Source organism: Panthera leo, chromosome A1 (genome assembly GCF_018350215.1).
Source record: "Panthera leo isolate Ple1 chromosome A1, P.leo_Ple1_pat1.1, whole genome shotgun sequence".
Lineage (NCBI taxonomy): Eukaryota > Metazoa > Chordata > Mammalia > Carnivora > Felidae > Panthera > Panthera leo.
In genome coordinates, this window is record NC_056679.1 from 134,788,136 (window position 1) to 134,932,314 (window position 144,179).

Consider the following 144,179-nt stretch of genomic DNA (forward strand, 5'->3'; position numbering starts at 1 on the left):
TAAACTAAAGAGAGGGTTGACTAGCTCAGAACCCTGCCATCCAAATGAAGAAGGTACTTTGTGGCCAACAAATTCTTACCTTTGTTAAGTTAAAAGGGTTAGCATGCCAATAACACCACTCTAATATGGAGATAACAGAGAAACCTGGATGTTTTAAAGGTCAGGGAGTCTGAGAAATCGTGTGGTCCCACCCTCCCCCACACCTTCCCAGCCCTCCTCACCCCACTCCACTTTTACAGCTGAGGCACTGAGAAGTTAAGTGACTTAAACTAAACAATAGAGGTAGAGTCTCTATTTGTAAAATTCTAGCCATTGCATCTTTTCCATTATAAAACATTTTTTGCCTTTCACTGTTCAGTTATGACTGTATCAAAAATTGCAGGGTCAGTGAGGTTCAGGTCTTTTTATATATGAGGCTGAGGTCAGTGAGACACTGTGTCCTTCTTGTCCTTTCCACCCACTCCATTGGGCAGACACGGAAAATCTCAGAAAGATGGCGCCAGCCATAAGACTCCCAAGTGGCTCTCTTCAGATACAGGTCAGAAAAACTAATTTTCTGAACCTTTTCTCATGTCTTCCACCAAAACCTTGTAGTTTTACATCAGGGGCATTGCTGAGTCTGGAAGGCTTCCTGTGGTTTACAAAAGGCCTATGAGGAAGTGGAGATGTCCCTGAGCCTGCCTAAATCTGGGACAGGGTCCTATTGTATATTCAGGGGGTGACCACATGTGGTACTGTGATGTGCTAAAACAGTCATCCTAGCTGTTGTGGGTCTTGAAGGCTGAATATCAAGCCACCTCTTCTGCATCACAAAGATGCAGTTTGTCAGAATGGCATTTTTAACACTACCATTCAGTTACTTAACAAGGAAAGAAATCACACCTTCTCCTTTGAAGTTTCTATAGTTTCCTTAAGCAAGAGAAGGCTGTTGCCTTAGCCTGTGTCTGGGCTGTGTAAGAGGCTTTTCCAAGTTAGTAAATTCCATATTTATTGGGAAAGACAAATCATAGAACTAATGTCTGGGACCTTTTCTTAAGCTAATTTCTTAGGTCAGTAGATACTGCTTTAATTCATCGAAGTGCTGTTTGTGGAAGCAACTAGCTTATAAGGAGTACTTCATACATGTTAATTCCCCTTTTGTTTCCCACCGCACTGAATAGTGAGTGACTCATGTTCACAATGCTGAGTATTTGTGTTAAATCCTCTGAATATTAGTTAGCAAGAAAAGAAGTCATGCATTTGGCCTCCCAAATTTACTAAGGCAGAAAAGGCTTTCTCTTAAGTTCTTTCTCTTTGGTCAGGGATCTCCAGAGAACAAATAGAATAAACACACACACACACACATACACATATGGAAAAACATTTATTATAAGGAATTCGCTCATGTGATATTGGAAGCTGACAAATCCCAAGATTTGCTGTTGACAAGTTGGAGACCCCAGGAGAGCTGATGGTTTAGTTCCAATCTGAGTCCAAAAGCCTGAGAACAGGAGAACCAATAGTCTTGTTCCAGTCCAAAAGCCAGCAGGCTTGAGACTCAGGAAGGGCCAGCGTTTTTAGTTTGAGTCCAAAGCAGGAAAAAGATAGCATCTCAGCTCAGGGTGGTCAGGCAGGAGGAAATTCCCTTTTACTGGTGGGAGAGTCAGCCTTTTTGTTCTGGTCAGGTCCTCACTGATTGGATGGGACCCCATGGCCCAGTCCAGCTGACACGTAAAATGAACCATCATTCCTCCCAATTCAATGTGACTAGCGTGATTATGGCGTATTGAAAATTCAGAAATCATACGTGTGCCGCCCTTAGATTTTATTCAGAAACCGGTAGCTTTTTCTCACTTGTTAGTACAAAGTTGGGCTTGCAGGGTGGAGGCTGTGTGCCACAGCGGCTAAGGACATGGAACTACCAGGCCGTCTACTGCACATCTGCCAACAGAAGCAAAAATAGGGAACCTCAGAGAGTTCTTAGAGTAGGAATAAAATTATGAAAACAATGGCTGAAGAAGGGTTGCGAGCTGGAATTTGTGGTTGTATTAGCTAGAATCCATTACATTTGTAACTACCAGGCTAAAGAGATTATAAAATCTTCTATACCTGCTGTGAGGTACGTTCTGTTAGGGTCTCTGTGCTACAGTCTGGACACAGAAGCATAGAGAACATAAGTAACTTGTTCTAAGGTTACACAGCAGAGCTCCCTACAGGAATTTGAAACTGGGGAGTCTGCTTCAAGTCTAACCACCAAACTAGATGTCCAGTTGGGTGATTTCTCTGTCTGCCATCCAAACAAACCTGCAGTCCACTCCAGTGACCCTACAGGACTGCTGGGCATATTTTCTCTTCTGTTTTCAGGCCATGCTGCTTGAGCCCTGGCAGAAGTTTAGAGAAATAAACTGGAAGACCAGACATGGAAGGGTCAGAGGCTTCTCCTCCAGACCTTTCACCTGTCTTGAGACTTTTTCACACCCCACCCTCCCCATCCTCCAACCCGTCATCAACCACATGCCCCTTGGCATATAGTCCTGTCCTTTCCACTCAAGACTTGGGTTTCCCTTTGAAGTTGCTGCTACCTTTGTCACAAAAAAAATCTGTGTGTAGAATTTTCATTTCCACAGCCTGCTCTCAGGACCTGTCACCCTTCTCTTCCTTGGTCCTTATGCCCATATAAAGAAGGCCTTCTCTTCCTGGTATAGGCTGGGGACTGCAGACGCAATGGTGAACAAAGCTAACGTGGCCCCTGCCCGCACGGAGTTGATAGTCTACTGGGGGAAACGAACATTATTCACAGAATGACACATCCTATAAAGCTACACTGTGACTGGTGCTGTAAAAGAAGTGTTTGATGAGTCCAGAGCGGGGAGTTGACCTAATCAGGGAGGCCCAGGCAGCCTTCCCTAGGGAGGTGTGGTACAAAGTGCAGGTCTGGAGAAAAAGGAGACTGTGTCCCAAGAACCTGCTCAGAGTCCCTACCCCCCGGGCAGGAAGGAGCGTGGTGATTTTGAGGAACTGAAAGAGGCCAGCGTGTCTGGAGGACACAGGACGGGGATGTGGTATAGGAAGAGGGAAGAAGAGTAAGCAGGGACGAGACTGCACCGCCCACATTAAGGATGTCAGCTTGTATACCTACACATTTTTTGCAACGCTGGCTGCTCATCAGAAAAACCTGGGGAGCATTTTAGAAACACTGGTAAGAGAATCCCACTCCAGAAAATTAAATCCTAACTGGAACGGAGACCCAGGCATCAGGTTTTTTTTGTTTTGTGTTTCATTTTTTGTTTTCAAAGCTTCCAGATGATTTGATGGGAAATCATGACCCTCCGGCCCTGGGAAGCCACAAGATGTTTAAAAGAGAAGATGTGTACTCTGTGTGTTTAGGGGGAAGTGAAGGCCATCATCAGATTTACATTGCAGAAAGCATCCTGTGGCCAGAACTCTGGAGTTTGCAAAGCTAGGTCTCCCCTCAGAAGGGAGACTAGTTCAGTGACTGCTGAATGGTGCAAGTTTGGGGCGGGGGTGGGGGGGTGGAGGGGTGGGGGGGGGATAGCAACCATGGAGATGAAAAGAGATGGGTAAATATGAGAGATTTCTGTTTGTTTAAACCTCTGGGGTTGGGGAGTGCTGAAATCATGGACTCAGTGTAGGGGAAAAGAGAGAGGCGGGTTAACAGGGTTCTGCCTATACAGCAAGCTGCATAACCGTGCTATTTGTTGGGATAGCAGCAAGGACCAGAACCAGACGTGGTTAGAGTGATGGCCGGGCTTCAGTTTTGGCAGGTGGAGTCGGCCTTCATTTCATCTTGTGCTTTACTTCTCCTTTCTCTAGGCCTTCAAGGTGTCACCCACAAATCCTTGCTATTTATTATGTATTGAAACCAACAATAACAACAACAACAGAAAACTACTAAACACTAAATTCAAGTCATTGGCTTGATTGATCTGCCTTGGATGGTAACTTGAAGAAGCTTACTGATGCGTAAATAAGCCTTCCTAGTAAATACACACATTTTCCTAGCAAAGTTGTCTCCTTTCCATCTTCTCATTAGCATTTTTCATGTTGCAGATCCCTTGAGATGTTTGGTGCTGAATGACAGAAACCTCACTCCAAGAAGCTTAAATTAAAAGAACATTTTATTGTAGGGCTATAAAAGTATCACTTGGAATACAAAGATAAATTTGCAGCCAGGTTCCAAGAAAAATTAAAATCATGAACTCATGACTTTATGGTATCTCTCCTCAGTTCTGGCTCTCTGCCTATCTGCTTTGTCCTTCCTTCTTCTGTCTCCTCACAAACCAGCTTCCATCACTTCTGCTGTCAACATACAAGAACTGGCAGCTGATAGCTTCTGATAGGTTTACAGAGCTTCTGAGCTCAGACTTTAAGGGAGGCTATCCTGACTGTCATTACAAACTCCGGAATCCTGAGGAAGGAACTCATTGGCCAAATGCGCCAGGTATCCTGCTTTGGACCAATTACCTGTGGCCAGGAAGTAGGATCTGAAGGAAAGGTTATGATCAGCCCACATTGATTCATTTACCCCACTTAACTCCGGCTGCACTGGAGGCTCTCAGTGATAGTCCTCCGTAAATGTGGTAGGACTAGGGTTGCAAGTCCTGGAAAAGCCAGGTTTGCCATGACATCCCAGTTGAGTATATTAAAATGTGCAAACCACAAGCTCTAACTGAAAACAATTCTAAGCAGGTTGATAATTTTATAAAGTGTCCCGTCTTTCTAGACTGCTGTTACTATGGAATCTGAAGTCTCCAAAATTTCTAAAGCCTTATATTGGATAGGGAGGAATGCTAGGAGACTTGTATATTATTTGGACTAGGAAGTTTTCCAGCTGATTCACCAAAGCCATGCGCTACTAGCTCTGATTTTACACTGATTTTAAATATCATTTGCATTTCTTCAGGTGGAAAAATTACATAACAAATCCTAGCTCCTTTGATTCTCATTAGTATCTGATTAACATTGAGACTCCCCAAAGCCCAAATAGAAGTAGCATGATTCAGATTTCAGTTGCGTTTGGGAAAATATGTACTTTGTTTCCTAAGAGATGGAGGAGAACTTGCTAGAAGAGAAGTCATGAAGAAGCTGGTTTTGACAGTGTATTCTTTTGAAGCTCCAAGATAAGATGAGGGCTGTGCACATTACTGGTGATGAAAGTGATCATAAATAAAGATCTTCCAGGAGCTATCTCATGGATGGGTATTGAAAACCCACTAGGAAATAATCCGGCTGGTATTTCCATTCTGACTTCGCAGGGTGTGGCCTTCTTTGCAGACTCTATACTTTGTGAGGTCATGACCTTTGGAATTTCCCTCAAGACATAAATGTATAATCTAGTTAGGGCTAAAGAAATAACATGGTTAATAATGTTTATAAACGAATCTAGTGTCCAGTAGACAATCTTTTGCTTTGGGTGCCCTTGTTCTCATCAGCAAGGACTGTGTTTTCCCCCTTTTGGACCCTCTATATTTACCTTTAACTTCCTTCTCTATCTGCTGGACGGTACCTATAATTCTTGTTCTCCACTCATTTTCACCTGATTTCTGGTAAGGGGTTAACTGGTAGTTGAGGTGTTACCTCAAACGCAGCAGAACTGTGTGGTGGGGATTCAGATTGTAGACCTTTTTCTGCTGTTATCGCTCCGTGTAACCTAGGGCTAATTTCGTCATGTCCCAGACTTCCATTTTCTCATCTTTAAAACACATAGGAAAGAATTCGATGCTACACTGTCTTCCAGATATTAAATCGTTAGCCTCTATAACAACAGCCTTCAGATGTATTTGTATCTTTAAAAGGTGTGAGATGGACAGTCTTTTCTTCTTCCCCAGGTATAATTCAGAGCAAAGGTCAGCCCACTTTTTTTTTTTTTTATCAAGAGCCAGAGAGTAAATATTTCAGGCCTTGTGGGCCGTATAGTCCCTGTCACAACCACTGACGCTGCCATGGTAGTGTGAAAACAGCCATCGACAAGAGAACTTATTTACAAAAATAGCTGATGGCTGGAATTGGCCTGCAGGTGTAGTTTTCACACCCCTGCTTTAGCAATGCAGTCTGGAACCAAGTTGCTTGAGTTCAAAGCTCAGCTCTGCCACCTACCCAACCTTTTCAGGCCACAGTTACCTCCTCTGTAAAATGAGAGAAATGATACTACAGGTACCTCATAGGGTGGCGGTGGTGACTAAATGCATTCACATGTGTAAACCACTTGAACCAGTGCTCACTTTATACTAAGTGCCGTTAACTATATTATTCTCCCCCTCGTCAGCTTCATTTTGGGTTTCGGCACAGTATTTTCCTGTCAATGAGCTTGGCCCAGCGGCCTCTTCTGCAGGGAGGTGGTAATGGGGCAAGAGCCACTCAGTGCCAGGTGAGTAAAGACATATCCTTGTAAGTAAACTTTCCTGTTCATGGAGTTTCCACTGGTGGACAGTCATAGATCTATTCACAGCTTCTTACCAGAGCAAAAGCACATCAATTTAGCCTGCCTCACGCTTGCGGCTCTAGCCCTCACTTGCGTGATAGGCTTTGAATGTAAACAGAAATCGTCCTGTAGCCTTCCGCATGGTAGCCTGTTGGTAAGCCCGGAGGCTTCTGAACCCCCTTCCAGGAAAGAATGAATAAGAAAAAAGCGTGGCATAACCACCTCTGTCAAAGGGCTGAGCCTCGTGTTAGAGAAGAGAGTGAGTTTTTCAGATTTAGTACCACTAGCTTGTTAGTTTCATGCAGGGACTGGTGAGGGAACATTCTCCCAAATGAGAACATTAGGATACAGTTTTAATGGGGTCCAAGGTGGATTGTAGCAAGGAGGTATTGGTGGGCACGGGGGTCGTTGTGTGTGCTGACATTCGTTGTGAGGGAAATGGCTTGGGAACAGACGTGTATTCTTTTCTCCCTTTGCATTCCATGATTAAAAACAAACAAACAAAAATAGCCGGAATCGCCAGCTCCTTCGCCACAGAACTGCACGGTCAATTATTTTTTAGCAATTTCAGGTTGTTTTGCCTCAGATTGCATCATCAGCCTGCATAGTTTCCCCTGTTTTTCAAGTGGCAGGGTGCCTCAATTATGCACGAGTTTAGTAATCTTTTACAAGGGCATTGTTGACAGACCCACAAGCATGCATAAAAGTTGTAAATCTTTTCTTTAGTAACTCCACAGTACCTGTTAACGTTTGGCCAGTATTTACCAGGCCCCAGCTAAACCAGGATGGTGCCACTGAGACCACAAGCTACAACAGTGTGGCCGACTGGAGGAGGCTTAGGTACTTGTCATGATGCTGTCACTCAGCAGCTGGTGACTTGGAGCGTCAACTAAATTGGTAACGCAGAGACAGTTATCTAACCTCTCTAGGACTCAGTGTCCTTATCTGAAAATGGGAGAGGTAAGCTAGAGGCATAAGGCACTAGGCAGCTTTCTAATTCAGGATTCCCCAAAGAGAGAGACCAGGGAGGTCCCAAAGGTCTGAAATTCTCTATTGATGAGCCCAAATCATCAGAGTTTCTCTGTGATTGGTGGTCACCAATAGATTAGTTGATAATCACAATGGTTAGGCTGAAAGTTGCCTTGAAGTAGCACGTCACAAATTCAGGATAAGGGGCACCGTGACAGGAAAGCAGGAAGGTATCAGCGAACAGTGAGGCAGCAGGGGCTGCCTCGAGGCAAAAGGGCCCCAGTGGAGATTTGGTTCTAGTGCTCATCACGGATGGGACCGGGTCAAATCACAAAGCCTTTCTCAGTCTGTCTGTCCATCTGTAAGATGGCAGTCACGACACGTGCTGTACCCACAACCCAGAGCCAGTGCATTTCACAGAACAGTTCATGTGCAAGCCCTCTTTTTTTTTTTTTTTTTTTTTTTTGGTGCAAGCCCTCTTGAAACATTGAAATCCAATACAAAAGCCATCGTAAACACAGCTCCCTTAAAGCAGAAAATAGAAGACATGAGTGCTTAAAGAAACTGATACACTGCAAAACATCCTAAATTATGAGTAGTCGTTCCTTCAGGATGCATTTTATTCATAACTGGAGAAAGGAAGTGCTTGTTAGCATTATGATACATCCACCCACCAAGGATTTTGAGTGTTAAAATACGACTCTAACCAATTTTAGAAAAATGGGTACTGTCAGAAGACAGCCTTACCTGATCTAAAGTGTTTCCTTTGCCTACACAGCTTGGCAAGACCCAGAGAAAAGGCTGTGTGATTGGAGCTAGATTGGGGAGGCTGAGGGTAATGTGTTTCCTTTATTCTCCGAGGCTGTCTGAATACTCGGGCTAGGTTCCGTCAGAAGCTCTGACAGTTCTGGATCTCCTCCAGTGGAGGGAACAAAGGCTAGGGTTTCTTTTGAAAAATTCTTTCTGAGCAGCGAGATTGTCCAACACAGTTTCCTTGATAAAGGGCTCATTATCTGTCGGTGTGACTTTGCCCTTAATTTTTATGCTGGCAGGGCCAACACGAGCATATTTAAGCAAATCCTTTTACCCAGACAGCTGTAACAGCACCCTAACAATTTGTGTCAGGGCTCCAAACTTGGGTGTGGAATATAATCAATATGGGTTAAATTTCCAGTTATTTCAATCACCAAGAAATATAGTTTATTTGCTTGCTTCTTATTGTATTTACACTTGGCACTTTTCAAATGCAAGCTCATTTTCAAATAAAAAAATCAATGGTAGAATGTTTCAGAATTGTTTTCTTAGCTCAACTGACACGTGCTTATGGATCTAAGTGGGTTGTTTGTATTGGAGTAAGGTGGCTCCAGAAGGTTGGGAAAAGGTGATCCTCTGAGAAAGAAATCAGACTTAACAATTAACACATGATGTAGCAGTGTGTGTGTGTGTGTGTGTGAGAGAGAGAGAGAGAGAGAGAGAGAGAGAGAGAGTCTGTAAATGGTGATGCAGAAAATCTTGTATCACCCAAGTCTAAACAAGGTGATTAAGTTTTAGTTTCTAAGAGGCAAACCTGGAATGTGATGTTAGCTCAGAAAGCTGAAGGCTAAGTGTCCTGTAAGCTTGGTAAAAGATTTTTTTTTTAATGTTCTTTTTTGAGAGAGAGGAAGAGAGAGCATGAGCCAGGGAGGGACAGAGAGGGAGGGAGACACAGAATCTGAAGCACGTTCCAGGCTCCAAGTTGTTATGACAGTACAGAGCCTGATGCTGAGCTCGAACCCACAGACCGTGAGATCATGACCTGAGCCAAAGTCAGTTGCTTAAATGACTGAGCCACCCAGGTGCCCCTGGATTTACCATTTTTGTACCTCCATTCATTAATTGCTGAACACTTGGCTGTTTCCAGCTTTTGGCTATTGTGAACAATTCTGTTGTGAACATTGGCATGCAAGTTTTTATTTGGGTCCCTTCTCACTGTGGTTTTAATTTGTATTTCTCTAATAATTAAAGATGTTTAGCTTCTACACATGAGTTTATTTGCCATGCACATATCTTCTTTGGTAAAGAGTTTAAATCTTTTGTCCATTAAAAAAATTTTTTTTAATGTTTTTCTTTATTTTTGAGAGTGGCAGAGCTGAGTGGGGGAGGGGCAGTGAGAGAGGGAGACACAGAATCTGAAGCAGCTCCAGGCTCTGAGCTGTCAGCACAGAGCCCATTGTGGGGCTCAAACCCACGAACTGTGAGATCATGACCTGAGCTGAAGTCAGATGCTTAACCAACTGAGCCACCCAGGTGCCCCTCTTTTGTCCATTTTTCAAAAATCTTTATTTTATTTATTTTTGAGCGAGAAAGAGAGCATGAGCAGGGGAGGGGCAGACAGAAGGAGGGATGATCCCAAGCAGGCTCTGCACTGTCAGCACAGAGCCTGTTACGGGGATTGAACTCATGAACCCTGAGATCATGACCTGAGCCGAAACTAAGAGTCGGATGCTTAACTGACTGACCCACCCAGGCACCCTGCTTTTGTTCATTTTTAAAAGCTGTTGTTTGTTTGCTTTTTTGTTACCGTCTTGTGAGAGTTCCTAACATATTCCTTAAATGTTTATTTATTTTACTTTTGAGAGAGAGAGAGAGATTGATTGTGAGTGGGGGAGGGGCAGAGTGAGAGGGAGACAGAGAATCCCAAGCAGGCTCCATGCTGTCAGTGCAGAGCCCAACGTGGGGCTTGAACTCACAAACCGTGAGATCATGACCTGAGCCGAAATCAAGAGTTGGACGCTTAACCAACTGAGCCACCGAGGTGCCCTTCCTAATGTATTCTAATACAAGTCCTTTGTTGGATATATGTTTAACAGCAGATGTTTTTCCCAAGATGTGGCTTCTTATTTTCACAACAGTGTCATTTGAAGAGCAAAACTTTGCAGTTTTGATGAAGTTCAGTTTGATTTTGATTTTTTTTTTCTTTCGTAGCTGTGTCCTAATTTTTAAGAAATCTTTTCTTCTAAACCTATATTTTCTTTTAGGAGTTTTGTAGTGTCTGCTCTTAGATGTTTAGGTCTATGATTCATTTCCAGGCAATTTTTTATATGGTGGGATATCAGCACCCAAGTTCATTTTTCCGTGGACGTGGCTTTCCAGTTGCCCCATGCCTGCTAATGTTTTAGCACCAGTTGTAGACTGGCTTCCTGGTGGCCCTGTTGCTCTGTCCCCGAATCTGGCTTTGACTTCTTCTGACTCTCAGAGGCTCTTTCTGGAGAGTGCTTGCACACTATTGCTCTAAAGGTCACAAATCTAAGAATTTATATTGAGTTTCCTTTCAACTTCCAGGCTTTTCTCCCTTACTGAGTACCCTCTCTGTACCAGTAAGTCCATGAGCTGCTGGAGTTACCCCAAAATAAAACGTGGCCCTTGCATTCAAGAAAATAGCTACACAAACATTTGCTTCTATGTTTCACATTTTATCACCTCAACTGAGGTTTACTGTGTTGTAACTTTTTGAAGTACAGCTTCTTATTTCAAGGGACTTTGAGGGCAGCCATTGGGTAGAATGTGGCTGAAAACTACTGCACAGGTGGCTTATTCACTTGTATCTCATACTGGTTGATTTGTCGAGTCTTATCCTCAACAGTTGATGAGGATTCAGACACTAAAAGATTAGACAGGGATGTCCAGAGAATGGATTGTGAGCAGAGAACTCAGGGTATGTATGAGCGATTATGATCTGACACGTTCTCTGGGGGTACACTCGGAATGTTGTCACTCTTTGTAGGACTTCAACATGGTTAACAGCTTGTTCAGGCTCAGAAACACCAGACTGAGAAGTACAGTATTGGTGGCCTTAAGAATTTTCACTCTGCTAGGAAGCATTCCAGCCATTTTTTTCATGTTTCCCTTAACCTGTGGTTAACCTAGTCATTCACAAAAGTGAAAAATCTTAAGCTAAGTAATACAGGGACTGATTGCCACCACCCCCCCCAGAATTTCCATTATCAGGGCAGGAAAGAGGAAAAATAAAATTATTAGGCAAAACTCCTTAGTGTTTGGTGGTGCTCGTTTCTCACCTGTTACCATCTCTCAGCTATTGAATGCCTGCAGTGTTTGGTGCCATGGAGAACAGAAGATTGGAAATACAAAGGCCTTTAGACCAGCAATTTGAGATTCCAACAAGCTAGTTGTCCTCTTGGGTGTCCTTTTTTTTGTTGTTGAGGTCCACTTAATTTTATGATGTAAGGCATCATAAAACCATCAACCAGTGGTCATCACACTTATGTGGCCTAACCCAGGTTTCAAAAAATGTTGAATTAATTGCCAGCATTTAGTCATTGAGAAATGGCCCATAAAAGTCTGGGTTTCCAGCTCCTCTCTGAAATTTGGAAGGTTTGGTAAATTTGGGCTCACATTCCCATGTGGTGACGATCAGCTAAATGCTAGTACCAGCTGCTTCCTGTAAGACCAGCCATTTGTGCTCCAGTCTCTCCCAGCTGGCCTTCCTGATGGTACCTTTCCTACCTGGATCCCCCAGAGCAGTGGTTCTTAACCCTGGCTTCACAGTGGAGACACGTGAGTAACTATAGAGGCCACGGATGCCTCTGTTCTACCCACAGAAGTTTTGATATAATCTCTCTGGGCTGCTGACCAGGCACTGGGATTTTTATAAGCTCCCCAGCCAATGACAAGTGCCATAGCCAAAACTGAGGACCCCTGCTAAGACGGTACATTGCAAACTTTAAATTGCACATCAGTCACCTGGGGATTTCGTTAAAACGCAGACTGTGATTCAAGAGGCCTGGGATGGGGCCCGGGACACTGCATATCTAACCAGCTCCTAGATGGTGCCAATGCTGCTGGTCTGTGCACCTCTCTTGGCGAAGTAAGGCTCTAAGGCATTTGTACTTGTGTTGTTGTTTGAGCTCTAAACCACATCATTGGGTTTTGAGTCTAAAGGAATTGTGTTCTAGCATTCACATCACTGCAGTAGTTGGAGTGATGGGGGCCAATGAGGATATCTGACCAGTCTTCTTTGGGGAGGACACTTCTTCCCCAAAGTGGCTTGCTGTGGCCACTGAAAGCCTTTCAGGGTCCTGCGGGTCCTTGTCTCTGTTAGGTCTGACTTCCAAACCCCCTTGACCATCACCAGTTGTGCACATCATACCCATCTTCCTTTGGGAAATTGTACATCCTCTGACATTTTGAGCTCCTCAGTGGTGGCACCACCTGGCAGCCAACAGTTTGGCTGCTACTGATTGAACAGTGGTGTTTCTGTGCCCATTTGAGCATTTCAGTGCAGTGGTTTTCCGTCTGTGTTCCCAGCTGCCCTAGGCCTAGGGCAAAGGCTCTCAACCCCTAGTGTGCACGGAAGACTTGGAAGGCTTATTTAAACAGATTGGTAGGCTCCACCCCCCCAGCATTTGTGATGCAGTAAGGACAGAGAATTTGCATTTCCAACCCATCCCCAGGAGATAATAACCTGCCTTGTCCAAAGGCCTAGAGGTTCCCTTGACCTCACCACAAGGCTTCTTGTAACAGTTACATTTCTGGAGTCCAGGTAAGATTTTATTTAGGAAAAAGGTTTATTTTTAAGTTTGATTACTACTGTTTTGTTGCCTTTTGTTATTTCATAGACAGCAATGGAAAATGAAAATATAAAAGCTAATGTTAGTGCTGTGGGGGCAGATATCATTACAGAGGAAACAAAGACTGAAATTATTCAGCTTATCGAAGAAAAGCATAATTTTCCTCCCATGGGACTTAATGCTGTGTGTTCCATAGGATGGAAAAAATGAAAGAATATACAACATAAATTGCTAAAGACCACCTAAAAACGAGGAAGCTCAATTTAAGGATTTCATGCTTTTTTAGGTTTGAGGGAATAGAACCCCATCGTAACAGTATGTAAGTCCCTTTCCAGGAACTCATCGTGTACAAAAGGAGAGGGTAGCTGGTAAGGTTTCTTCAGACCCAAGCCTAAAGGAAATAGTGCAAATATCACAGCACTTAGAGCTCAGTTTATTGGACTGGGTCAAGGTAATTCTACTCCAGGCTGAGACACCTCATTTCATTTACCAAGCTCAGGCAAACAATAGATGAAGCCCATCATTTCATAGAGTAGGTGGAAAGGATATTGCTTGGTAAAGTTTCCGTAAAGTGGATTCTTAAACATGTAGGTAGTTCTCTACTTCTCTATCTCCACTTTAAGAGACATGTTGGAATAATAGGTCAGTACCTGAAACCTAAAATAGAAGAAACTCTTTCCATTAGAGTGTGAGTCACCTTTCAAAATGATTTTATTTTCTGAGGATACTCAATTTCAGGATGTCCTCTACTTCCAACACCCAAGGAATAAACCACCAAATTCAAAGTTTGACACAAGTCTTAAGTGATGGTTAAAAAAAAAAAAAATAAAATAAAAAAGAAAAAAAAGAAAAAAAAAAAAAAAGGAAAATCCTTGCAAGGGAATTGGCAAAGAGCTGTAAAAGGGCTTTAGGGCAAGCAGGCTGGGCGCGTGCAGATCTCAAAACTGCTGAAAAGAGGGATCTGCGAATAGATGTTTAAAAAGCGGACTCCTCCACGGTTTAATAAGTAAAGAGCAGAACACAAGTTGCTGGCATTCCATCTCACCCGTCCTGGGAAGGTCTGAACCAACATCAGATTTTTCTTCAGCAACTAAGTAATGATTCTTAGTGGAAGAATCTGCATTTGAAAACTAACATTTAAGAGACAGTATAATTTCATGTGAGCCTCCACTCCCTACCCGAGGGGCCGTGGTCCGCCAGAGCGACCTACATTTGCTCCGTCATGGCAAGGCTGGAAGGGATCAGTTAGCGTGCGCCCTCTTCATAAAACTCTCTTCCCCAGTCGCGGGCCCGCCTGGCTCCCAGCGGCGGCGGTGCCAGGCTGCTGGAGCTCGTGGCAGCTTGCGGGCGCTAGCCTCTCCGGCTCACCCCTTCACCCTTCCTTCACCCCGGGACGCCACGCGGATAGCGTGGTTTTTCCGCCCACTCCCGAGGCTGTGCTGGCGAGGCCGGGAATTGCAGGGCCTCCCCGCCTTGGCGAGCCCAGGAATCCGAATCCTCCCCGCCCTTGGCACTCCGCTGGGGCACTGGGGGCTCGAAGGAGGATAGGGGTCGGCTCCAGACCCTCCGATTAGAGACGCAGCCTGTTACGTCTGAAATCATCCCCCACCTCTCCCGGCCCCACCGCCTCTGGTCCCGGAGACGCCGGCAGCTGGCTGTGCCGCGGCCTGGCGCAGATCCAGAGCGCTCCGCCGCGGAGCTAGCGCGGGGCCCGGCCGCCCGGGGCATCCCCTCGGCCGGGGGCGGAAGGCCGGCCCGGCGGCAGGAAGGGTCCGCAGAGCCGGAGCTCCGCCCCTCCGGCCGCCCAGCTCCAGGGCCGGCACGGTGAGTGGCGGCGGCCGAGGGCGCGGCGCCAGCGGAGAGGGGCGGAGACGTGCGCGCTGGTTGGCGCGGGCTCGGGGGCGGGGCGCGCTGGGCCGGGCCGGAGGCGGGGCCGGCGCCGGGCGCTGGAGCTGCTGGCTGACGGAGAGGAGTCGCGAGCAGCTGGAGCGGAGTTGGAGGAAGCGGCGTCCGCGACGAGGGCTGCGGGCTAGCGGGTTGGAGGCGCCGCGCTCGAATCGGGAACGGCGGGCGGCTCGAGGCCGGGTCGGAGGCGCGTCGGAGGCCGCCGCTGCAGCCTGGGCCCCGCAGAGGAAGGAAGCCGGCCGGCAGGGGAGGTAGGCGGCGGCAGCGGGTCCGGGTGTGTGTGCCCGGGAGGGGGAGGCAGTGCGTGCGCGCGCGGCTGCCGCCGTTCTCTTCCTGTCACCAGCAGCCGCTTCTCCTGCAGAGCAGAGCCGGGGGAGAGCGGGCTGGCCGCCGGCATCTCCGGCTCATGGCCAGCGTTTTGCGTGCTCCCGGCCGCCTCAGAGCTCCCGTTTCCCCGGTCCTCTTCCGAGCTGGCTCTAGCTGCACGCCGCCGGGCGCATTCGTCCCCTGAGTTGCAGGCGATCTCGGGCTGGTCTCCACCTCTCCGTTACCGCACACTTCTGAGGGTCCTTGCTGTCGCCTTGCAGTTTTCCGGGGTCCTTCACAGAGCGCCCAAACCGTTGCCTTTGAGTTAGCGGGAAGGAGCGAAGCCTTCCCCCGCGTCCTTCGGCTGCAGCCAGGGTAGCTGCTCGGGCCCTTCCCCCGAGCGGGTGGGGCGGCGGTGGTCCCCGGAGCTCGCCCCGAGCCCCCGCCCTCCGAAGTTTGTCTTCCTCCTCTTCCGGGGTGGGGGAAGTGCGCCTCGGGGCGGCTGGTCGCTGGGGCCCTAACGGCGTTTAGTGCCGGCCGGGCCTGGACAGGTTGTTGGAGGCATATTTAACCGGGTCCTCCAACAGCCCGGAAATCCAGCTTTTTGTAGCGCGGAGCGAGAGTGGAGGGACCTGCCCAGCAATATGGAGCCGGCTAGGGAGAGCAAGAGAGTGTGGCAAGCCCGAGCTAAAATATCGTGGGGGAATTATCTGGCAACCGCTGCTCTAACACTCACTTCCCAAGAGCAGAAACTGCCCCGCAGATCGCAAGACAAAGAGAACTGGAAAGCTCAGGCCAGGCACTCCAGTACTGATACATACTTTGGTAACCTGAATTGGAGCATGAACTAGAAGGGTGTGAGTGGAATGGCTGTTACATGTTGAATGCAGAATGTGTGTGAACTGGATTTGGGGAAATTCTTAGGCTTCCCTGAGTGCTGTTAACATGGAAAAGGTCTCCCTTCCACCGTTAATCCCTGGTGGAGCTGCAGCACTGTTGGTGTCTGAGTATGAGTTTACTCTTTATTTGGGGGGGGGGGGGGGGGCGGGGTTGACTTTGGAAGCGGTACGGGGTTGGTTTTTTTCTTTTTTTTCTTTTCCTGTTCTGTTCTTTTTCTCTTTGTCATTCAGTGCGAAGTACGACTGGATAAAACAGTTCCGGGTTTTGAGTGCAGCCTAAGATTGTCATTTCAGCGTAAGGAGGTTCAAGTTTTAGTTGTTAGGCGGGACTTTCACCAAGCTTATTGACCTAGGCATTTATCTGGAATTGCATTTTAATGTTTCATTAGCTTGGGTTGCGTTTTCCACTTTAAAGATGGGTAGGTAAGCTAGAAAAGATCGGAGTAGACATGTTTATTTCTGAGGTATGCTCTCAGAATAAAGGATCTTCAGGGTGCAAATAATTGGGAATTTGGGGAATTCTGCACAGAAGGCCGCAAATATTAATCTTAAAAAAGAAAAATACCCCCCCCCCCCACAGTTCCTTAATACATTTCACCTTTCTTGAAATTAACAGTTAAAACTCAGAGGATAGCTTCTTAGAAACAAAAGTTGTTTAAACTTTGGGAAGCAAGTGTTTTTTGGTTGTTACAAAGAAAATACCTTAAGAGTAATTCTTTTTTTTTGGGGGGGGGGTCCCTGTAAAGTTCTAGAAGGTGTGTTTGGTTCAGAATCAAGGTTTAAACTGGAAAGGTCAGTGGAGGAGACCTACCTGCCTTACAGAATTGTTGGGTTATGTCACTGCTGGCCTCTTCAGCTTTTGTATGCTAGTTGTAGGCAGGTAGTAGATAGTCATACTTTTCCATAACAATGTATGGGTTTTTATGATTGGAAGGAAGTTCTGTGTATCTCAAACTGGCTTTCAAAGTGCTATGTGCATTTGCTTTCTAACTTCCATCTTGTTTTGGGACCTGTTCTTGTCAGTTGCATAACAGAACTCTGGTGCACACTGTCTATCTGCTGTTTTATCTGCTTTTGTAAAATGATGTTATCACTGTGTCTTTTCTCACGTATGATGCTGATAGTGTGAAAAAGCACTTCCCTTCCCATTGGTTAATTATATTGTCTTTTCTTAGCTATTTTTTGTTTAATTTATTAAGATCAGGAAATCCGCACAGCATAAAGTTGGTTTGGAGGAATGAAGTGGTACAATAAGTTACAGTTACCACATATTTTGGTTGTTGGTAGTGATTCTGGTAGTATGCGTTTATCTTCTGGAAATGCCAATTGTATCTCAGCTGATTTCTGAAGGGTTTTGTATCTTCAATGCAAAGATACACCACCTACCTACCCAAATCTTGTGTTGTTAAACGTGTGACCATACCTTTAATTAAATTCTTCCGTGAATGCCGTGTGATTTTTAAATTAGTGTGTTGGTCAAAATCTCCTTTTTTTCTTAGATAGTTCAGGGATCAGGTTCTAAAAAGGCATCCACTCTGAAAGATTGTCCATATGCTCATTAAAACAGGAACAATTTCAGTTCACCTTTTATTGTGTTTGCATTTTGTGATTTTCAAAATGCATTTTATTGCATAAAGCGATGGTGAAGGAGCAGATTCAAAGAAAGTGATTTAATGGTTAGGTTAGATCATAGAAAGCTGAGATAATGGTTGCATTTAGAGTTTTGCTTTTAATTCTCTCACCTGTGGGGCATACACCATGCAGCAGAAAATGAGAAGTGTTTTTTTCTGTACGTTATACATTTTAAATAGGCTCCCCACAGATCTCCCTGTTTTGGAGGACACAGGGATTTGCCAGAGAAGGCAAGAGAATGGAGCCTCTTAGTAAAGCTCTTAGAAAATGAGGTTGCTTATCAGTGGAGGGAATGGCTTATCAATTTAGCTTTTTGCCTTAGAAGGCACAATATAAATTGTGTAACAACTATTAATAAAAGACTTAGGTTGTAAGTAATTTTTAAAATATCGGTATTATTTATTGCTTTTTTTCTCTGTCTCTTCCACCTATATCCTAATGTGATTTCTTGTTATGCTTCTGCCAACGCTCTTATTGGAATTACTTGCCTAAAAGAATGGCAATTAAAGGCCATTTCATGTACATTATGCCAAATGAGCTGAAAAATAGACTACATAATTACTCATAAACTTGTCTGTTTGGCTTATGTTTTTTTTTTTTTTTTTTTTGAAAGGGTACAATGAGCTTAGCATAGCTTTTGCTGAAGAAAAAAATCCTGCTATAAAAACATCTTTGGAGATTTTATCTTCCCAGCATTGTCCTCCTTAAAGTAAATAAAATACATACCCATAGGCATCTGTAGTGAAAATAGTTTTCAGGTTAAGGATCACCCCAGAAAGTATTGAAATCACAGGAGTTTGGGCAAAGTGTGAGAAGACCCCAGCACTGTGCAGAGTGAGTTAATAAAGCGAGGTCCCTGGGCAGGCATGCCTTGCCCCTCCCCTCCCTAGCTGGACACCGGTGGTCCAGACCCTGGGAGGAGTGAGGGCTGCAACCTAAGGACGAAGCTCCCTTTAGTCCCTGGAGGACTGTGTTAGTGCCTGTCATCTTTTCTCTTTGAGGGCAGCTAGATCACCATATCCTGTTGGAGAAGTCTTGGCCCCTCCCTGGTCTCTCCAGAGCCACCCTCTCCCTCAGGCGGGGAGAGAACTAGGTGGGCAAAGTCCACCTGCTGCCTTTATGTGTCTGTCTGAAAAGAAGTTAAGGAGACAGCAGACTTTTATTTTGGCTAACTTCAGGATGCATTTACAAGGGTTTGCAAGCATTTAGAGGCAACACACACACACACACACACAAATTCCTAGCAAATTTTCCTGTTTCAGGTAGGAAGTGTATAATTGGAAGTAAGGGATGTTGAATACTAGTAGCCATAATAATAATGATATCAATGATAACATAGCCGCAGTTCACTAGCTATGTAACGTCAGGCAAATTATCTAAGTTTTCTGTGCTTGTTTTCTCATCAGTAAAATGGGGATACAAATTGTATCTAGGAAGTTGTAAGGGTTAAATGAGTTGATATATACGAAACTCTTAAGAGCTGTGCCTGATCCATAGTAAACACTACGTTGGTGTTAATTGTATTAAGCTCTAATTATCCAGCACAGAGCTTAGTACTTTATAGATGTAATTTCATTTAATCGTCCTAGTAACCCTGTAAGGTGCAGGTTTGCTTATTGTATCTGCCTCATAGATGATAAAATTGTGCCATGGAGAGATCTGAGTAACTTGCCCAAGGTTAAAAATCCAGACAGTGATGGGGACAGCTGCCCGCGTCTGAAGCTCAGTGCTTATACTAATCTTCTTGCTAAGACTTTTGCAAAATAGCGCTGCATTTTCACAAGAGGAGCCAGTTCAGATCATCTTCCTTAGTCCTCTTCGTTCCATGGCCTTTTCCTCAGTACCTGTTCACCGTGATGAGGCAGAGAACCAGAATAGTCACCCCCCTGGCCTTTCCCGGGTGATGGCATATGTTTCTGAGGCCCCTCAGAAGCTGCTGGAGGAGCATCGGCATCTTTCTGCCAGCCTCCTGGTGATGACTCCAGCTGGACCTGGGTCTCTGTTCTCTGCCCCTCCTCAGGTGCTCCGGCTCTGTGTCCTCACTTTGTTTTCTGCAGAGGCCTGCCTCCTGGTTATTTCACCTAGTACCCCTGTACTGACTGTCCCGTACCCCTCCTAGCCTCACTGCTCTTGGGGTGCCAAACGGGCTTGCAGGCAGGAGTCTTCATCTAAACACCCTGCTTGCCCACAGTAGGGACTAAGCCCCGAGGGTTGCAACCATCAGCACGTTCTGGTTGGTTTGAAAATGAATGGGGGTGTTTGATGACTATTGATTTAGGTTCAATTTAACTTTGCTCTGACTTTGATTTTTATGATTTCCAGAACACTATACTTGAAAGGTGGAAAGCTTTTTAAATAATTTCTTAATTTAGGTTGGGAGCTTGCCCTAGACTCAGACCTAGCACCGGGAGGACAGAGAAATGGAATGTAGGGAAGTGGGGGTCGGGGTCCATGAACCCTCCATGGCCTTTGCATCTGAGTCGAAGATCCAATGCGTGCTGGGACCCAGTGCCAAACTGCTAATTCAACCACAGGATAGAATTGTATGATTAGAGTATATTCTTGATTTATTTCAAGTGATTTTAAAATATCTTATATTCCTTCCTCCCATTAAGTTTGGTAAATCCTTGTCCTTTGTAAAAGGGGAGTAAGTCAACACAAAGTCAGAGCACTTTGCAAAGAATTTTGTTTGGTTCTCTGCCAGAATGCCCGCAGGTTAGAGTGTTAAATTGAAAATTTACATTGAGGCATTTGAACATTAAGAAGTCATGGATTGCTGATTGTCAGACATCAGACACAACTTTATTTTGAGGCACAGAATAAGAATAGATCAGTATCTTAGCAAAGAGAGAAAATATACTTCTGATAAATGGTGTGACAGGCAATCTTTGAAAAGATTGAAATACTGGAGCACGATAATTACTGTTAAAGAAATTTTGAACTATTACATGTGATGTTATGTGAGTAAGTTTGTTATTTGTTGATGGGATTTCTTTATACCTTTTACAGTAATTTACATGTACAGTAGCTTAGAGCCTAGATTAGAAAACTGCATTACTTATTTGAAAACATTAATTTATGGATGGTAGATATTTTTCACATATAAAACCTTTACTATGTTAACAATTATGTTGGAGCTAGGTGGAAATAGTTCATTGGACAGGTGAACATAGCCAAGGAGATTAGAGCCATAATCTTGTGAATCTCGGCAACATGTATCCGGTCAATCTGGGTAGTTTGAGCTCCAAATTGATCTTAGGAGGGTTATGTTACACAGGCAATGCCGATGCCTCAGGCTGCTGAGTTTTCTGCAGTCCTGGGGAGAATTTGAGGGTAAGGGAAAAACGAAAAACAAAAAACTTGCCAGTTGTCAAGATATGATAGCTCTCGTGACTATGGTTTAATGTTTCCCATATCCCCCCTCAGGAGGAGCTGAGTTGTTAGAAATTGTGTAGTCAGGGGCCTGGGACAGCGGTAGGGGGCATAGATGCCAAGAGGGGTACAGGTGGCAGTAGTTGAAGCTCTTAGAGCAGAAGTGGGCAGGATTCCAGAAGTGGGCAGCCTTCCAGAAGTGATGTGCCCAGTATTCTTTTATTCATAGTTTATAGACTTCTTTGGCAAGGATGCATTTTACTGAAGTCTCTTTGGAAGAAAATTTGCATTGTCTAAGATACTGGGTCCTGAACTTGATGGGACTGCTGCCAGGTTGTAGTGGCTTTTTTTGGCAGGTGTGTTTGTGAAAGAGCCACAGACACTATCAGTAGGGCCACTGTCACAGAGAGTAAATAGAAAGCAGACATTCAAGGTTAATCTGGGGGGCCAGAGTATGCAGGCAAGGAATCTGCATCATTGACCCCATGGACCCACCAGGGCTGTCTTTTGTCATCAAAGCAAGTTGAATTTGGGCAGTAGGTTTTCGTGGTGTTAAAAGTGTCAGACCTGGAGCTAAAGTACTTGAAGGTGACTTGTGATTCCTCCCATCAGTTGATCAGTGTTACCATGGCCAAGGTACTAAATTCTTTGTTATCTCAGTTTCCTCCTCTGCAAAATGAGAATATTGATAGTGCTGCCTCAGAGTTATGCTGAGTATTGACCCAACATGCTGGGCCGTGTATAGATCCCATTAAGCGTTAGATGATTCTGATTGAATGAGTTAATACACACAGAGCTCCCAGTAAGTATTAGATAAGGAGGAAGAGGAAAAAGATTGGATAGATTAGTATACATACAGCTTCCAGTAGTGTTAGATGATGCCCATGATGATCAATATGACAGTGACCGTCATTGAAATGGGATGGCCATCGGGAGAAATTGTGTATTGTGCAGCAGGGTAGAAGAGCCTGCCTCTTCTCCCTGGCCAAGACAGGATAGGGACAGGACACTATCCAGTCCCCACCCACATGACTAGTCAGCTCTCCCTCTTCTCTTACAAGGTTGCTCTCCAACCACTTTGTTGGCACTGAATCTTGGCCAACCTTGAATTGTTTTGATTGATCTTCGTGGCCTTGGCATTGTTGAGTCCCAGAAGACAGGAATGGTGTGTTCTTATAATCTTAGCATCATAGAAGATGTGGCTTTTTGTTGTTTTTGTTTTTTTGTTTTTTTGCTTTTTTTTAAAATCCAATGAGAGCCCAGAATTCTGCACAGGATTCTTCTAACAGGGAAAGTCAGGTTCTCCTTACAAACATTGAGGGACGGGAATTTGTAGAGATATATGGGTCTCTGGCACCTGGGTGGGAATTGCTAACTCTCAGGTCTGGCCTTCTTGAGATCATCAAGCTCCTCAGGGTTTTTTTCCTCTTTGCACAGATTTAGCCTCAGGCCAACATTAGTATAATTTTCAGGTTTGTAAAACCTTGACCACACGTGGAGCCTCTTAGTGTGGCCTCCTCTGTTGAGGAACATGCATATCTACAGAGGTGTGCTGTGATGGGGGGGCCTGGTGGCTGCTGAGGGCTGTGTGGGGGAGAGAGTGATTAAGAGAGACAGGGCGGGAGGGAGAGAGAAAGGGAGGAAGAGAGGGAGCATAAAATACTCGCCATTCTGTGAAGAATCTCACCAAACTGGCCCACTGGGTTGTTGAAATAGAGGAAGCCATAGGCAGCAGCTGGTGGGAAGATCTCTCCAACCTACTAGTTGAAGATGTTTTTTTTTTTTTTTTTTTTTTTTTCCATAAAGACCTACATTGCCAGGAAAAGCTAACAAAAATTTCAAGGCAGATTTGGAGGAATTAAATTATTCTTAGGCATGTTGCCTGGTTTCCAGGCATTTAGGGATATGTAAATTTTCATGTTCTTTAGAGTTCTGTGTCTCATTTGTACAGAGTACATTAGTACTAAAAACGAAATTTGCTAGTTCTACATTTTTGTGTGAATTTCTGCAGTGAATATTTAATTTGATCCTGGATCTATCAAAAGGAGAGGTTGTCTTCAAACATAATATAGTTTATTTTTCTCCTACACCCTGCTGGTTGCTTTAATTTTTTTTTAATCCGATGACTGAAACACAAAGTAGAATATCTATCTCAAATTAATATTCTTACTCTGCAAAGGTTTCCAGTGTTTGTTTTTTAGTTCTTTTAATTTTAACTCTCCTAAGAGTGTTATTGTACTATGGCTAAGAGGCTCTATAACCGTGTAAAGTTGAATGCTTTATGCTTCTGAATGCCAACATTACTGTCTGCGATTAGATCTTACTTAAGATGCATACGCCGATGAGTTCCTTTAATACTAAACATCTATAGTGGCCCCACTCGTTAAAACGTATCAAGCTGTCTTTGATATAGAACACTGATATTCTGTGGCTGTCGCTGATGGCTTTGTGACTTGGCCAGCTTAACTGAAACCTTTAGGTTGCTTTTACTCTTTGTAATAAAGATAGCATTGAGAAACAACTAGGGTGCAAAGCATGTACATGGACATCCTGTTCTATTGGCAGGCAGGCCCCTTGCTGACTTTCCCTCTCGAGAGTCTGGAATCCCTCTGCCTCCACTATGTTAAAAAAAAGCGAAAAGCTTGCAACTGCTCGTTTTCCCCGACACTGGGGCTGTCTTTCCAGGGTGATCTCCCACAACCATCTCTGCTTTCTCTTCAGTTCCTTAACTCCTCAAATTCTAGTTAGTATCCTCAATACCTCTAGACTGGGGTCTGCTTTCCCAAAAGCCAGTGATGATGCGGTGATGGGCAGAGCCCAGGTTACCTGGCCTTGCCTCACTTTCCTCCCTGCTGGAGGCCCCTGTGGGATTTGGTCTCAGGGATTCGCTTTTCCCACCAAAACCCTCTAATTTATTATTTCCCGCACATAGGGTTTGTGTCCAAAGCGTGACTTTGCTTTTTCAGGTGTGTTCAGCGAACCCCAGTGTTTGATCCTTGGATCATTTTTTAACCTTTAATATTTTTCCTTGTGAGTTCCTCCATTCCGCTGAGTTCAGGCTTGCCTTATTTGCAGCTGATCACCAGATCTGTAGTGTGTTCCCTGTCTTAGAGTCCCAGACCAGGTTTTACCCTGCCTCCCACCGTCCTTGCATCTGTAAGCCTGTCAGTCCTCTTGGCTTCCCTTTGCCTGATACCCGTGGCTAAATTCTTTTAACGAACTCAGGTTCAGGCCTTTTGCTGCTGTCCTGACCCACATTGGAGCATCGCCGCATCCACTCAGGCTTCTTCGGCAGCGTCTGTTATTTCATTCTTCTCCTTTCCATACCTTCTGCTGCCACCTTGGTTCATGCCCTCAGGACCCTTTTGCCCAGACCACTGCAGAACACGGTTGACACCTTTCCTCACCTCTTCTATCCCTATGCCAATCTGTCCTAGTCGCTGTTACTAGATTGAGATTCTTTAAGTGCATCTCTGACCTTGCTGCTCCCCTCTCTCCACGGATTTTCGGTGGCGCCCTAAATCGGACCACATGACTCACAAACTCAGTGCAGGCATGCATCATGTCATATAACCCCTACCTATCTTCCTAATCCAGATCCAGTGTTCCCTCTTTGGCTTCAGATGGATTGGACTGCCTGTTCTAGCTCTTCCCAGAATATGACATTTGCTTAGTCACATCTGTACCTAAGATCATGCTCCACATTCCATTCTGTCTTCAGATCCCTGCAGTTAGATGTGGTCCCTCCCTCATCGAACCCAATAGCACTTAGTCTCTGCCTGTCTTAGGGTACTGACCTAGTGTTATGGTTCCTTGTTTACCCTTCTTATCTCTGAGACGCTGCCACATGCCAGCACACCTCCCACCCCTGCCTGGTGTTCTTACTAATGTTTGTTGTATGCATCATGTTGAGCAATAGCACACCGGCCTGTGCATGTATGCCAAATTGATTAAATACTTGTTGAATGGAAGTAGAAATTCAAATTCACACAGATGGCAAAGTGTGATGTTCATTCATAAGCCTTGTTTTTCCTTTGCTAGGTGAAGCTCGCGTGTGGAGTGCAACAGTAAAATCAGACGCCAGATGGACAGTGTGACAAGAATGTCAGAAAGGATTGGGCCTCGCTGTGAGAGTCAGCCTGGAGGCCAAGTGTTGACGAGTTGCTGAAAAGGAAGCCAGTGGGAGGACTGCGGGCCGCAGAGGAAGTGGCACTCTGTCTTCAGTCACACCATTGATGGAGGACAGATGGACAGCCGGACATCCAGTCACCTCTCCTCTTAAACCTTTGGAGAGTTGTCCTTTGTCCTCTGCTGGACACATATTAGGAATCTTAACATACTCTCTGAATTCGCTTTCCATAGAAACGTAAAATCAGACTGCAGTGTGTAACGAGACGTCTGTTGCATGGTGACAGGTTTGCAACCATGAGTGCCGAGGGCTACCAGTACCGGGCGCTGTATGATTACAAAAAGGAACGAGAAGAAGATATTGACTTGCACTTGGGCGATGTATTGACTGTGAATAAAGGGTCTTTAGTAGCTCTTGGATTCAGTGATGGACAGGAAGCCAGGCCTGAAGAAATTGGCTGGTTAAATGGTTATAATGAAACCACGGGGGAAAGAGGGGACTTTCCAGGAACTTACGTTGAATATATTGGAAGGAAAAAAATCTCGCCTCCCACACCAAAGCCCCGACCACCTCGACCCCTTCCTGTTGCACCAGGTTCTTCAAAAGCTGAAGCAGACAGTGAGCAACAACAAGGTCAGTGTTAATGAGCGATTGCTTCGTGGTGCACCCCCGCTCCCCCTCCCCCCCCTTTTTTTTTTAAGGAAAAGCCTACGATTTGCGTCGGACCGTAGTGTGCTCTGAGCAGAAACTTACTTTGACAGCCTTACCTCAATTTATATATGGTACATAAAAACTGGGTCAACCATTACAAGACTGGAAATTTGTGTTTGTGGGGTAGGGAGTTGTCAAAAGACGGAGATGGTGTATGAGAACTTGGTCAGTGTCTTGAAACCCTGTTTTTATAGTTGCCATTGAATTAAACATCTCTTGCATCCTTATTCTTTAATTGCTCGTAATACATATAAATAATCCTTTAAGGAAAGAAGAGGGTAAGTCTAACGTCAGTAGATGTAACGTTAATTTGATTGGTATGGAGAAGTGTAGAAAGTAATAAAGTGACCCCAGAACTCAGCAGAGAAGAAACCATTGTTTTTATAACCTGGTATCTACCTCTGGGTTTCCTCTCCAGAAACACTGTGGCTGCAGCTGAAACCTAATCCTGTACTCAGTCTAGATGTAGAGGGAGTTCCCTTCTTTCATTGGCAATGTCATTTGTAGCATTAATGCCTCTACGGTGCTTGGCCCTCATGAGAAGAAAAAACTTACTGAATACTTTTCTTAAACGGAAACCACCTTGATTCAAAAACCACTCCTTGATACTGGAGATGGTCCACATTCTAGCTTTGTGCACAGCTGGTCGTTTAAGATTTTTCTTCGGTTCGTTTTCACACAAAGACCAGCCCTTTGCTCCGTTTTGCTGTTGTCACCTTTGTTAAATACTCATTTCTTCATCGGTAAATTTCAAGCTTTTTGTTCTTTTTTTTTTTCCCCCTACATAATTTTTTTTTTTTTCTCAGACTGAGAAAGGTTTGGCAAGGTATGTTTAAAACAGGTGGGCCCATTTGCCGTGGTTGCATGTTGAGTAAAACTGCCTGTGGCATTACAGTGTCTTTCTGGAAGGGATTCTGATACAATCATGCCTTCTTGAACGTTGGCTTATTCTAGAACATATGAATGAGGTAACAAGAATAAAGGAGCAGAATGCAAGGATAAATAGCTGCTTTTTAGCATTGGGTAGCAATAGGATAGGGAATATTTTTAAAAGTCAAGGGTAACTGCCTAGAGATACCTGAAGGGATGTGCTCTTTCCTCCCCTGCCCGACCCAACAGGGATACTTGTTTGATGAACGTTATACCGTACTTTATAAATCATGTCCAGATAATGTCTTCTACTATACAGTTCCAAAGCAAAAGTTAATTTTTTGTGCAACAAAAACATAAAACATTGACTCTGCATATGTATATATGGTTTTGTCAACCATTGTGTTTCATTTAGCAGATAGAAAGTATACATGCAATTGGGTTCCCCCCCCCCACCAAACTACATATTTTTAATTTGTTTATTTTTTGAGTTAAAAAAAATTCAAAAGGAAAAATTACTTAATTTGTTCCAGAATACAAAAGATTACAGAATCCTACAAGTATCTGTGTTGGATTACCAGAGAAGATAATTTAAAAAGTGGAAAAAGGGATACCGTGTTGAGATTAGTGACACAAGATTTTGTAAAAATAATTTCTAAGCAAAATTGCATTTGAAAACTGCCATTAGGTATAACTTTTCATTATAAGCAAAGTGATTTTCTAAGTCCGAACCTATTTTATAATGCTTGCTTTCTCATCTGATGCGGTGACAATAGAGATTTTTAACAGCTTTTTCCTTTTTTCTTTTTACTACATGGAAAGTGGACTAAATGAAATTTTTAGCAGAATTTAAGAAAGAAACCATGACATCGTGCATTCAGATATTAGAAAGAGCTGGCCTAAATAGAAATGAGTCATTAGGAGTAACTGAAAGATTGAATAGGCAGTTGAAATGGGAGATTGTGAGGGGGCTTTGGTACTAAACTGTAGATTTTCCAGAAATGTAACCTTCTAGTCTCATTTACATATGACTGCTATGAAGTGAGAATTCAGTAGCTCCTAGTAATTGCATGTCACATTGACAAGGAAAGTAGTTGTGAGGACAACTATGGGATTCCACTTTCTTTTTGCCCACGTGCATGTTTACTTGGAAGGCTCTGCAGTGACAGATTGTGGGACAGAGAGGATAGTTCTTTTCTTGCTGTCATTGAATTCTTTAGCCCTTTTTTCCTTTTATTCCCCTCTCCTAACTTGATTTAACCTGTTTTTCGTGTTGGACTGTCTTTATTTTATTTTGAAGGTCACCCCTGAGGTCTAAGGATCAAATGCAGGCCTCCTGTTGAGATAGTGTGCCGTGGGGAGTTGGCACACCCCATAATGGGAATGGGATAGATAGAAGGTGCTCACGCCTGCCTGCCTATTAATTGTGTGGTTCTTGTCTCCTGCTCTTGCAACGTACTCTCTTTTTATTTTTTTAATGTTTATTTTTATTTTTATTTCTTTTTCTTTTTTGGGGGTGAGAGAGAGAGAGAGTGCAAGCAGGGGAGGAGCAGAGAGAGAGGGAGTCACAGAACCTGAAGCAGACTCCAAGCTCTGAGCTGTCAGCATAGAACCCAATGTGGGGCTCGAACCCACAAACCCTGAGATGATGACCTTAGCTGAAGTTGGATGCTTACTGACTGAGCCACCCTGGCACCCTTTAAAAATTTTTTTTAAAGTTTATTTTGAGAGGGAGAGTGTGAGCGAGCTTGTGCATGCAAGTGAAGAAGGGACAGAGAGAGAGAGAATCCCAAGAGAGCTCTGTGCTGTCCAGTCAGTGCTCGATCCCATGACCTGAGTCGAGATCAAGAGTCGGATGCCTAACTGACTGAGCCACTCAGGTGCCCTGTCTCTTCTTAAAAGAAAGTTGTCATTGAGCTTCGGCCAAAAGTAGACTTTGTGTGAGGGATTCCTTCTTACATAATAGAACCCACTTTTCCACTTTCCATGAATGTTCCTGGAAATAAAGGTGTGAAGGTTAGCTTTTGAAATTCCTTTGAAAATCTGATAAACCTTTCACCAGTACATTTTGCGTACAGTGTCTGAGGAAGCCCAACCCGTGGATTGAATTAAATGTGTGAATTGGACATTGTTGTGTTGATTGGCCTTCGAGTCATTCATTCACCATGAATTGCATCCCTGTTTTGTGCCAGAAAGTAGTGATGAAAATCGGCATCTAGATTTGAGAGGGAGAGCATGCCTTCTGATACCCTGGCCTTCCTCCTCCTACCTCAGGACTCTGCTTCCTTCCCTCCGCTTGGGCAGCTCTTGGGTGACCTACTGTCAGCTCTTGGCTCAAATCGCACGGAGGCTGGCTCTGCTCTCCTTACTTCACGTGGCGACATGCCCCTCTGCTTTCACAAAGCATTTACTTACCATGTTGATATTTTATCATCTGTTCCCTCTGGTAGACTGTAGGCTCCATGAGGGCGAGGGTCTTAGTTGTCCCTCCATTATCCCAAGCATCTAGAACAGTGCAGTAGGTTCTCAGTAAGTGGATAAAGGCTTGCTTCCGAGGTTCATCATCTAGCTGTTTCACATCCCAGGTGACTTGAAAGGAGCCATGTGCTTTGTGTGTTCTACACAGGCACACAAGGCGGTGACAGCCCATCCTGTTTTTAGAAATCACAGTTTCTTTGTTCTTTCACACCATTCACGTCTGAGGAACCTTGCAGCCTTGGCCGTGACCGTTGCATGCCATGTCTCCAAAGCTGTTATTTAATACTCCAGGGCTTGGGATAGGTAGTTCTGCTAGTGGGGAAGTGTGTTAAGCTGATAGTGGGTACTGTCAGCCACTTAAGCAAAGTGATGAGAACATGTGTCAAAAGCAGCAAGTGTCTTCAGGCACAGATTTTGTTCCCTCTCCCCTGCTTTCATCTGCTTCCCTTTGCGTGGGGGCTAAAATTGCCAACGAGAGTGTCACATTACACTTGCCCACAACGCAGTCAAGCCCTGTTTGACCTTCAGAGACAACTCCCTTGCGAACAGGTGAAGGGTGTGCAAAATGGGTGTCACGTGGTCCTTGGGGGCGCCATGCTGTTGAAAGACTACACTGGCTCCTTCTGCGTTAGGCTCTTCAGACACTGGCATTCCATTCCTGAACACACAGCCCCATCCAGCCATGGTCCCCACTTCTTGGTACACCAAGAAATGGTGGAGGTGGAGATGTAGGGATAGAGGAATGAAAATGTATTCCTTTCTTACATAAGTAAACCGTGCCGCGGGGCTATTTCTTGAAACCGCATTTTGCGATTCTTTAATTATAAAGTCACGGTCACGTAGAATATTTAGACTAGTGAGATCCCAGGGACAAACTAGAATCTAGTTTACTCTACAAACTAGTGACCGTGTTAGTTTGAATAGAACAAACATTGGAATCTGTTCACTTTCGAGGTCACTTAGGGGTCCGAGTTTGTACCCATCTCTATCCCCCATCTACATACCCCTTACCACCCCCATTGCGGACCCTGACGGTGAGTCCCAGGTGCCAGCTGGTTCCACATATAAAACATAAAGCATACATTTGGTAAGACCGATTTTAAATTTTGATCAAAACTCTTTCTAAACAGAAGAAGCAAAAAGCTTCTAACTTGTCTTTGCTTTCAAGGTTCCCCCAGCCATGTTATTTTTACATTTATCACACTCAGCATTTGAGTGCCCCTCCCTGGTTGTCATTCCCCGTCTAGAAGGCAAGGCTGTAATAAATCACATAAATTGACTATACTGTACGGAGGTCACAGAAGATAGCGACCTGATCCCAAGTTGCACACCTTTGCTGAGACTCGTGGTCATAACTTACTGCTGTTACTCCCCCAGATAGTACCCGTGAAAGCAATCGGCTTTGCTTCACAAAGCCCTGCCTTTATGAATTCTGTTTCAGTTGCGATTAGACCTTGTCGTAACTTTCTGCACCTTTTTTCCTACTTAAGTGAGACTTGGCTGTGAGGTCAGAGCATCGTCCTGCTGATGTCCCCTGAATGGTGGGGTAACACATCCGACTTTTGGTGCTGACTGCCCACCCGGCTTTGTCCATGCTGCTTGTGTGAGAAAGCAAGGCTGGTTAGAGGGTATTTGAAGGTGAAGGCTGTAGAGCTCTGCCTCTGACTTCTGACCAACTGGAAAGTTTAGTCAGCATGCTAGAGATTTTTAGCCAGGTGTAAAAATTTAAGTGTTTGACCTCTGTGTTTTAGTATGAAATGAAATACATTTCCAAAGGATATCATCAATAGAATTGATTGGAGACTAGGTCCGGAGAAAACAAATGTGCTAATTATTTCTGATAAGATCAGATGTGCCTGACCACTTCTCTTACGATCCCAGAATATATTACTCCTGTGTTAAGTTACATATTATAGTTCTCCCCTCTTGAGTGTCAGCACTGCTGTTCTTTTTTGCTAGATTCTTGACTTTTAAGACATTTTTCCTGCGAATTTGAAATTTAGTTATTTGTCTCCCCAGAAATATGAAGAGAAAGGAGAGTAATCCCAATAAACAATTTCCATATCCTTGAGAAGAAAATTGACAGAGAAAAGCTTCTCACCTTGGCTGCTTTTTACCAGAAAAGTTCTGCGGGGAGCTGGCTGGCCATGTTCGGAACTCTAGGCAAACCCTGATGGCAGATGAGTAGGGAGCATCCCTTGGTACCCCCAGGCAGAGAGGAAGACATTCCTCCCTCCTTCCTCCAGTCTCTTATTTGACCAGAAGGGCTCTGTTTTCTCTTTTCCAGGACAGTTAAGTTCAAGGTTACAGATAAGACATTATTTGAGGAAAAGATTCCTGCCGTGTTACCATGACCTGTGTCATGTAGAATCACAGAGCTTTGGTACGGAAGTGATACTTTCTTAAGTGAGATATATGTTCAGATGATTTCCTCAAGGGTTCTGGCTATCGACATTTCATTATGTGCTCTTTTTTCCAACATGGGTAAAACGTCCAGTGTCCCTATCTGTACAACCTAAACAAAGCCTCCACACCTCTGCCTCAAACAGGATCTTTGTCAAGTGGAGTGAGCCTCTCTGTGTCCTAGCCACCCAGCTAATGGTGATGCTCTAATGAAATTTTCTTTATCATAAAAATAGAACTCTGTCTTGTGAAAATGTTTCCTTTTGCATTTAGTCAGTAGATTCTTTGATAACTTTGAGGTCAATCTTTCTGGTTTCTAGGTGAATGCATCTTTGTCGAAGACAGGAGAAATGCTGATTAATAAGTACTTCTTCCCAAAGTCAGGGTTTGAGAAAATAATTGAAATTACTAAGTTTAACAACAAATGGTGCCTTGCATCTGCTAAGTAGCATCCAGAAAGGGGAGAATTTTGTATCTGGCAAGAAAGAATAGCAAATATGTGATGCCATACACATATCCATGTTTTTCTTTGTAAAACAGATGTTAGCAGTACAGCTGACTGTTGTTTGTATGTGTATCTTCGTTGCAAACACATTTCCATGAGGAATGACACAAAATTGGTTTGAAGGCTGAGGTAGGGGGAAAAATAACTTGGTGTGATAGCTGGAAACGAGAAGCATAATAATTGCATGATGGATTATATCTAATGTTTCGAGGTCTTGGTCAGTTTTATAGCATTGAGTACCAAAACAGTTCTTAGGCTTTCACTGAAACTAATCTAAATAGAGAAGGTCAAGGTGCACTAGAAGTTGGCTTTATTTTCATTTCTTGGGTATAATCCCTAAAATGTCAAGTTTAACAAGATAACTGTCAGAATACTTTATAAATGTGTTATTCTTACTAATTTCTATAAACGACCACAGTATTTTGTTTTTACTATGATAATTCCATGCACTCTACATTGTTAAAATGTTCTGATAAAATAGAACTTTGCACTTGAAAACAAAAACAAGCAGCAGATCTTCCTGTTTAATTATGTATGCACAACTTTGTCCCAGTGGCTTTCTGCCATCGAAAGCATGGCTGTCACTTTCAGGAATACCTTTTCTGGATACTTCTTGCTTGGAGGTATTTGCATTCATCTGTTCATCTATTTTCAGTTGATAGCTTGTATTATGCGGTGCCTATGGATTCATCTATCCCGTCACAGTTTGAGGCATACTGAAGTTCTGACTGTGAATTTATTACAGTGTATTGTAGGAGACTGTTGGTAATTTGATGATCAAATGTGATATCCAAGATAGTAAAGATGTTGGTATAAGTGAAATATAAATCTCTATGATACATTATTAGAGTCAGAAATTCCACTCTACTTTGCTTCCTCTAAATTCCTTAATCCTTCTTCCTCCTCCTCCCCTTCTTCTCCTCCTCCCCTTCTTCCTCCTCCCCCTCCCTCCTCCTCCTCTCCCTCCTCCTCCTCCCCCCCTCTCTCTCCCTCCCTCCCTCCCTCCCTTCTTCTTCTTCGTCCTCCTTCCTCCTCCTCCCTCATCTTCCTCCTCCCTCCTCCTCTTCCCCCCTCCTCCCCCCCTCCTCCTCCCCCTCCCTCTCTCTCCCTCCCTCCCTTCTTCTTCTTCTTCCTCCTCCTTTCTCCTCCTCCCTCCTCCTCCTCTCCCTCCTCCTCCTCTCCCTCCTCCTCCTCTCCCTCCTCCTCCTCTCCCTCCTCCTCCTCCCCCTCCCTCTCTCTCCCTCCCTCCCTCCCTTCTTCTTCTTCTTCATCCTCCTTCCTCCTCCTCCCTCCTCCTCCTCCTCCCTCCTCCTCCCCCCTCCTCCCCCCCTTCTCCTCCCCCTCCCTCTCTCTCCCTCCCTCCCTTCTTCTTCTTCTTCCTCCTCCTTCCTCCTCCCCCTCCTCCTCCTCCCCCTCTCTCCCTTCCTCCCTCCCTTCTTCTTCTTCCTCCTCCTCCTCCTCCCTCTCCTCTCCCTCCTACTCCTCCCCCTCCCTCCCTCTCTCCCTCCCTCCCTCTCTCTTTCCCTCCCTCCCTCCCTTCTTCTTCTTCCTCCTCCCTCCTCCTCTCCGTCCTCCCCCTCCTCCTCCTCCCCCCTCTCCCTCCCTCACTTTCTTTTTCTTCCTCCTCCCTCCTCCTCTCCGTCCTCCCCCTCCTCCTCCTCCCCCCTCTCCCTCCCTCACTTTCTTTTTCTTCCTCCTTCCTCCTCCTTCCTCCTCCTCCTCCTCCTTCCTCCTCCTCCTCCTCCTCCTCCTCCTCCTCCTCCTCCTCCTCCTGAGCCCCTCCCCATCCTAGTGTTGTCTAGTTGTAAAAATAAGAAGTAGATACTGTCTCTGGGTACCTGGGTGGCTCAGTCAGTTGAGCTTCCAACTTGGCTCAAGTCATGATCTCCCGATCTATGAGTCTGAGCCTCCTGTGGGGCTCTGTGCTGACAGCTCAGAACCTGGACCCTGCTTCGGATTCGGTGTCCATCTCTCTCTCTCTCTCTCTCTCTCTGCTCCTCCCCCACTCAAACTCTGTCTCTCTCTCTCTCTCTCTCTCAAAAACAAATAAATGTTAAAAAAAAAAAGTAGATACTGTCTCTTCTGAGTTTTGGCTGTATTTTTTGCTTTAACCTCATACTGACACTTGGTCAGTAAAACTTTGTCCATTCCTACTCATAAGAATTGCTGGAGAAACAAAACCCAGAAAACTTAAGTTGTCACTAGTAGTCGTTCATTAGTACTTCAGCCCAGAATCCAGAAGAAGGGTAAATGGCGAAGGGACTTGGATGGAAACCCAAGCTGGGATGATTGGGCACATGTGCTCGCTGCAAGATCTGATATGGAGGTTGGGCCAGGAAATCAGATGGGATTATTGCTAATGAAAGTGCCACACTGATACCAAGGGTTTTTTTGGGTTTTTTTGTTTGTTTGTTTTTTTGTTTTTTTTGCAAAACTGTGCACTGTATGATCTTAAGATATATTTCACCAGTGTGAGAACTTATGCTCTCCCTCTGTTGGTGGTCGCTGAGGAATGGCTGACATCTAAATTAGTTTGTGACTCCCATTGTGACATATTGTAGTTCATGAGTGAATTAAGAGACACTCATGGAATGCCTCCCTTGCGCTGTGTGTGTGTGGTGTAATTCAATGTGTTGACATGATAGGCGCTCAGAGTTCTTAAGTATTTGTCTAGTGGGTTTTTTGTTAAGTTTTCCAAGGCAGGTAGAGAGGGTGATGGTGTTAACATTTGTCTATTCCAATTGGAAAGATTTGTTTCTTCAGAGCTCTTCAAATTTATGTGATGGAATTATTAGACTATGTGCCCAAGAGGCAACACGTGAGCATAGGTGTTGGGCAAGGCTGCATTGTAAAGTCAGCGAGATTGTTGGGGTCGTCCTCATCCTACAAGCTTTATCCTGAGGAAGGAAGCTGCCATATGGCGCCACAACTCAGACTCGGCACACGGTACCATTGCCAAAGCGAGGAGCCCTCACACTGGTTCCCACTTGCTGTTGGTTCTTGGAAAATTCGTTTTTCAAAATTACTTAAAGTTGTAAGATCATCTATTGTGAATCCACATTCAACACCCCTGGGTTTATTTTTATCCTATTTTTTAAAATAATTTTTAATGTTTAAGAATGTTGCGTCTTTATCAGTGAACAGTTCATTTGAAATAGATCTTTCCATCCCCGTGTCCTAATGGTAGAAACATAGTTGAATATTTGTATCATTACTTTATAATTTGAAAGTATTTCACAACGTTGCTGACTTGCTTTTTTAGGTAGCCAAAAAATAAATTTCCTATTTTTTGAAGGAGAAAGATTCAGAAAGGTTAGAGCAAAAAGACTTTATTGCTAAATAATATTGAGTATCTACTGAGTACCAAGGAGTGAGATTTAGTGCATTTGGTTAGGACATATCAAAAGTATATATTATTGTCATTGTACCACACTTTCCCCATGGTTGTATTTAAATGTGGAAAATGCCTTTTTCAAAATGTACCTTAAATTAACAAATATCATCAAGACTTTGTTATAAAAAAAATTACCTGAAAAGTTTGCAGACTTACTGTTTGCCAGGCGTTTTGCTAGACATGTCAGAGATATTTTTCATTTGATTCTTATATCCACCCTGCACAGATTGCATTATGACCATTATTTTCCCGATTAAGAAGGTAAAGCTCAAGGGACTGTGCAAATATTTAGGAAGGAGGGGGCTCCATAGAAGGAGCATTCAGAGGGTTCAGAAACACTCCAGCAAGCCCTTGTGTGGTTCTGGGTAAGCAGTCCTTTGTGAAGTTATCAGTAACTGAAGAAACCAGATAGTTGCAGCTTTTTGGGTGGTCTTCAATTATGTTTGTTTTATCAGTTAAGTTTCATTGGCTGTTACATTCATACGGCCACACAACAAATTACCTTTGTTTTACATACAACTCACAGCATTTTCTTATGTCTGTTAAATACATTCAAGGGTTGCATCACAAGGAGACTGATGAGGCCAGGGAACCAAGACAAAGTTTTGGGTCTGTGTGTGTGTATGCAGTTTTCATGGGGGAAGAAATAAACCTTGATCAGATAGTCCAAAGTTATGTGCCATGGTTAAATGGTTTTACTTACATATCTGTTATTTTGGAAGAAGTTTATGTCTGTTTCAGGTGTTTACCTGAATTTGAAATTTTCTTCTTTCTCACTTAGAATTATATCATTTTAATTGAAATGGAGCACTGGCTGGTTATTACCTGTTTAAAAGCCCAAAAGCTGAGTGTGTCCAGCATAAGAATTAGGTGTTTTGGCATATGGATGCTGGCTGCTTGAAATCCAGAAGTACAGGAAATTCCAAGTGGACTCAAATGAATCTGAAGTCTTAAACCTAAGTTGTGTCACAGTTAGCAGTAAACGCCATTTTAAAGTCTGGCTAATGACTGAATTCCTTTGAATGTCGAGCTTTATTTCTCAGGAAAGTCAGTCAGTCCCTGGCAAGTTTCTCACATAAACATTGTGTTTCTGTTTCTAGAATCCCAAGGACAGGAAGGTAAGTGAGAGCACGTGAAAGGCACAGGTGAATTTTATTTCTGGGTGTTTATTTTTTTTTTATTTTTATTTTTTAACGTTTATTTATTTTTGAGACAGAGAGAGACAGAGCATGAACAGGGGAGGGTCAGAAAGAGGGAGACACAGAATCTGAAAGAGGCTCCAGGCTCTGAGCGGTCAGCACAGAGCCCGACGCGGGGCTCAAACTCACGGACCGCGAGATCATGACCTGAGCCGAAGTCGGACGCTTAACCGACCGAGCCACCCAGGCGCCCCTATTTCTGGGTGTTTAAAAGGACCATGTGATCTTGCATAGAGATAGTCTCTCCGAGGCAATGAGTGCCAGCAAAACTTCTTGGATACTTTTATTTGGACTCATGTCTTTGTACTTGAAAACATTTGCAAGTTTCCTGATTTACAAAGGTGTGTCTGCCGGGTGGTCCGGACACAGCCTCTTGAGACTTCTCTTTAGAGTTCCTAAGAAAAGCACTTGGAGTTTTATAAAAATGAGAAAGAGCTACTGTAAACTAAACAGAACTGGGTTTCAAAGCAGAGAGTAAGTCCTGGCCCCCTGTAAATAGCTGGGTGGGGCTATGTGCTCCCCCCCACCCCCCACCTGTAATTCACAAGGAGCTCATGCATCTGTCCCTAGAGTGCCCTTCCCTTCCTCTTTCTCATGTCACCCGAAGGTGCTTTCTTATGTAGTGGAAGAGGTCCTAGCTCCGCAAAGAATGGGGCGAAGCTGGGATCTTGGGACAGGGGTATTACTGTTACATCCTGCCATTGTCCCTCCACAAAAGTAAAGTGTCCAAGGTGGGGAAGAGTTAGAAAGACCTGCGTTGACTGAGGGTTTGAGCACTCTGATCGAGTTCTCCATCATTCAGCACCTCAGGAAGCCAGGCAGTGAAGGCAGAAAAAGGTTTTCTTTCAGGCCAGGGAAATGACATTGGAACGAAAACCACACTGGGAATTGGCCTGGGAACTGTTCATCTCAACCGGACAGGCGACTCCAGTTCTGAAGCCAGTGCCCAATAGATCAGGAGTAGCTCAGAGTAAACACCAGGCCTGGGTAGATTTCTCCTTGCTTTGTGATCACAAAACAGGAGAAACATAGCTTAGCCTGATCAACAGGGTTGCTCCATAAAGGAAAGGGGAGATGAAATAGAAGACTGGAAGAAAGAACAGACCTCCACCAATGATTTATTGCTTCAGAATGACACGGCCCTGATGAAAGAGGGGCAGAAAGCAGTTAGATGTTCATGAGTTGGAAAAAAAAAAACAAAAAACAAAAAACGATGGGATGGATGAAATGGAAGTGAAACCATAAAAAGTGATCGTAAAGAAATTAAAAATGTGATAGTACATTAAAATCCATATGGGAGGCCATTAGGAGTAGAATTAACGCAGTGAAAAGAAATTTAGTGTCGTAAAGAAGAAATGCAGATACAGCTCTTCTGGCATCCAAAGAAAAAGAAAAATGAGGGAGAAAGATGATGGATGCATAGAAAGGAGATATGACATGAGAATTGCAGGTGCTGATAAACAGGAAATCCTATCAAGCGAAAAAGAGCAACATAATAAAAATAACCTTGCATGCATGTGTGCACATTTGAAAGTGTTCTCCACATTGTTGGTATGAAATCAGTGGAAGGCCTCTTCTGGATACATTTTGGCCAAAAAAAAAAAAAAAGTTTTAAGTGTAAAAATATTAAAGCCTCTAGTCAAAATATCTAGTTAAGTACCAGGCTTCCTTCTCCTTTGTAGCTGTACGTGCCAAAAGATTGTAGTTTGCTGTCACTAGAGTTTTGAGGACAAAGACGGTAGCTTGAGAATTTAGGGTGTTGCTTCCTTGTATTTCACATGCAAAGGCAATTGACAGACACTCTTTATGCTGTCAGCAAGAGACCAGAAACATACACGAAACTTCTCGTCTCACTTGGGAGGACCTAAACATTGCTCTTCATTTAAACTTTGTAATGAGAAAGGCAGAGGTTGATTACCTGGAAGAACAGTTACCCAAAGGATAAAACTGTCAGGGGTGTATTTTCCAAATACCTAGAAATAAAGTACATGTTCTCAAACGCAGCCTACAGAGACAGTGTGAAAATATTATTGCCGTGGGGAAGATACTTACCTTGTGTGAAAATTTAAGGAAATACATATATAAGCATACATAGGTACCTGTGTATACACACACAAATCTAGAAGTGTGGATTTATACGTACCTATATTTGTGTGTTCAGCAAATGCTAGTTCTGCGTCAGGTGCTGTGCGAATAACATTTTACTATGTTAAATTGTTACTTTTCATAGGAATTCTGGGACATTGGCCTTATTATTATACCTGTTGTAAAGGAAAAGAAATTAAAGTTGAATTAAATGATAGCCCAAGCTCACACAGCTAGTGGAGGAGTTGGGATTTGACCCCAGACCGTCCGCCTGGTGCCCCACTGTGCTTAAGCAGCTCTACCATACCGCTGAAAGCCCCTCGGGTGGGATGTCTGTGCTCTGCGACGAGGCTACATTCCTGGACACAGCCCATCGGCCAGGAGGGCACCCCTGAGCCAAAGATGATCCCCTGGCTTGCCAGGGACCTGTGACATGATGACGTGACCTGGTATCAGGCGATGAGTTGAACAACCAGGTTTTTCCACTTGCAGGAAACAGACCCAAGAAAAACTAAAGACGATGAAGCAATTGTGTGAGTTACTCTCCCTTTCGGCAGAAGAACCTCATCAGAACAGGAGGCTGGGAGGAGGCCATTAAAGTCATGTTGGAATCTGTGGGATGTAAATGGTTAAAATATTAACTTTTAAGTTAGCACTCACTTGACTAGCGCCTCTCAAAATGTTTTTCACATATATATGACATTATATATTTATAAAATGGGGTAACATATCAAACAGTGTATATAATGCTATATATAAACATGCCTGATGGCACAGTGTATAAGGCAAAACAGACAAGGCGCTGTTGATTCAATCATGCAAATATTCCTTTGTGATTGAGTTTGCTAATTTCACTAAAATCGGCTTGAAAGGATTGAAAGTTAGTTGTAGCCTGCTACTCCCCTAGCCATCAGATGCTTGTAGTTACATGTACGGTTATATTGTAACTGTCATTTGTGGTCTAATCTTCCCCAGAAGGGAAACTTGAGAAACCCGGTCAGCTTTAACATTGAGAGGAAGTTTAAACATTGGAGCATAAAATTCATGGTTGTTTAGGTTGAAACTCCGTTTCCTGTCAGACCACATGGATCCAACTCTTCTGCAAATGGAATCGTCTAACTGTGGCCCGCATTCAGGACAAGTTTCATAAGATGCACCGAATGTTTACTTGTGTTGGCTTCCGGAGCCTGTGTAGCAGACCCCAAGACCTCTGCCTATCCAATGGCAGCGTGGTCGAATAAGGGAATTTGTCTAATCACATAACTATTTTATCCCCTTAGCTGCTTTTGGCGAATTCCAACTTCGCTGTTCCATCCTTTAGTTAGTATTTTGAGTATTTTTAGCTCTAAGGGTGAAAAAACATTTTGGAGGTGCGGGGGTAGTGTTAGTTATGGTCTGGCTGTAGGACTAGTTGCCTTTCATATACTCTGAAAAAGAAAGATGGGGACAGCTTTACAATCATCTTTTTGTCCCAAAATACAAAACACTGTCCCTCCCACCTCGTAGGTATCCCCCATGCAATCCATTTTCTAGAACACGTTTGAAATATAACTAAAGCTTTTGCTTAAGAATCTCTTGATTCAAGTAATCTCTAGGGGACCATCTTTAGCCAGCCTCAGATGTTATGTTTAGTTCACATTTTGAAACGTTTCAAATTTTATATCCCAGCAAATGTAGTTTGTAATCTCCAAATTATGTTGTCTCACATTTAATGTATAATTTGCTAAGAGAAGGAAATGAAGAACGCTGGGAGTTAATAGTTACAGCAACCAAAGCTTCTTAAAATGAAGGCAAAAATCCTTTGCTTATAGAAGTTGAAGAGATCATTACTGATTGGTTTAGCCTTTTCCCAGAAATCTATCTCACTGAGTTGATATTTAATGTTTTAGGCATATGCATTGTAGGCTCTGATTAATTTCGTTGCCTTATTCAGGACCTTTCATTTACAGGCATGTCACTGAATAATGACATGAATTTTTGATTTGCTAAAAAGGTTGCCTTTGCAATTTTTTCATATTACCCTTTTTAGTTCGTTGCATCTGGTTTCTGCCTTTTTCTTAAACACATGTAAGATGACATGTTTTACCCCTGGGATGAAAAGTGAAATTTCTTCACCATGATTCTTAAAGTTTGCTGGCATGCGTTGAGCCCTTGCTTTGAGCCAGGCACCCATGCTGTGTGCACTGCCCACATTATCTCACTTATTCCACTTTTCAGGTTGAGGCTTAGAGAAAGAATCATGCCCAGAAGCAAACACTAGTAAATAGTAGAGAGCTGGGATTTGCATGCCGACTCTGACTTCCGGGTGCTTTCCAACATCACACTGTTTTCCACCCTCAAAGTGGAACGGATAAAGAAAGGAACCTCCAGCAGCATTAACTTACCCAGAGGCTATGTCATATCAAACCTAGCACTGATTCTGGAAGCGAATATTAAGTGAATATTAGGAAGAAGTGGCCTATGTGTTGGACTCTTTAAATAGGGTCTCACATCTCTATAATCCTTGGTCATTTTCAGTTACCCTCGAACTAATTTAAAAATCTTCAAGATATAGGTATTAAAAATGCTTGATTAGTGGCGCCTGGGTGGCTCAGTCGCTTGGGTGTCCAGCTTCGGCTCAGGTCATGGTCTCGCTGTTCGTGAGTTCAAGCCCCACGTCGGGCTCTGTGCTGACAGCTCGGAGCCTGGGGCCTGCTTCGGATGCTGTGTCTCCCTCTCTCTTTGCCCCTCCCCCATTCACGCTGTGTCTGTCTCTCTCTCTCTCAAAAATAAACGTTAAAAAAAAAGTCTTTTAAAAAAATGCTTGATTAGCCAGTATCTTGTTTCCATCAAGATCATGTACGTGAACCGTATATCAAACCGGAGACTTAGTTGAGACTCTTGGTACAAAATCATCAATTTCTTTAAAAGTTTTCTTACAATAAAGAGGGAAGACTCTGAAATACTGCAAGTTAAAGCAATGACCTCATTCCATCCAGGTGAAAGTATTGTGCTATTAGAACGTTATCAGTGTTTGAACCTAGACCTGGACTCGTTTATAGCAATACAGTCTAGAAGAATGTTGGTGCTTTAATTACTTGACTTAGTAAAAGTTTAATCTTCAAGAAGAGAGCAGCGCTGACGAAGAGCAGGTGAGGCTGGACAGGGGATCAGGCGTCCGCACTTCTCCACGTGACCCCATGTTGAGTCTTGCTCAGAGAGCACAGCAGTCACATTTGGGTTCCTGTCCCACTCGTGATGTGTGAAGGCAGAAGAAAAGTTTTCGATGCTGGGTGATCCCATTAAACCGTCAAGATGGATTTGAGGCAGGGGCATGCCCAGAAAGAGAAGTCTTCTGTGGGTAGACAGACACGCAGATGCTTTCCCAGGACCGGTCCAGGAGAGAGAGGTTAAGTGGGAGGTGACACAAAGACAAATAATTCCACCCCTCATAGGAGTCAGGGTCTCCTCTCTATACCTGTTTGGGAAAATTCACTGCTGTGAAATGGGAGGGATCTGGGGCTGAGAGGTAGTGTAGGGATAGCCCAAGGCTGAGCTGTGGCCAAGGATTTCTCAATCCTTAAGGCCTTGAGGCCTCCTCCTCAAGCCTGCCATTTTTCAGACTTAACCCTCAGTTTTCTAGGTACGTTGGAGTATGTCTATAGGGAAAGCCCCTGGCTTGGGATTAGTCAAGCTAGCTAGAGAAAAAATGGATCTAAGCAGGAATATAATTTGCTGACCCCCGTCTGAGAGGTTAACATTTTCATTTATGTTTTACATGACTCATTTTAAATTACAGTGCTCTACAGATATAGAAAGAAGCCTTCCTCTTCCCACCCTCCCCCAGACACCACATAATGGAAAAAGCAAGAATTTTCAGCATAAGCATGTTTTTTTTGTTTTTTTTTTTTTTTTTTTTTTTCCTTAAAACAAAAAGCCAGTCTCTGATGGGACTTTTTTCCTGCCAGAATTCCCACTGGTGCACTGTCGCAATTTTTACAAAAGGCCACGATGAAAGAGGAAGGCCCATTTTGAGGCCTTTGCCTCTGTGTTATTTGAAACACACTTGTGTTTCTGTTCTTGGTATCAGAAGAATTGTTATTTTTGAACCTTTCATAGGCATGTAAAACCTGGGCTCTCGGTTAAATTTTGATGAAGAAAAGATTTGTTTGCTGCTATGATTAGACACATAAAACTTAGAAAGGTTTTGATGTTGTGTTTCCTGTTTTAAAAAACGTGTCCTCTCTTACAGTCTCCGACTAGCTGAGAGGATTTCCCTCAGAGAAAATTCACCTCTGGGAAGAATCATCTATGTGGAGGTCATAACCTAGAACATTTTTCAAAGGAAGTTTCAGTGAATTGAAAGAGGGCGGAGTTAGGAAGCTCCAAGTTCTGTTCTCTCACAGCTGTAGCTGAAGAAACCATTTCAGCCTGGATTCCGGAGGCCCCCTAGTTTGTTGCAAACTTGTCTACACACGTCACTGATGTCCCTTCACAGTGGAGGAGAGAGGTAGCCTGGGGGCCCCACTGGGAATTTGTACCAATGGTCCTACCTTTCTTTCCTCCTCAAAATGTTCACTGAAGAGAATATGGGTGAACAGCTGTGGCAGGCACAGGTGTCCAGTCGCAGCCTTTCTTTGTCTTTTGAGGCAGTGTAGTTGGGGACTAGGTCCCGGCCCAGGACTGTAAACATAAAGCATGTGCTTAGTTAACTTCGGTGGCTCAGGGGCAGAGACAAGTTAGCTTTGGGATTCAGATTCCGAGACATCTGCCATTCACCAGTCACGTGGACCAGAGTGACAAGGGACTATTTAATTGAAACTGCATAAAATGGTTCCTTAAGCTTCATGGACAATTGAGTAACTTCAGTTTCCTTTTACTCTTGTTTACTTCCTGCTCCTCTAGAATCGAGCATTAGTTATTCTGGTCTCTTACAATGAGAAGATTAAACAGCTGTAGTTTAAATTAAAGCATTAATTTGGAGTGTTGTGTGGCTGCATTAATTATATCTTTACTAAGATGACATTCCTGCGGATTTGACAGATGCATATATGCAAACCAAAGCTTTATCAGGAGCAAACCGAAATTCTGTTAATCACTGATCCTTGGTGATCTTTTATTTATACATAGAAACCTTTTAAAATTGAAAGAATTTGACTTGATTTTTTTCTTCCAGTTAGGTACAAGAAAAACAAGAATTTGAGCCTGAAACACAGTCGCAAGGAGTGCATTTGCATTGGATGCAGGACTAAGGGGAGGAGGAAATTCTGTTCTTTCATTCAGTGGGACTTAGCCGAAAGCACGCGTTGAAAGTTTCTTACCTAAATGGGTCTTAATTAAAGACTTGAGGATGTATTTCTTTTCATTGGATTATTAAGCTCACTCAGTGGCCCTTGTGAAAACTTGTCTTTTGACTGCATATTTCATATCGAGCACCAAGTTAAATTTCTGCGGTGGGGTGAAGAGTATTTGCTGTAACCATAATTGTAGGTCAGGCAGAATGTATTAATGCTGCCGTTCACCGAATAGTTGACTGGTCAGATCCATCTTAATTCCAAGTTTTCTCCCTTTGTCTTCTAATACTAGTCGTAAGACAACCTAGGCATTAGAAAAACGTACCTCTTTGAACTCAGATCTCGTGTGGCAGTCAGTGGGACTAGAGGTAAGAAATAACAGCTTTAACTGAACCTCATTTCCAGTTGTGTAATGTTTTGTTGACTAGCACACCCCATGGGTTGTATAGACAATTTCTAAAGAAACCCAAAGCAGTGTATAGTTTAATCAACTTCCCTGCATCCGTTTGGCATGAGGAATTATTTTTGTTATTGAAGGGACAAACCAGGGGTGAAGTGACTCACAGTTAATTGCCGGATTAAATCAGGCATCCAAATCACTCACTTCGGGTTGGTTCTCTGAGTCTCAGCTGCTGTCTTCAAAAGGAAGAAATACATTTCAGCATCCTAAAAGAACATAGCACACAATACGCAATGGGTCTTTCCAACTCTCTTTGTGTCCTATTCAAAAGAGGCTGCCTCCTGTTTTGAGGAAGATTGTGAACTACTTTTGTACATGAGCAAATTCCTATTTCATAATTATTGTACTGTAAGTGGATCTGTTTAACAGTGGTTGCACCTGTGGGAAAGTTTAGGCCTTCTGATAAACATGCTTTCTTTCTTCATTGATTTCAAGCTGGTTGAGTTTGGAATGTCCTGTAAGTTTGGGTGTTTGTGGGCATTTGGAAGATGTATAGGAGAAGGAGTTTGTTACTTATGTTGTAGGCTCACCGAAGCAACCATTGCACTTTTTTGTTCAACGTCATTTTTCATTGTTCTTGCTTATGTTAGAACACTTATGAACAGGCTGGGCTTTGAACAATGCCCTTGGCCAACCGTTAGTCCTAATTACTGAGACTAATTTGCCGTGTGTCGTCAAGATGGTAACATACTTCACTTTGGTTTTCTCATCTGTAAAATAGAATTTAATGACGCTCCGCCAAGCAGAGGATTTTGGTGAGGCATCGTGGTCACAACCAAGCCCCGAAAAATTAGAGTATTAAAAACCTAGTATTTGGCAAAAATCAGCAACTCGTTGATACCATTCAAAAATTTTAAAAACGCGTTTGGCACGCACACAAAAGAAGTTCTTGAAATTAAGTGATGTGTTTAGATCTGAAGGGAATGAGAAGAATTGGAATTGTTTAGCCACAGGAAATAAGGACCTAGAGCCGATTTAAACATCTGGAAATTTATGAAACGATTCTTTTGTATCTTCTTTGTGGCTATCCCAAGAAGAAATGAGGTTAAATGAGAGCAGAAATGACAGAAGCTACACAGCCCTGGCTGTGGCACTGACCAGTTTTCTGAGACTCATTCTTGAACCTTGTCTTTGCTTCCAAGGAAAGGGGCAGCGCTTTCGCCAAACACCTGTGTGCTGGCATAGTGCTCTCTTCCTTACAACAGTGTCTTCATGTGTGCTTACCAAGTCTGATCCCCTAGAAGATGTACTCTGGTCAGCTCATGTATTCTTTTTACATTATGCGTCTTCATGACCTATATACCATTTGGGTGTATTCTGTACTTATTACCTGCCTTCCTTTGGTGTAATAACACTGTCAAAAACATACCCAGGAAAAAAGTGTCATTTTGCTCCCTCTGTTCGGTATGTTTCTTAATTGAAAAAATCGTCAGGTCGTCGTCTTTTTTTTTTTTTTCTTACCAAGCCAAAATTACAGTAATGTAATAAATCACAACTATTTCGCCTTTATGATTAATAATCATTTATTAGATAGCTCATTGGTAAAAGACGTTCTGAGTCTTGACAGGAGGGAGGAAAAACAATCTTTCTACACTGAAGGATTTGCTTAAATAGTCTTGGCAATAAAGATTGCCACCTATTGGTTAAAAAAAGAAGTAAAGCTAAAAGATGTTTGCCCATCTAACAGATAGTGGGTGTGATCAGAACGGAATTACTTGGATGGTGCTTTCAGCTGAGATATTTGAAAACGTGTGATTTGATGAGGAATTCTTACTCTGTGCTTTCTTTTTTTCATACCCTGTCTCATTAAATCATAGTAGATATTGATGGAGAGGAGGTGTGCTGCTCTCATGATCCCTTTCTAAAAGCATAGTTTAGAGATGGTCAGAATTCCACTTTAATGGACTATTAATGGGTACATGCATGTTTAATTAGACAAATGTTGGAGGTTTGATTTTGAAAACATTTTTCTAACTTTATTGTTAATTTGGTCTTTGCTTCACTCCAACCTTTGAAATCCATCATTTCCTGTCCAACCAAAATGGGATGGGCTTGGAGACATTGGCGTTCTGTGCCTTGGTGCCAGGATCTGTTTTTCTAGATCATGAACACTAGACAGAGAGCACTGCCCTGAGTGATGCCATCTCCCCATAGTCTTTGAACATCTTAAAGGTGCATTGATAATAATAATAATAGTAATAATAATAATAATAATAAAATAATAAAAGGTGATTTTTTTTGAAAAGTCTCAAATGTCTACAAACTTGGAACTTTTTTTTTTTTAATGTTTATTCATTTTTGAGAGAGAAAGAGAGAGAAATAGACCATGAGCAGGGGAGGAGCAGAGAGAGAGGGAGGCACAGAACTTGAAGCAGGCTCCAAACTCTGAGCTATCAGCAAAGAGCCCAACGTGGGGCTCAAACTCACAAACCGTGGGACCATGACCTGAGCCGAAGTTGGACGCTTAACCCGTTGAGCTGCCCAGGTGTCTCTGGAAAATGTTTTTAATAAATCATTCCCTACTATTAAGATTGATACATAAATTCAGTTATTAAGAATCCTTGGATACAAATATAAAACGGTAGTGCAGTAGAGTTTTTTTTATTGTTAATGCTGTATTATCTTAAATCCACCTTTCCTCCGTATCCCAAATATCTAAACACGCTTCATTCAAATCTTGAGAAAATTAACACCTACATAAATTAGTGTTTTATTTGTGACTGTGTGTGTGTATGTATGTGTTAGTATATATCCTACCAAACTTAGGAATAAAGCCACCGCTCTCCCTGTATTGTGTCCTTATTTTTTGCTCACATGTCTACTCATATTTGGAATTTTAAGCCTTTTGATGTTAGCTATTTCCCAAATAATTATTTAATACCCTTTGGGGGCATTACATATTCCCCAAATGAATTGTTTCGGCAACCCTCCCCCGATTTTGCCCTGGGAACTTAGTACTCTATCAGCTAAAGGAAGAGGTAATATAAGGAAAATGGGGAGAACCATATGTTATTTGCTTTAATTTTTATATAGTACACCTATATATGTGTGAAAAGAAAATATATAAACTGTTATAAAGCAACATATTGGTGAATTTAAATGAGTAGGCACGATAAAAGCAAAAACCAAACACAAGAGTGATCGGAGTGAGTCCATAATAAATCAAGAAATGCTTTCTGAGGTAAGTAAAATATATTTCTATTTTCCAGCAGATTTCTGTGGCTGTCTGCAGGAGGCTCGTACCTGGTGCCCGCGGTGTAATTTGAAGAGTTGAGATAGAGGAGGAAAGGTAGCTTTGTGAACGTTGTCAGAAGTTTTAAATCATGAACATTTTATGTAGGAAAGTTGAAGTGCATTGTTATAATCAGTCTGTGTCATTTCCTTCTGCAAAGACCTGCCCATTTACCAGTAATGATACCTTCTTTCTCTTCTATTTTTGTCCCTTCCTTAGGAAAAGGAATATATGCTTACTCACTATTTAAAATTCAGAGTCATTTTCCTGTTCTGGTTGGTTTTATTCATAACATTAAAGAAGAGTAGAATTAGGTGCATGTGAAACTTGGCTCTCTCTTCAATTTCTGCTTTTTTCAACTACCCAGCTCTTCTCCCCTTTTAAATTCTACTCTCATCCATCAACTGTGTATTGTGGTATCTCTCCTTGGTCTTTTTGTAGTGTGTTTCCATAAAAGCAGACACATTGGGCCTTTTAAATGCTGCCCAGACAGATTATGTACCCTATCACTTCAGAATATTGTACTGGGCAGTTGGATTTCATAACTAAACCTTCCCCCCCCCCCCCCCCCCCCCAAATGACATTGGTTAGTTCAACAGACCATTCTGGGAATACTGCTGCCCTGTGTAGCTCCTGTTGCTGGGCTAGCACAAGAATGATTTAACCTCCCATAAAGCTACGTTTTAATAGGTGTTTATGGGTGTCACTTACCAAGCATTTCAAGTACTCTGAATGGGAATTCCTAGCAAGAAAAGTTAACACAGATCCTTCCTCAGTTGGGCCATTATTTGAACATTCCACATGGAAGGCAGTCGATAGAGTACTTGTGAGTCAATACATGGGTGAATAGGCCAGTGTCTTGACGTTGTTGCCCTGGAGATTTGGAAGCAGTTCCTTGGGCACCCCTACTCACAGTCATTTGTTACATTCTTACTGTATGCCACTTACTGGGCTGGATGTGGGGGTCAACATAGTGAATAGGGTATCTCCTCTGCTATCTGTGAAGCTCAAACCCTGATGGAGGGAAGCAGAGTGTGTGAGCTGAGCTCCGGCTGCAGCCGGGTGAGCAATGGTGTGCCTTGGAAACAGGACAAGGCACCTTCCTTCACCCTTACCGCGCCCTCCTTTTGCATCACTGCCCTTTCTCAGGGTGCTGGGGCTGTGTTGCCCCCTCCTCAGATTGTCTGGAGCAGGAGGAGGGAAGTGGGTACCTCCCACAGGGTCTGGGATCTCAGTGACAGGCCCCAGCAGAGGATAGGAAGGCGAGGGGAACCCCCCACCCCGCCCCTTGTTGCTCTCCTTGCATTGCCATACCTCCTGTGTTCCCTTCCTCCTAGCCCTTGTATTTCCCACTGCTCTGCCTGCCCCCTTGGCTCTGACATCATTTGCAAAGGGAGGTGGATTGGGTTACTCCCATGGGTCTTGACATACTTAGATACAGAAATTATCTTAAGTGCCTTAGGTTTCCATATTTACATACTAAAATTTTTATTGCCCATAATGTCACTGAAATAAACCCATTTGTAGTCATCACCAGTGTAGTTATTCAAAATAACTTCTGTGAAATAGACTTGGGCGGTCTGATCTGGGGACCTGACCACCCTTTATGATATTCCTGCGTTCTGAGTTTTGCACAATCAACTCAGAAATGAGCTTTTGGAAACCTAATCCCTATATAAGTTGGAGACTTCCTGTGTTGATATTTAGCCATGCTAGGAAAGTTTTGTTAGATCTTCCATATCCCCAGACTTCTGTGCTGCTCTGGGAGTTTGAATTGACTCTCTTGGAATTTTGGAAGTTAGTCACTCATTTTCAAAATGTGCTTACCAGAGCCACTGAGCTAAAGGAAACCTAATTCATATCCTAAAAGGCCCTTTTAAATCAAAAGTGTATATGTGATTACCTTATATGCATATTACCAAAATTAACCTGGTGCTCCAACAGCTTGTTGTCTTGGGACTCCCCAAGGGAGGAGGGAAGTGAGGGAAATGATTAATTTCCTGACACAATAATCAACTCTTAGCTATTAAAGATTTATCTTCGGAACCTAGTCACATGCCATGGGTTACCACTGTTGCTTTCAGATAAGGATTCCATTTAAACTACCATTGGATTTACTTTTTATTTTATCTATTTTTTGCCAAAGAGCTTCTTTTAAGTAGGTAATACAGTGGTCCTGTTGTCTAACGTTGCCTTTGTCCTTATGGAAGTTAAAATTCCTGCATTCTAGATTTGATTTTAAAATAGCTATTTAATGTAGAGGGGAAATGTATTCTTCATAGAACCTTTGCAACACATCTCTCACTGCCGTGCTGTGCATAAGATGACTCAGAGATTCTTGGTTTAGAAGATGAAAGATGTCAACGGTTCCTGAGTCAGTTTTTCAATGTACTGTTATGTTAAAAAAAAAAAAAAAGTAATAATTTGAATAATGAGCATGTCTTTATGAGGCCCAATGGCCCTCTAGGTTTTTACTTGTTGAGTAGAAGTAAGGGGGCCCGACATTTGTGAGCCACTGATGGACTCCCAAAGGAAGTGCATAAAAAGGGGCTTAAGTCAGTCTCCGGGTTGGGGTTGGGGGATGCAGAAAGGCGGGGGGGGGGGGGGGGTTGCCTGTAGGCCTGGATTAATCAGCCACTGATTCCTGATGGGGGACCCAGCTGCAGAAAATAGGAAGGTTTTCTTGTGAACTAGAACTCCAGGTCCTTTCTTTCAAATCTTCCAGCCTTTTTGTTAGTCCATTCTTCAGACTTTGTACGTTTTATAATAGAATCTGTCAGTATCGATAGAGGAAAGTGCCCAGTGGACACTGTGGAGAGAGGGAGAAAGGAGTGAACTGGGTGTCCTCTGTGGAAGGACTTAGATTAGATCTGCAGGCCCCGCCCTGGTTGGGAGCTGGTGGAGCCTTGGCTGTGTGCGGAAGGAATGGCCGACCTTGGAGATGTTCTGCTTGGATCATAAGTTTGGGCTTGAAAACACTGCCTCCAGTTCAACTAGCAGGAATGAGGCAGAATTCACGATTTGATGTCTTGAGACCTCACCATTTGCCAAGTGTTGAGCAATCCTTCACATCTCCCCCATTGAACCCAAGGGCTGGGACTTGCCTCACGGTGAGTCCCGCACAGATGAGAAAGGTCGGCTGCTTGCATCTTTCACTCGCGGCTGAGACTCAGATCCAGACTATCTTAGACCACTCTCTACAGCTGTCCTGAGCCCAACGATCAACAGAATTACAGGCCCAATTTCAGGCCGACTTGAGGAGTTGGTGTCTAATGATGGGCAAGTACCTACATGTGTCTTTCATTATCCCGTTGCCGTAGGAGATGCTGTTTAAGTTGGCACATGTACTTAGTGAAAGCAAAGCTTGTCACTGGTGAGATTACTGATTTCACCAAAAAAAAAAAAAAAAAAAAAAAAAAAAAGGATCAAATGCCAAGGGAGAGGGAGGAGAGTGTGTAGCATTTAAAAGTGTGGTGAAGCCATCAAGCTAACAAGAAAAAGTAGAATAAAATGTGGTTTCAATTTGGTGTCCTGGGCTTGGGATGATGATGTTTCAATAGTAAACCGGAGGGAGTGTATGTGTGGAGTGTGTGTTCGTTCTCTGAATTTCAGAATCCTAGATGTTATTTAGAATTAGAATTTAATTTATTTCAGTCCTCCCTGCCATACTCTGACAGTAAATTGGTGTTTTTCAAGGCACTTGGTGATGATCAGAATGAGGGTTTGCAGACCCCGAAGCCAGAAGTCCCCAACCTTGTTTGTGGAGAGGAGCTTCTTTTTATTTCCCTAGGCTTTGAGTTACGGGCGCAGAACCTGGAGTGTTGAGTGACCCATCCCAGCACTTAGCAACCTACCTGTGTGACACCCCACTGCCATCCAGTGGCAGCTGCCTGCACAGCACAGTAGCTGTGAAAGCTGCCTCCTCCTGCCTTCTCTTCCTTTTTGTTGCTCCCAGTTTTGTGTTTTACCCCAGATACTGCCTGACACAGTATTTAATGAGAGCAATGAGCTATATGTCCGGCTTAAGTAAGTCAGCGTAAATGTAAATTTATTTACCTTGTCCCTCCTTCCAAGCAATACTAATGATTAATCTGCATTACTGTTCACCCATTAGTAATAATTTGCATACTTTTTCCTTGAATGTGTTTTATTTTTTGGCTAAAGAATTAACGATTAGTGGTATTTCTGCTTGCTAGAGTTTTAATTTAAAGTGGGTCTTCACTGCTGTCTTTGTGTTTGTGCTTTGAACGGTGGTTTCCCAGTTTCCAAGTATGTTTCTTGACACTTACCCTACATTTCAGTTGAGGATTTACGTGTCCCATAGGATTGGAACTGGACTCGGAGAAAGAGCCAGCTAGCAAATGGAATGATTCTGTCTTGTGAAAGGTTCCAGTCCTTTTACACTAGACTCGGAGAAATAGAAAACAAATATTCTTGGGAAGAAACTGGGTTTGTTAGAACTTGGCTAGAAATTTTAGGAAAGGAAAGAACATTTCCTCTGGCCTCAGGAGCACATTCAATGTGAAGTATTACTCTTTTTTTAAAAGAGCTAAACTTAAATTTATCTTTGGGTCATACGTTTGACTTGAAAATAAATTGATCTGATCCTTATTTTAAAAAGGTTCAAAATCCTTTTTCATGAAACGATGGTCTGGAAAGTTCGGCAAGATGCTCTCCACATCAGCTATTAACTAAAAGCAGCTGGGACTTAGAGAGGTGTTTGCAAATATCTACAGGGAGATGGGAGATTGGTGAAATGTGATACAGGTTAATTCCAGCTGCACACATTTGCCTTATTAGAGTCGTTTATGGTCAATGAAATGCATGCTTCTTACATACATCACTGTAGTCCTATTCTCTCAGCACTTGACTAAGCAGGTGGAAAGTTTATTTAGTCAGAGGAATTACTGAAAACAATGAACTATAAACCCATCTATATCCATTCCAGGAGCTATTAAATATCTACATTTTATCTTCCCATGAATCCCTTTATTTTTTTCTTTCTTCTTTTTTTTTTTTTTTTTTTTTTGGTATTTTTATAACCTTTCCAGAGTCTTGAGTCATTTTTAAATGTTTGCCATTTGGTCATAATGTGAGCCTGCACGCTTGAATATTCTACAGATCAGTTGCACAGTCCATGTTTGAGCAAACGTCAGCTGGTAGCTCTGTGAACTCTATTCTTCTGGCACTGTTACCAAATGGAAAGTTAGACCAGGAGAAATTTGTTGGGGACTAAAGAATGATTCTGCATCCCAAATCTAAATGTGAACTGTGTAGATGTTTATTCGTTTTGTACAGTCAAGTCCCTTCTCTTGGAGCTGGCCTGAATGGACTAATGAGTTTTCCTTAGTCACCATTGGCAACTTACTTTTGACAATTTCAATGTGGTTGAAGAGAAGCCTTCCTTGGAAGTGCTTAGCTATTGTTCGTACCCATAATCTTGTTTCTTTTTAGGTCTTAAAACTTTATATAATACAGGGAAGTAGATTGCCTGAGCACAGTCTTTTTTTTTTTTTTTTCTCCCATTGAGGCAAATTAAGTAGTATTGTAAGTTAAATCAAGGTTTTCTGAGGTTCTGGAATCTTATTCCTAAATTTTCCACTGAGTAGCCTTGAAATCCTTATCTTGCCTTTGTCCCCAGTTGACATGGATCAGGCCACGATTTGTACCATGAATGGACCTGATGCTGCTCCGAAGCTGTAATTGCTGGGGAGAGAAATCTTTCGGGGGACGTAACTCTGGATTGGCCTGCAGTGTTAGTCACTGGGTTGCTCCAGAAGCTTCACAGAGCTTAACTTCTGAGATGTTTAAATGAGTGATAAAATTTAACAGCATCTAATTTTCTAAAGTTACCTAAGGAGAATTGTTTCATCCCCTAATTTGCAAAGTACTCACTTTTTGGTCCTTGCGAAATTTTTGTCAGGTAAAGATTTTTCCATGCCACACAGGTGGAAGAAATAACCCTCTCTTGCTGATAAAGGGAAGTTAGTATTGTACGGGAACAAATGGTGAATTCAGGGCTTCTCTGGGGTCTTTGGCAGGATTCATTCTTGACGAAGCTGTACGTGAATAGCATCTTTATCTCGGTCAGCCTCTCATTCAGCCACACACCATCTACTTCAGCAAGGGGCTGGTAACCAAATGTCACTTGTTAGCTACTTCTTCATGGGCCTGCCTTAGGGACCAAGCGTTGACTGGAAGCCATGCTCTGTAAAATGGTCCTTAGGGAAAATGGGCTAGTAATTTTATGAAGACAGTGGTGTTGGGAAAAACAGTGAACCTTACCTTTATTTTGATTGGTGGCTTCACTTCTTTTGTAGTATTCTTTTAAGATCCTAGTTGACTGCTCTTCTTGGGAGGGGATCAGAGGGCAGAAGTGAAACCCACTGGCTGTCAGTGTGAAACACTGAAACAATTCGTCTCTGGAACTGGTATCTCTTCCCATTAAAGCTTGTAATAGAGAGATTGTAATATGCACATGCATAAGTGTTGTTATGTCATTTGGAATTTTATTTATGCTTCGCACAATTCCTGAGAAGCGGTGATTGCTTGGGACTTCATTCTGCAAGGCATTTCACATTAAAATGCTGATAACATCTTTAAAAACCACAGAGACATGGGCTTTGCAGGCGTGGTAACCGAGTGCCTTTCTGGTGTGGTTTTTATTCTTTTTTTTTCTGAAGCACCTGGTTGCAAGTGGGGAATAGGGGGGCGGACACAGAATTCATAAGGGCGTATTCACAGAAATCTTTAAAATCAAGTATCTTGTTTATTCAAAATAAGACATGGTTCAAAGCAACTTTGATGACCCCAACTGGATGTTTTCCTGTTCTTTAATGAAGACAGCCTGAACTTATTTGTTAACCTGTGTCTTTTTCTACCTTGGTCACCACCTCTGCTTTTCTCTTTGACTAGTTGTTGTTTTTTGTGTGTGTTTTTTTTGGGTTTTTTTTCCCCCCTCTATTTTGAGGGTCAGGAAAAAAAAAAAGGTATGAAAGCATTTTGTAATCTTTTAAGTGCTACAGACATTTAAGGTATTATTGTAATATTTCTTAATTTTATCGTGGCAGTATGAAGTTGATTGTTGTTGAAGCACAGACAGTGAGCACGGTTGGTGTCCTAAATGATCATCTGGTCTCAGGTTTGCAAAATCTACCACTGAGCAGAGCATTTTAATGAACTTAGTGAGACCTATTCTAATGACTCATTTACAGCACAATACTAAGGAACCATATATGTGGGTGTGTGTCTTCAGAGAAGATTACGCCTGGAATTCTACGATTAGAAGAATGTGGCTAGGGACCCTATTAAAATCAACCATATACCTCTGGAATGGTAACACATGAAACGTTGCTGGTTATTCCCATTTCACTGTGATCATTGATCAGACCCTTCTGTAAGAGGCTGGTTTTTGAGCCTGGGGGAGACCAGAGAGGCCATGAGGCGCTGAGCAATCTCATGGATAGGGGAGGAGGATTAGTAAGGGTGTGAGATGATAGAGAAAGAATATTGCCCCATTGGGAAAAAGGTTTGGGAAAGGAAAATGGAGATGCTCAAGAGAAGTCTCTTGTTCTTCACTTGATCCTAGGTCTGGCTCTCTTGAAGGAGGTCCGTGCATTTGCGCGGCCAGTTGTAGCGTGGTGACCCACCAAGCCAGGGTCAGGGTACCCCCTGTGCGGGTCTGTGGTAGAGGGCCTCCTCTTGAGGGCGTGGTCACAAGAGGGAGCGACAGTGTGCTTTATGGGGGCCTCTTTGCCCACTGCTGTGAGGTGTTCCATAAGGGACGTAGGATGCTGCTCGGGCCACAGTCTGAGGTGGGAGAACCAGAAGTGAGAGCTCCATTGCCCAGTCGCTTACCTTTACTTCGGGTTGTTTTCCCGCTTCAGCATTTTGAATAATAGGAACAAGTATAAAGGAGTTCATAACTCAATGAAATATGGCAGCTGGATGAAAGAAGCTGCCTCTTCCCACAAATTTCACCCCCCTTTGTCCAGTCTACCGAACAGCCTGCTGAAAGGCAGATATAACCATGAAGGAGTGACCCTTATTAACACGGGGCTAACCTTTAGTGATTCTCCAGTGGTCCCTTTATGCCTTTGGCTTACTATCTGTCGGAAAGTCTCCACAAGGAGTAATACAGTCATGTGGTTGGGGAAAAGGTACGTACTACACTTGAAATTATTCTGTTCTGCTAATAATTTTTCATCTGTCCTATAAAACGGTGTTCTTTTTACTTTGTTAAACAATTCCTGAACAGATTAATTAACGTGTTCAGACATTCAGTGTACATGGTCTGTTATTTGGGGTTTTCGTTTTGGTTTTTGATTTTTCCAACCCCCTGATACTTTTTTGTTTGTCAGTAATCCCTGAATTATTCATACACCATATTCAAGTACTGGGTAAGGAAAGGGCTGCCACTTCTGGGTGTTAAAATCTCGATGATACATTTTGTCAGGGCTTATATTCAGTATTGCTGGCAGAAATATATAACGCGGATGCTCAATTATTTTCAGACAGCAATTTCAATTCACAGTATTCATAGAGTACTGGAAAGGATCTTAGAAATGATAACTCAGTCCATATAGCTTATATCCAAGAAAACTAAGGTCCAGAAAGATTCCACTTAGAGGAGTCCCAACCAACATTCATGAAAAAACTTCCCTGTGTCAGGCACGCCACCAAGCACAGGGTGCAGTAATGAACATCCCTGCCCTACATGTGTGCTCTGGAGACACTGAACCACCGAGGGGCAAAGAAACAGCATCTGAATGTAGCATCACTACTTCCAAAGTGATTATTCTTTCATTAAACTTTTTTTTTTTTACATTTATTTATTTATTTTGAGAGAGAGAGAGAGAATCCCCAGGCAAGCTCTGCGCTGCCAGGATGGAGCCCCATGGAGGGATGGAGCCCATAGAGGGCTCGAACCCACAAACCATGAGATCATGACCTGAGCCAAAGTCAGACGCTTAACCGACTGAGCCACCCAGGTGCCCCTGTGCTTTCATGTATATTAACTAAACTCAGTAAGAGCTCTTAATTAAGAATCTCACATGGGTCATAGTCTGTCGTAAGTTTCATCTTCAAATTGTTCTCTTAGACCAAGAATTCTTGAACATTTTGGGAGTAATGGACTCCTTTATCCGTGCATTCAGACAACCTGTATTCACCGATCACATCCTCTGCGTGCTGGTGCAGTGGGTATGCGATGAATTCCATGAGTGAGTTTCCAGAGTTTTCATTCTCATGGCGATCTTGAGCCCCCTTCTTCAAACATTGGTTTGCATCTAAAATTAATCTTTTTTAAGCTGTTCAATGCAGGCAGCGTGGACACACTATACAGACCGCATACTTCCTCCCGAGACCCAATTTCCTGGGTATCATCATCAAGTAGCACATTATACCAAGGTTTGACCTGCATAGTCAAGTGCTAAAACCATTAAAATTGACACCTCAAGAGCCATGTTCACTTGATAAACTCTGTCAAAATGTCAAGTGTCTGATAAGGGCAGACTCTTGTAAACATCGCCTTTGAAATTCAGGCGTGGTAACCCCCACTGCCTTCAGACCGAGGCCTCCTCCTGGAAGAAGCCCCGAGGTCTGAGGAGCACAGTGTCAGTCTCCATTCTTGTTGCCTTTCCTGAATAATGATATTTGATTCAGTGCCTTTATACTTTTTATAATGTTATCATCTAATCTGAGCTGGGAACCGCTTCCCACTTCCAGCTTCTGCCACCTCTAAAACATTTTACATTTGGGGAGAACAATAGCAGCTTTGACTTTTTAAAGGAATGAGTTTCTCTTCTGGGGTCCAAAAGGGAAGCAGATATGTGAGCTGTGAAACTCCTTCCTCCCCGCCCCCCATAGAAGTGTCAGTTATTAGCTGGGTTTAAGCTTCACATTCCATTACTTGGAAAGAGTCAAGTTTTAAGACTGGGAGCAAACAGCACAAGCACCTGTCGCAGGAGAGACGGTATTTGACAGAACGGGATGTCACTTAAGCTGCTCCAACCTTGTCCACAGCCCCATGCCATGCTGCCTTTGTAGCAAGAGTTTGAATCCCAGAACGTGCTTTGTATGGTTAACACAGTCGAGCGATAGTTTCCAAGTTTTTGTAAGAACAGATTGGTTAAATTGCGTGTTTCGGAAAGATGGCTGTATTCAAGGCCTTGAATTTGAAGATGCTGCGCTTTAAAAATAGGCAGGGCACCCTCAGGCACCTCCTTCTGCCTCTGCCTCCAATCCTCAGTAGACATGGCTGCCCTTCCACCCCTTTAATGTTCATTTGTCTGGTAGCTAATATTGGACATGTTAATGATCACTAATCTTATAAATGAAATGATTGAGGATCATACTGTCAAGATGTGAACCTAAGCAGACCTTAGATTGTCTCACTTAATAGCTGGACTCTGGCAGCCTTTCCTTGATAATGGAACCTTTTGTCGGCTGTGGTCAGCAGACGGCAGCACGCTGAGGGAAAATGAAAGGCTGTGTCTTCTAGGGCAGTGCTGTCCAGGAGACATTGACTAGTCACATGCCACAGTCACACTGAGCCATTGAAATGTGGCCAGTCTGAATCGAGATGTGCGAAGAGTGTAAAAGAAGAGGTAAAGAATGTAAAATACCTCGTTAATAACCTTTATATTGATTGTATGTTGAAATGATAATAGTTTGGATAAACAGAGTTAAATAAAAGATTACATTTTCTCTCGTTTATTTTTACCGGTAATGTGGCCCCTAGAAGATATTAAATTACATATATGGCTTATATTTGGACCCCATCATTACAGCGTCCTAAAAATCATTCTTTCTCTGCATTTCAAATTGTACTTGGTGACTGTTCCCATAAATTTCGTTGGATTTCCTTTCATGTATATTTTTGCCTTTTCTTTCAAAATGAACGATCGTCTGATAGAACACAGGACCATGGAAATGGTTGGTATCACTCTGGTTTTCACGGGTTTGAGAAGGTCGGTTGTCCCTCTGCCTGGCAAGTTCTGCCCTCATTTAGTAGGTGTAGATCTGATATGCTCAACATCTTGTAGAATGTTCTAGAATTGGAAGAATATAGTAAATACAGAAATGGGTCAGTCAAGGAGCCTGATTGGCCCTTCTTGAGCTCTCTGCTTTCCACCCGTGTTCTTTACCTAGAGAAGTCTTCTTTTTCTAACTTTGTTGTCTGGCTCTTAGCAGTCCCAGTTGCCAGGGTAGTGCCCTGGGCTGGACCAAAAAAAGATGTAGTCTTTAAGGAAACTATATGCCCTAAAGGAACTCAGTGAGAGGACACTCCACTACTAAATAAAGATCCCTTGGAAGGGAGCAACCTTTATGTCTAAACTAGATAACCCCTGTCAGTTAAGTCCGGCTCTGACTGGTATAGCCATGTGAGCCTGGACAAATCACTTACCATCTCTGAGCCTCAGTTCACCTCTGCAAAATGGAAGTGATGAGACAGCCTGCCCCCAAATGCGATAATTTCATTAAAGCAACTTAGCACAGGACCTGGCACATGTTAAGTGCATCGTAAGTGTTAGCCATTATTATTAGCATGTTGGTAATGAGAGCCTCAAATGTGAAAGGCAGGCCTTGGTGTATTATTTCCGGTCTTGTTTGATTTGAGATTATTTCTTACTACTGCATTTTCGAGAGCATGTCATTTTCCAAGTGACTGAATGCCAGATCCCCTCAGAAGGAAATGGATAAACTTACAGAGATCTAGGTTTTAGGAAATGGAGCACTTTCCCATGAGTATCATTATTTATGATTAACCCCTTTATGTGTTTTATCATGGATATTTGTACTCACTGACTGTGTAGATCATGAGCCACTTTTGCATGGACCCTCCTTGCTATCTCTTAGAGCCCAGCACGCGTTGGTCAGAAATGCCAAAATGTTAAAAGGGGCTGCATTTACAAGCAACTTAATTCAGAAACTCAGGAGAAGGAACACAGGAGAAATACCTCCCTGTAGAACAAAGGTTGAAGTGGAAAGAGCACTGCCCTTAGGTGCAGACAGACGGGGGTTGTTGGTATCTGATCTGCCAAACCCTGACCAAGTGATTTTGTTGCAGTCGCCTAACCTCTCAGTCTTTGCCACATGTGAAACAAGACTGATGTCCTTCACAAGGTTGTTAGCGTGACTGATGGAAATAAGCTAAGTGACTAGAGCGGTATCTAGGCCAGTGACTGTTCACCCTCCGCTCTCCCTCCTTCCTTCTCTTGGCCTGACTTTTATGTTGCTCTGAATTTCTGAGTCTCTACCCCCGTCCCTCCCAATCCTGCTACATAGACACCTAGGTGAAACTGCATGCTCGGATTTGTAGCGGGTCTGGACTTTGGGATGCATTTAAGAGCATGTAGTCTGTTGTCCTTCTGTTAGATCCACATACAAAGAAATGGGAGATATGACCAAGTGAAAGGTTGTATCTCATTCGAAAAGACTGCTTCAAAAAAATTTCCCCCATCGTGTGTCAGAAATTACAGGTTAAGGTAGCCGAATGAAATCTAACTCAATTTTGACATTTTTCCATTCTTTTAATTTAACTCATTTAATTTATTTCCCCTCCCTCCCCTTACTTGAAGTAACTTTTTGCATGAAGTCCAGCCTTCCTCTGGAAGTTTTGCCAGCCATGCAATAACATAACGGCTGAAGAGAATAGAGCTATTATTATTGTTTGGATATTTATTTATTTTTTGAGAGAGCACAAGTGGAGGATGGGCAGAGAGAGGGGGACAGAGGATCCAAAGAGGGCTCTGCTCTGACAAGCTGGCAGTAACGAGCCCAGTGTGGGGCTTGAACTCACAAACTGTGAGATCATGTGACCTGAGCTGACCTTGGACGCTTAACTGACCGAGCCACCCAGATGCCCCAAGAATAGAGTTATTGTTAAAGCAATTCATGTTGAAATGTAATTGAGTGATTTTATGTTGGCCCAATGATTACCTCAACTTTTGTCTTCCAACTACAGAATTTAAGAACCAAAAGTTGTTTTAGAATTCTTTAGCTAAACTTTATCACTTCACTGATATGCAGTTGAAGGCCCAGAGCTATTAAATGTTTTCCTCCGAGTTCCCAACCTATTATTGATAGAGCCATCTAGAACTCATGTCTGCACCCGCTGTCTGCTGCTGCACAGTAGCTTTTCAATTGTTTTGATGTCATCGATTAATAATCCAGCATAGGACCTAATAGTATTTTCTGAGATAGAAGAAGCCACAGAAAGTATGCAGTATGTTTTAAAACCCTTTCTGATTTCTTCAATAGGTTACATGAAATGGCCCCAAAAACTACTTTATGGGCTACACTGAATCTGGGACTTCAAAAGGATAATGCAAAGAGTGACCAACAGGGGGAAACCTAGTATATCCTTTTGGCTTAATTCGCTTAACTTCTAGCCCCTTTTAAAAAAATTACCCAAGCTCCTGTTGAAGCCAGCAAAAAACATCTGTTGTGTTATTTATAGCACCGATTTCTAAGAAGCATATTCTATAGCAGATGAAAAAAAGTTGACAGCTCATAATTCATAAAGTTACTGAGGCCTGATCTGATAGAACAAAATGTACAAAACTTCGTCCCATGGTTCAGGCCCTATCACTTCCCTTCCAACGGAAGATACAAGTGGCTTCCCAGAGAAGCAGAGCACAGGTCGTCACGGTGGTTAGGACAGAGGTGGCTCTGAGACCAGAATGCAGAAAGGAACACCCCTTTGTGGTCAGGGATTGCTAGTCCCTCCAGGGCGTCCATCTTCCAGGGGTACTTTTTCATTAACAACATCACAGTGACTTCCGTTATAGGCAGCCCACATTTTCTTTACCATGCGGACTGTGCCTGAGAAGTTTCAGCAGTGTGAAATCTACAGACTGTTACAGTGTATTTTCTATCAAGAACCTCAGGGGTTCATTAGAATTACTGATGGAATAGTTTCGTATCTGGGGCCAGCCTAATTTTTGATGTCGCTTCTTTTGTTTGTTTTGCCCTTCGTGTATTTGACGTGGTCCCCTTAATCCCCCTGTTTTAAGCAATTATAAAATAGGCCCACTCTTCATACATTACCCATCTATATGTTTTGTTTAGTTTCTGAGAATCTTTGTAGGAACATGGTCCGATTTCTTTCTGTAATTGATAACACATTTTATATTTTGCTTCTGTCTGTAGGGTCTCCTGTATATCACAGTCTTTAAAACAAGGTAGTTGGGTCTGGCAAAAATAAGTCTCTGTAGCATATAAGACTATGTATTGTCCTGTCTTTTTTGAGAATGTAATGGTATGGTCCAACTGCTGCCCAAATTGAACTATCTAAAATTGTTACCCTTAAAAGGAAAGTCACAGCCAACGTAAGTCCATGAATTTCTGTAGTTGAGAGGTGAATAATAATTTTACAGTGATCATAGTATATTGTGAGATAGGGGAACATATTAGCCCCCCAGAATTAATCACATTTGAGGTAGTGAAAGGATATTGCTTTATTTTATTTTTTTAATTCCAGTTGCTCATGATTATTAAGGGTTGTGTTTACTGTTAAAATTTGTTACCAATTGCTTTATTATAAATGGATAACTTAGTTTTATGTATCAGTGATTTTTAAAAATATGTTTAATTGAACTAGTCTGTCCAAATAGACATGTTCTTATGTAATTTTTCTGCAGTAGCTGATAAGGAATTTTCCGTCCAGTACTTTCTGGCCCCTTTTCTTTTTTGCTTTATTTTCTTTTTCTTCGCAATCCCATGGACGGCTCATCCGTTTCTTTTTGTATCCCCCTGAGACAATGTATGTGTATTTGTAAATTATTTGCTGGGCTCTTTATGGTCCATCTGTACCTTTGCCGAAAGTGATATGTTAGCCAACTATATTTAGCTCAATAAAACCCATTACATCCTTGGGGAAGAATGTGCTTAGTTTAGCCTTATGAGAAAATATTTAATAAATGCTGTCCTCAAAATATTTAGCCTGGCTGAGTGAACTGGCAAGGGTTCAATCCTGATAGAGCAGAGGTGATGGCGAGATGCTGGCCTGCCAGCCCAAGCTCAAGTTGAACCCATGCCACCTCTTGTCACAGGGGTTGTCACTGTGCGTGTCTTCTCTTGACGAGTGCTTTTCCATCTTTGTTCTCTGCTCAGGGCTTTGTAACCCCCAGAATGGAGTCCTGCAGTGCGTCTGCCTGAGGAGGCACCTGAGATGCCTGGAGTGGTTACTGCTGGCTTTGAAGTCGATTTGGTCTATAAAATCATTCCTTTACCACTTACTCCTGGCACAAAAAAACGTGCTTAATTTTTCTTAGCCTCGCTTTCCTCCTCTGTAAAGTGGGGACGGTTATAATCCTTTACAGGGTTGTGCAGATTAAATGAGATAAACCCCACAAAGCCCTGAGCACAATTTCCAAAACTAAGTGTTAAGTACACAAGTACTATCAGTAGTAGAAGTAGTAGCAGTAGTAGGGCTTATAGTAGTGTTTGTAGGAATACTTCCTATTCCTCTCCTCCAACCAAAATCTGAACACCTGAGTCCTCTTGAACGTGACCAGTTAGGAAAAGCTTTCTTGGGGACGTCAGGGGAGGTGGGTACTTCTTAGCTCTTGGCCTGAATTTACTGCGGGACTTTGTCGAGTCGTGACCCACGTGACCCCTCTCCCCACACGAAGCAGTGCCCAGGCGCACAGAGCAGCCGAGCCTCTACTGCTAATCTCTCTTTGGATGTGTAATTAGGTATGATATCAGCTCTAATTAGATTTGACAGGTAGAAGCTCTGAGTTAGTCCTGTCATCTGTCCGACACATGTTTCGATGCTGGGCTCCTGGGATCTGGTATAAAACCAGCCCTTGAAGCCCAGGGCGCGTTGGTAATAAGTATCAAGTGTGGAACGTTAGCTGTTGGGATTCGCTGTCCCACCGTGATCTGGAGTTTCTCTCTGGGACTGGTGGGCTCATCCTTGCTGCTCAAAGTGTGTTCCGAGGGCCAGCAGCATGGGCCTTACCTGGGAGCTTGTCGGATATGCAGAATCCTGAAGCCCACGCAGATCTGTCTGAATTGGGCTTTTAGTATGCTCAGTAAAATTTAGGAAGCATGTGCCCTTGTGAATATTCTGACACTCAGAAGATATTTACTAACTCTCCGGAATTAGCCTTTGCCACTGATTTTTTTTTTTTTTTTTTTCTAGACCTAAGGTTTCCTTGCTTCCTTTGGGTGTAGTGTATTGATGTTTTGGTCAGCTTGGGCCGCTATGACAAAATACCATAGACTGAATGGCTTGAACAAGAGGCCTTTATTTGTTCATCTCCGTCCAGGTGGCTAAAAGTCTGAGTTCTGGGGGCCACCATGGTTGGGTTCTAGTGAGGGCTGTTTCCTGACTTGTAGGCAGTTGGCCTTTCTTCCTACTCTCTCCTAGGGCAGGGAGAGAAAGAGGAAGCTTTTTGGAGTCTTAGAAGGACACTAATCCCATCATGATGGCCCCACCCTCATGACCTCATCTAAACTTAATTCTCAAAAATCCCATCTCCAAATACTGTCTTGATGGTAGTTAAGGCTTTATCACACGGATGAGGGGAGAGGGTGCCCCATGCAGTTCAGTCCACAGCAACTGATTTCTGCCACCTACTTTGAAATGCTTCCCAGAAAGAAAGGTGGATTGATGAATCAATAGGTAATACGACAGATTAGTTAAATGTTGCTTGTAGAATCTAGGAGGAGACTACGTGGGCACTCACCGTACAATTCTTTCAACTTTTTGGTATGTTTTCAAATGTCAGAGAAAAAGCCCACCTCTTTCTGTCGTCATTAGAATGGAGTCTGGTGGTTCTTTCCTCTGGTTTCCATCCAGGCTTTGTGAGGAAGCTGGTGCCACCCGGCTGGACGACTTTGCCTCTGTGGCAGCTCCTCCCTCCTTTGGCACTTACGCCTCGGACCTCCAGCAGCCTGCTTCTGCGCAGTTAGTGAGGGGCCAGCCTGGATCAAGAAGCTTCTTTCAGCTCTCTCCTTTCCCCAGGAAAGTAAATCTTTACAGTTTCTCTTTCACTTCTGTGCTCTCCTGATCAGAGGATCTTTAATTCTGGAGAGATGGGGGCTTCTCGGACTACATTGGAAGACCCTGCTTTTTTAACATGGTATTTTTATATGTTTGATTGTGAAATCTATTACCAGACACAAATGAGAGAGAAGTGAGTGCCTCTGCAGGTTCCCTGGAGCCCCTGCCTCTCTCCTCACTAAAGGGACTCTCTTTGCTTTCTCTTTCTGGTGTTAATTACCTGCATTTCAAAATATTATCTAGTGAGGGAGAAGGTGCCCCCTAGCTTATTTGGAGGAAGTGCTGAAACAGGTGTTGCTAGGATAAGTTTACTTGAGCACACCAGCAAGTATTGGGGCTCCTCGCCTGCAGGATCGAACATTACATATCTGTGCATTATGCAACACCATTCACAATCGCAGTCTCCTTTTAAATTCAGGAGACTTGCTGGAAATTCTGGAAAACTTCTCACAGGGTTCTGTCCTCAACTGGGACTTGTAGGCTCTGGGGGGAGAAAAACAGGTACAAACTGAACTTCAAGACACTGCTTACGAGCTTGGCGACCTTGACCAAATGACTCAGTTTCTTTAAGGCTCAAGTTCCTTGTCTTTTGAGTGGGGATAATAAGGACCGTTGCGTCTTTGGATGGCTATGAATAAAAAAATGAATGCCATGTCTTGGTGGGAATATGGCTCCTAATTGATGTTCCCTAGTATTCAGCGAATGGTCAGTACCCCTTGTGGTGTGTTATGTGGTTTTGTTTTCTCTCCTTCCCTTTTGGGGCTTTTCAGTCACACTTCACGTGAAATCTTTCTAAGCCAACAGACCAAAAGACCAACTTCTTTTATAAGTCATTAGTCCCAGAACTCCCAGGGACTCACCTATAAATTATTTTCAGGAGTATAAAAATGAGTTCCTTTCTTCCTCATTTACCTCCTGACCAGTATTTTAATTTTTTCTATATACTATAAATTGTAATCTTTAAATCAGACTCTAGGGGATGACAATCACAATTAATTAGGCTAGCCTGTCAAAGATTAAGTATAATCTTGCATTTCAGTGATCTCTTACCTCTGAATTTTTAGCTAAGGTCATCCAAAGCAAAACTGTAATGTCTTCTTAGGTTTAATAAGATCTTTGAGTGCTGTTTGTTTCCTATATGAGGCTGTGGTCTAGAAATAAAACTAAATGGGCAGAGAACTCCAATCCCTTTCATTTGTTTTTAAGCTGTGGAGCAGAAGGGATAAGTGGGAAAAGATAAAGATATTAAAGACTAATTAGAGTATCTGAAAAGATTTGCAAACTTACTGTTTAAATGTGTTGACAAGTCTTTTAATTCCCCCTGACTAGTTATCTCTGAAAATAATGTAGCTATGGCTGGAGATTTATTTCCACATCGACTTGCTCTTCCTTTTTTCTTTGTCCATCCTTTTTTTTCCTCCCTCCTCAAAAAAAAGTCCCTATTTCCCCCAAATTCAGTACCATTCCAACTTCATTTTTCCTTTTTGTTTAGAAAACTGAAGTATAACTCAAATAGGGGAGACTTTCTGGGGGGAAAGTGCAACATATTGAAAATAATGTGATATTTTAGATACGACTCCTGAAAAGATACCGTTCATATGCTTCAGTGAAAGAAAGGCAAAATGCAAATATCTACTCTGTCAAAATGTTTCTAGTTTGCCGCCTTAAAAAAAGTATTGAAAATTCTGTCTCCGTTATACTAGTGTCTGGTCTTAAAATTTGCCATTACAATAGAAAATCTATTAGTAGTGAAAAAGATTACATAAATAATTCTAAATTAATAACACCTAACCATTAGTTTGTGCTTTCTACATATTAGGCACTGTGCCTGCCATGTTTATTTATATTGTTCATTTAATCCTTATTACCTTCTTAGTTATGCCCATTTACACATGAAAAAACTGAGGTTCAAGTTAATTAACATGCCCAAGAATACATTCAGTAAGTGGCATACCCGAAATTAAACCCCAAGTCTCTTTGGCTTTAAACGTGTGCTTTTCATAATTGTATTACTTCTGATTCAACAGGTGCGTTCCAAAGTTGAGGAACCCATGTTGGTTTTTTGCTTTTAGTTTTTTAGCTATACTATCTTAGCCCGTCTTTGTTGTGGTTTCTCCAGTAGGGCTTAAGAAGTTTAAATGTCGGGATATTAACCGTTATGGACATAAAATGTGAATGTGCTTTGCAAAGTTTCAGATTTTGCCCACCAGAATGTACATTTTTCGTTTGAAACAATAAGAGAAGTTCTTTCAGGCCGAAATAAAGTTTTGACTCAACAACAGTTAATCGGCACACATCTTGATTTAATATTGATCCACGCCTAGCACATATACTTTCTTTTCTGCGTATTTGTATGACATTTTAAAAGGTAAGTGGCAGTTTTTCATGTACTTCCAAGCTACTTCCATCAAGTAATGAAATACTTGGCTTGGGCGGTCTCTGGAGTCCCAGAATTTCAGCTTAAACTTTCCATTCGTCCCTGCCAGGCACTGACTCTGAAATATCTTTTTTTATGGAGACCGCCTCCAAAAGGTGCAGCTGTGTGCCGGTTTCATCTTGCACTTTGTAGCCGTGTTGGCACCATTTAATGTGAGGAATGCCACTGTCTCCCACACACCGCTGGTGCCCAAGGACTGTTCAGGCCTGTCCGGGTTAGTGGTTTGGGAAGGGTCTGAGTTTGGAAAGAAGGCTCCCTTCTGTTCCATGTGATTGGCTGTCACCAGGGTTAAGGTAGAAAAATAGAACTAATGGAAAATGCAGCATCTGAGGTGTCATCAAAAAATTCTTTCTACAACCGGGGACACCTAATTCATTGGTATTTGTATCGGTGTTGAAGACTTGATTCCTCTTCTGAAACAATATACGTCTTGCTTCACCACTTCTGGACCCTTCTACTGTTCTTTCTTGTCTCCTTTCTCCTTAAGTAATGCTGATTTCTTTTGATGGAAAATGATTCCACTCAGTCAAAAACTGGTGTTGGACTATTGCAAGGGAATCTGTGAATTCACCCAGATTCTTAAGAGTGGGCTTGGCTCAGACTTAACACACTGGCTACAGCAGGCTTCAGAGCCAAAAAGCATTCCTAATTCAGTTAAAAAAAATTTGTCTGAATGATAAAACCTAATAAAAATGTATATATCACCTTCATGAGGATCATGCTGTGTGATTTTGTGTTTTGTAGATGATCTGTGTATTCTGTATTTTTTTCTTTTTTAGTCCCACTATGTTTTAGTCTGTTGTTGTATATAACGTGTGCTTTATTATGCACCTTTCAGAAAACAACTTGCCAAATTTGGCAATGCCTCGCAATTATAGTTTCCTGTTAGAATTTCTTAAAATGGAATGTAATGGAAAAGGAAATACCGACCTTGTGTACTTAATAAAATTAGAGGAATCATTGATTTTAGGATTGTTGAAATAATTAATAGTTTGCCTTAGAATACTTTTTTAGATTTTTGATGTTGATTGATCCTCTTACCCGTAGGAGAAAATGTGAACTTGAAAAGCTTCTTGGGTAGGACTTCACATTCCCTATGTTTAAATATTTTTAAGGGGAAACGGATTGAATCACAGATATTGTACTAGAGAATAGGAAATCCTTGAATTGTTATTTAAAAAATAGGGTCTCTCCATATGAAATTTATCTTTTAAAACTCCCATTGCAAAGGCTTAATCAGCAATGGATCAGTGATTCAGACATTTGAGTAATACAGCTTTTAGCAATATTAAAAACCCAGTGGGAAATTCACTAGCTCTATTATAAGAAGACTGCCCATACTCCTTATATATGCATCTAGTTTTGTTCTTCATATTGTGGTGTGCTCCTTGAGAAAAGTTCCAGAATTGTTATAGGTACCCAATGGCTATCACGATGCTTTTCAAAACCTTGAAGTAACAGTTTATGAGCAAAACACATGATATTTTGTAGCTCGGGATACTGATGGCAAACTACCATTTCTTTTTTTTTTTTTTTTTTTTTTTTGCCAAAGAAACCTTGAAAGGACTAAAGAAAGAAGGTTTTTCCTTTTTTTCCTTTTTTCTTCTTCAAGCCAAAGTGAACAAATAGATGGAAACCCTTTTATATGTCGTATTTGCCAACCCAGGAATCTAACAACTGCCGGGTGCATATTTGAATCGCAATTAGGTGAAATCTTTAATTATCAGTTAATTTAACTTTCAAATTTGCCTGCAGAAATGATTGTGTTGATAAGATTCTGGAAGGAGATAAACCTTTATTAAGTAATTCCATTTTCAGGTGCCAACTTTAAAGATTTTTTTTAATTAAAAAAAAAAAAAAAAAAGGGCCTAAGTAACTTAAGAGGGCGGGGACAGAGCCGGGGAGTGTTGCATGGCTATGTGGGATTGTGTATTTACTAGTTAATCTTTAGCTTCTTACATCTTGGCGTGTGCTAATAAGTGAGAACTAGAAGTTTGAGAAGGCCAAGGAGAAACACTGCAGTGAATTCTTACTGATAATTCTCTACACCATTTCTACTTTTAGGTTTGCCTCTGTTACATGTGCTGTTGGGATGATACATATCACTTGGTTCAGCATAGAAGGCATTTATGGGGGAGGACATTTTTGTGAGTTGATAATTTTCTGAGGCAAAAGGAAGTAGTTTATAGTTCATCAGAGAGAATGAAATGGTATGCTCTTTTATTTGATGGTGTATCGTTTTTTATTTTACAATACTTTTGATGAAAAAGACCACATGAAACTTGCAAGATTTGTATTCTCGGTACTTCTCAAATATACTGACATTTTAACATTTAGAGATTTGGGGGATGTCACTGATGGGTTTTTTTCAGGGGGTTACCCACATGAATTTACTTATCATAATAGCATGTCCTAAAACTTAGTACTACTCCAAACTAGATTAGTAGCTCCATTCCTGGATTTTCTGATTCTGGGGGTTTATGGTCGTACCTGGGAATCTTTCTTCTTAGCAGGTTCTCCACGTGATGTATAGGCTCCGGTAGGTACAGGGAACACAGGAGAGGTGAAGTTCCCACTCAGCCCTGTGCCTAGTAACGGTCTAGAAGGTCAGTGGCCTGTCTGTCCTGGCTTTATGAAGTCCATAACATGTTTAAGTGGTGTTGCAGTAGGACGGAGTCACCTGGGAAGCTGTGACAGACTTTTCGTGCTCTGAGTACAGATGTCACTTAGCCCTACGCCCAGATGTCCTGTCCCCAGGCATGTCTTTATGGTGGGGTCTTAGTTGCACAAAGCCAACTCAGGAATCTTTCATTTGCTCTTGACAAATATGTCCGTGCTCAGGACATACAGGACCCTGCTCTCTAATATGGTGGCCGCTAGCACATAGAGCTTTTTAAGTTTAAATCAATTTTTAAAAATTCATTTATTCAGCTGCAGTGGCTACATCTCAAGTGCTCACTAGCCGCATGTGGCTAGTTGGCTGGTCTCTGCTTTTTCGGATAGCGCAGCTAATAGAACATTTCCATCATTCCCAGAAAGTTTGACTGGACAGTGCTGCTGTGGGATTTTCTTCCATAATTTAGCTCTTATCCTTTTATCCTGAGTACTTAAATGGCCAGTAGAGGTTAGTGGCAAGACCACATGTGTCTGACCCAGGGCATATTGGAGTCTAACAGGCTCTTACACTGCAGGGTTTAGGGTTTGTAAAACGACATAAATCATACGTCCCCCTCTGAGGGCAGCATCGAAAATAATTTTACTTGATTTATGTGTTGTGAGTTTCTTGTTATGTGATGATTCTTGGTATTAGAAAGATGGGCTTCATTAGAAATTTGCTTAGCATAATAAACGACATATAATAATCATGCCACTAAAATCTCCCTGAAACAAAATTATAAATATTTCATCTTTCTTAAGTTATATAAACGATTTATTCCTAGAAAAGAGGGTGCAGTGATGAACCTTAAGTGTCTAAAAAGTTACATGTTGGAGGCTAACAAAAAGGTTGCACCTGTAGGTATTTTTATATAGACTGTCATTTACGTGTATTTTGCAGTTTGAGAAAAATAAGGTGAGTATATTTAGCTCCCTCTTCTGGTATATTATGAGATGAATATTTTTACTTAAAATGGTTTTGTGTATTTTTGAGTGAGAATACAGTTATTAATGTAATGTTCAAGGCCATTATTGGTGTGTTATCCAGTTAGTTTCTTCTTGAATCACCAGGAATGGTAAAATACATAAATAAAGCATGGAAAAACAGTTTGTGAAAACATCACATTTCTGAAGATACTAACTGACCAAAATATATGTGAGCAAACCAAGGCTTCGGTAGCAAGTTAAATTAAATCCAGCGGCTTAATTTGGAATTAATGTCATGTGGCCAGTGATCATTTGCAAATGCCCTGTGTCTGAATATTTTAAAGTTCTAAGTCATGTTAATGTACAGTTGAGTAAAAGCTGGTCCATCCTCCTACCTGGATATTATGAAGTTGTTGCTTCATAATGGCCAGGCGGCCAGTTCTCGGGTTTCAGTTCTGCCACGGAGTGTGGTGATCTGGGGAGAGCTGACCACTTACCCAACCTAGTCTTGCCCTGCACTGCGGGGGCTCTGGCACATCCACATTCCATCCTACCCTGAGTCCTGCCCACCCAGCCCCCAACCCAACTGCCTCAGGCCTAGGGGCACACCCCAGCAGGGAGGTCTGCCCCAGGGAGGATGGACCTGGGGAAGAGGCCTTGAGAAGCTAATTGGGCAGGGAATTCCCTGATTCTAGCTAAGTGTTCTGAGTGTGTCCCAGGAGAGAAGTAGGCCTTGCCCTTGGGCCCCCAAAACTCCTTAAACTGCAGGAAGAGGCACGGCTGGAGGAGGCCCAGAGAGGAGCCCTCTGAAGTGCAGGGCCCAGCACAGGGCGCCATCTTGCTCAGGCCTGAGTTTGCTGGTGTCAGGTAGAACTAAACTGTTCTGTATTTTGGTTTTCTTCGTTGTTGTCTAATGCATTTGCTTGCCCCCACCTAAACATAATCTAATTGTAGGATTCTGTTCATTCGCAGCTTTGGCTCTGCCAGATCTTGCTGAGCAGTTTGCCCCTCCTGACATCGCTCCGCCTCTTCTTGTGAAGCTAGTGGAAGCCATTGAAAAGAAAGGTAATCGGCTGATAGAGGGAATCAGTTAATTTGTTATGTCCTTATTTCATGGGTATTACAATTTATACCTGTCCGTGGGGCATTCGTTAAATAAGCTTCTCGCCAACTTGTGCTAGACACATAAGCTCTTTGTTGCTGTGTCCTGGGGAAACAGCCTTGGTCTGATTCCTGACTCCATATTAACATGTAGTTACTGTATGGAAACTATTAAATTCTCCACAATTTAATAAATATAATTAACTTGCTCCTTCGTGGCCAGACGACTTCACCAAAAGTATTGACATGCCAGCTAGGATTAATAGCAGGAGTTAACTTCCAAGAATATTTGGTGCACGCATCTAGAATAGATAGGAGCTGGAAACTGGAATGTCGTTCTGGCAGCCGGCCCACAGGTTCTCCAGAGAGCTGTGTTTTGCATGCTCAGTCTGTTTTGTGTCTTAGGTCTGGAATGTTCAACTTTATACAGAACACAGAGCTCCAGCAACCCAGCAGAATTACGACAGCTTCTTGATTGTGGTGAGTGTCATGGAGCTAGAAAGACGAATGGGAGACACGGTTCTTACCTTTCTGTTTCAGGTAAAGCACACAAAAACACTTGAACTCCATCATGCAGCATTCTGAGTTTGAAGGAAGCTCAGAAATCACACACGCTTCCCTCTGCCCTATTATGGTAACAGCCCAAACCAGCGCTGACCTTTGATGTTTGTCTCCTGAGTTGGGGTGTGTGTGCCTGCCTGCAGGCATGTTGGCTGTCATCACAGCTAAGAGCCTCTGGGCCCTGCAGGAATTGCAGAGGAGAGAAACACCCTCTTGGGATTTCTCTGGCTCTGCGTATCCACCATCTTTTCTCTGACCATGCATTTGGCTACATCTGATTCATCTGGATCAGCTTAAAAAATATTTATAAGCCTGTGTCATTTAACAAATGTCTCTTCTGACCTTTTCCATTTTCCTCCCCCCCCCCCTTTTTTTTTTCTTCTTGGCCTTCCTTCCTTCCTTCCAAATGCTTATTTGCTTTTTCATGCCATGTTTATATTAAGTAACAGCATGATACTGTTATATTCAATGGTGTGCTGGTAAACCCCTCTCAGGGAGGTGGGGGAACCCTGGTTTGTACCAGTTGCCCACTTCCGTGGTGGAAGTATGCCCGCCGTGGTCGGTTTCAGGCTGCCAACATGTTATCACTAAACTCCAACTCGGAAAGAATTGAGCGTAGTTGGCGATGAGCAGGCCAGCTCCTGCACACCACTGGTTAAAGGACATCAATTAATTCAACCGATGGTGGCGTTACTCTTTGTTCCCTCTCTCCTTTGCCAAACCGAATAAAACTATAAATGTGAATACATTCACTGGCCATCATTCTGGCAGATCATCTTCTGTATCAACTTGTAGAATCCCTCCGATCCTTCATTCCCTCCCAGAATTTTTTTTAGAAAAATAATTTTCGGCCTCACATCATTTCACCGAATTTGGATTTAGGAACCCGAAAGAATGAAACCCTGTTGGGAAGGAAGGTCTTTGAGACACACACTTGTGCAGAGCATGTAGTAAATGAAAAACTCTGAAGTTGAGCAGCTTTCAAATGAGGCAGCTCATGAAAGTTTCTAGAAAAGATGTTTCTGGGAAAAACGAAGATTCTATCTCTGTCAGTAAATAGTTTCATTTGAAATGCACCACCCAGATGTTTGAAGTTTGAAAATAATTTTTTCAAACTTTCATTTTTATTTTGTGCATGGAAACCAGAGTCACGCACATGCAGGGCATGTCCCCTGACAGCTGCAAATCCTGCCTCACCCCCAGAATGGGTCAGTACGAGCTGACTGGCAGAAAGCTGTAGGTGAAAGACGTACCTTTATTTCTTACAGCCTGACCAGAGTGGGAAAGAAACAGTGAATTTTGTCCTTAGCCGGTTGGAGTTGAGATACATGTTTTGGTCAGAAAATTGGTCAAACTGAACAACAGTCACAGGAAATGTTTAGACATCAGAGACCGATGAAATGAGAGTTATTTGAGAAATAGTGGTTAAGCTTTTCAATGTGACTGAATACAGATGATGCAGGCTAGGCTGAGAAAAAAAACCTTCACCTCACCTCTGAGATGGAATACCTAACCAAAATTACGTCAACAGTATGTTTTGACAGGCAGCTTTTCTGCCCCACTTGAGAGCAAATCACACAGGTAGAAAACTGGTTTCCTTTGGATTCTGTGTGAAAAAAGTGAATTTTGTGAGAAGAGAAAGCGTAAACATTATCTAAATTTAGGAGTAGATCCTCGGACTTTTTATAGCTTGAGGATTTTTCAGTCCATAAAAATATTGTAATACCTTGGAGGAAGCTCAGGGTAATCACTTACACTAAAAAGAGAGAGAGAGAGAGAGAGAGAGAGAGAGAAAACATGGCTTTTTTTTTTTAATGTTTATTTTATTTTTGACAGAGAGAGAGACAGAGCATGAGTGGGGGAGGGCCAGAGAGAGAGGGAGACACAGAATCCGAAACAGGCTCCAGGCTCTGAGCTGCCAGCAGAGAGCCGGACGTGGGGCTTGAACTCATGAACTGTAAGATCATGACCTGAGCCAAAGTCGGACGCTCAACCGACCGAGCCAGCCAGGCGCCCCTGGAATTCATGGCTTTTAAACAAACTTGTGAATTACCAATGTCTGAAAAGGATAGATGTGAAGGACAACATCCGACTTTTATTAGTACTTACTAAGTTATTTTATTTCATCTACATATTACCCTTGTGATCTCAGTTATTGCTGATGGCAGAACTCTGATTTACACCCAAATTGTTCCAACTCAGAGGTCCGTACTCTTTTTTTTTTCCTCACTATATTGACCCCCAGTGAATTGTTTCTTTGTTGTTCTCATTTGAATTTTCTCCTGATTGTTTTGGTTTCTCTTAACCTGAAGCAGGTCTTTTCTTTTTAAAAAAATTTTTATTAGTTTTCTTTATTTTTGAGAGGCAGAGAGAGAGACAGCGCGAGTGGAGGAGGGGCAGAGAGAGAGAGGGAGACACAGAATCCGAAGCAGGCTCCAGGCTCTGAGCTGTCACCACAGAGCCCGATGCAGGGCCCGAACTCATGGACCATGAGATCATGACCTGAGCTGAAGTCGGATGCTCAACTGATTGAGCCACCCAGGCGCCCCTCTTTTCTTTTCTTTTTTTTAATGTTTTTATTTATTTTTGAGAGAGAGGGCGTGCCCTCAAGCTGGGGATGGGGAGAGGAGAGAGAGGGAGACACAGGATCTCAAGCGGGCTCTGTGCTGATAGCAGAATGCCTGATGTGGGGCTGGAATTCAGGAACTAGAAGATCATGACCTGAGCTAAAAGTCAGATGCTGAACTGACTGAACCACCTCGGCAGGTGCCTCATCCTGAAGCACACCTTTTCTTTAAAACTTCTCCTAACAGGGATGCCTGGGTGACTCATTCCGTTAAGCATCCGACTTTGGCTCGTGGGTTCAAGCCCCACAAAGGGCTCTGTGCTGCCAACTCAGAGCCTGGAGCCTGCTTCGGAGTTTGTGTCTTCCTCTCTCTCTGCCCCTCCCCCGCTCACACTCTTTCTCTCTCTCTTCCTCAAAAATAAACACTAAAAAAATTTCTTTTAAATAATAAAAGTTCTCATCATAAAGAAAACCCTGTAACTATGGTGATGGATGTTAATTAGACTTCCTGTGAATGATCATTTTGTAACATAAACAAATATCAAATCATTATGTTGTTAATAACATATATAAGGTTATATGTTAATTATACCGCATCTAAAAAAAAAAAAATCAGGCTTTTTTAGCCCCAGCACACCTGTCCACTACTCACTAGATGCCAGTAGCATTGTCCCCAAGTTGTAACAATCAAAAATGTCTCCAGATATGGCCAGATATCTCTTGGGAATTCAGGTGGGGCAACAATTCAAAACCCCAACTGAGAACTACTAAGTTAAGGGAGAGGTGAGCTGGGAAGGGGACTCCATTCCATTGGGAGGGAGGCTGAAGTGCTGGAGAGCTTACTAGTTACCTGTCCTGAGCAGACTCAGTGAAAAGGGAGGTTGCAGAGGGATGTCAACTCTCCCATCCCAGACCCAAAGTGGTGTAGTTCTCACCTAGCTCACCACAAAAGTCATCACGTGACCGATGCCTGTGGCTGTTAGAAGAGCTTGTTAGGATGGTTATAATGCAGAAAAGGGGATTTGCAGAATCATAGAAGCTCCAAGGAGCCTTAGAAGCTACAGTAACAGAAAATAAAATCTATGTCATCAACTCTAGTGGATTTGACATAAGGTGAGCTTATCCAATGACTATTCCCAAGACTTGAAATAAGATGATTTTGTTCAAAGGCTATAAAATGCTCTTTGGAATACATCTCATGTGTTCAGGAAGGTCTTAGGAGAATTAACATTACTCTAAGGTTTTTTATAGCTCAGTCCACAAACATTGAGCAAGCACGTCCTATGTGCTGGGCCCTGAGGGGAGCAGGAAAGAGCCGCAGCCCATGACCTTGAGGTGCTCTCAGTCTAGCAGGGAGACATTTAATTACCGTACTGTCTGGGAAGTGTCATGGAAGAGACGTGGCCCTCCCTTGAGGGAGGGCCCTGCAGAATCCTGAACATCTTACTATCTTATAGCACATCGCCAAATGGTATTGCATTCTTTATGATGAGCAAATTAAGTAATTTTAATTTTCTGGGCAAAGAGACCTAGTAAATGAAGTGTACAGGGTGTGAAGGGTGTGGGGTCCAGCAGCTTGTGAAGTGGACAGAGGCTGTGGAATGTTCCTCGAGTGATGCACACACAGTTTCTAGTAGTTGCGTTCCTTCTAATGTGGATCCTTTATGCAAAGACGTAATATTGTCTCTGCCACCCTTTTAGAGATGCGGTAAGTCCGCAGGTGGTTCTCTGTAGGACACTTAGGTGATATAAGCCTTTACCTCTCCACTTCCTGAGATTAATAATTCTTTTCCGCCATTTCCCCTACCACATTTTCTACCAGATGGAATTTTCTTAGCTTCATTGGTGTTGCGTGATTCTTTTGTAAGTTCTGCCTACATAGTGGGGCGCGTTGGGTCTATGATAACGATGTGCCTAAAGACCTTAGGTAACTTCAGTTTCAACCCGGAGTGATTGATAGTATCACACTCCCTTCATGGCTCTCCAGGACACCACCTTCTCCTCCAGCTTGAACACCTTGGACTGAGTGGATTCCTTCTCCTTCTCTCCGAGGCCACAACCTAATCCAGTCAGTCACCAGGTTATGTTAGTTCTTGATCATGTCTCACACATTTCTAACCGTTAAAATTGGAATTACCAGAAGTGTTATTTTCACTTCCAGCAGCGCCCTTTTCCAACTTCTTTTTAACACCACAATTAATAAAGCTGTTGAAAAATGTAGCATTTTGCTCATCAGCTTACCTCTTGCCCATTGAGTACACACATCTCCAGACACTCTTCCTCAAGGTAGCTGTCACATCACTGGGTGTGCAGTCCTTCAGCAGCAGCTAGATGGTTCTCCTCAGATCTAGATGCCTGTGGTCCTTCCTGCCCCAGCATCCCCTCTTTCTGCTGGACATGGTACCTTTTTCTACCCTGAGTACTCAGAGTGGTTTGGGTTAGTATCACCCCGTTATTGAATTGCCTGACCTCTTTTCCAGCTGAGGAATTTACTGGACAGATGTGCTTGTCTTCTCTTTGTTCTGAGCTAGGTCAGTGCCCACAGGTTAGATGAGTCATATCCTCATCAGAATACTCTGTCAGAATTAGGGGGGAGCGTTCTAAAAATGTTATAAATATTTTTATGACTATTCTTGAGATTGACTGTTAAAATTCTGTATATCTTACTGTTTGTTCAGACACTCTGTTGAGCTAAATATATATTAATTGTGAGATGTAGTATTTAGCGACTCGAAATTTAGGAAATTTAATGGATGTGCATTTTATGCTTTCCTGTGGAGGTTTTAGGAAGCATTTACTCTGTGATTAGCCATCCCTAGACAGAACTCTTCTCAGAGCAGAAGCACCCTCCAGAAGGTATTTGGAAATATTTGCAGGGCTACTTTAGTTTGCCAGGGCTTCCATGACAACCTTCCACAGACTGGGTGGCTTTAGACACAAACCTGTCTTCTCACTGTTCTTGAGACTAGAAGTCCCAGATCAAGGCCGGTTTGGTTTCCTCTGAGGCCTCTCTCCCTGGTGTACAGATGGCCACCTTCTCACTGTGTCCTCACACCGCATTCCCTCCATGCGTGTACTCCTGGCATCTCTGTGTGTCCAAATTTGCTCTTCTTACAAGGATACCAGGGGCACCTGGGTGGTTCAGTCAGTTAAGCATCCGACTCCAGCTCAGGACATGATCTCGCAGTTTGAAAGTTCAAGCCCCGCGTCAGGCTCTGTACTGACAGTGTGGAGCCTGTTTGGGATTCTTTCTCTCTCTCTCTCCGCCCCTCCCGGGCTCATCCCTAATGGCTTCATTTCAACAAAACCACCTCTTTAAAGGCCCGTCTGAAGGCACATGGGTGGCTCAGTCGGCTAAGTGTCCAACTTCAGCTCAGGTCATGATCGCAGGGTTTGTGAGTTCAAGCCCCGCATCGGGCTCTGCACTGACATTGTGGAGCCTGCTTGGGATTCTCTCTCTCCCCCCTCTCTGCCCCTCCCCCGCTTGCTCTCTGTCAAAACAAATAAACTTAAAAAAAAAATAAAAAAAATAAAGGCCCTATCGTGAAATACACCTTCTGAGATAGTGGGAGTTAGGGCTTCAGCATATGAATTCAGCTTATAATGGGGACATTGTTTTTCGTTGTTGTCAACCCAGAGTCTGGGCCTGTGCCCCTGGCATCCTGGGGAGAGGCCATCATGCTAAATGCTTATAACTTAAGGGGCGGACTTCCACAAAGAAAAATTGTTCTGTTTGAAATGCCAGGAGCAACCCCTGTGAGAAACCCTGCTGATAGCCACTGAAATCTTTTACATCTGTCCTCATACTGCTTACTTTTCATGTGTCACAGTTTAGTCACACATACAGAAAATTGGCCCTGCCGATGCATACAATGTTTGAAATGCGTTTTAAAATGTTTCTGTCCTAGATGCCGCCTCCGTGGACTTGGAAATGATCGATGTGCAAGTTTTAGGAGACGCTTTCAAACGCTATCTTACGGACTTACCGAATCCTGTCATTCCAGTAGCCGTTTACAGTGAGATGCTTTATTTAGCCCAAGGTTTGTTTTCTGTTCTGAAAACCTCATTGAACATACAGTGAGATGTGGATGCACATGTAAACTCTATGAAACGCTGCCTGTAAAGAGAGCTGTTTTGGAAAATATTAGTAGGAATCTGCCGCTTCCCTGACACCCTCTCCTTTGGCACAAATTCCCTCCCTTACCCGGGCGTCCAATGGAAGACCCAGACTCTCGTTTGCTTAGGAAGGCTGTCCACATGTTGAAATGGCTAATTGTTAACCTTTTATCAGTACTAACAAAGTTCACTACGTCACTGAAGGCCACAGTGTTCCAAGTGCCATCTTGGGATTCAGGGAACCAGGGACTAGGACCGTTGACTAGCGATGTTCTTACCATTTTCCTCGAGGGGCCATTACAAAATGTGTTGAGAGAGGAGGGCTCTTAGGCTTAGGAGCCTAATGCTCAGTTCAAGTGCTCTGGGGACAGGAAATTGTGGTTCGGAACCTTCAAAGTTAAACCGTGTGATACTTATCTGATGCTCCTCTGAATTAGCCAATCACACTGAGAGCTGCTCAATAGAGGGCAGATCTCTGCCAGCACACCCTCATCCTCTTGTGGTTTTTTACACCAAAAGTTTCTTGCATTTCCATTTGACTTGAGATTTCTCCTTTCTCACAAAGCCTTTTGTAATGAGAACAAATGTGCTGTCTGCTGCTCCTGATGACTTTGTTTTAAAGGACTTTGTCTTCTGTAGCTAGAGCAGAAGAACGTTCTAGGTGTTGAGCTACTGAGATCTAGAGTCTCTTACCGTTTTTTGCTTCTTTCTTTTTTTTTTTCTTTTTAAACTCTGTAGAAGTACAAAGCCCTGAAGAATATATCCAGCTGTTGAAGAAGCTCATTAGGGCACCTAACATACCTCATCAGTATTGGCTTACGCTTCAGTATTTGCTAAAACATTTCTTCAAGCTCTCTCAAATCTCCAGCAAGAATCTTCTGAATGCAAGAGTACTCTCTGAACTTTTCAGCCCTCTGCTTTTCAGATTCCCAGCAGCCAGGTAAGGCGAAAGGAGAGAAGCATGTATTTTGGGGTGATGGGGACAGTCCTGAGGGGATTGATTGATCATTAACCTTATTCTGAAGATACTCGCTCACAGATTCATGGGCACATTTACACCAGACACATTGACTTGAATGTGTAGAAATGAAGATGAGTTCGTTGTTGAGAAAAAAAGGTTTCTAATCAAGCTCTCTGTTTTTGTAGCTCTGAGAATACTGAACACCTCATAAAAGTTATAGAAATTTTAATCTCGACCGAGTGGAATGAACGACAGCCTGCACCAGGTAATGCCTTTCGGACTTCTCAAGTTTTCTCGTGGTTCGTTTTTTAGAGCCTGAAAAATGGTGGCTTTAGAACTCCTGTGGAGTAACAGAAGTTTCTTGTAGAACGAGATCCATAACGTTTTGCCTTGGGATTTAGAGACAGAATGGCTGAGTGGTATCCTACATGGTAAATGTTACCTGGATTTCAGTGTCTGTGGATTTTAGGTGACCTCCGTCTTAGACGAGGGTTGTTGGGAGTGCTCCCCCTTCCCGTCAGCTTTGATGCCTCCCGTTGTTGCATAAATTACGGGGCTCGTTTTAGTTGTTGACATTCTTGTTTTTCTTTCTAATACTTCTAAAGTAGGGGATTTATAATTACTATATAATTTCAAGTATTTTGGAATGTGTGTTTTGGAAGCAGGTATGCTGAGAAATGTCTGTCAAAATAAACATTTTCAATAATGCAAGCAGTATGAAACCAGGGTGTTCACTGCAGCAAGTTTGAGCAAGCCAGACACTTCTTTGAAAGCAGGCTGGCATTCAATTAGCCATTTAACAAAGCAGGAAATGTAGACCATGTTAGCAGTGGATTTAACTTAAACTGATGTATTTTTCTTCTGTGGAAAGTCTAAACAACCTTCCTTTGCCGTATACTGATTAGAAGTTAGCCAACAGAAGCTGGTCATTTAGCATAACGATTCGGGTCCAGTAAGTGAAGTTTCAGGACCAGTCGAAATGTGGCTTGTATCTTAATTTATGCCCAGAGTTAAAATAAAACACCATGCATTTACTCTTCGTTATAGGTAACTCATACAAACTACCAAATTTATCTCTGGATAAACAGGCATAGGGACCCACTGATCAGTGTTAATTAAACAAGGGGAAATGAAGTTGTGCTTTTATAGGTGTTAAATAGCCAGGCTTGGTTGTTCGCAGTGGGATGGTGCAGATTGCGAGAGGCAGGGCTTAGGCTTGAAGGATTGAAGGATGTGAGGATTGAAGGATGGCGTAGGTAACCACTCACGAGGCAAGTATTTGGAAGGGCTGCTGTGGGCAGGCTCAAGATATGGTATCCAAAGGTAAGAGAGGCAGCAGAAATAGTATATAGGGCAAGTGTGGTATGTTCCAAATGTTCCAGATCACAACAAGCAGGATGTTCAGTGGGGATACTCTGAATTGTAGGTGAATGGCATCAGAGCAGTGTGTCAACAATAGCCAAGGACTTTAGCCCAGGGGGTGGCCAGAAGGTTCATCTCATGTAACTACTTGGGGCACTTGTTAATGGATTTGGGAACTCTTTGTTGGTGTTCAGAGGCTGCCTTTTGGCTCAGTATGAAAGAGTCCATGGTCGGTTGTTAAAGGTACCCTGTGATGCGGGGACAGGGGGCAGGTGTGAAACATGGCACTTGAGTCCTTTATTGACTAGGCCCCACCCCAGACTAAACACATGGGCGGGGAATGGAGAAGACTAGTAACAACAAAACAGGACCCTGGGCCAACGGGCAGGGCTGTGCTCTCCCACTCCCTCCTGGCCCATGGTGTACATGTGGAGGTTTGTCTCAGAGGAGGGACAGCTGAGTCCCGCTTGTAGAAAGGGCCAGAGGTGGTGCCGCTCTTCTCAGTGCCCGCCCCTCTGGACACGGGGAGGTAGGAAAGCTAACAGCCAGACAAGGTTTGATAGATACCCACCAGTGAATTTAACCGGAGTATCTTAAGAGTATCTCCTACATACCTGGGAGAGTCACGGGTGGAGTTTAATTAGTCTGGTGTAAGCTGGTTAAACGTCCTTATCCTTTTCAGTTCGATTCCACCAAAGAAAGCATTCACGTTCATCCATTTTCGTTATGCGCGCTTCGGACCGCCTGCTGTGTCATAGACCCTGGTACATTCTTCCAAGAAAGTGGTGTGCCAGTTTCCCAGGCGGGTTCGTTCTGTCAGCGCTGTTGAATGATGAACACTGCACTGAATGTTTCCGAGACCATCCCAAGATTCATGCAGCCTCTTCAAGAAAATTGAACCCGAGTAATCTCTAAACCCTAGTTTGAGCTATTTTTCCCTTTGTGTGGTATCTCTCAGCTATTGTAAGGAATGTGTAGGCCCTTTGGAATGAAATAGAGGCTTCGTCGTCCCTCACTTGTGGAAACACACCACCTCCTTCAGGAAGAACGTCGTCCTGAACACCTTTGTATTCAGGGGTGGCTTTGCCGCAAATGATTGGCAGGGCACTCTTGGTTAGAGAAATGATTTCTTAGGCCTGGTGGGAATCCGACATTTTCCTCGAGTCCTTCATCATTGCCCCAGCGTGTGCTATTACCAGAGGGGTCTGGAAACGCAACACCAGTGCATCTCCATTGAACAGTCTTAAATCATTCATTTGAACTGCCTTTATTGTTGTGAATAGAAATAAGTGCTTGGAGGGGAGCCTGGGTGGCTCAGTTGATTAAGCATCCAACATCAGCTTGGGTCATGATCTCGAGGTTCATGAGTTTGAGCCCTGCGTCAGGCTCTCTGCTGACAACTCAGAGTCTGGAGCCTGGTTCGGATTCTGTGTCTCCCTCTCTCTGCCCTCCCTTGCTCGCACTCTCTCTCTCAAAAATAAAAATAATCATTAAAAAAAAAAAAAAAGAATGAAGTACTTGAATGATTTTAGGGGGAGACAGGGAAGCAAGGCTATCATGTAATAGATAGGCATCTTTTGTAGTTTTTACCTGGTAAAACTTGAGGTGATAGGCAAAACTGATGATGACTGAGGCAATGTGTCAATTCCTATAAGACCATTAGCACACAGGATCTAAGTGCTAGGCTCTAGGGTGCTTACTCTGAATATAAAAAGAATTTTAGAAATGTGATGGGTACTTGGTAGGATAACTGAGTAGACTGAAAAGGCTTGTAGAAAAAAATAGGACTTGAAACGGGCTTGGAAGAACTGCTAGAGTTTGAAAAGGGAAAGAGGAAATAGTATTCCAGTTCGACGAGGTTCAGAAGTTTAATCAAAATAAGTTGCAAAGTACAAAAATAATGGCTGGATACACCAGATTTGAAGAGGTAGTAAATGTTTGTTTTTTTTTTAAATTTTTTTTTTAACGTTTATTTATTCTTTTGAGACAGAGAGAGACAGAGCATGAACGGGGGAGGGTCAGAGAGCGGGAGACACAGAATCTGAAACAGGCTCCAGGCTCTGAGCTGTCAGCACAGAGCCCGACGCGGGGCTTGAACTCACGGACCGCGAGATCATGACCTGAGCAGAAGTCGGCCGCTTAACCGACCGAGCCACCCAGGCGCCTCGAGGTAGTAAATGTTTTCAATGACAGTGTCGTGGAAAGCATCATTTTAGAGCCAAAGGCATAGTCCAACGCTTCATTTGCTCAGTAGGAAACTGAAGCGCCCCCAGAGGTTGAGAGCTCTCCCTGGTGCTACCCAAGCAACGTGTGCCCGAGCTGGGTCTGCAGGGGGGACCTAGTCCTGGACCCCAGCCTGCTGCTTGGTGCTGCACCTGCTTCCTGGGTTTTGAGAAGCTTCATGAGCAATGGGACTGCTTTTAGTGTCTAGTCCCAAGTCCTCTGAGGTTTCCAGTAAGAAAGAAACTAAAGATAGATGATACTGGCTTCTATGGGTCCCCATATAGTGGGGAGCCCCACGGCGGCTGTTATAGCTTTGGGGGCTAAAACTCAGAATCGCTCTGTCTGCCTTGCACTGGTAAGAACAGTGAGTCAAATAGATCTGCTTTGACTCAGCTCTTGCTACTCATTTGCCAAGTTCCTATCAAGTAAGTTAGCCATTCCAAACTGTTTTCTAGTCTGTGAAATGGGAATAATGCCTCTCTCTTGGGGTGGTTGTGAGATGTAAATGAGGTGATAGGTACTGCTGCTCACCACCCTATAGCCTCTCTCTCCTGTTGCCCAGCTCTGGTTTTTAAGGACCTCTCAGAGCACCTCCCCCCCACCCCCATTCTGCAGCCCCAGCTCCCGAGTCCTGTCATGCCCTTCTGTCCACTGAGCCCCCATTCCCAGCCAGCAGAGCCAGGCCTCCAGGTACCTGCCTGGGCTTCACTGCTAATCTGCAAAAGACACCCTCTCCCTTGGCATTTGCTGCTCCATGGCTGCACTGCTTGGCGGGAGGAAGGTACCTTATTTAGTATGATGCCCTTTCCACTGTGTGCAGCTTGGTGAGTAGAGGGGCCTGGATTTCAGTACCGGCTCCCCCTGCCACATGCCCTTAATGCAGTGCACAGAACGCACAACTGAACACAGCCCCCCCGCCCCGCCCCCAGCAGTCCCATCCACTTCATTTCACAAGTAGGTCTCTCCCTGCTGGGTGTGCAGTGTAAACCCATTCAAATAGGTCTTTGCCCTTAACACCTTGTCTTCTTAAACTTCACTTTTCTGTGGTGCTTCCTGTTCTTTTCATCTGCTCAGCTACATTCCTCAAGGGCAAAGGCTGCTTCTCCTGTTGAGCTCCTCCTAGCATAGAACGAAGCACAGCATAATAAAATTTGTAAAAACGTTTTGATAAACTAACCAACTTTCAACACGCTTTGGCACACCCACTCATTGAATGCATCCAGCAAAACTGAAGCAAGGATCTTCCCTATGTTTGGAGGGAAACTAAGGTTTGAAAGGTGGAACAGAGAGTAAGTTCTCACAACTTTGATAGTCTGCTGTTCCCTTTGTTACTAAAAGTCTTAAAAATACCTAAAGCTGAACAGCAGGTTTTCTTGAATCATTACGTGTTATGTTTACCCTACTAATATTTAGGTAGCTAAAGCAGCTTTCTATAGGGCAGCTAGGGTAAAATTGGGACCATTTAACACAGGGTGCCTTTGAATGAAACCCATTATAAGTGTATTTACATATTTCAGATTTCATGGATATATTCAGAAATATTAATGCAGCATAATTGAAGTCTAATATTGCACCCTCAAGCCCGGAGTGGAAAATAAATGACTCTTTTTCCCTCCTGCCCCTTCTACACCTGTCAGAGTTAATGTTTAACCACTGGCGCATTGCAAAACATTCATCCTGAAGAGCCTGATTCATAAATCTTGTTTTAAATGCACTGGGCTTGGTTTTCAACCAAGACTAAAGCAAGCACTAAGGTAGAGGGAAATGACTTTCAAAGAGTTTTACTTTTCTCTGATTTATTTTTTATTGGGTTTAAAATGTGGTCTGACATTAGAGGGTTGTTTCAAAGGTGAGAAATGAAACCTTGAAAAAACTTGATATATTTAGATGGGTTGGAATAAACAGAGAGGCAAGCCATACTAGGTTTTATCATGAAATAGGAAGTTTTGTTTGTGCTCTGAAAAAGAAACCCATTTCAGGGTGTGTATATTGGTGGGGTATAGGTCAACTTTTGTTTTCACAGTGCTGTCTTCTCTTTCTCTGCAAGGACAGCATCTGAGAGGGAAGGAGTACTTTATTCTGCTGAGCAACGGTCCCATCTTTTATACATTTCGTAGAATGTATCGTATATAAATCTGGATTTATTTAGAAGTTCAAATGGACGTTTTCCTTAGTGCAGGGTCATTAAGAGCACTGGATATGGAGTAAAGAATTTGCATCATACTGAAAGGCTCTTCTGTCCTAATTCGTGTTAAGTTAAAATTATGAAGGGAGGTATTCATTTAACCCTTAAACGAAGATTTGGGTTCGTTTATTTTTTTCCTTCTCACTGCATTTTTTTTTTAAAGAAGTTGTGCAGGGTGCAAGCTGGTTGTGGGATAGTCGCTGTCTGATGGCGATGTGCACATGGGAGATAGTGTTCAGTCTATTCTTTCAAACGTATTTTAATGATTGAGGATATTTTTCCTGACAAGATCACACCTGCTGAGAAATGAAATGTGGCCTCTTTTTGCCTCTGAAATGAGTTTTACAAAACTTTGAGGAAAGGAAAAGTAGTAAGACATAGTGTTTTGAAGACTCCACAAGGTAAAGTTAGTTTTCAGTTACATGTGTAAGTTTTGCAGTGTGGCTGAGTCTTTGGGTCTCCAATAAATGTTGGCATTAAAATACAAGTTTTTTTTAAAAAGGACTTAAGGAAGGGACACCTTGGTGGCTCAGTCAGTTGAGTGTCCGACTTTGGCTCAGGTCATGATCTCACAGTTTGTGGGTTCCAGCCCCACGTGGGGCTCTGTGGTGACAAGTCAGAGGCTGGAGCCTGCTTTGGAATCTGTGTCTCCCTCTTTCTCTGCCCCTCCCTTCCTCTCCCTCCCTCTCTCTCTTTCTCTCATTAAAAAATAAACATTAAAAAAAATTTAAAAAGGGCTTAAAGAAAGTGAAAAACATTTCCTAAGCTGTTATAACATCTGTGTGTTCCATTTATTATTTGTAAGTGAATCCTACGTTTGTGTGATACTTTGAACATAGTGGGAGATGAATGAAATACAGTACACAGAAAGTTGATCCTTTTCTCCCAAGGAGAAGTTACTGATTCTGTTCTACCAGCAGAGGGCTCCCTTTTTAAGCTAATAAAGAAGCAGTATGTGTCTCGCCCATGACTTTTCAAAGACTGAAATTGAACCAGGGAAAAAACTCAGCTCACACTTTCAGTAATGTAATAGAACCTCTGTGGTAGAGGATTGGACATATCGTGAGACATTAGAAGCAGAGTTTTCAAATCTCTCCAAGTCGAAGCTGTTAGGCTTTCCAGTGGTCAGTGTTCTGTGACAGAATACTGTTGGACTAGTCAATATTTTAATCTTGGGGAAGTTTTGACATGGAACATCATGTAAATTTAGACAGATGCTTAAGAGACCGGTGTTTCCAAGGTTTCTAGCTTTAGAGAGACTATTTTTAAAAGTAGGCCAAGATTCTGCAGCTCAGGATGCAAAGGTTTTCTCTGAACTTGCCTTACGTCCCTGTGATCAGCAGGCAGGAGCTGCGAGATTCAGTTATAGACTCTTTTCTTCCCACTGGCAAGTAGGTTTTTCATGCTTTATCAGTCACACCAAAGGCAAGTTTGTAAAGACCCCTTGCCTACGTGGACTTTATGGTCCCCACCTAGATCTTCCTCTAGCACTCTCTACATATGACCCTGGGGTTCCCTTCCTGTACAGAGTCTGAGGGTCTTACAGACAGATCCTTGTTGCCTCGAAGAGAACTAGAAGGTGTTGTTTTTTTTTTTTTAAACCTTTAAATAAGCTAAAAATAGAGAACAGAAAAAGTCAGTTTTGTTATAGGTGTGAATTTTTTCACATGTGGCCTTTAAGACATTAACTTAAGTTTCACTTGTTAATTTTAACTTTATCTGGCAGAGGGAAGTAAAGACAGGGCCAGTGGGTGGAGAAAAAGGAGTTTAGGACTGAATGTCAGAAGGCTAGGTTGTGGCCCCGGAGCTTTGATCTTGTGCAAACCCCTTCGATCCCCCTGGATCAGGATCTTGTGTGTGTGTGTGTGTGTGTGTGTGTGTGTGTGTGTGTGTGTGTAGCATGAGGGATTTGCTCGAAGTGGTCTTTGGATTACTTTCTGGTTTTAAAGTTAGTGATTCTGTGATTTTCCATTGTTAAGGTTCTTGGGATATTAGTAAAGCCATCCATCTATGCTGATGCAGAGCGAAAATTTTCTTAGGTCAAATTTTAGTGTGGTCCATTAGCACTTTCTCAAAGGACACAGATCCTCTGGAAAGGCTCATGGGCTCCTTGCCCTCTCCTTTGCTCCATTTAGCAGTCACATGAACTGCATGCAGACACAACTTTTAATTACCAGACACTTCTAGGGCCAGTTAAACGTGAGTGGAAATTGGCTTCATAAAAGTATCTCGCAGAGTAGGGTTTTTCTGCTCCTCTTCATGAGGTCGTGGAGCATATGGGATCTACGTCTTCCCCACCAAACTCTCCTCCCAGGATCAAACTTTTTTTCAACCCTGTACCCTGCTCAGTTCCTCCGTAGGGCTTTCCTCTTACACCTGCGGGGCTGTCTGTGCTGGTGTGTGGGAGGAGGTGGACACGAGCAAGGCACGGTGTTCTGGGCTGTTCGGAGAGGTTCAGGCCTTTACAAGCAAGGCTTTGATTCTATTTTTGCTGAACTAGCTCAGCCACTTCCTGTGTTTGGCCGTGCATAGTGCCTCGCTTCACTGTGGCCACTTGAGCCCCGCGCGCTGCCGCAGCCAGTTAGAGAGACTATTTTAGGTCCCCTCACAATGGCCTTCTCATTTCCTTGGCGAAAATGAGCGAGTTGGGCTGGCAGTGGCCACTTGTTAGCCGATGACAACTTTGACTTTGACTTGGGCTCCCCTCCCCCACCCGAAATCCCTAGCTCAGCAAATATTTGAACCTGCCCAAGTTAATCATGAAGCCGTGATCTTTATCTGCGAGACGTGCGAGCGCCGGGGCTTTCTCCCTCCCGCGTACGGCACCACCGGCAGCCAGTGGCTGTGTCCATGGGGAGCGGGCGGTGAGCGGCGCTGCTGCGGCGGTCCTGTCCCGACGTCCGTGTCGCGCCGCGCGAGCCCGAGGGTCCCGCGCCGCCGCCGCCCCTGCGCTCAGCGGGCGGGAGCGCTGCCGCGGAGTGGGCGCCACCGTGGGGGCGGCGGGGAGAGCCGGGGGCGGCGTTCGCATTGTCGGAGACCGGCCTGGCCGCGGGAAACTGCAGACATGCATAACCTGCAAAGTAAGTTGCCTTTAACTTGTACCCCCTTCGCCACTGCCCTGCTTTTGTGCTTGTGTGCCAGGTTCCCCTCTGTAGTTTGTCTTTGCGGGTGTGTCAGTGAGACGAAGTGCTGTCTGGGGAGGGCAGATAAGAGATTAGCGGAGACACTCCCCCCTTTCCTGGAGGGGCACAGTGTGCGGAAAAGATGGGCTTTAGGCTGGAAACGGGGAAGGAGGTAATTACAAAGTGCTTGGCTGGAAGTTGGTGCCCGGCCAGGCTTTGGAGAGACGTGGAAAATCACCTGTCTCCCTCCCCTCCTCCCCTGGTCCGTTTGCCACATGGGATCCAGCAGCAGGACTGGTTTGCACCAAGTGCTCCCAAAGACATGGGGTAGCCCTCTGGGCTGTTAGCCTGGCCACAGCTGCTGGCGGGACTCCTCCTGGGGGAGAGAAAACACGTTTTTATTAAAAAATTTTTTCTGACCCTCAGTCGAGGACATATCCCAACCACTTGGACCATTTTTGTGCGTGTGATTTTGAATTTAGGAATAGAAAAGTGGCCCGGGCTGTCCGAGGGAGGGTATAGGTTGAGACTGCCTTCCTCATCAATGGGACAATAAATCCAGCTAGACAGGATTCAAGCAGAGTGCTCAGTGAAATGACATGCCTTTGCTCTACTATTTTATATGATTCTAAATTTGATAGAGGGTCTAACAATAAATTTTAAGGGGTTCTGTGTTCTTTAAATGGTCACACAAATATATGACATACATAAGTGCATTGATCACAAGCCCACTATAGTTTTTTTCAATCAGCTACTAATTGGGGATGGGGGCTTTTCCTCCTCACCTCTTCATAATAGTGTAAATGTAAAGAGGTGGTTTATAATGGAAATGTACATTAAGCTCTAGTGAGGATGGGAAGACTATATGCAGAATGGCTGTAGAGAACTGAAATTAATAGATTTATAGAGGAATTGATTTCTTTACATTAAATATTGCTAACCAGGAATAATAGTCCCCAGGGTAAGGCATTTGAGATTGGGGGGGGGGGGGCGGCGAACAACCAAAAGTGATTACATCACTCTCCCCTCAAGCAGTATTAGCACAAGAAGTCGGAGGATGGGTTTTTCAGTGACAAATAGTTTGCAAACATAACCCTACCTCTGCTCTGCATTCTTGATATATATGGCCCCTTTCTTTTTGGAAGGCGTAACTTACCTGGACTAGTCTTGTTAGACAGTAACATTAAATGTGTGCTGATAATAGGCAGATCTTCATTCCTGTTGAGATGTTGCATTATTATTCCCTAGTGGCTAGTGTTAACTTTAGTATGTTTGGTAGAAGGAGATTTTTCTTTAAATTGTGCTTTCTAATGTGGTACGTTTGTAACAGTGTTTAAGTTCTGAGTTGTCAGTGAGTTATGCAGGAATGAAATTAAACATCCTGAGTTCTTGATCCCTTCTGCTTTTAATATATACAGGAGGCATTTAAGGACTGTAAAATATACCTTAAATATACTATTGTGATGCATTTGTAAGATTTTTAAACCAAGGCATGACCAGGCTCTCCATAAACCCAGATGCACTAGGGAAAAAAAAAAAAAAAAAAAGCTCCGGGCTGCAGCATATCAGCTTTTGTCAACCTGCCAACAGCGGAGCGTACCATGCTGCAAGGAGTAATAAAAAAGGAATTAGAGAACTCAGTGCTGGAGGAGAAGAGTCAAATTAAACACCTTTTTGAAACGATGAGCATGTATACATTGCAGTTCTATGAAATGTGGGTTCTTCCTGAGGCTGGGATTGTGTTAAGACTGGATCTAGAAGAGAAATGATGGAGCAGGAGTGGTCTGGTGACATTTTTCTGACTTGATTGGCTGGGGTGTGTGATGTAATAGGTTACAGTGCAGCCCCTTATAGGTTTTAAAATGAATTCCAAGACACCATTACAAAGAAAGCCGGACTCTTTTCTTATAACTGAGCTCAGCCAAGGAAACTCTCGCACAAATGTACAACACTGTTTGGAATATGGAAGACCTGGATTTAGAATATGCTAAGACAGATATAAATTGTGGCACAGACTTGATGTTTTATATAGAAATGGATCCACCAGGTAACACTGCAGTATTCTTTTAGAAAGCTAGTTAATTTTGCGGATTTTTGGGGAGGGGGGAGGTTGACAACTACTGTAAACCGATCCTCTTGAGTTTTCTATTTTTTATTAATTTGTTGTAACTTAATAAAAATTAGTTTGATCATAGCTTGGACATTAAATCGTTTGCCTGTGGAAGCAAGCAGATCAGGCTGTCTGTTGGTAAATGGTTTTTTTTCTTACTTGAATAGATATGAATTGAATTCCAGTTTTTCACTGGTGTCTTTTGTTAATCGAGGTCCTTTGCTACTTGTGTTGTATTGTTGTGTATCTTTCATACTGTTCCTTTAATTAAAATGATGCGTCCTTTGTGCTGCTTTTCTCTTTTGACAGTGGATGGGAACAGTGGTACTTTGCAGTGATAACACTTGGTACTTTAGAAGGCGTGTAGAATGTAGCAGTGATTACAACTCAGTTGTAGGTGACCTGAAACTATTCTAAATCAGACGCTGAGACTTTGCCTACTCTTATATTGAGACACTATATTGAGAAAAGGAGTTGGCTTGCCCTTATTTCATCCTAGTCCTTATACAGTGTTCTTGATAGACTCCTGAAATAATTTTTGCGTGAAATACTGTCCTTTAAAACTTAACGACTTAGAATTCACTTACAAATCCTAGCCTTATTTTGCTTCCCAAATTTTCTTCCCGTATTAGCCCTGCTCCCAATTAAGAAATTCAGAAACACTTGACATTGAGGAAGAGGGATATGGTTTTTAATCAGTCTTGGCATATAGAGCACAATCTATCCACTAGAATATTAACATGAATGCTAAAGAGATTTAGGTCACAGATGAGTTTCTTAAAGTGGCTTTTGGCAAAAGAGGGCCTGAAATACTAAGATTAGAGAAACCCAATTCCTCCTCTTAAAACATATTGCTGTAGATGAGCTTTTTTCTTACAGCAACAGCATTTGTGGAGGACAGAAACCAAATTTGTCTTTTATAATTAAATAAGAGGAGGAAATTAAAGCCAACCCATGTGATTCCTCCTGCTCATATGTTCATGGTTTCCTATTTTAGATGGATTTGATCAGGCCTGAAACTTTAATATAACTAGAGCCTAGAAGCAGAATGCCGGGACTCAGGATTTACTCTGAAATACACTCACATGGCCAGCCGGGTTTATTTGTTCATCTGTAAGCCGTTCTCTCTTTTTCACTTCCTTTTCTTTTTGATCCATGCTCTGAGAGATGCCTTTTTTTTTTTAAAGCAAACGATCATGTTTCATGGAGTTGTGAATTACTGCTGTATTTCATAGTATTGTAAAGAAACTTAGTTCTCATTGCAACCTTCCACCGTAGTTGGGATCGCAAACAACTTTTTGTTTCTCTTTAATCTACAGCATTGCCTCCTAAACCACCCAAACCCACTACTGTAGCCAACAACGGTATGAATAACAATATGTCCTTACAAGATGCTGAATGGTACTGGGGAGATATCTCAAGGTAAGGCTCCACAAACTCTGGAGTTTTCGCTAGAGACAGAGCTCTGGTTTTAGAGAAAGAAACACACCAGCTTGCTGAGTTCCATTTTTAGGATATCCTCCAACATAAGCATGAAGCATAGTTGGTAGTCTTCCAAAGAAGACCAGAGAAGTCCCTGAGCACTGGGGAACTGTTGGGTGCTGGATGCCACAGGAAATTAAATACTCGAGAAGTCTCATTATTGACAGAGAGGTCAGGAAAGCACCAGGGTGAGGTGGCCCACAGCCTTAAGGGAGGGTCCAGGGTCGCTTTCTGTTAGGCAGAAGTATAAGAATTAATGTTAGTATCTTGTACGTATGAAAAAGGCCTGTTTATTTGTAGCTTTTTTTTTTTTTCTGAAGGGGAGGAAGGAGTCCTTTTCAGGATCATGACTTTGTGAGCTCATTGGCCAGAGTGATTAGTGTGTTTGGACCACCGATAGACCAGTAATGAAAGGTTTTTTTGTTTTTTTTTTCTTTTAGCTCCCAGTTTGTAATGAGATGAAATTTATTACATTTCTATATAAACAATACATATAATCAGAAAATGCAATTAAAAAGGGGTGGGGGGATAGAGGCTCTCTACATAGTTGGTGCTTAATTTTGCTGTGAAGCTAAAACTCTAAAAAAATCCTCAAGGTGAGCTTTGTCCTGTGTCCTTTTCGTTTCAGGGAAGAAGTGAATGAAAAACTTCGAGATACAGCTGATGGGACCTTTTTGGTACGAGATGCATCTACTAAAATGCACGGTGATTATACTCTTACACTAAGGTGAGTCCGGGAACATAGCAACGCTTGAGGTGTGTCAGTAGACACTGGAACACATTTCTAAAGAAGATTGTAATCATGCCCTTTATTTTATTGTGTTTACAGGAAAGGAGGAAATAACAAGTTAATCAAAATATTTCACCGAGATGGGAAATATGGCTTCTCTGACCCACTAACCTTCAACTCTGTGGTTGAACTAATAAACCACTACCGGAATGAGTCCCTAGCTCAGTATAATCCCAAACTGGACGTGAAATTACTTTATCCAGTATCCAAATACCAACAGGTATTCAAAACTGAAATGCTCACATTACAATGTTTAGACAAGACACTTTCAAATACTTAGAAAACATTGTGAAGCAGGTGAATTGCATGTAATAAAATTTCAAAAACTTTATACCTGTGGTCACAAAATTACAGTTTGAGTATGGCCAGTTACTGGACTGCATAGCTGATGAACTGAAGTTTTCTCTCTTCTCATCTCTCATTCTTCCAGGATCAAGTTGTCAAAGAAGATAATATTGAAGCTGTAGGGAAAAAATTACATGAATATAACACTCAATTTCAAGAAAAAAGTCGGGAATATGATAGATTATATGAAGATTATACCCGTACTTCCCAGGTGAGTTTTTTGCTAAAATCAAATTAAAATCTCAGAACTCTTAGTTACTAGAATCGAACATGTGTCAGTTCGGTTTAGGAAAAAGAAAGTAAAGTTGAGGTTTTGCTCATCAAGTGGGGGGAAAGATCATGTATTTGCAGATCATCGTTTAATATTCATAGCATCTCTAATAAACCTTTTAAATGAAGCTCGTAAGTGTCAGAATGAGAAGTTCTCGTGATGATAATTGCAGAGGTCGCTGGGAGTTTCAAGTGGATTTGACGTAACAACTCAAAGTTCCACAAACTTGTCTGACCTCCAAAATGAAGATTTAACTTTTTGATGCCCTGTAATAAAAAAAAAAAAAAAAAAAAGTATAGAAGCTCCATTTATGGCAGTGTTTTCCTGGAGAGGTAATCTTCTCTAGGCTATGATGTATCTAGAACCACCAGAGGGAGTAGAAGGCAACATGGATTCCTTAAATTGCTGATAAAGGGGAATGGCTTTTAAAATGAAAACTATAGGAAATTGTTAGGCAGTCTGCTTTCATAGACTGGGAAAATTCCCAAAGGAAATGTGTGCTTCTGTGATACTATTTTAATGGGTTTTATGAATTAGAGGCCTTCCTTGCTAACAGAGTCCCTTCCATGCTAGACAGGAATACCATCAAATGTCCCGGCAGTGTCTCACAATAACAAATTATCCGTTCTTTGAAAGGTATGACATTGTCTTATTAAACATTGTGTTGTAGGAAATCCAGATGAAAAGAACAGCTATTGAAGCATTTAATGAAACCATAAAAATATTTGAAGAGCAGTGCCAAAGCCAAGAACGGTACAGCAAAGAATACATAGAAAAATTTAAACGGGAAGGCAATGAGAAAGAAATACAAAGGTTGGTGAACCATGAGGGTTGTCCCTGTGCTCAAGATAATAATGCAAATCCTCCAGAACTGTTGAAAGATGATCTTGCTTTCTGCCCCTTGAATAATTTTTAAAAATGGCAGCACGAGAAAGCATTCTTTCTGACTTTCTATAAGCTGTGGGAAACCATTGTGGTGAAGCAGGTCATGACCGATGCCTTACTCTTGCCTATAGGATTATGCATAATTATGAAAAGTTGAAGTCTCGCATCAGTGAAATTGTGGACAGTAGAAGACGACTGGAGGAGGACTTGAAGAAACAGGCAGCTGAGTATCGGGAGATTGACAAGCGCATGAACAGCATTAAACCAGACCTCATTCAGCTGAGAAAGACAAGAGACCAATACTTGATGTAAGTCCTCGAGGCAGAACCCTGGGAGCAAATTACCGGCAGTTGCCAAAACCAAGGATCCATGATTAATGCATTTTCCTTTTCTAACTGTCTTCCAGGTGGTTGACTCAGAAAGGTGTTCGGCAGAAGAAGCTGAACGAGTGGCTGGGCAATGAGAACACTGAAGAGTGAGTACTCACCGTAGGTGGGAGGCTGGCGGGGGCGGGGGGGGGTCTTCATGGTAAGAGAACTCGTGACTTGCTTTGTTTGCAGACCAAGTGAGGAATTTCACGGAGTTTGGAACATCTTCTGTAAACCACATTGCATTATCCAGAATGTTACAAAAAAGGAAAGTTTAGTGAAGGATGCAGAGTTAGTTTTTACCCACAGTGCAATTGAGTGACTCTGTCTAGAAGGAAGGCCCCAAACCTGTAAAAATCCCCAGTGGGTTTCTGGAACAGTCGGGAGGAAAAAAAGGACACAATTCTGTTCAGTGTATCTTTAAAGCTTAAGGCTAGGTTTTGTTTGAATTACAGGAGAAACTGGCAGTCCTCCTAGTCAGTCGGTTTCCTGATCTGAACTGGACAAACAGGATCGTTTGATACCTTCCCCTCTGCCCAGCTGCCTACATGTAGCTCCTGACTTACAAAGAGGAAGAGTCTTACTACTGGGGCTCTTTGTCCAGGGAGGTCACATGGAAGGCTGAGCTCCACGGCGAAGTGCCGCCTGAGTCAGAGCCGCGGTGGCTGGCCTGACGGGCTCGGTGGGAGAGGTGACCTCTCCCAGGGCTTCATGTCAAACCTTTCTCTCCTGCCTCCTTAGCCAATACTCGCTGGTGGAGGATGATGAGGATTTGCCGCACCACGACGAGAAGACATGGAATGTCGGCAGCAGCAACAGAAACAAGGCTGAAAACCTACTCCGGGGGAAGCGAGATGGCACCTTCCTGGTCCGGGAAAGCAGTAAACAGGGCTGCTATGCCTGCTCGGTAGTGTACGTATCTTTCTCTCCTGTCAGACAGCTGCGGACGTGTTTCATTCATTCAGTCAACCAAGCTTCTAAGAACCTCACAGTGCCATAACCTAGAGTAGGAAGTAGAAAAGATACAACGTTTTTCAGGTCTAGGCAGAAGCATAGAAACCTGCTGTTGAGTTCAAAGACTGGGGTTTGGGTCTCAGTTCACCAACTACTTCATCTCATCATGAGCAGTCTCGATCTTCTCATCTTTAAAATGGAAGTAGCAACACGGGGTGGGGGGGTTTGTTTTACTTCCCGAGGTTAATAGCATTACAATATGAGGGAATTCACACGAGAGCTCCACCCGCAGGTCAAGTCTGCACCAGGAACAGGGCCCAACAGCCAGAGAGAGAGGTCATTGGCCTTGAGATCAGTGTACCCAAGAGAAGACCTTTCTGGCATGTGGCACGTTTTCCGTTTATGTCCCATGTGTTTGGGGAATACTGTGAACACTAAGTTTCGGATCACTATGAGTTAAGAAAAGCGAGTATCCTCTGGGACGGAAAGGTTCTGAAAATTGCACCCAGCCATCTCCCTCCATTTAACCGGAGAAATATTCCTACTGAACAGGAGGGAGAGAGTTGAGGATAAATGCAACGTGAGAGGCTGGTCTGCAAGAATGCAATTCATGCCTGTGCTAACCGTAGAGCCCTGCTCGCATGGCGGGGCCGTCGGTGATGGTAGTGCGCGTGTCCTCTACCCGATCTCGTTTCTCAAAGTCACCCTGTGACACGTCTGCCACCTTCAAGATGAGAATACAGTGGCTCAGGGAAGCTGAGGTAGCAGCCCAAGCCCGTAGCTCCCCTGGGAGTGTTCCCTTCCTGGAGCAAGGCCCGCAGAGGGTACTTTTTCACGAGGACCCTTTTCTGAAAACCGTGTTCTCTCTCTCTGTCCTCTGCAGGGTGGATGGCGAAGTGAAGCACTGTGTCATCAACAAAACGGCAACTGGCTACGGCTTTGCTGAGCCCTATAACCTGTACAGCTCCCTCAAAGAGCTGGTGCTACATTACCAACACACCTCCCTCGTGCAGCACAACGACTCCCTCAACGTCACACTAGCCTACCCGGTATATGCACAGCAGAGGCGATGAAGCACTTGTCCTCTGATCCTTCTCCTGGAGCTCAACCACCCCGAGGCCTCTGGAAAGCACAGGGCTCCTCTGCAGCCTGACCTGTAATTGAGCTGAGGAAACGCAGCCATCTGCCTTCAGATGGGACTCGAGCTTTCGACAAAAAAGTAGAGGGGAAGATACGCAGCCTAGCACTGTGCCAGGACCACACGTTTCTGGAGTCCTTGTCCTTTTTTTTAAATTTTTTTTTTTTATTTTTTATTTGTTGGTTTAATTTAAAGCCACAAGGACACACAACACAAAGAGAAAAAGAAATGCAAAAATCTCTGCGTGCAGGGACAAAGAGGCCTTTAACCATGGTGCTTGTTAATGCTTTTTGAAGCTTTACCAGCTCAAAGTTGGGACCTTGTAGACCAGAGGGTGGACGGGCTCAAGAGCCCTGGCCTGGGGACGCTCGAGCCGGGCTGCTTCAGCCTGGGTATGGGCTGCGCACGGTGGACCCAGACACATCGCACTGTGGATTATTTCATTTTCTAACAAATGAACGGTATGTAGCAGAAAGGCACTTCGGCTCACCAGAGACGTTTTGGGAGAACGTCCACTCACGTACGTTCAGAGGAAATTCTGTTGTAGCTGAATGCCAGAAAGTGTTTCCTTTAAACTTTAAAAACCACCACACCAACAGAAAAATGGAGCTTGGAAAACCGGACTTTAAAGGACATTCATTATATAAAATATGTACATAACAATGGATGACTAACTATCAAATAGATGGATTTGTATCAATACCAAATAGCTTCTGTTTTGTTTTCCTGAAGACTAAATTCACAGTGCTATGCAATTCTTAATTTTCATTGTTCTCGGTTTTAAATGTACCTTCAGAATAAGCTTACCCCATCCCAATTTTTGTTGCCTGAAAATATTATTGTCCCTAATTTTTTTTTGTTAATATTCATTTTGTGATTTTTTTTTTTTAAAGAAGAAATGTGTACAGGATGCCAGTAAAAAAAAAACAAAAAAACAAAAAAACAAAAATGGCTTCAGAATTAAAACTATGAATTATTTTACACTTTTTCTTGTACAGAGTACTTGGCTGTTAGCCCAAGGTTAAAAAGTTCATAACAGATTTTTGTGGACTAAATGTTTTGTTGGGCAGTGCCTGATAAGCTTCAAAGCTGCTTTATTCAATAAAAAAAAGAGAAAGATATATGAATATGACAAAGTATTGCTGAGTTCAACAATGTTGTTTCAAAACTCTTAAAATACGGTACCAGGTAATGTGTGCTTCATTAAAAATTGTGAACTTCTTGAATCTGGGGTGGGGGTGGGGGGAGAGGTAGCAAAGGGATGTACAGGTGGGGGGAGGGAGGGCTAGGATGGTTTGCACTTTCTCCTGATTACAGAGAAATGAGTAACTACTTCACTCTTTTCCCACTTGGATCTGCGAGTTATTACACATTAATTACAAGTACAAGACCTACTGGAACGCTAACGCCATGGAGCAGGTCAGAGCATCTAGTTCTTAGGAAGAAAGGGAGCCTCCTGGGGCAGTGTCCGCCTTTGTTTGGACCACTGTTTTCAAGGTATCGTCGCTGCATTTAGACCATGTGTCTCTCCAACGTTAGACTACCCATTGCAACCATAAAGCTTCATTTTGGAAGAAGCATGATCTGAAAAACTATTTTCAATCCGCCCATGTGTTATTTTCCTAGCTTTCTATTCAATTGAGATCATAAAGCAAATAAACAGGATCCTCACCGTTACCGCGTTGGGCTGTGTCGAGCTCGTTAAGGTCCTAGCCGCTTCAGGAATCCTGACAGTGCTTCTCATTCATCAGAGTCACTGTGTGTGTTACACGTCACTGTGGGGAAAGGAAGAGGTTTTAGAGTGTTCTTTCCAATTCTGAGCAAGAGGGAGAGGTCTCTCTCCCTGACTGACATATGCAAAGTCCATTCTGTTCCACGGAAACTGTCCGTTTGCGGGGGGAGCAGCACAGGATCAGTGTGACGGTCCCTCTCCGGGTAGGTTCAGACAGGATCTTAAAAAAATCAGTTTTCCTTTCCCAGGAGTGGTTCAGCCACGGCTTGCTTTCTGACACTGGGGAGGGGTTTTTGTTTTGGTTTTCAGTGTTGTTCCTTTTAGAAATTCTTCTGAAAATAATCAGTCTAGCCGCTGACTTCATCAACTGTAGAATGTATTTTTTTCTTCTTTACATGATGCTATGATGCTATCCATACCAAGAGCAATAGTCAGTCTTACGGCCAGACTGTCAGCCTTCACACTTGACTGTACTGATCTGACCGCCTCCCTCTCATCACACAACTGAGGATCCCCCTGGGTGTAGTCTGTAAGTGTCAACTTTAAAAACACCCTTCCCCTTCACACAGAAGTCTGACGACTAATTAAGAGTGGTTTATCAACTAGCATTTTGGTGGGGTTTTTTTGATAGCACATCCACGTATGCTGTTAGGTATAATTTTCATTTACTATCTGAAATACAAGATTGAAGATGGAATGTTTCATACCAAGTTTGGTTAATGTTTCTGGTTCAACACTCTGGCAAGGTGGCCTGGTATTCAGGCACCTGCCTTATTTTTGCGTTTCGCAAACATAAATGCAAGAGGAAAGTTTCTCTTTGAACAGCAGAGGCAGGATTCATCATTCCCTGTTATGTCGTAACTCACTAGATCTGTGATGTTACATCTCTGCCAAACGCCTTTTTAATTGCATGTAGCATACCCACCACATTCGTCCTTATAGATGTTTGACCAGAAGGGCTCTTTGCGTTCAATCAGACAGTCTTCTCCTAATAACACTGAGTGGCTCGTGAGTATGAATGGATACAGCAGAGGCATTCCTGATAGCATGCTTTTATGCATGCATTGATTCTCCCCACCCAATGTAACATCCTAAAGATAAAAGCCAGACGCTAAGCTAGCTGCAGAGAGGCTGGGATAGGGCTGTACAAGTGGGAGCACCGGGACCTGATCGTACACACGGAAGAAAAATCAGAACCGTGTGAAAAGGCAAAAAGCATGTGTTTGCAACATCTGACAAGTTCACGGCCCTTGATATATGTATATATGTATATGTGCATGGACTGTTTCCAGTACACCTTTCAGCCACAACAGATCCACAGTCATCGAGTTCAAGTACATAACAAGCAAATGTCTAGTACAATTCTTGTGTATGTGTATGGGTGGTTTGTTTTTTTTTTTTTCCTTTGAAGTTGCTTTGTCTTAAAAAGGTGAAAACTTTGCAGGTGAAGTGAGAAGTTCATAATTCTTTGGCTTTTTTTCTGCTTTTAAAAGTTACTCCTTTGGGGGAGCTGGTCTGGATGACTCACTTAACTTGGAAATCCTCATTTTCGGTGTGTCGAGTCACAATGTGTTTATGTGAGCTGTCACTGTGGGGAATCAATTGCTTTGTCATATAGCTGGTTATGAACTAGTGACGTGTTTGGGAGTCCTACTGATGTTCCTTAATGGGAGAAAAACTCTGCTGGTTTTAACACCTGTGCTTTTGCTATGCATGGTATCCAAGTAGTTGGAGAACAGACCCTGAAATCTGAGTTCGGGGCCTTTTAAGAAAGGGGCAGTTTAAAGCACAATGCCTCACATGGGACAAAGTTTGAAAATACCAAATTCTTATTTTTTAAAAATCTAGTTGTATAAAGTATTAGTATTATGAGTAGCAAGGGAACAGAATTGGGTTCATTGGAAACACTATTCAACTTAAGGTTAAACTTGTCACCATGCGATAGCATTAGCTGCCCGGGATGCTGCTATTAAAAAAAAAGAAAAAAAAAAAAAAAAAAAGAAAAAAAATTAAAAAAAAAAGCAAAACAAAAAAACTCATTTATATGTGTGTATTTTTTAAAGCTACGATCTGTTCAATGTTTTTACAAATCTGTTTATATGACATTGTTAAAATAAAGTTGGTCTTTTGACGAGAGGGAGGATGTCATGGTCAGTTGTAATTTTGCCTTTACAAGGCAACGGGGGTGGGGGGGGTGGGGGGAGTGTGCCTCCTTGACATTTTGTTCAAGCTATAGATTCAACGGAGCTATGTCTTGTTGTTTTAAGTTGCTTTGATGCATTGTATTAGGTCTTCAAACAGAATAAAGGTTGTTTTGAAACTGAAGTTATGGTTTGAAGTCTCAGTGATCACCTAAGAAGCGTTTCTAAAATTGCTCTCTTGCTCTTCTGGTTAACAAACATCACTGCTGTTCCCAGGGCTTCCCACCTCCGTTTTCATCCTATTACCACATTATCGCAAGACACCACTTCACAGGAATGATAGGTTAGTGTTACTGGCGTAACTTCACCATATTCTCAGGGATGAAAAGAAGTTAACTCTAGGTGATGTGATATCATTGCAAAGCATGTTCTTGCTATAATGGCCACTGTCCCTCAATTCTTTCCCCATCCATCCATCCCACTTTGTTAAGCCTGCTGGTTTTGTCTCTATTCTGCAGTCCGCATATATTGAACACCCACAGGACAAGGACAGCCTGAGGCACTCTTCAACACGCCTAAGTGTGACACGGGATGTGGCGTGAGGCTTAGGGAGCAAAGCTACACTCCAGAGTGAGGTTTCTCATTGTAGCATCTAGTTAATACATACAAACCTTTCTTAATCTGCAATACCTTTCCTATTTGTTGTTTTTTTTTTTAATTTTTTTTTTTTTTTTTTACATTTATCTATTTTTGAGAAACAGAGTGAGACAAAGCGTGAGCGGGGGAGGGGCAGAGAGCGGACACACAGAATCTGAAGCAGACTCCAGGCTCTGAGCAAGCGGTCAGCACAGAGCCTGATGCGGGGCTCAAACCCACAGACTGTGAGATCATGACCTGAGCCGAAGTCGGACGCTCAACCGACTGAGCCACCCAGGCGCCCCTCCTATTTGTTTTTATTGCTGAGTGAATTTACAGCGATCCTACTTTGCATGTATATGGCACTCATTCACCATGTAGGCACAGCAAGGGTCCTGGACCTGGAGGCGTGGTCTAGTAATGGAAATGAGAGGGGCACGTAAATACAGTCATGGCAACAATGACTAACAGAGTATGGCAGGAACTCTGATTCCCTTCCTGCTTTTCCCCTGCTCGGTTCCGTATCCCAGAGAACTACATTCCCAGGGTCTCTTGTCATCTGGCTTCTAGGTCCTGAGTCCTCCCGCGGCACTAACTCTTGCCAGATCAACCCTCCCGACCAAGGTTTGAGGGGCCCCAGGATGCTCTGCCTCTCAGAAGAAGCCTCTGGCTTCTGAGCTACATAGAGCCTCAGTGCCTCCTGCCATTTTTAGTCTGGCCCCAGGGGTGGTGGCAGCTATCGGCTATTGCTAATCCTCAGGATTCTCTCACCCCCACCTGTCTGGTTTCTGAGACCTTCCACCATGTGAGTAACCTATTCTCATCATTCAATTCTTCCTATCACAGCTAGATTTTTTTTTTCCTGGCTGACCTTTGATTGATAAACCATGTAAGTTCCATTCAATACTGTATATGCATCATCTCATATAATCCTTCCACAATTGTGAGTTTGAAGACAAGCTTTCCATTCTACGATCAGAAACTGAAGGAGACATGTTACATGATTTACTCCGATCATGCAACAATTAGAAGAGTGGAGCACTAAGCCGTGTGACTCAAGCCAAAGCTCCTCACGCTGTCACAGCCTTCCAATGAGAAATGCTAGGAAGTTCAAAGAAAGCTTTACGGGTCACTCTTCCTGATGAGGCGCTGAAGATGAGGTTTCCACTGGTGGACAGCGCACAAGGGACCAGTAACGAATGGCAGGAAATGGCAAAGGTTTGCTTTCCACCAGAGGTTCCTGACCAACAGCATTATCATCAGCACTACCTGGAAACCTGTCCCAAGTGCAAATTCGAGGTTCTCACCCTCAAACTACTAACGCAGAGTAGGCCCAGCAACCTTTTTCCACAAGTTCTCCAGTTTAAAAAAGGTTTTTTTCCAATGTTTATTTTTGAGAAACAGAGAAAGAGTGCGAGTGGGGGAGGGGCAGAGAGCGAAGGAGACACAGAATCCAAAGCGGGCTCCAGGCTTTGAGCTGTCAGCACAGGGCTTGAACTCAGGAACCATGAGATGATGTCCTGAGCCAAAGGCGGGTGCTTAAACGATAGAGCCACCCAGGTGCTCCAGTTCTCTGACTTTAATGCAAACTCAAGTGTGAGAATCACTAGTTAACATCACCCGATTGTCGAAATAGTAGTACCAGTATTTTCATTAGAAGCCACTGCTATTATTAATGAGTGACAGAAACATATTTTTACTTTATGATATAATTTACATTCATAGCATAGAGTCTATACAGAAAATAGACTGATTTTCAGTTTAGGAGATCTAGTCTTATCTTCGGTCTTTAATTAGCTGTGGGAACTTGGTCAACTCAGTTCACCTGTGTAGGCCTCTAATTCCTCATCTGTAAAATAAAGTTGTGAGTCTAAATATGCTCTAGAAGGAGTCCCAGAGACTGTGGTGTGATTTAGTAGACTGAGACTATTCAATCCCCTGGTTTTCCGTTAACCCACAACATAAATGGTGACTGCAGATCACTGAAGTTTACTGAGAACTGGCCCCTTGTGTTGCCAGTGACCATGGCCAAGAATGCATTAGCAAAATTTGGGTCCATTTACCTGAAGTCTTAAGGTTACACTTCAGGTGACTCCAAGTAGGAAGTTAAGTTCTCACTAACGTGAAGGTGACCGTACTGGGAAATGACACTGACTATCCAAAGCATGAAGCACTGAGTCAGAGAATGTGGCCTACCAAATCCTCTAGGACGTGCCAAGACTATAGTCATGTTGTAACTGACACCGATTCAACACATTAAAAACTTTTTTTCTGAACTTCTCCCTTAAAGTCTGCCTAAAAATAAGAATTTTCTAAAGACTTACATGTAAGACTGGAGGCCATGAAACATCTAGAAGAAAACAGGAAAAAGCTGCCTGACATGGGTCTTGGCAATACATTTTTGGATAGGACATCTAAAGCGCAAGCAATGAAGTAAAAAATAAACATGGGACTACGTCAAACTAAAAAGCTTCTTCATAGCAAAGGAAAGTATCAACCAAGTGAAAAGACAATTTCCAGAATAGGAGAAAATGTTTGCAATCTATGTATATGAGAAGGAATGGATTAATGTCCAAAATACGTAAAGAACTCATAAAACTTAATAGCAAAAAGAACCCAAATAATCCAATTTAAAGATAGGAAAAATTTCTATTCAGGTCCTCTGCCTAAGAAGACAAATGAATGACTGAAGGCACATGAAAAGGTGGTCAATATCACCAATCATTAGGGAAATAAGTCAAAATCACAATGAGATTACTATTCTAACAAGTGTGAAATGCTATTATCAGCAAGTGACATAACCAAGATCGGGACATAGGTCATTCCTCATTTTGCTCCCCGTCACAACTAACAACTATTCATGAACAAAACAGCACTGAAAGAATCCTAGAATGCTAAAGCACCCCAAGTACCACAGAGAACAAGGTAGACTGCATTACCAGGGTAAGAGGAACAGCTACCTTCTGACCACAGTGCCCTTCCCCTAGGCCAGCACCACAGCATGTCAAGAGATCTCCCCTGAGCCTACAGTTCTTCCAGTGGAAAAAGAGAGCCCAGGGGTGACATCCAGCCCTGCAGCACTGGGGGCAGTTCTTGAGAGCCGCTATTCTGGTTCTGTCCCATAGGGATCACAGGGGATTCTACAGGACGTAAACACTGGGAATCTAATCATAACAGAGAAAAGGGGAGGGGACTCCATCAACCAGCACTTGGATGTTGGCAGACCAGATTCCTAACAGTAGAGCCCAAGTAGTCATTCCCAACCAGCAGTTTTGCTCATCTGCAAAACCAAGCCGGAGTGTAGTCTGACCAAGGTACTTAACAGGGTGCAAGTCTGCCTGATTAGAGTTCTCAAACAAGAGGTCTCACCAGCTCTGAAGTCTGGTCTGCCTATGCAGAAAGGCTAAGTCATAGCCCCATCCACTGCAGAGCATGGCCCTCAGCCCCTCTGAAAGGAAGAGCTGATGAGAACACCTGGAGGCTGTATAATCCAGCATCATTCAAGCCAGGAGATAGGCAAGTTAAGCTGATCACCCTCAGAGCAAAGTCAGGGTTGTGATTGGGATCAAGGGGCATAGGTCAACTTAAGACCACAAAGAGTTTTAATGGCCTTGGACTTCCTCCTCCCACTGCACTAGGCAGAAAAACTAATTCATATACCATCTTTCTGGTGTATACAGTCTACAGCCTGCCTGACCAGAGAACCTTACCAAAACACATCAGGGGCTGCATAACCCATCCAAGAGCCTTGCTTACAGTTGGACTTGCACAGAGAGCGTAACTCATGGCTTTCTATGTCTATAGAACAACACCAGGGCCCCGCCTGGCCAGGATATTCAGTGTGCATGCTTGCCTAATTTGGATCCCCAAACAATGAGACAAACAGGCCCTGGGACCGATCCTATTGCTCTTCCAGGCCAGGGAAACCAATTCACAGCCCCACCAACTTCTGAGTAGAGTACCCAATCCAACTGTAGAATAAGCCTGACCAAAAAATCCAGGCAACTCTGGGGCCCATCCTGTAGCCTAACTTGGGCACGGAACCAAAACAGCAGTCCTGTACAACTGTTCTCAGTGTCATACCATCCCTCCCACTCCTCCTGATGACCTCAGAGCTTGAACAGTTGCCTCACCCCAAAATAGACCCTAATACCAGACCCCATCTGCCCAAGAACGTTACTGGCAGCCATGTCCCAGAACCCAAACTCAACTGGGTTGTCAAAATCTGTCTTTGCCAAAGGGAGCCAGTGAAGTCCGGAAGAGGAAAACACTCACTCAAATATGCAGATACAAATGTAAGGAATCAAAGATCATCAAAAGTTAGGTAAATATGACCCCACCAAAGGAGACTAATAAAACTCTAATAACTCACCCTAAAGAATTGGAGATGTACGAACTGTCAAAGAATTCACAATAATCCTCTTAAAGAAATTTAATGAATTACAAGAATGCGTAGACTACTAAATGAAATTAGGAAAATAATGCATGAACAAAGTGAGAAGTTCAACAAATAAATAGAAACCATCAAAAAAAAAAAAAACCCAACAGAAATCCTACAGTGGAAAAATATAATTACTCAACTGAAGAATTCAACAAAGAGCTTCAAAAGCAGACCCAACTATGAAGAAATAATCAGCAATCTGAAATGTAAGACATTTGAAATTAACCGGTCGGAGGAACCAAGAGAAAAAGGAACCAAGAAGAGTGAAGAAAGCCTACAGAACCTTTAAAAACAAAGCAACATTACTCTCATGGGAATTCCAGAGGGACAAGGCAAATGACAAAAGGGATATTTAAAGGAATAATGGCTGAAAACTCTCCCAAAATAAGGAGAGAAATAAACATTCAGATCCAAGAGGCAAAAATACCACAAAAAGTTTGAAGCCAAATAGGGCTACATTAAGATACATTATAATTAGATTGTCAAAAGTCAAAGACAAAGAATTTTAAAAGCAGGAAAAGAATGACAAGGAAGCCCCCATTAAGTCTATCAGCAGTTCTCTAAACAGAAATTTTTCTAGACAGGATATGATGTGATGACATATTCAAAATATTGAAAGGAAAAACCTGCCAACCAAGAAGACTATACCTAACAAAGCTGTCCTTTAGAAATGGAGGAGGGATAAAGATTTTCCTAAACAAAAGCTGAAGGAATTCATCACCAATAGACTTGCCTTACAAGAAATGCTAGGGGCACCAGGGGGCTCAATCAGTTAAGCATCCAACTTTGGTTCAGGTCATGATCTTGCAGTTTGTGAGTTCAAGCCCTGCATCAGGCTCTGAGCTATAAGCACAAATTCAGAGCCTACTACAGATTCTGGGTCTCCCTCTCTCTCTCTACCCCTGCTGGGCGCTCGCTCTCTCTCTCTCTCTCTCTCAAAAATAAACATTAAAAAAATCCTAATGGAGTTTTTTGAGTGGAAATAAAGGGATGTTATTTAACACATAAAAATCTAAGAAAGCAGTGTAAAACCTACTGGTAATGGTAAAAACATAGTCAAAGTTAGATTCCATAATATGGTAATGGTTGTGTGTAATTCACTTATAATTCTAATTTAAAAGTTAAAAAACAAATACAATAAAGTAACCCTAAGTACAAAAGTCTGTTATTGCACAAAATTAAAAAAAATATGTAAACTGTAACATCAACTTAAAATGTGAGGGGAAGAAGAACTAACAGTATAAAGCTTAGGAATTCTATTGAAGTTGTTATTAGTTTAAAATAAAGCAGTGTTAATTTTAAGATATTTTATGTAAACCTCAAGGTAACTTGGGAAAAACCTGTAGTAATTTCACAAGAAACTCCCTGGGAAGATGGCAGAGTAGGAAGATCCTTGCTCATATCATCCGATGGATACAAATACATAATGCCCACATCAGTGTAAATAACCTAGAAAAAAAAGTGGACACTGGCAGAACAGACTCTCCACAGCTCCCATGTAGAGATGAGGCCAAATTGAAGTGGGTAGGAAGGGCAGAGACACCATCGGGAGCTAAAAAGAGCCATGAGACTGTCCACAGAAGGAAAGGGCATTGTGGATGCAGGGAAGAGAAACAAAAAAAAAACACTTGCACCAGGGGGCCTAGGCACGAGGAGCCTGCACAGGGAAAACAAATCCCCGTAACATTTGGCTTTGAAAACTAGAGGGGCCAACATGCAGGATTTCTTACCATCCGCAGACTTAACACAAGGAACTTTAAAATTCTGCGGTCTCGGCTCTAGGACAGCTGAGGGGTGAGAGGAAACTGAGTCCCTGCCCTTCAAGACATAGCACAACAAACAGTCTTGATGAAGTACAACATAGAAACAATAGTTTGACAACTGGGATGTAGGAAAGGAAGGTGTGTTTACTAATCTGAGAACATGTGCTGGAGGGGGCAGGGATCATTGGGAGCCTTCTCCAAAAACAAAAGAGCTTCTTCTACCCCACCTCCCAGCCTAGATACATGGATATCTACAGGAACCAGTGCAACATCAACACTCTTAACCTAGCTTGTTAATAGTGCCCTGCACTGCCATTCTCCTGCAGCCATGACCCCTGCAGCCAGGGTTTTGGTCCAGGTCCCCTCCCATAGCAGACCTGGGAAAACCTTGCTAACACTGCCACCCTGCTCCCAAGTTCTCCTGCAAACCTTCCTCCCTCCAGTGCACCCGTGGCTGGAGCCCATCCAAAGCAGTGTCACAAGCCTGGCGGTGCAAACAGCCCCAACAGGGGTCAAAAACACTACAAAGTGACTCCTACTCTGGGGAGAAGGGAATAAAACCACACACACCAGTCCAAATGCAGCCCCAGCAGTGGAATGGTGGCATGCATCTGATGTGACTGCAGGGCCTGCCTACCAACAAAAGCATCTCAAGGGAAAACATGCTACTCCATCTCTGGCAAATGGCTGATTTGACACAACTCAAGGCCAACGTGGCCCCAGACTAGCCCACTAACTACAAAGGAACCAAACCCTGCCCATAACAAAGTGGGCTCTTGCAAATGACTGGAATAAAGGAAAAAGTGGCTCAGCCACATTAGAGTGCATGCAACACAAACAGGAGACACCCCTAAAGCACCAGATTCTGGCGATTAGGGACATTGCATTTCAGGGCTTTACAAGAACTCTTCTTTATAAGGCCACTACTTTCAAAAGTAGGAGATGTAGCTGACTTTTCTAACACATAGAAACAGATAAAGAGAGTTAGACAAAATGAGGAGACAGAGGAATATGCCCCAAATGAAATAGGAAAAAATCACAGCAAGAGAGCTAAATGAGACAGAGATTAGTAATATGCCTGATAGACAATTTATACTGATTGTCATAAAGATATTCACTGGACCTAAGAACAGAGTGGAGGACCTCAGTGAGATCCTTAGCAAAGAGATAGAAAACACAAAGAACCAGTAAGAGATGAAGAATGCAATAACTGAAATTAAAAATACACTAGATGGAATAAAGAGTAAACTAGAGAAAGCCAAAGAATGGATCAGTGACTAGGAGGACACAGTAATGGAAGGCAATCAACTTCCACAGGATAGAGAAAAAAATAGTGAAAAATGAAAATAGACTAAAAGAACTCAGTGACACCACCGAGCATAATAACATTCTTATTATATGGATCCCAGGAGGAAGAAAGAAAGAGAAGCAGAAAATTTATTTGAAGATGGGGCACGTGGGTGGCTCAGTCACTTAAGCGTCTGGCTTCGGCTCAGGTCATGATCTCATGGTTTGTGGGTTCAAGCCTTGCATTGGGCTCTGTGCTGACAGTTCAGAGCCTGGAGCTTGCTTCAGATTCTACGTCTCCCTCTCTAACCTACCCTGCTTGCGCTCTGTCTCATTCTGTCTCTCAAAAATAAATGTAAAAAAAATTTTTTTTAATTTATTTGAAGAAATAATAGCTAAAAACTTCCCAAATTTGGAGAAGGAAGCAGAAATATGGATTGAGGATGCGCAAAGAGCCCCTAATAAAATCAACCCAGGGAGGTCTACACCAAAACACACAGTAGTTAAAATGGCAAAAAGTAGTGATAAAGAGAATTTTTAAAGCAATAAGGGAAAAGAAAATAGTTACATAGAAGGGAAACCCCAGAAGGTGGTAAGCTGATTTTTTAGCAGAAACTTTGTAAGCCAGAAGGAAGTGACATAATATATTCAAACTGATGAAACAAACAAAAAAAAACAAAAACCCTGCAACCATGAATACACTTTACAGCAAGGCTATCATTAAGAATAGAAGGAAAGAAAAAGTTTCCCAGACAAACAAAAGTTAAAGGAATTCATGACCCCTAAACCAGCCCAACAAGAAATGTTACTGGGCAAGTTTTGAGTGGAAAGAAAAGGTCATTAGTAGGATTAAGACAAGTAGGAAGCACAAAAACAGTAAAATTACCTGTATCTACAAAAACAAAATCAATCAAGGGATTCACAAAATAAAAAAATATAAACTATGACAGCATATACTTAATATATGGAGCAGACAGAGGAGTAAAAATTTGGTGGGTTTAGAATGGGTTGAAGCTTAAGCAACCATCAATTTAATATAGACTGCTTCAAGCAGATGTTATACATAAATCTAACTGTAACCAATCAAAAAGAGTGATATGCAAAAACAGAAACGAATCCAAGTATATCACTAAAGAAAGAGAGCAAAACATGAGAAAGGAACAGAGAAGAACTACAAAAATAACAATACTAGAAACAAAAAAAACAGTAATTACATACTTATAAATAATTAATTTGAATATAAATGGATTAAATGCTCCAAAAGACATGGAGTAACAGGATGGATTAAAAAAAAAAAAAAAAAAAAAAGATGACTCATCTATACGCTCCTTTCAAGAGATTCATTTCAGACCTAAAAACGCATACAGATTGAAAGTAAAGGGATGGAAAAGCATTTATCATGCCAATGGAAGAGAAAAAAAAGTAACAGTACTTATAACAAACACAACTGATTTAAAATAGACTGTAACAAGAGACAAAGAAGGACACTATATAATCAGAAAGGGAACAATCCAACAAGAAGATACAACAATTGTAAACATTTATGCACCCAACATGGAAGTACCCAAATACATAAAGCAGCTAATAATAAACATAAAGAAAGTAATTGATAGTGATACAGTAATAGTAGGGAATGTTAACACTCTACATCCATCAAACAGTAAATCCGTTTAGATCATCTAAACAGGAAATCAACAAGGAAACAGTGCCTTTGAATGACCAGATGGATCTAACCAATATTCAGAACATTCCATCCTGAAATGGTACAATGCATATTCTTTTCAAGTACACAAGGAACATTCCCCAGAAGAGATTACAAATTAGGCCACAAGACAAGTCTCGACAAAAGCAAAAAAGAATGAAGTCAGACCATGCATCTTTTCTGACCACAATGCTATGAAGCTAGAAATCAACCACAAGAAAAAAACCTGGAAAGAACACCAATATGTAGAGGTTAAATAACATGCTACTAAACCATAAATGGGTCAATCACAAAATCATGGAAGACATCAAAAAATACATGGAGACAAACGAAACTGCAAACCCAATGGTCCACTATTTCTGGGATGCAGTGAAAAAGCTGGTCTAAGAGAACAGTTTAAAGGAGAAATATAGGCCTACTCAAGAAGAATAATCTCAAACAACTTATCCTTATACCTAGAGGATCTAGAAAAGAAAAACAAAACAAAATCCAACACCAGAAGAAAGAAAATAAAATTAGAGCAGAAAAAAAAAACCAGGAACTAAAAAAAAAAAAAAAAAAAAAAAAATAGAAATGGTAAATAGTATGTTCTCTGAAAAGATCAACAAAATTGATAAATCTTTACCCATTCTCGTTAAAAAAATAAAAAGTATTCAAAATCAGAAATCAAAGAAGAGAACAACCGACACCACAGAAATGTAAAGGTTATAAGAAAATATTATGAAAAATTATATGCCAACTGACAACCTAGAAGAAATGGATAAATTCCTAGAAACATGCAATCTACCAAAACTGAAGCAGGAGTAAAGAGAAAATTTGAACAGAATGATTACCAGCAATAAAATTGGATCAATAATCAAAAAACTCCCAACACACAAAGTCCAGGACCAGAAGTCTTCACAGGTGTATTCTACCAAATATCTAAAGACGATTAAGTATTGGGGCACCTGGGTGGCTCAGTCAGTTTTGAGTGTCCAACTCTTGATTTCAGCTCAGGTCATGAGCCCAGGGTTGTGGGATCAAGCCCATATCAGGTTCTGCACGGAGCGTGAAATCTAATTGGGATCCTCTTCCTCTCCCTCAGTCCCCTCACCCTTCTAAAAAAGTTAGTAATAATAAATAAAGACAGGTAAATACCTATTATTCTCAAGCTATTCTAAAAATTGAAGTGGAAGGAGAGCTTCCAAATTCATTGTAGGAGACCACTATTTCATTGAAGCCAAAATGAGATAAAGACACCACAAAAAAAGAGAGAACCAGAAGCCAATAATTCTGATGAACATAGATGCAAAAATCTTCAATAAAATATTAGCAAACCAAATGCAACAATACCTTAAAGAAACTATTCACCACGATCAAGTAGGGTTCATTCCCAGAATGCAAGGGAGGCTAAATATGCTCAAATCAATCAATGTGACAAATCACATCAATAAGGAAAAAACAAAAACCATATGATTGTTTCAATAGATGCAGAAAAAGCATTTGACAAAGTACAACATTCATTCATGATACAAACCCTCAATGAAACAGGTTTAGAGGTTACATACCTCAATATAATAAAGGCCATCTATGAAAAACCCACAGCCATCATTATCCTCAATGGTGAAAAACTGAAAGCTTTTCCCTTAAGGTCAGGAAGAAGACAAGGATGTCCACTCTCACTACTTGTATTCAATATAGTGTTAGAAGTCCTACCCACAGCAAGCTGACAAGAAATAAAAGGCTTCCAAATTGTTAAGGAAGAAATAAAATGTTCACTCTTTGCAGATAGCATGCTACTGTATATAGAAAACCCTAAAGACTTCAACAAAAACTATTAGAACTGATAAACTCAGTAAGATTGCAGGATAGAAAATCAGTAACAGAAATCCACTAAATTTCTATACACTAATAATAAAGTAGCAGAAAAATAAATTAAGAAAACAATCCCATATACAATTGGACAAGAAAGAACACTCATACAGAAAATTAACCAAGGAGGTAAAAGACCTATACTATGAAAACTGAAAAACACTGATAAAAAGAACTGAAGATGCCACAAATAGAAAGATGTTACATGCTCGCAAACTGGAAGAAGAAATATTGTTAAAATGTCCAAACAACCCAAAGCAATCTATAGATTTAATGCAAACCCTATCAAAACACCAACAACATTTTTCACAGAACTAGAACCAACAATCCTAAAATTCGTCTGGAACCATAAAATACCCCAAATAACCAAAACAATCTTGAAAAAGAAGAACAAAACAGGAGGTATCACAATCTCAGATTTCTAGAGGTACTACAAAGATATAATAATACAAACAGTATGGTACTGGCACAAAAGTAGACACAGTGATCAATGGAACAGAATAGAGGCACAGACATAAACCTAAAATTATAAGATTAATCTTTGACAAAGGAGACAAGAATATACAAGGGGAACAAGAACAAGGCAGTCTCTTCAACAGTGGGGTTGGGAAAATTGGACAGCTATATGCAAAAGAATGAAACTGGACCACTTTCTTATACAACACACAAATATAAACTCAAAATGAATTAGGGACCTCAATTTGAGACCTGAAATCATAAAAATTCTCTAAGAGAGCACAGGCAGTAATTTCGCTGACACAGCCACAGCAACGTTTATCTAGGTATGTCTCCTGAGGCAAGGGAAACAAAAGTGAAAATAAACTGTTGGGACCACATCAAATTAAAACCCCCTGCAGGGGCACCTGGGTGGCTCAGTCGGTTAGGCGTCCGACTTCGGCTAAGGTCACGATCTCGTGGTATGTGAGTTCGAGCCCCGCGTCGGGCTCTGTGCTGACTGCTCAGAGCCTGGAGCCTGTTTCAGATTCTGTGTCTCCCTCTCTCTCTGACCCTCCCCCGATCATGCTCTGTCTCTCTCTGTCTCAAAAATAAATAAATGATAAAAAAATTTTTTTTTAAAAATAAAAAAAATAAAACCCCCTGCAAAGGAAACAATCAACAAAACTCAAAGACAACTTACTGAGTGGGAAAAGCTATTTGCAAATGACACATCCAAGCATTAGCATCCAAAATATATAAGAACTGGTACAACTCAACACCAATAAACCAAATAATCCAATTAAAAATGAACAGAAGACCATGCCTCCAAAGAAGACATACAGATGGCCAACAGATACATGAAAAGATGTTCAATATCACTAATCAACAGGGAAATGCAAATCAAAACCACAATAAGCTATCAGCTCACACGTGTCAGAATGACTGAACTAAAAACAAAAAAACAACAAGTATTGGTGAGGATGTGGAGAAAAAGGAACCTCTTACACTTTCATGGGAATGCAAACTGGTGCAGCCACTGTGGAATATGGTCTGGAGGTTCCTCAAAAAATTAAAAATAAAATTACCACATGATTCAACAATTCCACTAATTGATATATACCCAAAGAATACAAAAACACTAATTCAAAAACATATATGCACCCCTCTGTTCATTACAGTATTATTCACAATAGCCAAATTATGCAAGTAGCCCAAGTGCCCACAGATAGATACCCGCACAAACACACACACACACACACACACACACACACACACACACACAGATATACAATGAAACATTAATCATAAAAAAGAAAGAAATCTTGCCATTTGCAACAACATGGAGAGATCTAGATAGTAGAAAGCTAAGTGAAACGAGTCTGAGCAAGATAAAAACTGTATGGTTTCACTCATCTGTGCAATTTAAGAAACAAAACAAATGAAGAAAAAAGAGACTAACCAAAAACAGACTCTTAACTATAGAGATGAAACTGATGTTTTACCAAAGGGGAGGTAGGTTGGGGGAGGGGTGATAAAATAAAGGGGATTAACAGTACACACATCATGATAAGCACTGTATAGAAATGTTCAATCACTATAACAAAAACCCCAGTAGTAAGTCCTTACTTATCAATAATTACTTTAAACATAAAAGGATTAAATTTGCCAATAAAAAGACATGAAACAGGTGAATCAATTTTTAAACAATAGATCCAATAAGATGTTGCCTACAAGACACTCATTTTAACTTTAACATAACCTTTAATTTTAACATAAACTGTGAGTGAAGAGACAAAAATATATATTTCAAGCAAATGGTAACCAACAGAAAGCTTGGAATATATATCTTGGAAGGAGTATCTCTCAACATAAAGGGCATAAATGATAAACCCACAGCTAGCATCATACTCAATGATGAAATGTACAAAGTTCTTCCTCTAAGATCAAGAACAAAACAAGGATGCCCAGTCTCACCACTTTCATTCAACATAATACTGGAAGTCCTTGCCAGAGAACTTAGGCAAGAAATAAAAAGCATCAGAATTGGAAAAGAAGTCAGATTGCCTACATTTGCAGATGACAGGATTTTACATGAAGAAAATCCTAAAGACTCCACCAAAAAATTGCTCTATCTCCTCAATGATTTCAGTAAAATTGCAGGATATAAAATTAACATACACAATTCAGCAGCTTTTCTATATACTAACAACAGATTGTCCTTACAAGAAATAAGGAAACCAATTCTATTTACAAAAGTATCAAAAACAATAAAATACTTAGGAATAAACTTAACCAAGGAGGTGAATGAACTCTGTCTGAAAACTACAAGTCATTGATGAAAGAAAGCAAAGAAGATAAAAATAAACGCAAAGGTATCAGTGTTCATGGATTGAAAGAATTAATACTATCAAAAGCTATGTATAGATTCAATGCAATTCCTACCAACATTCCAAAGGTATTTTTATAGGAATGGAAAAAAACAATCCCAAAATTTATATGGAACCACAAAAGACCCTGAATAGCCAAAGTACTCCTGAAAAAGAACAAAGTGGGAGATGTTACACTTCCTCTTTCAAGTTATGCTATAAAGATACAGTAATCAAAATATGATGGTATTGGCACAAAGGCAAATAGATCAACAGAACAGAAATGAAAGCCCACAAAGAACCCTAAGGGAGCCAAGGACTCTCAATGGAGAAGAGACAGTATCTTCAATAAATGGTGGTGGGAAAATTCGATATTCATGTGTAAAAGAATAAAACCAGACCCCTATCTTACATCACTCAAAAATTAACTCAAAATGGATTCAATATTTAAATTTTAAGACTGAAAACCATCAGAAACCTAGAAGAAAACAGGAAAAAAGCTCCTTGACATGGTCTTGGCAATGGTTTTAGGATTTGACCCCTAAAGCATAAGCAACAAAACCAAAGGTAAACAAGGGGACTATATCAAACTAAAAAGCTTCTGCAGAGCAAAAGAAAGTCAACAAAAGAAAAAAAGAGTATGAAATGGGAAAAAATATTTACAAACTATATACCTGATAAGCAGTTAATATCCAAATATATATTAAAAAAACCCCACACAACTCAATAGCAAAATATCATTAATCTAACTGAAAATGTACAAAAGACCTAATAGACATTTTTTCCAAAAAGAGATCTATGAATGGCCAATAGGTACATGAAAAGATGTTCAACATTTCTAGTCATTAGGGAAATACAAATCAAAACCACAAAATCACCTCACACTTGTTGAAAGGTTATTAGAGAAGGGGGGGCGGGGGATGACTGGATGAGGTAGTCAAAAGTTACAAACTTTCAGTTATAAAATGAACAAGTACTAGGGATGTAATGTACAATGTGATGGCTAGAGTTAACAAGGTATGGTATATTTCAAAGTTGTTAGAAGAATAAATCTGAAGAACAAATCCTAAGATTAAATCACAAGGAAAAATATATTATCTATATATAATATATTTGAGAGAGAGCACGGGGGAGCGGGAGAGGAAGGGGAAGTGGGAGAGAAACCTACCCAGGCTCCATGCTCAGTGGGGAGCCTCAAGCAAGGCCCCAACCCACCACCGTGGGATCATGACCTGGGCTGAAATCAGGAGTCAGACGCTCAAAGGACTGAGCCACCCAGACGCCCCTTTCTTGTATTTTTATCAGATGATGCATGTTAACTAAACTGACTGTGGCAATTGTTTCATAATATATGTAAGTCAAAATATGCTGTAGACCTTAAATTTATACAGTGCCATGTGTCAATTATATCTCAATAAAACTAAAACAGTAAAAGAATCCTGGTGTGTTCGTTTACGTGTAAATAGATACAATTGATAACCATCTAAACTTCAGACAGAAGAACAAGAGAACTTTGTTCTCTCCAGCTTGATACTGCTGTCATAAATCAGCTCCCCAGAAAACTACTAAGAGGCTTTGCAGGGAAGGGGGATACATGAGTAATCACCGACATGCTTACGTGCATTTGCTCTCCAGAAGGAAATTTAGAAATTCTCTCTGCTTTGTGTAGCACTCAATCACAACTGTCTGAAGCACGACCTCAGACTTAGCTTGTTGTTAAATAAAAAAATTCTAAAGCTACACCTAGCTTGACACATGTAGAGGTCTGGCCTATAACACGAGAACAGGACAATCAACCTCCAACTACCAACCGTCATCACCTTAAGAGCAAAGTTACAGGACAGCTCCATTCATCACCAAGACTGCTCACGAGAATTATGGGTTTGACTGGAAAATATACCATACGTTCTATGACTAACCTACTGGAATCAATTTATTTACGAGTTTATTTCAGGGTTCAGTAATTTATAGTCCAAGCCTTTCCAGACCAAAAAGTATGGATAACTTCATCACACTGGAGAAAATGTGTTGGTCACTTTACTTCCGATTTTCTGTCATCTTATGAGAGGCCCAGTAACACGTGGTTTAGGGCTTTAAATTGGTTTTGCTGGCATGGTGATGATCTGTTTCCTTGCACTGCCGAGGATGAGAGGTCTAATGAGGGCTTCCTGATTTATTTGACAAACTTTATTGAGTGCCTATTTTATTCAGGACACTGGGCTTTCTGGAAGCCCAATGACCAAGAAGACAGGTGGCTGCCATCAAAGATCTCAGTCTGCTGCTAGTGAAAGCAAACTCTATCATCATGGTAAGAAACGTAGTGGAGAGGAATGAACAGTAAGTTACAGGAGGCCAGAGAGAGGAGTTAGGCAAAAGTTCAGAAAGGAGATACCTGAAACCTTACCTAGTTTAGGAAAACTCCCTGTCTTCATTCTGTGTCATCACAAAACACCATAACTGGGGTAGCTTATAAATAAGAGAATAAAGAAATGTATTTCTTACCATTCCAGAGTCTGGGAAATCCAAGATCAAGAGGCTGGCAAGGTAGGCTTCCGACGAAGCCTCCTCTCCTGGCTTGCAGGCAGCCTCTGTTACATGCTCTAAGGACCTCTGTTGCACCTGCACGCATGCGTGTGTGCGTGCGTGTGTGCGTGGGTATAGGGAGGAAAAGCTAAGGTGTCTCTCTATATAAAGGACACCTACCTGAGTATCTCCCTACTTCTTCTGACCCTAATTACCTCCCAAAAGTCCATCTCTGTGGGGACATAGGTTCAAGAATTCCTTATACTTACATAAACGGGTTAGAAAAAAGCTTGGGGCAGAAAGCCGCCACCATGGGGCGAAAGCGCCTGAGGTTAGCGAGCGAGATACTATAATGGGATGACGAGTAACTTGTTACATCACCTGCAGGAAATTACCCTCCACCTGGCGCCAATCTACCTTGATCACAAACTCCACTCCCCCCCGCCCCCCCGACCCTTTGCTTCTTACACACACAAGTTAATGATTACTGTCTGATTGTTTTTCTCCACGTTCACGTGTGTAAGATCTTGTTTTCCTCAAGTTCACCATGTGGGTAACATCTTGTGAGCTCAATAAATATGGAGATGAAAGCCCGCTTTGGGACTCTTGTCTCCTCCTGGACATTAGGCTCTCTTGTAGCAGGATTCTTACACAGAGAGTCGTGACACCGAGGCTTTTCTTTCCAGGAAGCAACTTTATTCCTGCCAGCTCGGCTCAGCTGGGTTTGTACCCAAAGAAGTGAGCCCTGAACGCCATGTGGCATGGGTTTTTTTTTTTATACATTTTCTATTTCTTTGTCTCCCCTATATGGTAACACACAAACATGCAGTCTGATGAAGTGGTCTCATGTTACAAGGTTGTGAGGGATGTTGTCACCTAAGCATATAGCCAGGTTGCCTTGAGGGTTTGGGGGTTTTTTTTCCTCTCCTTAGGGTGGGGACCCTACCGCACTCCCCTATTCAATTCTGTGTCTGCTCTCTTGCTGGACAAGAGAGAACTCGAGACTCAGTCTGCAACACATCTCCAAATATCACAATGGGGGCTAGGGTTTTCAGCCCTTAACACTCCTCTCCAGCCTTCAGGAGAGCTACTATTTTTGTGGCAAGGCCACAGTGCCTCTTAGTACAATCACTTTTAAGGTGAAGTGGTTTTGCTTTTTCCTTAAGTGCTGTCACAGGCATTATCTTCGTTCCCAGTTCTCCTCCAGAATTGAATGTCCCCATCTGGGGTTCCATCAGCTGACCTCATACTTTCCTCTCTCCAGGCAGGCTGCTGTCCTCCATTCATGGGCATATGTCACAGCCTCACTGGCTTCTGCCTGGCATCGGATGTGAAGTGCATGCAGTTACACCTTTTCCTTTTATTCTGGATTAGAAACTCTCAGTTCCGCCTGTAGGTAGTGATTTAATAGGAAAACTGACCTACTGAAATAGAATCTCGAAGGTGTAGAGTAAATAAGATAATGTCTAGAATGCACCTGGAACATGGCTGGCATCTAATAATGGAAGCTAATAATTATAATTGTTGGTAAGACTTCCCCATCCAATAAAATTAGATTCTCAGTAAACTGTATCTACAGCTTACGATTTACTATCATTCTTAGCATTGGGCTGGACATACGGTAGATCATTGAAAATGAGTTTACTTAGCTTCTAAAGTATTTATTTACAACCTTAATGACTTCCAAAAAAATATTTTATTGTTTTACTTTCATTAGATCTTAGGTACCCACATTGGATTACTCATAATCCAACACACTAACTTCACTGATCCATTGGCCGTTCTATTACGTAATTATCCTTTAAAAATATTCTATAACATTTAACATATAACAAATACAAGTATGACAAGATAAAAAAAAAAAAGGCCAACATAAAATAGACACAAAACAAGTAGTGAAGGAGGAGGAGAAGGGAGAAGTTATTAAGAATAAAAACAAATCATGTCTAAGGAAAGTTCCAATAATTAAAGGAAAACAGAGCTTCCTATCAGCCAAGCAAAAAAAGAACCATGCTACGGTTTCATAGACTTAATGCTCCAATAAGAGGAACTTGTAGTTCATTGTGAGTTAAGCATCTGCCTTGTCCAGATAATACTTGAGAGGAATCTGCCTACGGGACCTTTGTAAAAACCACAGTAGCTCTTACACAATGTTCTTGATTTAAAAATGTCTGAGAACTATTCCATACAGTGCTTTCTTATTCAAACTGTGGCAGAAGCCTGGTGCTCATCTAGAAAGGAGGTCCTCTGGCTTGGCTCTAAAACCCTGTTCATGGTACCTGTCCATTTCCTAGCACCCTTGGGCAGCACTCACTTTAACATGCCTGAAAAAGCTGATCTGCAAAGCTCTTCAAGAGGAAAGGCCAACAAAATTGCAGACCACAGCTCATTCCCTAGACTGTTCCAGGCCAGAATCTCAGTGGTAAATCTCTTTTGCCAATTAACATTACTTTTGGCACATGGGGAATAAACGTTAGTGCAAAATGAAAGTTAATGCAACTTTTCAAGAGGTCCTTGTGACATCTGTGGCTGAGGCAGGTCTCAAAGCTATGGGGAACCAGACACTGCCTTCTCATATCTAGTCGTCAGCTTGGTCTGGTTTGGAGCCTGCCTCCACAGGCAGCTACTTTCTGTTCATCATTCTCCCATGGGATTTCCTAGTTCCAGTTCATCTTTAACGTCACCTTTATTATTTTTTTTACTTCATCTCTCAAAGATAGATGCCAATGATACATTTTAGCTCAATAACACCCCTGAATCTTTGGAAGTCCAAGTCTTCTGGTCTTTTCCTTGGAGAGGTGGTGGGGGGCGGGGTTCGGGGAGAGAGCCTTCATCAATACGTAGAACTTTTGAAGAATTTCGGTAAAAATTTTTGAGTACAGGATAGGGTAGAAGGAGGTTCTGACCAGCCTATGATTAAAGGCATTAGAAGGAAAGGTGTCTCGGGGAATGAAGTGGCTATCGAACCTCAACAGAATTCCACAACATATCCCACCCCTCCCCAGTTCAGAGAAACTGAGGCTAGAAGTAAGGGTAGGTCAGCAGGGTATGATGGAAAATATTCAACCATCAGCTCTCCCAAATGTCAGTGAATGTGGAATAGGGAAGACACGCAAAAGCAGCACACTAATACAGAGCATTGTCACCATACGGATGCTCCACGTGAAAAATGCCCTCAAGGTCACATACAATAACATATAGTAAAACATTGGGGAAGTGATGAGCGTTGGATATTTATTTGGTTATAAGTTTATATGATTTAATTGTTACCTAAGATTATAATTTATCTGATTTTAAGTTTGTATCCTTCAATTTCTAATAACAGCTGTGTAGAACAACCAGCTTGCGAAATAAGTGAAAATACAGCAAGTTGAGTTTTGAGTCAGCTCCAGCATAACCGCTGGCAGTCGCAAAGAGCCTTTCTACCAGACATGTAGTGGCATCTCATTGTTGCCTTCATTTGCATTTTCCAGATGACATATGACGTGGGACATCTTTTCACGTGCTCACTTGCCATCTGTATATCTCCTCTGGTGAGATGTCTGTAAGGTTTTTGGCTTCATTCTTAGTTGGATTGCTTTCTTATTGGTGAGTTTTAAGGGTTCTTTGTATATTTCAGATAATAATCCTTTATCAAACATGTCTTCTGCAAATATTTTCTCCCAGTCTGTGGCTTCCCTTTGTATTTTCTCGATAATGTCTTCTGCAGAGCAGAAGTTTTTTCTTTTAATGAAGCCGGATTTATCAATTCTTTGAGGGATACTGCCTTTGGTGTTTTATCTCTTGTCTTCTTTAATCTATTTATTTTCCTTCAGGGAGCATGGAATACCTGTGGGATTTTGAAATGTGAAAAGCAAGTATCTAAGGGAGAACAAAAGTAGTACATTTTGATTGGGGGTGTCATACAGGCTTTTAAGAAATACCATGGATAAAGGAGGGGAAAATTTTGAAAGGCACCCAGTTTGAAGTGGAAGAAATGCGTGGAGATGAGAAAATGTATGCGTTTGTTCATGTTAATGCTCAGAGGGTTCAATCACTTACCTGAGTAACCATCATCTGGAAACCCTTGGAGAGTTTTCAAGAATTCAAAAGCACATTCAGATGGCAGCTTCCAGGTTTCTTCTTGACTTGGCATCTTTTTCCTACTCTCAATCTCCCCATATATCCTTCATCTTTTGTTAACAGTGAACACCAGATACAATACAAGAAAGTCTTACTAAAAGAGACAACTTCATGACCCGGAATTTTCCAGAGCATGCCTTGAGGTCCAAACTCCTTTAGAAACTGTTAATATCTAAGACAGTTTACTTCAGACTATAGCAACCCTGAAACCTTCACTGAATCTAAAGGTCATTGTTTAAAGTCTTGATCTTTGTCTCCTTGTCTAATTCTTATATCTTCTGCTGGGGAAAAAAAAAATCACATAGTGATTTTTAGCTCAAAAGTGTATTTAAAGGACTTAATAAAATAAAATAAAATAAAATAAAATAAAATAAAATAAAATAAAATTTCATGTTATATATAGGCAAAATTGCTTCACACAATTTCACAAGGACCTTCATGAATATTTAATGCACCTTTGAGAGATGACATCCTTTTTTTAAAATTTAACTTTTTTTTTTATTTTTTAAAATATACATCCAAATTAGTTAGTATATAGTGAAGCAATGATTTCAGTAGATTCCTTAATGCCCCTTACCCATTTAGCCCATCCCCCCTCCCACAACCCCTCCAGCAATCCTCAGTTTGTTCTCCATATTTATGAGTCTCTTTTGTTTAGTCCCCCTCCCTGTTTTTATATTATTTTTGTTTCCCTTCCCTTATGTTCATCTGTTTTGTCTCTTAAAGTCCTCATATGAGTGAAGTCATATGACTTTTGTCTTTCTCTGATTTCACTTAGCATAATAACCTCCAGTTCCATCCACATAGTTGCAAATAGCAAGATTTCATTCTTTTTGATTGCTGAGTAATACTCCATTGCATATATATACCACATCTTCTTTATCCATTCATCCATTGATGGACATTTGGGCTCTTTCCATACTTTGGCTATTGTTGATAGTGCTGCTATAACCATGGGGGTGCATGTGTCCCTTTGAAACAGCACACCTGTATCCCTTGGATAAATGCCTAGTAGTGCAATTGCTGGGTCGTAGGGTAGTTCTATTTTTAGTTTTTTGAGAAACCTCCATACTGTTTTCCAGAGTGGCTGCACCAGCTTGCATTCCCACCAACAATGCGAAAGAGATCCTCTCTCTTCACATCCTCACCAACATTTGTTGTGGCCTGAGTTGTTAATGTTAACCATTCTGACAGGTGTAAGGTGGTATCTTTGTGGTTTTGATTTGTATTTCCCTGATGATGAGTGATGTTGAGCACTTTTTCATGTGTTGGTTGGCCATCTGGATGTCTTCTTTGGAGAAGTGTCTATTCATGTCTTTTGCACATTTCTTCACTGGATGGTTTGTTTTTTGGGTGTTGAATTTGATAAGTTCTTTGTAGATTTTGGATACTAACCCTTTATCTGATATGTCATTTGCAAATATCTTCTCCCATTCTGTCAGTTGCCTTTTAGTTTTGCTGATTGTTTCCTTTGCTGTGCAGAAGCTTTTTATTTTGATGAGGTCCCAGTAGTTCATTTTTGCTTTTGTTTCCCTTGCCTCCAGAAACATGTTGAGTAAGAAATTGCTGTGGGCAAGATCAAAGAGGTTTTCTCCCGCTTTCTCCTTGAGGATTTTGATGGTGTCCTGTCTTACATTGAGGTCTTTCATCCACTTTGAGTTTATTTTTGTGTATGGTGTTAGAAAGTGGTCCAGGTTCATTCTTCTGCATGTCGCTCTCCAGTTTTCCCAGCACCACTTGCTGAAGAGACTGTCTTTATTCCATTGGATAGTCTTTCCTACTTTGTCAAAGATTAGTTGGCCATACGTTTATGGGTCCATTTCTGGGTTCTCTATTCTGTTCCATTGATCTGAGTGTCTGTTCTTATGCCGGTACCATACTGTCTTGATGATTACAGATTTGTAGTATAGCTTGAAGTCCAGGATTATGATGCCTCCTGCTTTGGTTTTCTTTTTCAAGATTGCTTTGGCTATTTTGGGTCTTTTCTGGTTCCATACAAATTATTTGTTCTAGCTCTGTGAAGAATGCTGGTGTTACTTTGAAAGGGTGAGAGATAGCATTCTTATTTGATAGATGGAACATTCAGGTTCCAGAGGGTTAAGAAAGCATCCCTACAACCACAAAAGGCCCCAAATAGCCAAAGTAATTTTGAAGAAGAAGACCAAAGCAGGAGGCATCACAATCCCAGACTTTAGCCTCTACTACAAAGTTGTAATCATCAAGACAGCATGGTATTGGCACAAAAACAGACACATAGACCAATGGAATAGAATAGAAACCCCAGAACTAGACCCATAAACGTTCGGCCAACTAATCTTTGACAAAGCAGGAAAGAATATCCAATGGAAAAAAGACAGTCTCTTTAACAAATGGTGCTGGGAGAACTGGACAGCAACATGCAGAAGATTGAAACCAGACCACTTTCTCACACCATTCACAAAAATAAACTCAAAATGGATAAAGGACCTGAATGTGAGACAGGAAACCATCAAAACCCTAGAGGAGAAAGCAGGAAAAGACCTCTCTGACCTCAGCCGTAGCAATTTCTTACTTGACACATCCCCAAAGGCAAGGGAATTAAAAGCAAAAATTAACAACTGGGACCTTATGAAGATAAAAACCTTCTGCACAGCAAAGGAAACAACCAACAGAACTAAAAGGCAACCAACAGAATGGGAAAAGATATTTGCAAATGACATATCAGACAAAGGGCTAGTATCCAAAATCTATAAAGAGCTCACCAAACTCCACACCCGAGAAACAAATAGCCTAGTGAAGAAATGGGCATGAATAGACACTTCTCTAAAGAAGACATCTGGATGGCCAACAGGCACATGAAAAGATGCTCAACGTCGCTTCTCATCAGGGAAATACAAATCAAAACCACACTCAGATATCACCTCACTCCAGTCAGAGTGGCCAAAATGAACAAATTGGGAGACTATAGATGCTGGAGAGGATGTGGAGAAACGGGAACCCTCTTGCACTGTTGGCGGGAATGCAAACTGGTGCAGCCACTCTGGAAAACAATGTGGAGGTTCCTCAGAAAATTAAAAATAGACCTACCCTATGACCCAGCAATAGCACTGCTAGGAATTTACCCAGGGATACAGGAGTACTGATGCATAGGGGTAATTGTACCCCAATGTTTATAGCAGCACTCTCAACAATAGCCAAATGATGGAAAGAGCCTAAATGTCCATCAACTGATGAATGGATAAAGAAATTGTGGTTTATATACACAATGAAGTACTATGTGGCAATGAGAAAGAATGAAATATGGCCCTTTGTAGCAACGTGGATGGAACTGGAGAGTGTGATGCTAAGTGAAATAGGCCATACAGAGAAAGACAGATACCATATGTTTTCACTCTTATGTGGATCCTGAGAAACTTAACAGAAACCCATGGGGGAGGGGAAGGAAAAAAAAAAGAGGTCAGAGTGGAAGAGAGCCAAAGCATAAGAGACTCTTAAAAACTGAGAACAAACTGAGGGTTGATGGGGGGTGGGAGGGAGGGGAGGGTGGGTGATGGGTATTGAGGAGGGCACCTTTTGGGATGAGCACTGGGTGTTGTATGGAAACCAATTTGACAATAAACTTCATATATTGAAAAAAAAAAGAAAGCATCTCTATGATGGCATGTAAAGAAGGACAATATAATATCTGGTCACAGTAATGATAATAACTGCCACTCATTGTCTTGACTGCTTTGTACTGAGCTCTATGTGTCATATTTGTGTTACCTTACTTAATTTTTTTTGCCTGGAGTTTACAGATGAGGAAGCTGAAGCTTTAACAAGGCTGTATAGAATGTTAAAAACTCATGCAGCCAGTTTGTGATACAGCTGGGACCCAAAACCATGTCTACCTCATGCCAGAGCCTGTGTTCAGACACGAGAAGCCTGTATTATCTTCAATTATATGAAATGTCTTTAGCCGTGTGTCACATCTTAGGGAACAGGGACTCACAACAACCTCGTCTTCAAAGATACAGATTTGGTGACAACAGTAAACAGATTTCAGTGCATCCATTCTAGAATGCCATTCTTCGTCCCTGAGCTACATTTCCACCTATCCAAGTGCTCCCCATGGACTCCGATTCCTCTAACCAGCCCTCCCTTTACTCTCCACTCCTTCTCACTGATTTTTCATTACATTTACTTTCTAACACTCTCATTTGGCCTTAAGTTCTATCTTCCATTTCAGTTAGGAATAATTTTCAAATATGAGAAAAGCCACCTAAAAAGTGGCTTCAATAAATATTATCAGAGGGGCGCCTGGGTGGCTCAGTTGGTTGGGCGTCCAACTTCAGCTCTGGTCATAATCTCATAGTACATGAATTCGAGCCTCGTCTTGGGCTCTGGGCAGACTGCTCAGAGCCTGGAGCTTGCTTCGGATTCTGTGTCTCCTCCTGTCTCTGCCCCTCTCCCACTAACACTCTCTCTTTCTCAAAAATGAATAAATATTAAAAAAATGATGAAATAAATATTACTAGAAATCTGGAGGCAGGCAGTTGGGGTCAGTTTGGTGATACAACAATGCCATCCATGACTGAGGTTCCTTTCATGCTTTACATATAGTTTTTTTGGCCTCATCTTTGATGCTGCATGGTCACAAGATAACTCCTCCATATTAGCCATTAGATCCACATTCAAGGCAGGAAGGAGAGGAAGGAATGAGCCCTCTTCTTACACTGGGTCCCTTTTATAAAGGAAAAGGAAACTTTCCCAAATGCCTTCAGCAGAGTTTATATCTTCTTGGCCAAGACTGGGTTATGTGGACATTCCCAGCTTCCAGTGAGGCCAGGAAAGAGAGTACGTCACTTCTTAATCTATAGTGGAAGGTGGGCAAGGAGAAGGTACTAGACTGACTCCTGGGTCAGCCAGTCAATGGTGTTTGCCCCTGTGGCATCATAGTCCCTTTCAGCTCTTTTCGTTTAATCCTCTGTCATTCCCACACACCATACATTTCATGAAGGCAGTGTTTTTAATTCTCTCTTCACTGTGCCCCCTCCCCACTCTCACAAAGGCCTCGGGCACATTAGTGGTATCATATAAATACCTGTGAAATTCATTTATTAAGTTTAAAAAAATACCTACAAATATAAGGAGTATTCTTTTTTGACATTTTATTTTTTTACATTTTGATTGAGACACAAAAAGTGAAAGGAAACCTTTGAGAAATTCCATCAAGATTTAAAAAAAAAATTTTTTTAAGTTTATTTTTTGAGAGAGAGAGAGAGAGAGAGAGAGACAGAGTGTGAGCAGGGGAGGGACAGAGAGAAAGAGGGAGACACAGAATCTGAAGCAGGGTCCAGTCTCTGAGCTGTCAGCACAGAGCCCGACGCGGGGCTCGAACTCACAAGCTGTGAAATCATGACCTGAGCTGCAGTCAGATGCTTAACTGACTGAGCCACCCAGGCGCCCCCATCAAGATTTGATTGTATTTCACTATTGTGAAAAAAACCATGCAATTCTCAGAGCAGAAGGGAGGTTGCTGAACCTAACGCTTTCTTTTCTGATTTGGCCACTTTTGCCAACCATTTCCATGATGGCTGACCGCTTACGGAGCCTGCGCTGGACACACCGCAGGAAGTCAAGCCTGCATTTGCCTTTTGTTGGCAGAGCTAATCACAGGTTTGCTGGGGTGGAAATTGAAACTATTGGTTAAGGTTGGTTCTGTTACTGCTTTGTCTCAAGGGTAGGCACAGCGAAGGCTCACAAAGACAATATTGACTTAGCATTCCTGAAACTTTTCTGAGCCCCTTTACCCAATCCTTAGTCATTGCTCTTTTTAAGTATCCATGATACTTCCTTGCCTTTTCTTTCCCATCCTTTGCATTGCCTCCCTACTCACCCCTGCTCTCGAAATGGCCTTTAAAAAATACATTTTGAAAAATAAATAAATAAAAAATACATTTTGGAGTCATAAGTTCAGTGAACAGAAAGAAATGCTGTGCTGAAAGAAAGCCTGAATTTTAGCCAAAGTCAACACGTAAGCTGGAAAAGTTCCACCTTACAGCAATATTCTCAGTGATAAAGCTGATGACAATGGCAGTAGCCAGCTTACAGAATGGCCTCTGTGATGGTTCCAAGGATTCTTGACCCCTGGTATTTATGGTCCTAGGTAGTCCCTTCCACACTGAATCTGGCTGACCCATGTAACCAGGGGAAGTCTGCACTGGGGGAAACATGCTGGATATCACAAGAACATTCAAGTAGCCCTGAGAGGTCCATATGGTGAAGAACTAAGGCCTCCTGTCCAAAAAAAAAAAAAAAAAAAAAAAAGCCAGCATCAACTTGCCAGCCATGTGAGGACACTGTCTGAGAACCAAATCCTCAAGCCCTAGTCAAACCTCAGATGACACAGCCCTGGAAGCTATATTGACTGCAAATTCCTGAGAATTCTCAAACCTGAGCCACTCAGCTTAACTTCCCTCAAATTTCTGGCATACTACAATAAACGTTTATTGTTTTTTGGAAGCCACTAATCCTAAGACACTACCATACTCATTCTCTCAGTGTTTAATATTCAGCCTTTCAAGTTCAACCTCATAACCACCTGATACGAGGTAGGAAGAATGGGTACAACAATCTACACTTCACAAACAAGCGTGCACAGGCTCAGAGAGACGAGGCAGGATGGCCAGGATCACATTGCTAATGCATGATAGTGCCTGGCCAAGGACCCTGGTCATCTGACTTCTAGTTTGGGATATTTTCTACCTTGGCCCTCTGTTAAACCAGTGGGGTGTAAGGTGAGTAGCAACAGAGCTTTCATTTCATTCCCTGCCCCTGAGTAATGGATCATTGGCGTAACTACTAGACTGAGTAGGGTTCAAGCTGACACCAGCTTAGATCTCTAGCCTCTCACTGGGATCACAGATAATTCACCTATTGCCCTGGGCATCCTGAGCACAGGAGCCATGCTACCTGAGCTAGGTGATGGAAATGTACATGCTATCTCCAAATTAAATTTCTTTTCCTTCTCCTTCTTTAGCCTCAGCCTTCCACTGGACATCTTTGTCTCTCTCCAAAGAAGGTTTTGAAGTCAGACGGAAAGATGATGACTCAGGTTGCTTCCTCTTAGCTCACAGTTCCCATTAGAATATGCCATTCTCACCCAGTTCAAGAGCTTCCCAGCTATTTGGAGCCAAGCTTTGGGTAGAGAAGAAGCCCCCATGCTTTCTATGATTTCTTTTTTCCACATTCTCCCCATCATAGCTTCTTTCCAATGCTACCTCCATTTCCAGAAGAACCCAGTTTCCAGGAGATAGGAAATGGCACTTGGCCACAGGATCGGGCTCACACTTTGTAAACCCCTGATTAGAGGACAGCTCTCAAGGCTTTGGATGTGAAACATGTTTTCCCAGTTTGGACCATGGCAAAAAGAGAAGGCACGTAGAGGTAAGAGCTTTAAGCATCCCTGTCTGCAGGACTATAAAACAGGAATTTAGTTGAGTGGAGTGTTAGCAAACCATTTCAGCTAAATTTTCCTTTCTGCCATTGGATACTCCCCTCATGGCAGAGAATGATCAGCCACACCCTCTGCGTCACTCAAGGCCATATGCCTCACTGGTCTACTAGTCCACAGGAAGGCTGGACTCCCTGTTTACAAACACAAAAGGGGAGCAGCTAAGATCAAACGGGACTTCTACTTTTCTAAAGCTTTTGTATATTTATAGGCTTTCATAGTTGGACGCATTCTTGGAAGTAATATAGCTCAACCATTGCATTTTACTAAACAAGACACATCTGGGGTTGACGAGAGGCCTGTGGCACTGTGTCTTGTGCTTGTTCCCCACACATGGTATGGCCTTCCCTATAACCTACTCACCTTGCCAACAGATAACTCGGAATAGCTCCTTTTCTGTCATCCCTCTACCTGAAGCTTACAGTATGGGGACTGACCACATGAAAGTTTGGGAGTAACCTACCCTTAGGACCTCCTCAATGGGAATCTGCTATAACATTCTGGAACATAACACATTTACTAAAAAACTGTCACTTAAACTCTCTGTGACCCCTCTGATTTCTTCTTCATCTGTGAAATGGGTTCAGTAATAATCCCTGTTTCATGCAGTGTGAGGAGAATTAAATGGAAACAAACAAACAAAACTATGTAAAAAACAGCTCAGTGGGGCACCTGGGTGGCTCAGTTGGTTGAGTATGTGACTTCGGCTCGGGTCATGATCTCACAGCTTGTGGGTTTGAGCCCCACACTGGGCTCTGTGCTAACAGCTCGGAGCGTGGAACCTGCTTTGGATTCTGTGTGTTCCTCTCTCTCTGCCACTCCTCGCTCACGCTCTATCTCTCTCTCTCTCCTTCGAAAATAAATAGATATTAACAAAATTTAAAAAACAAAACCAACAGGGGTGGCTGGGTGGCTCAGTCGGTTGAGCGTCGGATTTCGGTTCAGGTCACGATCTCGCGGTTTGTGAGTTCAAGCCCCGCATCGGGCTCTGTACTGACAGCTCGGAGCCTGGAGCCTGCTTGGGATTCTGTGTCTCCTCTCTCTGCCCCTCCCCCGCTTGTGCTCTGTCTCTCTCTGTCTCTCAAAAATAAATAAATAAAGGTAAAAAAATTTTTTAAAAATTAAAAAAAACAAAACAAACAAACTTAGCTCAGTGCCTGGCATGCAGAGAGTGGCCAGGGACTGTAGCAGTGATAAGAAACAATCACACGGAGAAGACATCTCTGTGGAGTAGTGAAGATGTGCCCAGGAGGAAGAGTCATACAAAGAGCCATTACTCAGAGCATTTATCAAAAGTTGTTCTAGCCAACACAATATTACAAGAGGGCTAGATCAGGCCAAGGGGAAAAGAGAGGCCCCTGTAAGGGGAGGATCCGAGGAAGCAACCAGCAGGTGGGAGAAGGCAAGCAGACCAAATGAACAAGAGGGGGAAAAGAAACAGAGAACCAGGCTGACACGTTTACATTTTAACTCTCCGGGGCAGCTGGAAGAAAGCCTTTATCCTCCTAACCATCCTGAGAAGGTGGCCTTAGGTAAGCCCTGTGAAGAAGAAGGAAGGGATAAAGGAAACACGCACGACTGACGGCAGTGAAATCCTTGGGCTACCCACCTATTACCAGGCTCTCTGGAAAGCAGTCACTGGGCTGGGACCCACCAACAGGCCCTCATGTCTTTGGAGTTCCCCACTCACTCTCTCTCAGCCTTAGCATTCCACTTCCCTGGGGGCTGCTAGACAGATGCCAGGGGCAGCTGTGGGCTCCAGCCTGGAAGCATGCAGAATCCCATTCCTCCTTGCCCACTTCTGCAAGCTACACTCCAGGCTCCTCCACTTACCTCAGTGACATTTTCTCCCAGGAGGACAGCTGGAGCAAGCAAGCCTGAATGGATGGCTTATTTGTTGAAAAGCCCTTAGGGGCATTTGTGGGTAGTGACCAGGCCTTAGCACCAACTTGCTAAGTAACTTTGGGCAGGTAACTTAGCCGTAGATGCCACATCTATAAAATGAGACTTATGGCTGCTGTTATCCCAGGGAAGAGGTTTGGATCAGGAAAATTTTGAAAGAGATTGCCACAGGACAAGGTGGCAGTTAATTGCAAGCCATTCTGATGTAACTAGGACTCTCTGGTGGTCAAAAAAGTAAAAGAGAGGAAAAAGAGAGAAGTGGAGCAGAGGGAAAAGAGGGGGGAGGGAGGAAGGAAGGACGGACGGAAGGAAGGAAGGGAAGAAGGAAGGAAGGGAGGAAAGGAAGAAAGGAAAGAAGGAAGGAAGGAACGAAGAAATGTTTTTAAAATGCTAAGGTAACTGCTTAACCGACTGAGCCACCCAGGTGCCCCTAAGGTAACTGCAATGTAAGTGGAGTCATTCCTACACTATAGCCTAAGGGGAAAGAAGACATTGGCTTTCTACTTCCAAGAAAACCTAAAGAATGACGGACATGGAAGGACTTTAGAGGGGAAGGTGAGTAAATTCTGCCCAAGACTCATTCTGTACATTCCTGCTCTTAGGACCATCTCCCTGCCTGGCTTTGCAACAATTTCTAGGGTCACCCGGAAGAGTTTGGGGTATGTGAATTCATTTATTTGCTCGGAGAACCAACTAGCTCAACGGAATAGATAAGCCAAGAACATGGTGTGGTTTGCCTGGAAGAAGCGATGCCTCCTCAGAACTTTTTCGTGCTCTATATAAGTGGTTCTCGAAATGTGTTTCCCCAGGAACTTGTAAGAAAGTCACATTCTTGGACCCCACTGAGACTTACCAAATTGGAAATTCTGGGGATGGGACCCAGCAATCAATGTTATAGTAAGCCATCTGGGTGATTCTCATGCTTGGCTAAAGTTTGAGAACCATTGGTCAACACCAGTGTTCTTGAAACTTTAACCTACGTACAAAATACCTAACAGTGTGTTAATCTGTAGGGTTTGATTCGGAAAGTCTAGGTGAGGCCCGAGACATCTAATGAACTTCTAGTTCCTTATGCCCTGGTGTCCGGACAACACTTTAACTAGCAGAGCTCCACATCAGTGATTCGCGTAAGAATTCACAGGAAAACCATCCAGGGAGATTTATAGACTATCAGGGCTCAAGCCCACCCACAGAAATGCTGATTCAGTTGGTTTAAGGTTGCATCCCAGCACTGCACTCAGGAAAAAAAAAAATCTTCTAGGTAGTTCTGACTAGGGTGAAACCTGTTGCCTACACTTTCAACTTTATTGCATTCGATTTACAATACTTGAAGTCCTGTTTGTTTTACATTCACTCAGGAGTGTACTGGGTCATTGTAAATGCCTGTCCCTGAGGTGGCTTAGTGACACAAGGGTGGGGAGAACAGAGGCATTTCAGAAGGGTGGGAAGGCGGTAGAAGTTCTATGCAGCTGGGAGGCGGGAGGTGCTGATGCCACACCATGGGTGTTTCAAGTCTTATCTGGGGTTGCCCCATGTTTCTTTGAGGATCACAGGGAATTTTTCAGTTGTAGGAGGTGTCAGGAAACAGTGGGAAAGATGGAAATGGGCAAAAAAAGGTGATTGGGTATCTGGGATAGTACACTGGGTTATCTCTGCCTTTCAACGAAACCACAACTCTTGTCAATTGTAGAATACAAATAGTGATATAAACCATTTTCTTCATAGAAAGAATGTACAGGCAGATTATGAGGAGATGTACTCAATTATTGTTCTATATTGACAATTTTATATCAATTGATTAAATTCATTTCAGGATTCCTGAGGGCCTATGTATATTCTGTGTTTTTTTTTTTTTAAGTTTATTTATTTTGAGAAAGAGAGAGAGAGCAGGGGAGGGACTAAGAGAGAGAGGAAGAGAGAGAATCCAAAGCAGGCTCCACACTGTCAGCACAGAGCCCAGTGTGGGTCTTGACCTCACGAACCATGAGATCATGACCTGAGCTGAAATCAAGCATCAGATGCTTAACCAAGTGAGCCACTCAGGAGTCCCTATTGTATGGGTTTTTAATTAATCTTTGCAACAGTTGTGTCATGTGACCAGCTCCTTAATTAATTAGTGAGTTAAATAACATCTATGACATGTTTATTTTATATTGGTAAAGGGTCATGGTTTTACCACTATAAAAAAAAATTAGTTAACGAAGGGAATGAGCTTCCCTGGGGAGTGTGGTGACATAATAGAGATTTCTACTCCATCATCCAGGACCTCTGAATATACTTACCTTCCTTGGTAAAAGGGACTTCCCAGGTGTGATTAAGTTAAGGCTCCTGAGATAGGAAGGTTCGCATGAATGACTTGGGGGAGAGGAGCAATGTGGCCACAAGGGTCCTCATACGAGGGAGGGAGTCAGAAGAACCACAGTCAAAGAGAAGATAGGACAAAGCAGAGGTCAGAGAAATGGGCAGGCGGGGTCCCAAGCCAAAGAGGCAGGATGGCTTTACAGGAAAAGGCAAGGGAATGGGTTCTCCACCAGGTTTTCCTGAAGGCAGCTCTCCCTTGACGGTAGAGCTATTTGTGATCTGACCCCCGGAACTGTGAGATAACTACCTTTATTGTCATTTGTTACAGCAGCTATGGAAAGACGAAGACAGCAGGGATCAGAAGGCTGCTCCTTGTGCCCCTCCAGGTGATGAGCTATAAGGGAGTGTCTACTGCTCGTCTGGACATACGATGGCGCATCAGGAACTTCTGCTCTGGATTTCTATGGCAGAAAGGAGGACTCCTCACTTCCCATGCCCCCTCCAGCCTTCCTCTGGCTTGGTGTCCCAGCTTCCCTGGCTGAAGCCACAAATGCAGCCCCACTTCTATCGACCTTTGAGTTAATCTCCACTTCTTTCCCCTCTCTCTCCTACTTGCCAAATCATGACACTGCGGAGGTTTAAACCCTCCGTGCTCAGGGGCCCTCAGAAACACTCCTCAAGCTGATCTCACCCTCTACAGCTGGCCATTGGTCTTGGAACGTTTTTGGAAGGATACCTAAGGACAGAGACACGAGGGACTTGCTGAAGGCCGGCAAGTAGCCAAGCCTGACCTGTCCCCGCAAGGGGTTCAGCAGCTCCGGCCTGATGCCTTATTTGACGAGAATTTCTCAACATGCATGGAGGCACTGCAAAGAGCCCAAATGCACAATGCCACTTGGTCCCTGACCTCGGTCTTCGTGTTCTCTTACCCAAAAGTCAGGTACTTTGTCTTACTCTTCTAAACACTCTTTGAGCTTCAAAGTTTTCCACTTCTCCCCATTTACAAAAGCAGCCACAGAAGCACCTTCCTGCCGTGTCAACTGCCCAAAGGAGAGAATTGCAGAGATTCAGTCCTTGACCCTTGGGCATTCACAATCTAAGACATGGACAAGCTACGACATATTTAACCTAAACATGAAATGCTGAAGAGATAAAAAAGAATGGGCCCATTTAAATCAAGGATAAGTGCAGGAAAGGTGAGGAGCCAGGCTGAGGAGCTGGGGGTGGCGAGGGAGGAGGGCCCACAGTTCCAAGCCTGGGCAGGAAGAAGTGAGAAGTTATCTCCGTTCCAGTGGTCAGGGCTGACAAGAGTTTTGTGAAAGGGTGGCATTTCATGGACGTCAATGAACCTCTTTGCAGGGCGTAATGAGTAAGAGAAGCTGTTCTCCAGACACCTGCAGTGTAATGGGTCCCCAGGAGGACAGCCTTAAAGGGGGTGGGGGGTGCGGGCCTGAAAAACTTTAGAGCAGAGTGAGTCAGCAGACACTATTTGCTCCTAATAAGAGCCCTGCAGACAGACCTCTCCAGGAGAAACAAAATGAAGTTCCAGCTGTATCAGCTATTATGGTTGATTTTCAGCCAATTGCACCTAGAGTGAGCTGCAAAAGGTACCAATTAGCTGTTTTGATTCAGCAGCAGTCAGGAAAACAACCCCGAGCTCGGCCTATCTCCAATCTTCACTTGTCATTTTCCCCAGCTAGACAAGTGGAGAGACAGCACCACAAGAAACCCCACTGTCCCAGGCCTGTGAATTGCACATGCCCACCACAGGCGAACGGCAGGACTAGGCCGGGGCCTGAGCGAATTCATCGGGAGTTGCCAGACTGTTCTCCTTCCTACTCTCTAGGAGGGCGCATGTTTCTACACACGTGAAGACTTAGGAGAGGAAGGCTAATGACAACACGTTAGTGAAACAAACCTGTTTTGAAGCAGGCACATTAGCCAGGAAGCTTCATTCTTTCTCACCCACAAACACACGCACGTGCACAAACATGGAGTTCCTTTTTCCCTGTCAGCTCACAGGAAGCACAACCCATGGAGTCTCCTTTTTCGGCATGGTGAATCAGGATGCAGTAGGGGTGCAGTGTCAGGGTGGCTAGAAAGACTTTTCCAAACTCCCTTGTCAAGAATCTCTGTGTGTCTTATCTGCTTGTAAAAAAATTTTTTTTCTTATCAAAGTAAGACATGAATGTCACTTAAAAAGTGAAATGATAATGGATAGGGGTGTGTTGTTGAATGCCAGAATTGTACTAGGTACTTTACAAGCATTACCTTACTTCTCAACCCCCCCTGCGTCATGTCATTCCCATTGTACTGATGTGAAAACGGAGGCACACAGATCATAAGTAGCTTTCTCAAGGTCACCATGCTACGTAGCAGTGGCATTAGAATTTGAACTTCAACAGTTTTTCTCTGGCATTAGTACATTTAACATTACGGTATTCTGCTTCAAGAAAGTTTAAAATAAAAGTTTAGAGTTTAGAGTCTTGGAAAAAAAAGCAGCAGATTCCTAACTCTCTCTCCCTCTCACATTCTCTTTCTCCTCATTGTCCTACTCCTCACAAGCATCTACTTTTAACTCTCTGAGGGTGTGTCTTTGGATATTTACTACTGTAGTTCTAAATGATATTCATATAATTCTATCTCTTGGTTTTTAATTTTGGAAAATCTACGTAATTCTCACAATGAGCATTTTCACTCTTCATATTCTTTCAATATAATTATAATCATATTTTTGGTTAAATTCATACTCAGTGTTTTCATTTTTTGATGACTATTCACTTCTAAGCCAAATAATGTACACTATTTACATTCCCTAGACTGTATAACTTTTTGTGTTTCCTGAAGTTAATTATTACCTAATTTTTTATTTGCTTAGTTTTTTTTTTTAATCAATGGCAAAATCTTTCCATGTGTCTCTGTAGCTGTGCACCATGGCTTTCAATACCATTTCTCATATCCCCAAACCCCTCAGATAACTGTAAGTTTCAATACCCCTCCCTGGAGACATTCCTCCCAGAGTCCTCTGTTCTCCTGCTCCGCTTTGGGCTGGCTGTTCTCTGTTCTTGTTGCACAGCTGTTGTGCAGGGACTTCCCCATGCTATCATCCAGGGAATTCCCTTCGTCTTCTTCCTGTGTGGATCTCCTGTTTCCTAAAAGCCTGTCTTCCTCCTTCTTAGTTTATACCCTCTTTTGGTCAGTACATCCTCTAATAGTTTCCAGGAAAAGTGGGTAGGGTAGTTATTTGGAATCCAGGGGATCCCAAAAAGGAGGCCACATGGCTTGTGGTTCCTGTGAGCTGAGGGGGCGAGAAAAAGGAACTATGTATGTACGTGTGTGTATGCGTGCGTGTGTGTGTGTGTGTGTGTGTGTGTGAGAGAGAGAGAGAGAGAGAGAGAGAGAGAGAGAGAATGAAGCTTCCTGGTTAATGTATCTATTTAAAAACAGGTTTGTTCTGCTAATATTTTGTTATTAGCCCCCACATCTTTTTTCAGCCTTTCCCACCCAATCTTTTCCCATTTTTTATAATACCTGGTATCTCCAATTTTGATGGCTTTCCAGAGTCCTAGAGGTGAATTGACTTGATTTAGTTCTTCCTCTGTAGATCTTTAGTTTCGACCCTATACTGTTTTACTAAGTCATTTACCAAGTTTCCATCTTCTTTTTGTCCCCATATCTCACGTTTCAGGGTTTTATTTGGGCTCTAGTAATGTGGATGACAGTGTTGCTGTTGCCTGTAATTCTTGTTGTTAACGGGATGAGTTTTGAGAGGAGATTAAGTCATTGTGACTCAGCTATTGTTAAGCCCCATGTCCCTTGATCATTGGATGTCCTACAGAGCTGGTATCAGGCAAGGCGGGATCATAAGATGATCAATGCTCTTTACTCAATAAATGTCCCACAGGGCCAGTTTGTTATTATCTTTCTGGTCAATTGATGTCCTGAAGGCCCAGGAATTGGGATCGTTTTGTCAAACTTCAAGGCTCAGGCTTGCTTTTGCCCAGCTGCATGACTACTTTGAACCTGGTGAGATGCCATTTCTTAATCCTTGGACGAATGACGACCAAACTTTCAAGCGCCTAACAATCAGCCAGGGTACTTGTTTAAAAGAGAGAGAAAGATATAGACAGACAGAGGCATAAAGAGAGAGATGCAGAGAAGAAAGAAATTCCCAGGGCTTCTGAATCAGCAGGATCCAAGAGTTGACCTTTTTAGAAGTACCCAGGCAAGAGACTTCACTCTGATCAGCACTATGACAACCTTCATCACACGCAAATCAGAGGTACCAGGATCTCCTTACAGTGCTGTCTGTCCTCGATTTTGTGCTCCTTCCTGATTGATAAAGAAACTTAAGTTGCAGCCCAAGGTACTTTACTCGTAAAATAGTTACCTGGCAGTCTTGTTCTGTCACCACGCGACAACCTGTTCTTGCATATAATTATCTACAGTTCCTAAGTCATGAGTTGATTCCAGTGCCTGAACCCACCCAGTATCCCCCACAAACACTGAGGCAGCTCGGGAAGTAGTAATCAACAAACACCGACTGAGCACTTGCTATGTGCCAAGCATTATTCTAAGTGCTTTACGGTCACGTACTTAACCACACAACGCTACGAGGGACGTACCATTTTCATCCTCGTGTGAAAGGTAGGGAAAGTGATGTTTAGTTGAATACCTTGCCCAGATCACACAGCCAATAAGTGGAAGAACGGGAAGTGACTGAAATACGATGCGCTGCCGACATTTTCAACAATGATCACAAGAGCTGAAGAAGCACAGGACCCACGCAGACCTCAGCGACTTTCACCCCTTGGCTTCTTGACCTGCACGCGGGTGTCTCTGGCAGCACACAGGTGACCAGGCCTGGGAGCGCCGCAGGGTGGCGCTGGCAGCAGAGACCGTTACAAGTGCCCAAACACACCTGCATCCACGACAGTTATGGGGTGACAACACTGAGAGGGAATCCACAAATCTGCCTCGGCTAGAGCTTAAGGGTTCCCACAGTTGAAGCTTCCCAAACATAAGGTTATTAGTCTCATAAAAACGGTGGAAACGGTGGCTGAAACAAAGGACAGGACAGGTCAGAGTCTAATCATGGGGGTCATGTGACAGCGAAGCAAATCTTCTGGAGAACAAAGTAGACTCTTTCCACGCAGCCCTTTCCCCATTTGAAAAAGGCATATAATAAAAGCATACGTGGGGTCCCTGGCTGGCTCAGTCGGTGGAACATTTGACTCTCGAGCTCTGGGTTGTGAGTTCGAGCCCCTCCCTGGGTGTAGAGATTACTTAAAAAATAAAATCTTACGGCGCCTGGGTGGCTCAGTCGGTTGAGTGTCTGACTTCAGCTCAAGTCATGATCTCTTGGTTTGTGAATTCAAGCCCTGCATCAGGCTGTGTGCTGACAGCTCAGAGCCTGGAGCCTGCTGTGGATTCTGTGTCTCCCTCTCCCTCTCTGCCCCTCTCCCACTTGCTCTGTCTCTCTCTCTTTCTAAAAAAAATAAATAAAAACATTTAAAAAATAAAATAAAATCTTAAAAAAAAATGGGGACCTATTTAGTAAAGTTTGTGAGGATTAAATGAGCTGATACGTAAATGGAATCACATAGCACCCGGAACCAAGTAGCCATTCAATAAATGTTAGCTATTACTATTAAATCTCTTTTTTTCTCATTCAAGTCTAGGAGCCAGATGGAATGCTTCATAAGAGCAAAGAGAGAAGCGATACTGTTGAATTTTACTTTATTTCCCTAATTTGCTCTCCACTTTAACCAAATATAAGATTGTCTTTTCCTCTCGAAAATGAGAACTATCTTGATTTATAATAAAATAAACCATCAAATCAGCCTTCTATAACCACTGTAGCTGAAGAAATCCCCTCTGACCTTCAGGAGCACACTCTACTCACATTACTGACTGGATTCTGGAACACACAGAAGCCATGTGTCTGGCCTTCTTCTGAACAAATGCCTCTCCCCACACACGTCCTCTCCCCTTCCCTACCCTGGTTGTGAGATCCTCAGGGTTCTTAGAGAACTCGTTTTGTGTTTCTTCTGAATGTTACCCGACATTGTTTTGTGATGAAAGAGAACTGTTACTCCGAGGATATTCTTGTCCAATACCAAAAAGAAAGTACAAGCACCAGTCACTCTTTCTAGCAACCTAGGCTGACCTGCGTGACCTGCGGCCTGCCCCGAGCACCACGAGAACCCTGGGGTCAGTTTAGCTCCAGTTAGGCAGAAGCCTCTGCCTCTGGCCGAATGCGCAGGAGACTGATACTGTTGGCCGCCTTCCCCCACGCCAGGCCCTCTCACGTGACCCGCTGTACTGCATCCTATAGGTTGTCTTTCGTCCCGGCCGGCAAGCCAGCCCCACCTGATGATGTTTCCAATGGCATCAGTTGCGCCAAGCAACTGGGCATCAGTTGCACAAGCAAGAGCTTATCCGAAAAGCCTTTGGGGCTCAAATCCAAGAGTCTCCCAAACTACCCCCAAACCACATCTACCACTTTTCCTCTCATGTCTCCTGCATGAACCCTCTACTCCAGCCAGAATGCCCTGTTGATCGCATCTCCTTCTCACCTGCTCCATGCTGCACGTGGTGCTCCCTATGACCGACCTCCTCTCCTAAAGAATATCAGGGCTATGGAAAACCCCACTTCCTCCCCGAGGAATCCGTGCACCCGAACACACGGACATCTGCCCTCTCTTGATTGGCTGTAGTTAATTACCATCGCATTGCTGCCTTGTTTGGTGCTTGTATTTTTTACCTACAGATGTTTTATTGCCCTTAAACATAGCGTTTGAGTGCTTTCTCTGTGCCCCTTACTTTATAAATGACTAATTACAATTTATAAGTGCCTAAAATTGTTAATTTTCACAAGACACTTGCGAGGCAGGTCCTGTCGTTAGCCCCACATTAGGTTGGAGAGCGGGGATAGACAGAGCTAAGGCAGGTCCCCAGAGGTTGGTAAGTTGTGGGGGCAGATGTAATGCCTATGTGCTTAACCACTGTGCCGTGCTCTGCACACAACAGTCACTCAATAAATATTTGCTCATCAATTAATTGTTGATTTTCCCACCCCTCCTCTGACCCAGTCCCGCCTACACCACCTTCTGAAAGAAAGCCGGCTTGGGAAAACGATCAAACATCTTGATGATGTTGACCTCCTTGGGAGAAAAGTGTTCCCAAAATAGATGAAATGGTGTTATTTTGATTCTTGCATTTCATCACTATGGTTTGTGATTCCACCCTGAAATTCTTCTGTTGCCAGAACCCGTAGATAGATAGCCTGTTGCAAAGTTGTTATTTTTGATATCAGAAGGTTGGGGATGTTTCTATTTGAAACATTGTCTATTTACATTCCCTAGCCCAAAATAGTCTGAAGTGTCAGTATTATGTCTTCATGGTTCTAACGGAATTTTATGATGTTACAGCAATAATCACAAGTCTCCACGAGTTATTTTTTGCCCTCTCCAGCTTACGGGAAAGTGTATTACGGTAATGAGTAAGGTCATAGTTATGAAGGGATGCCAGGGGTGCCAGTGTATCCCTCCCCCAAATGGAAGGAAGAGAGAGCGGGTATGGAATTAAGTTGTTGGCGATGCATGGGAATAAGCCCCCCTGCCCTAGAGCGACGGCTCTCACACTTTCTGCATTACAGTGTTTCGGATCAGCACACTCCTGGTTTTATCCTGGCTCCGAAAAGAAACTCATGCCTTCAAGGCCATTCCTGTGGGACTGCAGGACCCAGGACATTATGCTACATGAGCCCTTTCATTTTCTCTTAATGCTATTACCGAGAGAAATTCTACTTACAGTAAATAATATCAAGGGCAATCTGCAGGAGGAAAAGTCGTGCAAGCTCATCTTGATGGCATGTGAGGGGGGAGGAGGGAGGCTTGCTGCCAATCACTGTCGCACGTCAGCTCTATTTGCCTGCTATTTGCATGCTCACGTTTTTTACCAAAAAAGCCAAGAAAAAATGTACAGGGTGATTGATTTTTTTCTGTGTTTGTTTTTAAAGCAAAGACATCAGAATTTGTACATGTCTATCAATGTGTTCTCAAAGGTAGTTATATTAGGGGGCACCTGGTGGCTCCGTTTGTTGAGCATCCAACTCTTGATTTCAGCTTGGGTCATGATCCGAGGGTTGTGGGATCGAGTCCCACATTGGCTCCGTACTGAGCATGGATCCTGTTTAAGATTCTCTCTCCCTCTGCCCCTGCCCCTCTCCCCATTTGCTCTCTAACTCTAAATTTTTTTTAAAAAGTCATATTAGGAAGTTGGGCTCTCAGTCCTGAAATGTTGACACTGCTTACACATTTGTGACTTATTACTTGGAATTGCTTTCAGGACAGGATATCATAATTCATCACACACTCTGGGGCACCTTGAGAGTGACAGTGGGTACTATTAATAATTTAGTTGGGATAACCAGCAAAAACCCAGTCTTGGGCAACTTGGATGGATGGTCACTTTGCTCTAGAGCCACATCAGGAAATCAATTTTAGTCATTGTTTGACCAAAAATGTTCTTACTCAGCTGATCATTTCTTTTCTTGCAACACTTGACTCATGATGATCTTTGGTTACCTACAGAAGTAAGCCTTTCCCAAAAAGATAAGGACTTCCCTTCTGTGATGATAGCCAAAAGAATGTGCTTTGGGTTTTAATGAAATTCTAAAAGTATTCTGATTAACAACAGTATCTTTGTGATATTTCCACTCCAAAGGGGAGAAGCTCTCTGGATGCATATGACTGATGCTGCCGGTCTATGCCCATAGTTGGAGTAAAAAGGCTTTAGAAACTGAGTGGATATGTTTGCAAAGGAGTGCAAGAGGAGAGGGCTAGTAGGAGCCCGCAATTACAATTAGTCTTTTTCCCTGTGTTCCTTGTCACACACAGTCTGCCAATTGGTGACCCCAGCAAATCCCCATTATCGTCTCTCAATCTCTGATTTTTATCACTTCCTTGAAATGTTCTTTCTATGCTTGCACAATTAAATCTCCACATAGTGTTAGGCTCTGTATCAAAGGGAGGCAGGTGTTCTTGGTAGAAGAACATTTGCAATAATACACTCAGATTGTCACACGGCCAGATATTGTATTCTGATATTTGTGACCCTGCTTTTAGAAAGAAAAGAATTCGGTGGGACACTTGAGTGCCTCAGATGGTTAAGTGTCCGACTTCGGCTCAGGTCATGATATCACGGCTCATGAGTTCGAGCCCTGCATCGGGCTCTGGGCTGACGGCTCAGAGCCTGGAGCCTGCTTGGGATTCTGTGCCTCCTTCTCTCTCTGCCCCTCCCCTGCTCATGTGATCTCTCTGTCTCTCAAAAATAAATAAACGTTAAAAATTTTTTAAAAAGAAAAGAAATTAAAATTATTGAAAATTATTGCATTAAATAGCATTTTCATTAGTATTTTCGTAACAATTAACTATCATTCATTTATACTTATTAAAATAATCTGGTTGTCTCATCACTGTAGGATTTTTTGTTTTTAGTTCCCTGGGAGCGTAGGACAAAGCCAGTCCCAGAAAAATGACTTACAAGTGATCTAGGAATCCCCAGTAAACTTAACTCACTTCCCCATTCCCCTCATTGCTAACCAACTGAGCTGCTGTGACCTGAAGCTCTTGGCCATTTTTGTCTGAAGGATAAAATTTATAGGATGACAGATTCCACATCAGACTAGGGGAAAGTCCTTAAACAATGACTGATATTCACATGCACACAAACCTACATACAGAAACAAAGCTTAGACAGAACTTATGATGAGCTGGACACTCTTGTAAGCGCTTTTAAAATATTTAATTCTCAAAATAATTGTAGGATATAGGTAATATTATTATCCCCATTTTACAGATAAACTAAGGCATAGAGGTTAAAAAACTAGTCCAGGGTCACATAGTTGGTGTCAGGCAGTATATTTCCAAAGCCCATATTCTTACCCATCACAATGGAATAGACTATAATTTAGTTTGTTTTCCCTCATCATTAGAGCCTGACACAAGGGCTTGAATGCAAGCCATTTCTTTGGGAGAAGATCCCAGGCAACGGAAAAGAGAGAAGGGCTTGGAGGAGTGAGGTAGGAAAGGCAGAGGAGCCAATATAA

At 42.6% G+C, this 144,179-nt stretch overlaps 1 protein-coding gene across 5 annotated transcripts; it reads left to right on the forward strand.

Annotated features, from left to right (window-relative positions):
- Positions 1-14,912: 14,912 nt before the first annotated feature.
- PIK3R1 (phosphoinositide-3-kinase regulatory subunit 1) lies at positions 14,913-101,443 on the forward strand. 5 transcript variants are annotated; one of them, XM_042940438.1, is made up of 16 exons: positions 14,913-15,113; positions 25,113-25,833; positions 71,819-71,911; positions 72,353-72,427; positions 78,983-79,114; positions 79,929-80,130; positions 80,337-80,416; positions 92,473-92,575; positions 93,264-93,362; positions 93,465-93,645; positions 93,856-93,981; positions 94,712-94,854; positions 95,058-95,234; positions 95,333-95,401; positions 96,036-96,206; positions 97,132-101,443. In XM_042940438.1, the coding sequence occupies exons 2-16, from the start codon at positions 25,497-25,499 to the stop codon at positions 97,319-97,321; spliced, it is 2,178 nt and encodes a 725-aa protein (XP_042796372.1). In that variant the 5' UTR covers positions 14,913-15,113; positions 25,113-25,496; the 3' UTR covers positions 97,322-101,443. The 5 variants fall into 5 exon arrangements, with proteins under 5 accessions (XP_042796372.1, XP_042796375.1, XP_042796374.1 ...); XM_042940441.1 differs by lacking the exon at positions 14,913-15,113 and adding an exon at positions 15,344-15,543; XM_042940440.1 differs by lacking the exon at positions 14,913-15,113 and adding an exon at positions 15,744-15,993.
- The last annotated feature ends 42,736 nt before the right edge of the window (positions 101,444-144,179 follow it).

Bases quoted from the DNA above. Each gene is read 5' to 3' on its own strand.
- PIK3R1 (XM_042940438.1), top strand. From the start codon at position 25,497: ATGAGTGCCGAGGGCTACCAGTACCGGGCGCTGTATGATTACAAAAAG. The intron at 25,834-71,818 runs GTCAGTGTTAAT...GTTCATTCGCAG, and splicing joins AGACAGTGAGCAACAACAAG to CTTTGGCTCTGCCAGATCTT. The intron at 96,207-97,131 runs GTACGTATCTTT...TGTCCTCTGCAG, and splicing joins TGCTATGCCTGCTCGGTAGT to GGTGGATGGCGAAGTGAAGC.